The 144,179-nt window shown below is 45.1% G+C and overlaps 1 protein-coding gene and 1 long non-coding RNA gene across 7 annotated transcripts; one reads left to right on the top strand and one right to left on the bottom strand.

Moving 5' to 3' along the window:
• Positions 1-66,427: 66,427 nt before the first annotated feature.
• On the top strand, positions 66,428-127,920 carry YAP1 (Yes1 associated transcriptional regulator). Of its 6 annotated transcripts, none has more exons than XR_005777771.1 (9): positions 66,429-67,074; positions 79,322-79,572; positions 103,406-103,518; positions 107,401-107,502; positions 117,271-117,461; positions 124,747-124,877; positions 125,120-125,232; positions 125,486-125,598; positions 126,128-126,259. XR_005777771.1 is itself a non-coding variant. In XM_040426295.1 (9 exons), exons 1-8 carry the CDS (start codon positions 66,847-66,849, stop codon positions 125,539-125,541), a joined length of 1,185 nt encoding a protein of 394 aa, XP_040282229.1. In that variant the 5' UTR covers positions 66,429-66,846; the 3' UTR covers positions 125,542-125,577; positions 126,128-126,254. The 6 variants fall into 6 exon arrangements, 5 of the variants coding, with proteins under 5 accessions (XP_040282228.1, XP_040282229.1, XP_040282226.1 ...); XM_040426295.1 differs by having other exon boundaries at positions 125,486-125,577; positions 126,128-126,254; XM_040426292.1 differs by lacking the exon at positions 125,486-125,598 and having other exon boundaries at positions 66,430-67,074; positions 117,271-117,449; positions 126,128-127,920.
• Positions 127,716-130,503, bottom strand: LOC120996409. Its single transcript, XR_005777772.1, has 2 exons — positions 128,338-130,503; positions 127,716-128,174 (listed from the first exon to the last, which is right to left on the bottom strand). It is a non-coding gene; the product is annotated as an uncharacterized LOC120996409 (long non-coding RNA).
• Between the last annotated feature and the right edge of the window lie 13,676 nt (positions 130,504-144,179).

The raw sequence follows: 144,179 nt of genomic DNA, 5'->3' as shown, positions 1-144,179 counted from the left end.
CCTTCAAGACTGTTGGAAGACCATTTCAGGTGACTACCTCTTGAAGCTCATGAAGAGAATGCCAAGAGTGTGCAAAGCAGTAATCAAAGCAAAAGGTGGCTACTTTGAAGAACCTAGAATATGACATATTTTCAGTTGTTTCACACTTGTTTGTTATGTATATAATTCCACATGTGTTAATTCATAGTTTTGATGCCTTCATAGTCATGAAAATAAAGAAAACTCTTTGAATGAGAAGGTGTGTCCAAACTTTTGGTCTGTACTGTACATCAGAGAAGAGAAGTCACTGGATGTAAGAGGTATGTGGCGCTGTATGACCCTGTATGTTCTGTAGCGCTCCATGTAATGTTTTCCAAGTATGTCTTTAAAAAGGGTTTGTTTTTTTTGTATGAGCGCTGCCTTCTCTGCTCTGTTAACCTGCTCATCACTGCAAATGCTATGACGAGCAGGTGAACAGAACAGAGAAAGCAGCTCTCATATGAGCACTGCCCTCCCTTGAAACAGCTAGGGGCACAGAGGGCATTACTACTATGGAGGGGGCACAGAGGGCATTACTAATGTGAAGGGGCACAATTGGCATTTCTACTATGGAGGGGGCACAGAGCCAGAGGGCATTACTACAATGAAAGGGGCACAGTGGGCATTATTACTGTGAAGGGGGCACAGTGGGCATTATTACTGTGAAGGGGCACAATGGGGATTTTTTACTATGGAGGGGGCACAGAGGGCATTACTAGCACAGTAGGCATTATTACTGTGAAGGGGGCACAATGGGCATTATTACTGTGAAGGGGGCACAGTGGGCATTATTACTGTGAAGGGGCACAATGGGGATTTTTTACTATGGAGGGGGCACAGAGGGCATTACTAGCACAGTAGGCATTATTACTGTGAAGGGGGCACAATAGGCATTATTACTGTGAAGGGGGCACAATAGGCATTATTACTGTGAAGGGGGCACAGTGGGCATTATTACTGTGAAGCGGGAACAATGGGGATTTATACTATGGAGGGGGCACAGAGGGCATTACTAGCACAGTGGGCATTATTACTGGAAGGTTGTACAATGAGGGCAATACTACTGTGAGGGATTACCATTTTTTTTAGGTAATTGGGCGATGGCAGAGAAAGGACCCGCCCCGGATGCCAAAGACCCTAGGCACGCCACTGCTAGGTCCTCTTCTCTTTTCTCTCTAAATAGCCTCTATTGGATAGACTACCAGTAGATTTGTTTTTTTTCTCTACACTGATGACACCCAACTACATACCTCACCATGTGACATCACTTCTGCCATACAGAACACCAGTGACTGACTGTCCGCTGTCTCTAACATGTCCTCTATATATCTGTAAATGAATCTTTCAAAAGCTGAACTACTTGTGTTTTCTCCATCTACTAACCTACCTGAACCAGATATCTCCATCTCAGTTTGTGGCACTACCAGAATGTCTATGCAGCACGCCCGCTGTCTCGGTGTTCTGCTTGACACTGATATTTCCTTCACCCCCTATATTCAATCTCTCGCCCGCTCATGTCGCCTGCACCTCATAAACATGTCTAGAATACGCTCCTTTCTTACTGTGGAAACAATAAAAACTCTCATTCTTGCCCTGATCCATTCCTGTCTTAATTACTGTAACTCATTACTAATTTGTCTCCCCTCACCAGACTTTCCTCTCTCCAATCTATCCTGAACGCAGCAGCCAGGCTCATCTATCTGTCTAACTGCTACTCCGATGCCTCCACTCTGTGCCAGTCATTGCACTGGTTGCTCATTCTCACCCTCAAAGCTTTCCACCCCATACATCTCCTCCCTCATCTCTACCATCTGTCACGATCAGTGTGGGGGGAAACTCCACTCTGAACACAGGAGGGAAGGGGAACAGTAACTGGGCCTGGAAACTCGGGAAGAAACAGGTCACCTCCTATACAACCCTTATCCAGACCCTAACTATCTATCAATATTAATAGACCTTGAAGGTAGGAATATTCATATGCAGGATACCTAGGCCTTTATATCCTTATAAGGCCCTGGAAAAGGTTAGGACCAGAGACAACCCTTCGTCCCCAGATGGATGAATGGAAGTCTCTGTCTCAGGCCCAGATGCAAACAAAAGGGAATATAACAAACAAACGCGACACTTAACTTCTGTAGAGATGGACGAGCAGGAACACCAGAGAAACTCACACCAGCTCAGCCAAACCCAAATGAAGCTATCTATCGCATAGTCAGAAGGGTGGGGTGAGACTATAAAGGGTAGAAGTGATGACCACTGAGCAACAGCTGAGAAAAGGGAAGTGGTCATTAACCCTATCAACACTGAATAAAGAGAAATCAAGGAGGCTGTTAGATTCCTCCACGCTCAGCCAATCTCCTTGATTTACTGACATCTGTCACCTGAGGGACCGTGACACTAAACCTCCTTCTATTGGTGACCTCCGGGCACCCAGGACCGACCTTTTCAGGATGGGCTCTGTTAAAGGCCTTCACCAGACGATTCGCATTAACATCGGCTGCTGGAACCCACATCCTCTCCTCTGGTCCGTAACCCTTCCAGTGGACGAGATACTGGAGGGACCTACGGAGAACTCGGGAGTCCACAATCCTGCTGATTTTAAATTCTAAATTACCGTCCACCATGACAGGAGCGGGAGGCAAGGAGGACGGCTCAACAGGTTCGACACATTTCTTCAACAATAACTTATGAAATACATTATGAATTTTTAAAGCCTGAGGAAGTTCAAGACGGAAGGCTACAGGGTTAACAATGGCAGTGATCTTATATGGACCAATATATCTTAGGCCCAACTTCCAAGAAGGTACCTTAAGCTTAATGTTTCTTGTGGACAACCACACAGAATCACCCACTCTCAGGTCCGGACCATTCATACGTCTCCTGTTAGCCACACGCTTATACATGTTGCCCATCTTTTTCAGGTTATTTTGAATTTTCCACCAAATCGAAGACAAAGAAGAGGAAAATTGTTCCTCCTCGGGAATACCGGAAGTTTGAAAACCAGAAAATGTGCCAAACTGTGGATGGAATCCATTTGCCCCAACAAACTGCAAATTATCAGTGGACTCCTGTCTACGGTTATTAATGGCAAACTCAGTTAATGACAAGAATGAAGACCACTCCTCCTGGTTCTCCGAAACAAGTAAGTCTCCAGATTCTGATTGGTGCGGTCCGTCTGTCCGTTTGACTGATGATGAAAAGCTGAAGAAAAGGACAATTGTACCCCCAGTCGAGTACAGAACACTTTCCAGAATCTGGAAACAAACTGAGTCCCCCGATCAGACACCACATCAGAGGGAATGCCATGTAGTTTCACGATGTTATCGACAAACACCTGTGCAGGAGTCTTGGCATTAGGTAGAGCAGGCAATGTTATAAAATGCGCCACTTTGCTAAACCGATCAACTACCACCAGGATCACGGTTTTTCCCGAAGAATTCGGTAAATCCATGATAAAGTCCATGGACAAATGCGTCCAAGATCTGGACGGGATGGGTAACGGAAGAAGAGATCCAGAAGGCCGAGTATGTGTCACCTTAGCACGAGCACAGGTACAACAGGCTGACACATAGTCCTCAACACACTTACGCAGCCCCGGCCACCAAAATCTGTGCGAGATGAGATCGACAGTGGATTTACTCCCAGGGTATCCAGCCAAGACAGTACAGTGATGTTCCTCAAATACCTTATGACGTAAGCCTGAAGGAACAAACAATTTCCATGGAGGACAAGAGTTTGGAGCATCCTCTTGGGCCTCCAACACCTTAGCCTCAAGATCAGGATATAGGACAGATAGGACTAACCCTTCAGACAAAATAGGACTAGGATCATCTTTAGAATCACCCTCCCCAGGAAAGCTGCGTGACAAAGCATCCGCCTTGACGTTCTTAACCCCACGGCGGTAAGTGACAATGAAGTTAAATCTGGTGAAAAACAGCGACCATCTGGCTTGCCTTGGATTCAGTTGTTTAGCTGACTCAAGGTAAGCCAGATTTTTGTGATCAGTAATTACCGTAATAGGATGAATTGCTCCTTCCAACCAATGGCGCCATTCTTCAAAAGCCAACTTAATGTCCAGCAATTCCCTATTACCCACGTCATAATTTCTTTCAGCAGTCGAAAGTTTTTTAGAGAAAGAAGCACATGGGCGCTATTTACTAGGTGAAGGACCTTGCGACAAAGCTGCTCCCACCCCTACCTCGGATGCGTCAACCTCTACAATGAATGGCTGAGACACGTCCGGTTGCACCAGAATAGTGGCTGAAGCAAAACATTCCTTCATAGCAGAAAAGGCTTGTAATGCCACCTCAGAGCAAACAGAGAAATCGACCCCCTTCCTAGTCATGTCTGTTAAAGGTTTAACCACAGTTGAATAGTTTGAGATGAATTTACGGTAGTAGTTGGTGAATCTCAAAAACCGCATAAGCGCTTTCAGATTTTCGGGTCGATCCCAGTCCAACACTGCATGGACTTTCTCGCGATCCATACGAAAACCTGAGGGTGAGAGCAGGTAACCCAGGAATTGCACTTCCTGAGCAGCAAAAACACATTTTTCCATCTTCGCATACAATTTATTCTCTCTTAGGATCTGTAACACCTGTCTCACATGATCCTTATGAGTCTCCATGTCTGGAGAATAAATTAGTATGTAATCCAGATATACAACAACAAATCTCCCCACCAGATGATGAAAGATGTCATTGATAAAGTGTTGAGAAACCGCTGGAGCGTTGTTTAACCCAAAGGACATGACCATGTTTTCAAAATGACCCTCAGGGGTATTAAATGCCGTCTTCCACTAATCCCCCTCCCTGATCCTTACCAGATTATATGCCCCCCTCAGATACAATTTAGAGAACACCTTGGCACCGACAATCTGACTAAACAAATCAGGAATAAAAGGAAGGGGGTAAGGATCATGGACGGAAATACGGTTGAGCTCACGGAAGTCCAGACATGGTCTAAGGGTACCATCTTTTTTTTTTACAAAGAACAACCCAGCAGCCACTGGGGATTTGGATAGTCTGATATGACCCTTCTCCAAGCTCTCGGTGATATACTCTCACATAGCCTTTCTTTCGGGCTCCGAAAGATTATACAACCGAGATTTGGGCAGTTTAGCTCCAGGAATAAGATTGACTGGACAATCATACTCCCGATGCGGGGGTAACTCCTGGTTACTACTCTCGGAAAACACATCAGAAAATTCGGAAATGAACGAGAGTACAGTTTTAGTGGTGACCACAGAGAAATACGCATTAAGACAGTTGTCTATGCAAAAATCACTCCAATCGAGAATCTGTCTCGCTTGCCAGTCGATGGTAGGGTTATGTTTGCTTAACCATGGTAAGCCCAAAACCATCGGAGCAGGCAGACCCTCCAACACGTAACATGAGACAGATTCCAGATGGAAATCACCCACTCTTAAAGGGATGTCATTTACCACTTGCGACAGGCATTTTTGGGTAAGAGGTGCAGTGTAACAGTCCTACAGGCTCACCTGAGTCAGAGGACCGCTGGCTGGAGGTAGGAGTGGAGCCCAGTGGCAAGGACCGCAGGCAGGTAGTAGGTGCAGGAAGTCTGGCAGAGGCGTAGTCGGTAGGCAGGCGGTGGGTCAGGGCAGGCGTCAGTAAGCGTGGTCAGACAATCCGGATGGCAACGGTGGTAGCAGTTCAGTAGGTAGGGACAAGCAGAAGAGTAGTCGGTAGGCAGGCGGTGGGTCAGGGCAGGCGGCAGTAAGCATAGTCAGACAATCCGGATGGCAACGGTGGTAGCAGTTCAGTAGGTAGGGACAAGCAGAAGAGTAGTCGGTAGGCAATTCCTGGTCAGCAGTGGACTTCCAGTTGTAGCAAGAGCAGCAGATGAGGAGAAGCTTGATCAAGGCTCAGGAGCTCAATAATCAGCAAGCTAGAGTGCAAGGGGCTGGACTTATATAGGGAAGTACCAGGTGTGGGGAATCAAGGGTGATGAGCAAGGCTTGGCAAGACTGAGGTTACATAATAGGTTTCAGGGAGTAATGTCCAGAGAGGACGGTAGCCTAGTAAGCAGGGCTACCGCCTGGGATGTGGCTGGTCACGGGTTCGAATCCCGACAGTACTCCCCCCCTTCCAAGGTGACCTCCGAGCACCGCAGGGGCAGGCTTACCGGGGTGCCGTTGGTGGAACTCTTTTACCAGTCTGGGGGTGTGGACATTTTCTTCTGGCTCCCAGGAGTTATCCTCGGGAGGGTAACCCTCCCACCCAATTAGGTATTGTAGTCTTCCCCGGTGGATCCTGGAGTCGAGGATCTTTGTGACAACGTATTCTTCTTCACCCTGTACCCTCACGGGTGGTGGAGGGGGCGAGTGGCGGCCTGTGAAGGTGTTCTCCACGTATGGCTTGAGGAGTGAGCAATGGAAGACAGGGTGCACCCTAATGGAGTCCGGAAGGTCGAGCCGGAACGTGACCTCGTTGATTTGTGCGGTGACCCGAAACGGACCCATGTATGGCTACTTTCACACTAGCGTTCGGGTGTCCGCTCGTGCGCACCGTTTGAAGGGGCTCACGAGCGGCCCCGAACGCATCCGTCTGGCCCCAATGCATTCTCAGTGGAGGCGGATCCACTGAGAATGCATCCGCCTGCCAGCGTTCAGCCTCCGCTCCGCTCAGTGAGCGGACACCTGAACGCTGCTTGCAGCGTTCGGGTGTCCGCCTGGCCGTGCGGAGGCGAGCGGATCCGTCCAGACTTACAATGTAAGTCAATGGGGACGGATCCGCTTGAAGATGACACAATATGGCTCAATCTTCAAGCGGATCCGTTCCCCATTGACTTTCAATGTAAAGTCTGAACGGATCCGCTCAGACAACTTTCACACTTTCACACAGAAAATTTTCTAAGTTTTAATGCAGACGCATCCGTTCTGAACGGATGCGAACGTCTGCATTATCGGAGCGGATCCGTCTGATGAAACATCAGACGGATCCGCTCCGAACGCTAGTGTGAAAGTAGCCTATCTTTGGGCCAACTTTTTGGAGGGGACCTTCAATCTGAGGTTCCTGGTGGACAGCCACACCTTGTCTCCCACATGGAAGCCCGGGGTGGGTTTGCGACGTCTGTCTGCTCCCTGTTTAAAACGCCTCTGGGCGAGCTGGAGGTTGTCTATAATGTTCTTTTGTGCCTCCTGTAGGGTTGTTAGGCGTTCGGCCACTGCTGGGAGGGTGGAGGCGACGGGCAGGTGGGGAATGAACACCGGGTGCGAGGCTGTGCTTGGTTGAGCTTTGCTCAGCATTGTTGTAGGCGAACTCGGCCGTGGGGAGATGGTCAAGCCAGTCATCCTGCAGGTGGGAGCTGAAACAGCGTAGGTACTGCTCTAGGGTCTGATTAGTTCTCTCAGTCTGCCCGTTTGACTGAGGGTGGAAAGCGGAGGATAGGTTCACTTTAACCCCGAGCGCCAGGCAGAAGTTCTTCCAGAACTTTGATGCAAATTGTACGCCTCGGTCGGAGACCACGTCATCCGGGATCCCATGCAGCCTGAAGACCTCTCTGAGAATTAGATCGGCCGTCTGTTTGGCGGTGGGTATGCCTTTGTAGGGGATGAAATGGGCCATCTTGGTGAGACGGTCGACCACGACCAGGATAGTGTTCATCCCTTTTGAAGGAGGAAGGTCTACCACAAAGTCCATGGAGATCGAGCCCCAGGGGCGGGAGGGAATAGGGAGGGGTTGTAACAGACCCACGGGGGAGGAACGAAGAGTCTTATTGCGGGAACAGACCGCGTACGGGTGTAATAGCATCCTCTCCCCTGTCCGTTGTGACAAAACTGCCCCCACCGCAGAGTCTGATGCATCCACTTCGACTGTAAATGGGAGCTCGGGGTTCGGGTGGATTAGGATTGGGGCAGAAGTGAAGAGGAGTTTCAACTTGGTGAAGGCCTCCTGGGCCTCGGGTGTCCAGGAGAAGGGGACTGCCTTCTTGGTGAGTTGGGTGATTGGTGCTATGACCTTGGAGAAGTTCCGGATAAACTTCCGATAGAATTTGGCGAAGCCAATGAATCTTTGTATCTCCTTCTCGTTTTTCGGAATGGGCCAGTTCATCACAGCTTGGACCTTCCCCGGGTCCATACTCAGGCCCTCTGGGGAGATGATGTATCCGAGGAACTGAGTGGTGGTTCGCTCAAACTCGCATTTCTCTAGCTTGATATAGAGAGAGTTCTGTCTGAGTCTCTGCAGTACCCTGCGGACGTGTTCGCGGTGCTGCTCGAGGTCTTCAGAGAAGATCAAGATGTCGTCCAGGTAAACGACTACAAACAGATCCAGCATGTCCCTGAGGACGTCGTTAATGAAGTGCTGGAAGGTGGCGGGAGCATTGCAGAGTCCGAAAGGCATGACCAGGTACTCGAAATGACCATAACGTGTCCGGAAGGCGGTCTTCCATTCGTCCCCAGGGCGGATTCGGACGAGGTTGTAGGCCCCTCGAAGGTCGAGTTTGGTGAAGATCTTCGCTTCCCGGAGTCTCTCAAGGAGTTCGGAAATCAGTGCGAGCGGGTACCGGTTTTTTACGGTTATGTCATTAAGCTTTCTGTAGTCTATGCAGGGAGGAGTCTTTTTTCTCTACGAAGAAAAAGGGGGCTCCCGCGGGGGAGGTGGAGGGCCGGATGAACCCCTTCCTCAGGTCCTCGTCCAGGTACTCTTTCAGAGTCTTGAGTTCAGGCTCTGAGAGGGAGTAGATACTGCCAAAGGGTATTTCGGCCCCGGGCAACAGTTCTATAGGGCAGTCATAGGGTCGGTGTGGTGGCAGCTTGTCTGCGTTTTTCTTGTCGCAGACATCCTGGAACTCGCGGTATTGAGGGGGTAGCAGATCCTTGACGGATAGTTTTGAGATGGTGGTGTCTTTGGGTGGAAGGACGGGTTTGTGGGAGCAATTTAGCGTGCAGAACTCGGATGGGAATCGTATGCAGCGGGTTTCCCAGTCCACCGAGGGGTTGTGGGTGGCCAACCATGGGATGCCCAAGATCACTGGGAACTTCGGGGAGGCGATCAGAGAGAAGTGGATCTTTTCACGGTGATCAGGTTCTATGAGGAGTTGTAGTTCGGTGGTCTCGTGAGTGGCCGGCCCCGAGGAGAGTGGGGATCCGTCGACGGTTTCCAGGTCAACGGGGGCTGCCTTGATTGTCAGTGGAATGTTCTTTTCGCGGGCGAAGGTTAGGTCCATGAAGTTGCCTCCCGCCCCGGAGTCTAACATCGCTGAACAGGGGAGTTGTCGCCCCTCAATGTCGATGAGGATGGGGACGATGAAGTGGGATCCATGAGCCGCCGTGTTGTTATTTTCAGGGGCTGCTGACGGGGTTGGAGTCTGTGGTTGCTCCTTTAGCTCCGTGACGGCAATAGTCTTTCGGATCTTATGAGGACATTTGATGGCAAAATGACCCGGCTCCCCACAGTAGAGGCAGAGGTTTTCGGCCAGCCTTCTCTCCTTCTCAGCTGTGGATAGAGACCTACGTAGAGCGTCGACCTGCATAGGTTCAGTTACTGACTGGGGGTCGCGCTGGGCGGTGGAAGAGAAGGAGTAAGTGGGTCTGTGGTCCGAGGACCAGAGTCTTTCTTTCTTCCTCTCGGAGAGTCTTTGATCTATCCGGATGCATAACTGAATGAAGTCATCCAGATCGTCCGGGGCCTCAACTCTGGCGAGTTCGTCCTTTATTAATTCTGACAGGCCTCGCCGGAATTGGCTTCTCTGTGCCGCTGGGTTCCAGGTGGTGTCCGTGACCCAACGGCGAAACTCGGCGGTGTATTCGGCGACAGAGCGTCTCCCTTGCCGCAGACCATGTAGTCGCGCCTCGGCTGTCGCACAGCGGTTGGGGTCATCGAAGACTTGGCTCATGGCGGTGATAAAGTTGTTTAGGTTGTCCAGGAGCTGACTGTTAGTCTCCACGTATGGTGATGCCCATGCTAATGCTTCATCCGTCAGGAGATTGACCACGAATAGCACCTTCTTTTTCTCGGTGGTGAAGGGGGCCGGGTACATCTGAAAATAGATGCGGCATTGGTTTAGAAACCCCCGATACTGGCGTCTGTCGCCGCTGAATCTTGATAGGAGTGCCATGCGGGTGTTTGCGGGCGCGCCGCGGACGTCCAGGAGTTGCCTCTGTAGTTCAATAATCTCCCTCTGTTGGCTTTGGACTACGCCTTGGAGCTGGGCAAATTTCTCCTGATATGTAGTACCAAATTCTTGAAGTTCGGAGACCTGCTTACGCAGAGTGGCCATTGCGGACTCCATAGTGTGGCGGATTATTCTGTAACAGTCCTACAGGCTCACCTGAGTCAGAGGACCGCTGGCTGGAGGTAGGAGTGGAGCCCAGTGGCAAGGACCGCAGGCAGGTAGTAGGTGCAGGAAGTCTGGCAGAGGCGTAGTCGGTAGGCAGGCGGTGGGTCAGGGCAGGCGGCAGTAAGCGTGGTCAGGGCCGATCCTACACGGGGTGCAGTGGGTGCCCCGCACCCCAGCGCTGTCACCCGAAAGGCGCCGAGCGCAGGGCCGGACTGGCCTGCCGGGATAGCGGGAAATTTCCCGGTGGGCCGGCAAGCCTGAGTGCCGCAAGGCCGCGGCCCTGGTGACAAGTGGGGGCGGCCGCGGCCGGCGGCAGGGCAGAGCAGGAGATGAGCGCCTCCATTGCGGAAGCGCTCATCTCCATAGTCATCTGTATTGCCGTCCTCAGGACGGCAATACAGATGCCTGTGCTGCGGCAGAGCAGGGAGAGGTGTGTCCCCTCCTGTTCCTCTGATAGGCTGCCGGCTTAGTGCTGGCAGCCTATCAGAGGCCGGTGCAGGCGGCGCGATGACGTCATCGCGTCGCCTGAGCCGTATAGCGAGGGACACAGACGGAAGAGGCGGCCTGCATCGCATCGCATTGCTGGAGGTAAGTATAAGTGTATTATTTTTTTTAATTTTTTTATATAGGTACAATACTGGGCTGGCACATGATAAGGGGGGCTACTGGGCTGGCACATAAGGGGGGCTACTGGGCTGGCACATAAGGGGGGACTACTGGGCTGGGCTGGCACATGATAAGGGGGGCTACTGGGCTGGCACATGATAAGGGGGGACTACTGGGCTGGCACATGATAAGGGGGGCTACTGGGCTGGCACATAAGGGGGGCTACTGGGCTGGCACATAAGGGGGGACTACTGGGCTGGGCTGGCACATGATAAGGGGGGCTACTGGGCTGGCACATGATAAGGGGGGACTACTGGGCTGGCACATGATAAGGGGGGACTACTGGGCTGGCACATGATAAGGGGGGACTACTGGGCTGGCACATGATAAGGGGGGCTACTGGCACATGATATGGGGGGCTACTGGCACATGATATGGGGGCACTCTGGCTACTGGCACATGATATGGGGGCACTCTGGCTACTGGCACATGATAATGGGGGGGATCTGGCTACTGGCACATGATATGGGGGGGGGGCTCTGGCTACTGGCACATGATAAGGGGGGGCTCTGGCTACTGGCACATGATATGGGGGGCTACTGGCACATGATAAGGGGGGCTACTGGCACATGATAAGGGGGCTACTGGCACATGATAAGGGGGGCTACTGGCACATAGGGGGGCTACTGGCACATAAGGGGGGCTACTGGCACATGATATGGGGGGCTCTGGCTACTGGCACATGATATGGGGGGGCTCTGGCTACTGGCACATGACATTTATTTTGACTTGTCAAAGCCGTTGACTAAGTTATTGTCAAAGCAAATTGGTGGGGCTGAAGTTGGGGGCTGAAGTTGTTGCCATAGAAACATTGTAAAGGGGAGGAGTTAGTAAGATAACCACGCCCATGTGGGGGCGCCAGAAATATTTCTGCACCCAGGCGCCTGTGACCCTAGGATCGGCCCTGAGCGTGGTCAGACAATCCGGATGGCAACGGTGGTAGCAGTTCAGTAGGTAGAGACAAGCAGAAGAGTAGTCGGTAGGCAATTCCTGGTCAGCAGTGGACTTCCAGTTGTAGCAAGAGCAGCAGATGAGGAGAAGCTTGATCAAGGCTCAGGAGCTCAATAATCAGCAAGCTACAGTGCAAGGGGCTGGACTTATATAGGGAAGTACCAGGTGTGGGGAATCAAGGGTGATGAGCAAGGCTTGGCAAGACTGAGGTTACATAATAGGTTTCAGGGAGTAATGTCCAGAGAGGACGGTAGCCTAGTAAGCAGGGCTACCGCCTGGGATGTGGCTGGTCACGGGTTCGAATCCCGACATGCAGAATCAATTGCAATGACAGAAATACTTCTCTCTAGTGCACTAGAAGTTAACCCATGAATACAAACAAACTGTCTATCAATCAGGTTAACTCCTGCCCCACTGTCGATAAATACCTCGATTTCCACAGTTTTGGACTCTAGCGCCACCTTGGCAGACAGGAGAAATCAGGTACTACCAGTAAATGACAAAAGTAAGTTTTCTTGCTCCCCACCCATACCACCAACTGTAATTTTGGGATTAAGCGTTTTTTTTTTGTTTACACCTTGACGCTGAATGTACGGACACATATTCACAAAATGTCCCTTCTTTCCACAACAAAACCAGACTGCCTTCATATGACTAGAGCTCTTACCAACAGTCCCAGAAGTAGCTTCCCCCAACTGCATAGGCTCCTTAGGCCTCTTTCACACGGGCGTTGCGGGAAAATGTGCGGGTGCGTTGCGGGAACACCCGCGATTTTTCCGCGCGAGTGCAAAACATTGTAATGCGTTTTGCACTCACGTGAGAAAAATCACGCATGTTTGGTACCCAAACCCGAACTTCTTCACAGAAGTTCGGGCTTGGGATCGGTGTTCTGTAGATTGTATTATTTTCCCTTATAACATGGTTATAAGGGAAAATAATAGCATTCTGAATACAGAATGCTTAGTAGGTGATCAATTGAGGGTTAAAAAAAAATATATATTAACTCACCTTCTCCTCTTGTTCGTGTAGGTCCCGGTCTCTTCTTTACTTCTTTAATGATGAGCTGTGGGCTAAAGGACCTTTGGTGACGTCAGATCACATGCTCCAATCACATGGTACATCACCGTGGTGATGGACCATGTGATTGGAGCATGTGATCTGACGTCACCACAGGTCCTATCCGATAGTTCATCTTTTGAGAAGTAAAGAAGAGACCGGGAACTACGTGAACAAGAGGAGAAGGTGAGTTAATTTTTTTATTTTATTTTTAACCCTCAATTGATCACCTACTAAGCATTCTGTATTCAGAATGCTATTATTTTCCCTTATAACCATGTTATAAGGGAAAATAATACAGTGAATAGACTGTCACCTAGCAACCATGAGTGAAAATCGCACCGCATCCGCACTTGCTTGCGGATGCTTGCGATTTTCACGCAACCCCATTCACTTCTATGGGGCCTGCGTTGCGTGAAAAACGCAGAATATAGAGCATGCTGCGATTTTCACGCAACGCACAAGTGATGCGTGAAAATCACCGCTCATGTGAACAGCCCCATATAAATGGATGGGTCAGTATTCAGTGCGGGTGCAATGCGTTCAACTCACGCATCACATCCGCGCGGAATACTCGCCCGTGTGAAAGGGGCCTTACAAGGCATAACCACAGGTGTCTCTTTACCATAAGTGTCAAAGGAAGCCGCCACCTTATTTGACAGTACGTCCTGAAGATGAGGACCCTTAGATCTCCCCCTCAGGCGTCTATCCAGACGTACAGCAAGGGACATGGCTGCTTCCAATGACTCAGGTTTTTCATGAAAGGCCAACGCGTCCTGCAGCCTCTCAGATAGACCCTGACAGAACTGGCTAGAGAGCAGGATCATTCCACTCCGTATCCGTAGCCCATCTCCTAAATTCAGAGCACTAGATCTCCGCGGGTCATCATAAATAAGACCCAAGGCTCTAAAACATTCATCTACCGACTGGAGGGACGGTGATACGGTCGGCAGAGAAAAAGCCCAATACTGTGCATCATCCTTAAGCAAAGAAATGATCATACCCACACGTTGACACTCATCCCCAGAAGAGTATGGACGCAGCCTAAAGTACAATTTACACGATTCCCTGAACCAAATGAAATTGTCACTACCCCCAGAAAATCTGTCTGGGAGGGCAACCTTAGGTTCGGCCAGGCCTGGTACCCATCATCGGAACCAGCTGCCAGTGGTCTCTGAATCCGTAAGACTGTCGCGCAGAGGTCATCTACCTCCAAAGACAGTCTCTGCAGCTGTTCAACCAGTACAGACATAAGATCCATAGCTGCACTGACCTGAACGAAATGGAGTTTTTTGTGGCGGTTGATAATGTCACGATCAGTGGGGGGGCACTCCACACTGAACACAGGAGGGAAGGGGACCAGTAACTGCGCCTGGAAACTAGGGAAGAAACACCTCCTAGACAACCCTAATCTGGACCCTGACTACCTATCAATATGAATAGACCTTGAAGGTAGGAATATTCATAAGCAGGATACCTAGGCCCTGATTTCCCTAAAAGGCCCTGGAATAAGTATAGGACCAGAGACAACCCATTCCTCCCCAGATGGACGAATGGAAGTCTCTGTCTCAGGCCCAGATACAAACAAAAGGGAATATAACAAACACAAACGCGACACTTAACTTCTGTAGAGATGGAAGAACAGGAACACCAGAGAGGATCTCACACCAGCTCAGCCAAACCCAAATGAAGATATCAATCGCATAGTCAGAAGGGTGGGGTGAGACTATAAAGGGTAGAAGTGATGACCACTTAGCAACAGCTGAGAAAAGGGAAGTGGTCATTAACCCAATCAACACTGAATCAAGAGAAATCAAGGAGGCTGTTACATTCCTCCACGCTCAGCCAATCTCCTTGATTTCCTGACATCAGTCACCTGAGGGACAGTCACACACAATGGCTTTCCTGAATGAAACACACCTGTGATGTCACTATGGCTTTTCTGACTGAAAAACACCTGTGATGTCACAATGACTTTCCTGACTGAAATACACCTCTGATATCACAGTGACATTCCTGACTGAAATACCCCTGTGATGTCACAATGACTTTTCTGAGTGAAATACACCTGTGATGTCACAATGACTTTTCTGAGTGAAATACACCTGTGATGTCACAATGGCTTTTCTGACTGAAATACACCTGTGATGTCACAATGGCTTTTCTTACTTGAATACAACTGTGATGTCAAAATGGCATTTCTGACTGAAATACACCTGTGATGTCAAAATGGCATTTCTGACTGAAATACACCTGTGATGTCACAATGACTTTCCTGACTGAAATACACCTGTTTTATCACAGTGACATTCCTGACTGAAATATACCTGTGATGTCACAATGACTTTTTGGAGTGAAACACACTTGTGATGTCACAAGGGCTTTTATGACTGAAATATACCTTTGATGTCACAATTGCTTTCCTTGACTGAAATACATGATATCACAGTGACATTTCTGACTGAAATACCTCCGTGTCACAATTAGAGATAAGCGAATTTCATATTTTGAAATTCGTTCACGCTTCGTTTACTGGTAAAAGGTGAATTGCGTTATGGATTCCGTTACTACGGACCATAATGCAATTCTATGATGGAATGCATAACTGAATGCCTTTAGAGGCATTCCGTTATTCATTCCGTCATAATAGAAGTCTATGGGCTGCAAAACGGATCCATCCCGTTTCCGTTATGCAGGGGAGTCCTCTCCTGCATAACGGAAACGGGACGGATCCTTTTTGGAGCCTATAGACTTCTATTATGACGGAATGAATAGCGGATAACAGAATGCCTCTGAAGGCATTCCGTTTTGCATTCCGTCATAGAATTGCATTATGGTCCGTTAACGGAATTCATAACACAATTCACCTTTTACCAGTAAACGAAGCGTGAACGTATTTCATAACCTGAAATTCACTCATCTCTAGTCGTAATAGCTTTCCCGACTGAAATACACCTGTGATGTCACAATTGCTTTTCCTGATTGAAATACACCTGTGCCTTCACAATGACTTTTCTGACTGAAACACACCTGTGATATCACAGTGACATTCCTGACTGAAATACCCCTGTGATGTCACAATGACTTTCCTGAGTGAAATATACCAGTGATTCCACAATGGCTTTTCTGACTGAAATATAACTGTGATGTCACAATAGCATTTCTGTTTGAAACACACCTGATATGTCACAATGACTTTCCTGAGTGAAATATACCTGTGATGTCACAATGACTTTCCTGACTGAAATACACCTGTGATGTCACAATGAATTTCCTGACTGATATACAGCACTTTACCTGTGAGAAACCCACTTATGATGTCACCACGCCTACCTAAGTACGTCACAATTGTGATGTCACAACAGTTGACAACTGCTTACCTTATGGATTCCAAGAGATGACATGACAGCTTTATGGACAGAAACACACTTGTGGTTTTACAGGAGGTAACCTGACTCAAACCCTTGTTGATGAGATGACACAGTCAGCTACCTGAATGATACACCAGTGGGATGTTACAACAGCTGAAAGCTATTTACCTGCCACTTGTGATGTCACCGCAGCTGAACTGACTGATCCCTGTGGTGTCAATGCTATCTGACTATCTCAGCAGCTTACCAGGGGCAGACACTAACAGCAGAGGTCCCCTGTCTTTTACAGATGCTAATTTGATGACAGCAGGGTGCTAGCTATAGACCACCAAAAAATCCCTCAGAGATGTGTGAATCAACAAGTAGCTGTGTGTATAACTCTTTACATGTGAATTCATAGGAGTGAACATGAACTACAAGCAGTGGACCCCTTTATCTGCAGGGTCTCTGGTATGTCAGCCCCTGGCCAATTTATGAGGCCATAATAACGAGTCATCCAATGACATTTGAGCCATATTTTATTGATATCCTAATTAAAGTGTACAAAAATATAGGAAATACATGGCCGTGAAAAACTGCCATAAGTTATCGTGTGACATATTTGCTCATAATCTGTAAGAATTTTTTTTATCCATAGGTGGCAGGGCTTGGACATTTCTGTTCCACAGATGGCATGGCGAAGACATTTTTTTTTCCACAGATGGCAGGGCTCAGACATTTTTGGTCCATAGGTATCATGACTGAGACATTTTTGATCCATAAGTGGCAAGATTGAGATATTTGTGGTCCATAGATGGCATGGTTGAGACATTTTGGTTCATAGGTGGCGTGGTTAAATTTTTTTCTACTGTGAACAGGATACAGAAAACTTTCCCACAGGCAAATAAAGAGCAGATTTTCTTGTAGGATTTGCCCAGGAATGAGCGAGAGTCATAAATCAGATGATCTGTCTGCCCAGTCCAGACAGCCAATACACTTGTGTGAAAGAGGGCATTTTACATGTGCAAACATGAAGGACCTGGTCAACTAGGAAAACGACAGCAACAACTATGTATGTGATGTGACTTTTACAATTTAAAATTCAAAAATTCTATTTTTTTTATAAATTTTTTATACTTGTCTTGTTATATCTTTGGAGGAATTTGTATATTTTTGTATTGCCTTTATAACCTGGTTTGACAAGGAAATACCAGCATAGGCCAGTGAACTCACTGAATAATTTTTATAACTTTTTTTATTTAAAAAATTCCTAGAAAAAATACATCACACAAAATAGGATTATACGCAGATGATGTCCTGTTATCACTTATGAACCCAGAGATATCTCTCCCAAACGTTATGGAAGTCTTAAATGAATATGCTCAAGCCTCCTTCTATAAACTTAATGTTACAAAATCGCATATTCTCCCATTTGCGATCCAAGAACCTCTCAAAAGGGAAATTCTGGCGAGGGCTCCATTTCAGTGGGCAGAGGATGGCATAGTTTACCTGGGCATACTATTAACACCTCGTATACAAAATTTGGTGAGAAGCAATCTCGACTCCCTGAGAAAAGAATTACTAACAGACTATGCCGAGTATTCTAAACTGTTTATGTCATGGCTGGCCAGAATTAATGCGGTCAAAATGATGATTCTTCCTAAGATCCTCTATAAACTTAGATGTATTCCTCTTATCATTCCACAAAAAATATTAAAAATATTGCAGTCGGACCTTATAAAATTTATATGGGGTAACAAAGCACCTAGGGTGGACCGTCGAGCCCTATACCCAAAACTGAGAGAAGGGGGCCTTGGAGTCCCAGACCTCATTCGTTATTATAAGGCGAACCTCATTGAGCAGACTAAAGAGTGGTGGGCGCCTTCCTCGCTACAGAGATGGCATGAATTAGAATCCACCTACACAAAACTGGGTTCTCTCCCAGGCTTTCTTGCCGCCCTTTCCCTAGAAGCGCCTAAATCTACACCCCCTCTCTTGACTATGCAAGCGGCAGTTTGGACCTGGTCCAATTATATAGAGAAAGGGTTGCTTTTCACACCTAAGAGATCTGAGATCCTACTGGTTGCGCTTACATATGGGGTCCCTGATCTCTCCTTAGATAAATGGGAGAAGGCAGGTATCACACGTCTGGATCAGTTGTATGAAGGTGATACTATGAAAACATTTGAGACCTTACATCAGAATTATGGTATACCTAACACTTGTTTTTATCAGTACCTACAAGTTAGGCATATGCTGCACAGAACGAGACTTCCCACTATTTCAATGAATGAAACGACCCCTTTTGGTAAATACTTTACTGGTACGACAGGTCAGGGGAAAGGCCTTGCTACTGCATATCATGCACTTGACCCTACTTTAGAAACAAAGCTTAACTTTATGGTGAAATGGGAAGAAGAATTTGAAAGCTCTTGGTCGGTCGGGGAGTGGAGGGATGCTTTCCACTGGACGATAGCTACTGCCAAATGTATTAATCACATTGAACAAAATAGGAAAATACAACTTAGATGGTACTTGACGCCGGCCCGCATAGCACACATGGATCCTGAATATAGTGCAAACTGCTGGAGGAATTGTGGGGAAAAGGGAAGCTTATCACATATGTGGTGGTCATGCCCTATTATTCTCCCTTTTTGGAGGAAGATTTTTGACCTTATCTCGACAGTGGCGGGCTTCCAGATCCCCCTCGACCCTCCATTAGCTGTGTTATCCATCGGAATAGGAGATTTACCTCACTCCCATAGACCGGTTATGATGGGCATTCTCTCAGCTGCAAGGAAGCTTATTGCAACCTCATGGAAGCTGCCCATTACTCCTCAGGTGCCTGATGTGATCTCACTAGTTAACCAATATATGCAACATGAATATATATATGCAGATTCTTACTCTGAACGCTTAAGGGCTCACAAAAGATGGGAATTGTGGAGCTCATGCCCGTTTGCAGTTAAGATTCACTCTGTAGCTCTGTAGAGACTGATACTGTGGTATACATACATAGCGGGAGAGAGCGGTGGATGGAGGACGGTGGATGGATTACGGTATAGGGTAAGCATATATAGCGGTACACTAAAGTATAGAATAAAATATATCTTAGAAATGGATCACAAGTTCTGGATTCAATCTATTAGTCTTGTTCTTGAATTGACTATGTTACAATTTGTTGTATATGTCATCAATATGCTTAACATATATTAAGTGATAGTTGCTGGATTATACAAGTGACATTTATTAGCTGGTATTCTTTTGTTGGCTTAAATATGTAACATCACAATATAAATGTCAAAGTTGTACTTGCAAATCTTAACATTGTTCTGGCTTATGCAAATGACATATTTACTGTTTGATTTTCTTATGTTGAAAAATCAATAAAAATTGAAAGTTTTAAAAAAAAAAAAATTCCTAGAAAAAGTGTACTTGCTCTAAAAATCTCACTACATTTTCAGAAAATAAAAATCTGCGTTATATGAATAGGAATATACAGTATATTGACCCCCTGTGATTTCTATCCAAAAACACCAGTAAATTATTATAAAATACTATTATTGCTGCTTATTAATATGCATCAGAGCCTGATTATGTTAGAAAAGTTAAAAGTTAAATTAAAAAAGTTACATTAAAATAAAATAGTTAAAAGAAATATTTAATTTTAAAATATTTAAAATAAAAAATTTTTTACGTTTCACAACCTTGTACTATCATGTCATGTCAATAATAAAATAAAATAGTTAAAATAGTTGAAATAAATATTTTATTTTTTTTAAAAAGTTAAAATAAAATAATTGTAGTTTTTAAGTTTCACGACCTTGTACTTTCATGTTACCATCACTTCCATCCACTGCCCTAATTTTTACCTACTTCAATTTTTATCATCTGCCTTTCCCAAGATTTTACTTAATTTTGGCTAGTGGGTTCGAGCCTGGGACAGGTAACTACAGATTGTAGGTGGCAATATCAGTGTGGGTTCCAGCAGTTGCAATCCAAACCAGGGTTTCATGCATTTTTTAGAGAGGAGGTTGTGCTGGTGACCTACCACTGTATAATTGCATGATACATCGAAGATATTTGGTCTTTGTAGGATCTTGTAAACTCTTCGCCTGAAGTCATCAGACAACAGGGTGAATTCTCTGAAATTGTATCCCGGGTAAATAAATTATAAGGTGTGTGTCTTTATTGTGGTGTTGACACAGCTTGGAGAAGATCACAGTTTGCACTGTTTACCTACCAGTCATCTTTTCCTGCTTACTTCTCCAGAAACAGACAACAGCCTCAGATTTGAGGATTGCTGGGAAACACCAACAGGAGACAGCAATCCGTTTATCTTTCCCAGGTTCTTTACCTCCTCTCACACAATATGTAGGCCATTAAATCAACATGATGTTTGTAAAGCAGTCTGATCTCCTGGAGAGGGACTCATCATTTACTCTGATACTTCTCCAATGTCTTCTGAGATGTCCTGAATGCCACTTTAGTAGGACAGCAGCCTACTGGGAACTCAATTTAACTCTTTTAATTGCCTGACAGTTACAAGTAGTGGTTTCTACAGTGATCAGATGTTTCCTTGAGGACTTCATTTTTTCATGATCACCACAAGGAAAGTCAGTGCGCTGTATTGGACACCATGTCCACAAGTTATTTTGACCGATCATCAAGATATCGATCCCAAAACAACATGATGTGAAGTTAATGGCGATAAATTGAAAGCAGGATTGGACTGGTGCACCAATGGTCCCAGGTCAAGCAGAAAACTACTACCATGTTTGATGCTAATTTGGAGCCAATCACTTGGTGATAGAGACTATTCTTATGGAGTTTATTCACAAAAATCCTAAACTATTATAATTTATGAATAATATGACCTGTGTGCACAATAATGATAGCATAGATTAGGAAGCAGGTAAAATTGGACATGGACTTTCTTTCTATAGATTGATGGTGGGTCTTCAGTATCAGAATAGGATTAGGAAGGATGTGGGGACAATTTAGACCACAAAGGAAAATTTGTGCTAGATTTAGCTACCACCAGTAAGAAGGCCACTTTTCGGCCTATGATGTTTACCAGTAAGCACAACTTCAGTATAATGAGTGCCAAATAATATTTTTCAGAAGCAATGTAAGAAAGAATAATTTTACTGAAAGAATAGAAGATGCTTGGAATAAACGTCTGGCAGATGTGGTTAGAAAATCTAAAGTAAGTGAATATTAACCTGCCTGAGAGAAACATAAATCTATCCTCAGATATGACCATGAAGTCTATTTTCATCATTCTTCTACGTTTCCATGATTCTATCAGTGTCTTAGCTTATACACATAAACCAATTCCTCAGTGGCTTCAGAAGATATTTTAGAAAACAGTTCTAAGTAAATTAATTACAGAGATCTGTGGAATCAAATGCGTATTGGGATGTTAGAGCTTAATAGGATTGTCCCTCAAAAATGAATTCTACATTTTTCAAACCTTCCCCTGAATCTGCATATGCTTGTAATAGCATGTAATTAAACATTTTAATACAGCTATCAAGTTATTCAATAAAATGTATCTGTATAGCGCCACCTGCTGTCTGTTCTTTTCCTTATTTTTCTGTCCACCTCGCGTTGGACGCACACGCTTAATTCCATCCTTCAATGTCCACCAGCCCTTTTGGATCCCATTTGGATTCTATCTCTCTTCCAGTCCTTACAGATATCCAAAGAGAATCCCTTGATGCGAACCTCTCCTTGCAAGAGTCAGAAGCCGCTTCAAAAGCTTGTGTGGGAAACTCCTCTCCATGATCTGATGGATTCTCATATGAGTTTTATCATAAATATAGGGAGGCTGTTCTCCCCCATCTTCTGAAGGTAAATATTGGGGCAATAGAGGACGGTAGTCTTCCGGAATCAATGACTGAAGCTGTGATAGTACTAATATTGAAAAATGGCAAAGATCCCTTAGATATGGGTTCATATAGGCCGATTTCTTTGCTTAATATAGATGTTAAGCTTCTTTCAAGGATTCCTACTACTAGGTTGTCTAAAGTTATTTAATCTATTATACACCTTGACCTAAATTTGGTTTTATTCCTAATAAGGGTACCCATTATAATTTACACTGCCTTTTTGCCAATATTCAGTCCTCCCGGGGGGTCTCTTGTTCCATCCTGTCTTTGGATGCCTCTAAGGCTTTTGACAGGGTGGAGTGATGATTCCTCTGGAGGGTATTAGAGAGGATGGGATTTTGGACTAAGTTCATAAATATAATTAAGGTTGAATATTAAGATGTTTACAAGGTGTATTTCTTTAGGGAGAGGTACTCGTCAAGGATGTCAACTTTCTCCATTATTATTTGATATTTATATTGAGCCTCTCGCTGTTAGGGTTAGGCAGAGTTTGGGATATTTGGAACAGAAGATCAGTGGTACCACTGAGGAAGGGGTGATTTAAAACCCCGAAAAGCATTTGGTTCAAGACCCCCCCCCCCCCCGAATATTATCTGCTAAAGAACTTGATGCCAAACCAACCCTGAAAATCAAACCCGACGCGCGACGAATTGAAAATCACTGCACTGCCATAAACCAGGCGAACACGTGCAAACAAACGTCAGCGCGGGAGAAGGAAGGTCCGAGCTCGCAAGACACCGGCTCTCTGCTACACCGGAGCGGTTTCCAGAGCTGCTGAGGGATACGGAGAAGGCATACAAGAGTATTTCGAGCAGCATACTAACCAAAGTGTGAACTATTTGAAATACAACAACTGTAACCGCTCAGCGGGACGCCGCTGATCTGTGAGTATAGCGGGACGCCGCTAAGCAATTACAAATTATCCAACACATTGATATTGTGCCACGATCACACTTGGAGGATATTTAAACACTGCAATTGAACAGAGAACCTCCATAAGAGGATTGCTATTAAAGACTATAGCTGTTCAATTTTGCAGACCTTACCAATAATATAGGCACACTTATAGTTGAGCCACAAATACTGTACCATCCAGTATTACATATTTGTACATGGATTATTAACCTGAACCTAGGTGGATTTTACTTGGTGTTTAGGATATTGTATGCAATTTGATATTTTATGCTATCAACTTTTATTTGAACCTTTTATTTGGCATTTAGGCTATTTTATCTATTGTCACTCACTGTGTATATTTTACTTATTAATAAATTCGTATGGTCCCAATATATTGAGAGTGCCCAGTATTTCTTATCCAAAGACAGGTTTTTGTAGGCACTTTTGATAAATTTGTCCCAGAATATTTGAGTTTATTGTGGCCGCCATATTTGTGTATGTGGCAGTTGAAGATACCATTTTAGCATACCTAGAGGGTGTGTAGTGATGTCACACCCAGGATGAGGGATCCAAAGGCCAAGGAGCCTAAATATACAGTAAATCAATCAAATAAATCTAATGTGAAGGGCCAGTACAAAGGATGAGTCAAAACAGAGGTCAATGGTTACTTAGTGCATAGCTGCCAACTGTCCCAAATTTGTAGAGACTGTCTTGATTTTCAGAGGCAGTCCGGCCAAATTTGGTCTGTAAATCATGGCTATTGCAAGCCCCACCCACAAGTGGGTGATGTCCAATTTCAGGGGCAGGGCTTAGATTACCTAAATTTACCAACTGAAATGTTGGTAAGTACTGTATGTTAGTGAGATGGCACTAAGATGGGAGCTGGAAAAAACAGAAAGATTCTATAGTGGCAGCTTCCGGGGTGTCTAGATGGACAGTTGCAGCGTTCAGTATCCAGGTCTCATCATTGTCCTAACCTCCAGACCACAGATTTATTAACCTACTGTAGTTCCTTTTAATGATATTATCTATTAACCCACAAACCAAATGTTTTTTAGCATCTTATCCTCTGCAGATATTATTTATTAACCCTCACACCATGGATTTATTAACTTCCTATCCTTCCAGGGATTTATTTATTAACCCCCCCCCCCCTCCCCTCAGATTTACACACCTCATATCTACCAGGCAGGGGCCTAACAAGTAACCATGGGGTCCCATATCAAAACTATACCATGACCATTATCCACTAAAGAACAGGGATTATGCACACAGTGATGTCACAGTAAGGGTCAATGTAGAACATGATGTCACCATACAAGAATAAGATATACAGTGATGTCACAGTACAGGGATGGTGCACACAGTGATGTCACAGTAAGGGACAATGTAGAAAATAATGTCACCATACAGGAATAAGATACACAGTGATGTCACAGTAAGGGTCAATGTAGAAAATGATGTCACCATAGAGGAATAAGATACACAGTGATGTCACAGTATAGGTATAATAAATACAGTGATGTCACAGTACAGGGATAATAAACACAGCGATGTCACAGTACAGGGATAATAAACACAGTGATGTCACAGTACAGGGATAATAAACACAGTGATGTCACAGTACAGGGATAATAAACACAGTGATGTCACAGTACAAGGATAATAAACAGTGATGTCACAGTACAGGATAATAAACACAGTGATGTCACAGTACATGGATAATAAACACAGTCATGTCACAGTACAGGGAAAATAAACACAGTGATGCCACAGTATAGGTATAATAAATACAGTGATGTCACAATACAGGGATAATAAACACAGTGATGTCACAGTACAGGGATAATAAACACAGTGATGTCACAGTACAGGGATAATAAACACAGTGATGTCACAGTACAGGGATAATAAACACAGTGATGTCACAGTACAGGGATAATAAACACAGTGATGTCACAGTACAAGGATAATAAACACAGTGATGTCACAGTACAAGGATAATAAACACAGTGATGTCACAGTACATGGATGATAAACACAGTGATGTCACAGTACAGGGATAATAAACACAGTGATGCCACAGTATAGGTATAATAAATACAGTGATGTCACAATACAGGGATAATAAACACAGTGATGTCACAGTACAAGGATAATAAACACAGTGATGTCACAGTACAGGATAATAAACACAGTGATGTCACAGTACAGGGATAATAAATACAGTGATGTCACAGTACAGGGATAATAAACACAGTGATGTCACAGTACAGGATAATAAGCACAGTGATGTCACAGTACAAGGATAATAAACACTGATGTCACAGTACAGGATAATAAGCACAGTGATGTCATAGTACAGCGATAATAAACACAGTGATGTCACAGTACAGGATAATAAACACAGTGATGTCATAGTACAGAGACAATAAACTCAGTGATGTCACAGTATAGGGATAATAAACACAGTGATGTCACAGTGCAGGATAATAAACACAGTGATGTCACAGTACAGAGATAATAAACACAGTGATGTCACAATACAGAGATAATAAACACAGTGATGTCACAGTGCAGAGATAATAAACACAGTGATGTCACAATACAGAGATAATAAACACAGTGATGTCAGAGTACAGAGATAATAAACTCAGTGATGTCACAATACAGAGATTATAAACACAGCGATGTCACAGTACAGGGATAATAAACACAGTGATGTCACAGTACAGAGATAATAAACACAGTGATGTCACAGTACAGAGATAACAAACACAGTGATGTCACAGTACAGGGATAATAAACACAGTGTTGTCACAGTACAGGGATAATAAACACAGTGATGTTACAGTACAGAATAATAACCACAGTGATGTCACAATACAGAGATAATAAACTCAGTGATGTCACAATACAGAGATTATAAACACAGCGATGTCACAGTACAGGGATAATACACACAGTGATGTCACAGTACAGGATAATAAACACTGATGTCACAGTACAGGATAATAAACACTGATGTCACAGTACAGGGATAATAAACACAGTGATGTCACAGTACAGGGATAATAAACACAGTGATGTCACAGTACAGGGATAGTGCACACAGTAATCTCACAATATTGGCAAAATACACACAGTGATGACACAATACAGAGATGTTCTACAAACAGTGATGTCACGGTACAGGGATTGGAACAGGAATAACCTGTTTTCTCAATTCTTTTTACAGCAGAATTAAAAAGCATAAAATGATGTCACATGTAGGTTTCATGAAGGAATGAAATAATGATGTCACAACACAGGAATAATGCAAACAGTGACGTCATAGAGAATGTCGTAGGGATAATGCGCACAGCTGGGGTAACCACAAGGCTCCACAGTAAAACTTATAATGGGGCTGCATTAAATTTTTCATGCCATCGTACATACACTTCATTACTAACTGCACCATATGTTTGAATTAATATGGGCTCCCTTAGCTGTTGGGCCCCATAGCAGTTGCTATGCTAGCCACCCTAGTGGTTAAGCCCATGGTACCAGAAATATTATTTATAAAATCTATTGACGATATATTCATTGACCTCTTATCCTCCAGGGATATTATTTATTCTATAGATCATAGATTTATTAACCTCTTATGCTCCACGGATATTATTTTATTATTCCATAGATCATATATTTATTAACCTCTTATGTTCCAGGGATATTATTTATTATTCTATAAATCATAGATGTATTAACCTCTTATGTTCCAGGGATATTTATTATTTCATAGATTTACTAACCTTTTATCCACCAGGGATATTGTTTATTACGCCATACATCATAGAATTATTAACCTCTTATCCTCCAGGAATAGTATTATTCCATATAGATTTATTAACCTCTTATCCACCAGGGATATTATTTATTATTCCATATAGATTTATTAACCTCTTATCTTCCAGGAATATTATTTATTATTCCATTTAGATTCATTAACCCCTTTTTCTCTAGGGATAATATTTATTATTCCATATAGATTTATCAACCTCTTATCGTTCAGGGATATTATTTATTATTCCATTTAGATTTATTAACCTCTTATCTTCCAGGAATATTATTTATTATTCCATTTAGATTCATTAACCCCCTTTTCTCTAGGGATATTTATTATTCCATATAGATTTATTAACCTCTTATCATCAAGAGATAGTATTTATTATTCCATTGATTTATTAACCTCTTTTCCTACAGAGATATTATTTATTATTCCATAGATTTAATAACCTTGTATCCACCAGGAATATTGTTTATTATTCCATATATTTATTAACCTTTTCTCCTCCAGGGATATTAGTTATTATTCCATATATTTATTAACCTCTCATCTTCCAGGGATATTACCGTATTTTTTAATTCATAGATTTATTATTCTATATATTTATTAACCTCTTTTCCTTCAGGGATATTATTTATTATTCCGTATATTTAATAACCTCTTCTCTTCCAGGAATATTATTTATTATTCTATAGATTTATTAACCTCATATCCTCCAGGAATATTGTTTATTATTCCATACATCATAGATTTATTAACCTCTTATCCTCCAGATAGATCATAAGAATGAATAACTTCTTATCCTCCAGCATATATTCACTAATCTCCTTCACTAGGGATATTAAACCTTAAACCACCAGGGATATTTTTATTTCCGTCTAGACCACCAATCGGTGATCACCAGCAGTGGTGACTAGATTTGATATCTATATTAACACTTTCAAGCTATAAGCAGAGAATGTCAATTGATTGCTTGATAAAATGAGCCTTAAAAGTCAGCATATCTTCTGAATTACTTGAAGGATAAAAATAATCTGAAAGTAAAAGTGTTCCTGTTTGTTATGGACCAGATCCAAATGTTTTATGTTTTTGTATGACTCACCGCAATATATCTTGGCAAACCCGTTTTCTCTTTGCTCTCAAGAGAGATTATCATCTTAGCACTGGTTATGCTAATTTGGTGCGGCATGGGAAAACTTTCTGCAAGTTCACACTTTTATCTCTCGACAAAAACCCAGAGATCTGACTTGTAGAGGCCAGACATAGCTGGATCTCGATTCTCAAAATATGTCTTGTCTGTTTATCCCCTATATTTACCTACACCAGGTACTAGAATATGCAACTTGAAATTGCTTGAGTATATAATTGTTAGCCCAGAAGTATACAGTGGATATAAAAAGTCTACACACCCCTGTTAAAATGTCAGGTTTCTGTGATGTAAAAAAAGTGAGACAAAGATAAATCATTTCAAAAGTTTTTCCACCTTTAATGTGACCTATAAACTGTACCACTCAATTGAAAAACAAACTGAAATCTTTTAGGTAGAGGGAAGAAAAAATATTTTTTTTAAAATATGGTTGCATAAATGTGCACCTTTTGATTTTATTACAGCACTCAGTCTTTTTGGGTATGAGTCTATCAGCATGGCACATTATGACTTGGCAAGATTTGCCCACTCTTCTTTGCAAAAACACTCCAAATCTGTCAGATTGCGAGGGCATCTCCTGTGCACAGCCCTCTTCAGATCACCCCACAGATTTTCAATCGGATTCAGGTCTGGGCTCTGGCTGGGCCATTCCAAAACTTTAATCTTCTTCTGGTGAAGCCATTCCTTTGTTGATTTGGATGTATGCTTTGGGTCGTTGTCGTGCTGAAAGATGAAGTTCCTCTTCATCTTCAGCTTTCTAGCAGAAGTCTGAAGGTTTTGTGCGAATATTGACTGGTATTTGGAACTGTTCATAATTCCCTCTAGCTTAACTAAGGCCCCAGTTCCAGCTGGGGAAAACCAGCCCCTTGGCATGATGCTGCCACCACCATGCTTCACTGTGAGTATGGTGTTCTTTTGGTGATGTGCAGTGTTGTTTTTGCGCCAAACATATTTTTTGGAATTATGGCCAAATAGTTCAACCTTGGTTTCATCAGACCATAACACCTTTTCCCACATGCTTTTGGGAGACTTCAGATGTGTTTTTGCAAAATGTAGCCTGGCTTGGATGTTTTTCTTCGTAAGAAAAGGCTTTCGTCTTGCCACTTTACCCCATAGCCCAGACATATGAAGAATACAGGAGATTGTTGTCACATGTACCACACAGCCAGTACTTGCCAGATATTCCTGCAGCTCCTCTAATGTTGCTGCAGGCCTCTTGGTAGACTCCCAGACCAGTTTTCTTCTCGTCTTTTCATCAATTTTGGAGGGACGTCCAGTTCTTGGTAATGTCACTGTTGTGCCATATTTTCTCCACTTGATGATGACTGTCTTCACTGTGTTCCATGGTATATCTAATGCCTTGGAAATTCTTTTGTACTCTTCTCCTGACTGATACCGTTTAACAATGAGATCCCTCTGATGCTGGAAGCTCTCTGTGGACCATGGCTTTTGCTGTGGGATGCGACTAAGAAAGAAAAGGACCAACTAGAGCAGCTGAACTTTATTTGGGGTTAATCAGAGGTACTTTAAATGATGGCAGGTGTATGCTGACTCCTATTTAACATGACTTTGAATGTGATTGCTTAATTCTGAACACAGCTACATCCCCAGTTATAAGACACATTATTTTAGTTTTTTTTTGTTTTCTTCCCTCTACCTAAAAGATTTCAATTTGTTTTTTAATTGAGTGGTACAGTTTATAGGTCACATCAAAGGTGGAAAAAGTTCTGAAATGATTTATCTTTGTCTAATTTTTTTACAGCATTGAAACCTGACATTTTAACAGGGGTGTGTGGACTTTTTATATCCACTGTATATAATTACTTGAGAAATGTAGTTAAAGGCTATGTTCAACTTTGGGGGCAATTTTCTTTTATTATTGTATTGTACTAATTTTGGGCTAAAAATAATTTTTTAAATTGGTATTTATAAAAAATATGGAATCCTTTTTTTCTGTACAGAGCTGATATGGTCTTTTCTGTCATTTTGGGAGCTGACAGGCTCCTTATCTCTGCTCTCTGACATTACACTTTCTATTACACTTTTTGTGATGTAAGGTGACAAAAAATGGCTTTTGACACCATTTAATTTTTTTACAGTGTTCACCTGAGGGGTTAGGTCATGTGGTATTTTTTAGAGCAGGTTGTTAGGGACGCGGCGATACCTAATATGTCTACTTTTTTCTTTTTTTTTTACATTTACAGCATTTTCGAAACAAAAAAATCATGTTTTAGTGTCTCCATAGCTTGAGAGCTATAGTTTTTTTTATTTTTTAGATGATTGTCTTAGGTAGGGGCTCATTTTTTGCGGAATGAGATGACGGTTAGATTGGTACTATTTTGGGGGGCATACGCCTTTTTGATCGCTTGGTGTTTCACTTTTATTGATGTAAGGTGACAAAAAAATAGCTTTTTTAGCACAGTTTTCATTTAATTTTTTTGACGATGTTTACCTAAGGGGTTAGGTCATGTGATATTTTTATGGAGCTGGTCAATACGTACGCGGCGATACCTAATATGTCTACTTTTCTTTTTTTGGGAAAAGGACGCTTTTTTTAACTTAAATTTATTATTTTTTTTACTTTATTTTTTTAACTTTTTTTCTTACTTTATTATTTGTCCCACTCTGGGACTTCAACATTACAGGGTCTGATCCCTGTTTCAATGCAGCACAATACATCTGTATTGTGCTGTATTGAACTGTTAGTGTCTTACACTGTAAGATGCTAACAGTTGCCTAGGAGACCCAGCCTGGGGGCTGGGCCTCTTAGGCCTCCGTACTTGCCAGGCCCCAAGCCTTGGAGTGGCTTGGGGCTGCCATGGCAACCATCGAGTCCCCGCCACAGCAGGGCGGGGACCCGATGTATGAGGTGAGGGAGCGCAAATGTCCCATATGCCGCAGCATATGAGGGGTTAATCCACTGGCATCTGCGTTATCACTGATGCTGGTGGATGCAGCAGGGATACGGCTGTCAGTAACAGCCGGATCTCTGCCGCTGATTGCGGTACCGCACGCGGGGGGAGGAAGGACCGCAGGACGAGAATGCTCATCCTGGGGCGCTAAGTACTGGCCCTTTAGGACGAGCATTCTCGTCCTGGGTCCTTTACGTGTTAAAGGGGTTCTCCAGGCTTCTACAATTGATGCCCTATCCTCAGGATAGGTCATGAATATCAGATTGGCGTGGATCCGACATCCGGCACCAATGCCGATTAGCACGTGCCATCTCACTTCTCTCTTCCTGCCCGCTGCTGCTGTCCCATAAACATACAGCAGTGCACAGGAAGACAGACGTACAGCTGATCGGCAGGGGTGCCGGGTGTCAGACCCCGACCGATCTGATATTCATGACCTATCCTGAGGATAGGTCAACAATTGTAAAAGCCTGGAGAACCCCTTTAATAAGATTACAGTGTAGCTGCTGATAGGTATCTAATAAATAGGGAAAATGGGCCCAATGATTATATAACACTGCATTCTATGCTCCCTTATCTTAGCCCCTTATTATGGGTAGTCATCTGTTAAATGGAGCCTTCTAGATGATGGAGATCCTGGAACCATGGACAGGTGGATGTACTTTGCTGGATGAGGAGAGCACAGTACAGCAGCTTGTCAGATGAAAGCATGTTGTTAGGAGGATGTGTATGGAATTCCCTGCCCAGGATACATGTTCTTTACCTGGGTTCATTTTTATTAATACTAATAAAGGTTACGTTTTATGGGGTAGTTTTTGTTTGCTCTGGGTCCAGCGTACATCAATGGCTTACCTGGGCTTCCAGAATGTAGAAGGTCATCAGGAACATGGCAGACACATATAGATGGAGACACAATTCAGTGTTGGCACAGTAACCTTGAATTGTTTTGCTGTGTTTTTTATGCATGTCCAATATTTTGCGATCCAAGTTAGATTTCCAGCTATGCATTATCTTAGAAGTAAGCGCCATTTGGTGAGGTTGGTTGGCACATTAGTGAGTTTTTGGATACCGTTCTAGAAACTTTTATGAGCGTGGTGGGAGCATTCATTCAGTCCTAGAGGAAGACAGCCACATGAAATTCCCCACAGCTGCCTGGTCAGGACTGTAAGCAGATTAAAGGGATTCCTTTGACACTGTAATGAGCAGTGAGTGTGGACCCACTGTATCAACTAACCAGTTTGGCTTTTAGTTATCTCTAAGGGCGTTATCCTGGCAGTCCCCTCGTTTTTAACCTTTAACCCCTCTACAGGGATCTGGTATTTGCTGCAGGGGAGTCACCAGGCTGCTACCTCTTAGTTCTAGTGTAGTTAGAGGCTGACCCACAGGGGTCAGGCAATATTCGTAGTAAGACGATAGGCCATGGTCTGGGCTGGTGTTGTTCAAAAGTATCAGAGAAACAAGTCTGAGGTCAGGGCAAGTGGCAATGGGTCAATACAAAAAAAAGGCTAAAGTGGAGCAGGTGGTGGAAAATCAGAGTCGGTTGTCAGGCACAAGTTCAGTGCACAGGCAGTCAAACAGAATAACACACCTTCACTGGTAAACTAGAGTCTAGGAACCTAAAGCTCAGGGGCTGTTGAAGAAAGTGGATGCACACGCTGGCCCTTTATGAGGGCAATACAGAGCATGTGCCCTATAAAATAGTCATGCACGCAGTCCGCATCCTACAGAAGAAATTGTGAACACCGGTAGCCAGGACTGCTGTTGGGTGGAGATGAGAGGCGAGCGGGACTGGACTGCTGGCAGGGCGGAGGGGTCGCCTGGGTGAGTTGCGTGGTACGTGTACCTGCATGGGAGAGCGTGTGTCGAGAAACTGGCCGACCTGCTGCATGTGCGCTTGGCAGCTGAAGTCATCTGTGTTGATCAGATGTTCATATGTGCCCGCATTGCTGAGAAAAGTTGCCTTTAGGAGCAACAGGGGTGTTGCCATTACACCTAGAGGCTCTGCTCTCTCTGCAACTGCCGCACCCTCTGCACTTTGATTGACAGGGCCAGGCAGTGTCATCATATCTGCCTGGCCCTGCAGAGAGAGCAGAGCCTCTAGGAGTAATGACAACGCCCCCCGTTGCCGTCTATCCGCAAATCTGTTTAATTTACAGAGGCTCTGCTGAGGCCTCCTGAGTCAAATGATTAATGTGACCCTTGTTCTATAGAGATTTTTTTTTTTTCTGAGTCCTCGCTGAACTCAAAGCCTTCTTTAAATGTAAGATAAATGTATGAGTAATATGTTATTCATCTCAGGATCCCAGGTGTAGATACTCCCCCGTGAGACATGATGGGAATTAGCCTTCTGGAGAAGAAGATGTGCTGACCCAACCATCTTCCATGCTCTACTGCCAGCTCTCTCACAGGGTCACTTGCTGGTTATTACTAATTTATAGAACTAGATACCATGTAATTGAAATTTGGATCTATCATATAGGATGCCTACTCTGCCTCTATTTGTCGTGTCTGTGCTGAACCTCGGTGTCCCACTTATCAGATGCATCTCAAAATGATTGCCTGAAGTTTCGAAGTAGAAAACACAAGATTTCCAGCCAAGTCTCAGCATCACTGCTTTCATGGGAATATGTAAGCCCCGAGCCAGCCAGCCCTTTCATATAATTAGCCTATGGGTCCATTCACACGCCCGTATGTGTTTTGTGGATCCGCAGATTGCGGATAGGCAAAACACGGACACCGGCAATGTGCGTTTCTCATTTTGCGGATCGCACATCGCCGGCACTCGCATAGAAAGTGCCTTTTCTGGTCCGCAATTGTGGACAAGAATAGGACATGTTCTATTTTTTTGCGGAACGGAAGTGCGGATGCGGGCAGCACATTCCAGCACCATTGAAAATGAATGGGTCCGCTCCTGCACATGCGGACCCATTTTGCGGATGTGTGAATGAACCCTATATGTTCTCAAAGCTTACTTAAATGGACAATCGAGTTTACAAGAGGGCGATGTGCACCCGGCGTAGTGCCTTCTGCTGCACTATAAGATTAGGAGCCCTATCAAAGTCAGACTAATCGGCACACTGGCAATTAAACTGGTTGTCTCCCTTGTGCCTTGTATTAAAGGGTTTCTGTCACCTGAAAAATGGGTATTAAGCTGGCGGAGATTAGCGATGTGCTAATGTCAGCTGAACATAACTACAGGGTGGGCCATTTATATGGATACACCTTAATAAAATGGGAATGGTTGGTGATATTAACTTCCTGTTTGTGGCACATTAGTATATGTGAGGGGGGAAACTTTTCAAGATGGGTGGTGACCATGGCGGCCATTTTGAAGTCGGCCATTTTGAATCCAACTTTAGTTTTTTCAATAGGAAGAAGGTCATGTGACACATCAATCTAATTGGGAATTTCACAAGAAAAACAATGGTGTGCTTGGTTTTAACGTATTTCATGAGTTATTTACAAGTTTCTGACCACTTATAAAATGTGTTCAATGTGCTGCCCATGGTGTTGGATTGTCAATGCAACCCTCTTCTCCCACTCTTCACACACTGATAGCAACACCGCAGGAGAAATGCTAGCACATGCTTCCAGTATCCGTAGTTTCAGGTGCTGCACATCTCGTATCATCTGAAGGCAATTGTCTATGCTGTGAAGATACGAGATGTGCAGCACCTGAAACTACGGATACTGGAAGCCTGTGCTAGCATTTCTCCTGCAGTGTTGCTATCAGTGTGTGAAGAGTGGGAGAAGAGGGTTGCATTGACAATCCAACACAATGAACACATTTTATAAGTGGTCAGAAACTTGTAAATAACTCATGAAATACGTTAAAACCAAGACCACCATTGTTTTTCTTGTGAAATTCCCAATAAGTTTGATGTGTCAAATGACCCTCTTCCTATTGAAAAAACAATAGTTGGATTCAAAATGGCCGACTTCAAAATAGCCGCCATGGTCACCACCCATCTTGAAAAGTTTCCCCCCTCACATATACTAATGTGCCACAAACAGGAAGTTAATATCACCAACCATTCCCATTTTATTAAGGTGTATCCATATAAATGGCCCACCCTGTATATTAGTGCCATCTCACTGCCTGCCACCGTTATTGAGAAAAAATAACTTTTATAATATGCTAATTAGCCTCTAGGTGCAGGGGGGGGGGGAGGGGCGTTGCACCTGCTCCTAGAGGCTCAGTTCTCCCACCAGCCGGTGAGCACCCTTCACTCACTGCGCCTGTGCCGAATACTGAACGGCGCGAGATTTACGCTGCAGACAGGGCCGGAGGTAGGAGACCAACGCTGCCTGCCCCTGTCAATCTAGTGTAGCAGGGCGTGGCCAGAGGTGGGAGAACGGAGCCTCTAGGAGCAGGGGCAACGCCCCCCCTGCACCTAGAGTCTAATTAGCATATTATAAAAGTTTGTTTTTCTCAATAAAGGCTTTAGGCAGTGATATGGCACTAATATAGTTATGTTCAGCTGACATTAGCACATCGCTAATGTCCGCCAGCTTAAAGGGGTTGTCCGGGTTCAGAGCTGAACCCGGACGTACCTCCATTTTCACCCTGGTAGCCCCCTGACTTGAGCATCGGAGCAGTTCAGAAGTAGAAGTAAAGAATATCTTTATTCTAAGTCGACGCGTTTCAGGGGCGAACAGCCCCCTTCATCAGGACATTAAAACATAAAAATATAGAGCATGGTGTTTGTTTCTGTCTTTTTTATGTGCTGTGTTTGAGCGCGCTGTGTTCGGACTCAGCGGGGCGGGGAAGGGGGCGGGGTTTGGCGGTGTACTGTCACGGCTGAGGATGGGGGAAATCCTCAGCCGTGCGATGCCAGTTGATGTTTTGGCTGCTCGGTCAGGACAACAGGATTAGGGAGCAGGTCACCTCCTAAAGCGTCCCTAACCTGACCCTAACTCCTAGCTGCATGGGCCGACCCTTAAGGTAGGAGGACCCATGCTCCGGAACCTCGGATCCCTAACTCACCCTCCGACCGGTCCCTGGACTAGGAGTCAAGGTAAGACGGCCTGTTCCTACTGTACACGGAGGAACAGGGGTCTCACTGGCCAAGCTGCAGGAAAAAGGGGGACACAAACAAACTTACGGATATGGCAGGTGAACTATCCGAGTTCCACCTACCTGCCACAGCCCTGCTGACTGGATCCCTGTGCAAACAGGAATCCAGATCCATAAGCTGCACTAAAACAAGATAGGACAGGAAAACATCAAATAGACATCACACATAAACTTAACAAAACTAGAATGTGACATATGGTTTATGAACCACAAGGGTGGCTCTCACAGGCAGTTGGTATACACAGGAGGTTGCTATCAGCAAGCATGCTGGAGCGACCTACTGAGCCCTGCCAAACACCAAGGCTATATAGGCCTAAGAGGCCACACCCAACAGACAGACACACCCAGTGACATCACACACACTGGGAAGGGAGTTAACCCTTCCAGCACCAGGGAAGGGAAGACATCAACTTAAAGGAGACGTGCACACAATAACATAAAAAGCAAGTGCACACATACACACATCACACAAAACCGCATGCACAACGTAGCAAGCTGCAATGGCACAGCTCCGACTGCTACGCTGCCCATACACACTGTTGCCAGCGGCAACCACAGGTGAGGCAAATACCACAGCCCTCACCTGTGATTGAACACCAAAGAGAACCGCTGACAACCGCATGCGGTTCAGGAGTCACGGTCATAGCCATGGCCGTGACACTCCCACCCCTCAAAGCCCCCCCACCAACAAAAAAAAAAAACACGTGAGGGACTCACACAAGGGGATGGGAGAAGGGGACGTCTACTCTCAGACACGGTTCCCAAAATGTCACTGTCAGCTGCATCCTCTCCCAGCACACAACACAGCCAGTCCGACGAGGCCTGCAGCCCGCACCAGTGACACAGGGAGGAGAACCACAGAGAGTGAACGAGGGGACTCTCCACTCACGTCCCCACTCCAGTCGCTGCCAGCAGACACTCCTAACCAGCACGCAGCCGGACCACTTACGGAGTGCTGCCAGCAGACGACCAGAGATGGGAACATGGAGAGGGACGAGGGATCCCCAACATGGACACGGAAGGTAAGGTGGCGGGGAATAAGCCACCAACCGTGCCGTTAACGGAGAACCCCCAGGAACGCTCTCCCTCCGGAGAACGCGCATGCAGACCACAAGGGTATGGCACTGCATGCTGCACCCTCTTTCGAAGGTATGCATACCGCATACCAGACACACACCACGTGTAGTAAAATCAGGGGGACGCCACACGAGGCAACGGTGAAGGGATGGCGGGGAAACGCCACTCACCGCGCCATCAGAGGTGAAACCCCCAGAACGCTCTCCCTCCGAAGAGCGCGCATGTACCCCTTCACAGACGGCGGTACATGCTACACCCTCTTTCGAGGGAATGCATACTCCCACCCCTCAAAGCCCCTCCCAACAACAAAAGGGGAAGGTTGGTGAGGCACAAAAAATAATGGGAGGGGGGGGGGGGGGGGAGGACAAATAAGGAGACACCAACACGGACACGGTGAGAAAGAAATGGCGGGGAAAGCCACTCACCGCGCCGTAACCGGTGCTACCCCTATAACGCTCTCCCTCCGGAGAACGCGCAGGCACCCCATCCGTAGATGGCGGTACATGCTGCCCCCTCTTTCGAGGGAAGACCATGTGAGGAGCCTTTGTGGTTCATACTGTCACGGCTGAGGATGGGGGAAACCCTCAGCCGTGAGGTGCCAGGTGTTGAAGTAGCTACTCGGTCATGAAGCCACAGGACAGGGAGCAGGTCACCTCCTATAGCGTCCCTACCCTGACCCTAACTCCTAACCTGCATGGGCCGACCTTTAAGGTAGGAGGGCCCATGCGCCGGAACCTCGGAGCCCTGTCTTACCCTCCGCACATCCCTGAGCTAGGAGCTGGGTAAGGCAACCTACTCCTCCTTGACACGGAGGAGCAGGAGCCTCAATGGCCAAGCTGTTGGGAAAAGGGGAACAGAAACAGCAATACGGAAATGGCAGGTGAACAGACATTCACCAACCTGCCACAGCCCTGCTGACTGGATCCCTAAACAGACAGGGATCCAGAACCGTTATGCTGCACAAACACATATGAAAATCCCAACAGACAAACTTGCTACAACACACACATAAAGACATAGGCAAACATAAAACTATACTATGAACTGTAAACTCAAACTATGACCACAGTGGTGGCTCTCACTGGCGGATGACAAACACAGGAGGCTGCTATCAGCAAGCATGCTGAAGCAACCTCCTGAGCTCTGCAAGAGAGAGGGTCTTTATAGGCCCAAGTGGCCACACCCAAGGATTGGACACACCCAAGGATTGGACACACCCAGTGACATCACACACACACTGGGAAGGAAGTTAACCCTTCCAGTAACACAGAAGGGAAAACAAACATACATAAAGGGAAAGTGCACACAATAACTAACAACAAGTGCACACATACACACATCACACAAAACCGCATGCACAACGTAGCAAGCTGCAATGGCACAGCTCCGACTGCTACGCTGCCCATACACACTGTTGCCAGCGGCAACCACAGGTGAGGCAAATACCACAGCCCTCACCTGTGATTGAACACCAAAGAGAACCGCTGACAACCGCATGCGGTTCAGGAGTCACGGTCATAGCCATGGCCGTGACATGTACTCCGAGTCAGGGAGCTGCCTCCGATGGTATCTTGTCTGCGGCCGCGATGTATGTGGGCGGTGACATAGCGGGACGACGTTTTTCAGAGTGACAGTTCAGGGAGATGCTTATTCAAGTGCCCGTACCTCGGCTGCAGGTAGCGTCCACGAGTGTGGAGGCAGGTGGCTGAGAGCGAACTCTCCAGTTGTACCTCTGCTGTGTCAGTAGAGCGCTCGGGGGCTCCAGTTGTACCTGTCAGTAGAGCGCTCGGGGGCTCCAGTTGTACCTGTCAGTAGAGCGCTCGGGGGCTCCAGTTGTACCTGTCAGTAGAGCGCTCGGGGGCTCCAGTTGTACCTGTCAGTAGAGCGCTCGGGGGCTCCAGTTGTACCTGTCAGTAGAGCGCTCGGGGGCTCCAGTTGTACCTGTCAGTAGAGCGCTCGGGGGCTCCAGTTGTACCTGTCAGTAGAGCGCTCGGGGGCTCCAGTTGTACCTGTCAGTAGAGCGCTCGGGGGCTCCAGTTGTACCTGTCAGTAGAGCGCTCGGGGGCTCCAGTTGTACCTGTCAGTAGAGCGCTCGGGGGCTCCAGTTGTACCTGTCAGTAGAGCGAAATAAAACCAGAACAATAAATAGGATAAAAATCTCCGCTCTGTTCTTTATGTTCCTACATAACTACTTATAAAGCCGTTTACAAAGTGGCAATGCCACAGACCATCGGCGCTACTTAGTAACAATAGTGCAGCAGTGTCCCAGACAGCGCCGTACCTCCGCTGCAGTCACACACAGAAAACAACTTCAAATAGAATATGGGGATGCCGCGCACCTCTAATGTACCTACTATGTGTTATAATATGGGGGTACTGTTTAGGGGTCAAGCCTAATGGGCGGTTTTACCTTATTTTCTTTGCAGATCCTCCTCGCGATGATTGCTAAGTCCGCTGAGGGTTTGGTTCAGGTTTTGTTGATTTTCTTATTTCTCTTATTCAAGGGGCTCCAACGGTCTCCACTGAAGGCAGACAAAGTTCTTTTAATAGTCTTATTCAAAAGCTCGCCCCGGCCGGTGGCGCAGCCTTCCCTTTTTGAATCTCGCTCGTGCTCACAGTGTGGAGCAGGTGACGTCACCAGAGCTACGGTTCCTCTCAGACACCAAGAAGGGGAGCTCACCCAACGCGTTTCTAGCACTGCGGTGCTCTTCGTCAGGGATTCTTCTGGGTGCCATCTTTGTCTTTTATCAGCTGCGATCCTTGTGTGTTTAACCCTTAAGCTGCTGTAATATATTTAGTCAAATCCAAACAACTCAATTTTTTTATTTAACCCCCTTGGTTCTATTGAATCCATGTTAAAGATCCACTGGGTCTCTTTCTTTGACATATATTTAATATGGTCTCCTCCACGTATGTCCGCCTTTACTATTTCGACTCCATAAAAGGATGAACCTTCAAATCTACCTCTATGTCGTTCTTTATAGTGCCTGGATAGAGGATGGTCATCTGTTTTCTTTTTTATATTATATAGGTGCTCACTTATTCTCTTTTTCAATAACCTTTTAGTGCGCCCTATGGAGATCTTCTGGCATGGACATTCTATGGCGTAGATAACCCCTTTTGTGTTGCAGGATATGTGATCCTTTATTTGGAATTTATACGTGCCACTTTTACTTTCTATATCTGTCCTTTTTTTTTTTTGTTTTGTGTTTGCCTGCATCCAGCACATTTTTTGCAAGGGTAAAAACCTGTCAATGGGTTCTTTACTGATTTGTTATTATTTATTCTGCAGTTTTTCAGCCTCCTTGTCATATTCTGTGACGTCTGTGCAATTTCTCCTTATGCGCATAAATTGGCTTCTGGGGATATTATCTAGCCACCGGGGGAGGTGGCAGCTATTTCTTGATATGTAGCTATTGGAGTCCGTGGGTTTTTCATAGGTTTTTGTAGAAATTTTTATTTTTTTCAACATAAATTGTGAGGTCCAGGAATAATGTACAAAAAATCTATAATCTAAGTAACCATATTCTTACAAACAATAAACAATTTTTTTTTTTTAAAAAGGCTTAAAGTTTGCACCAACTACATACTTTAATAAGTTTGAAGCCTTCATTGGGGTGAGAAAATTTGCAAGGCGTTTGGCCCTCATAAAATACCATCTAAAAAAAGAAAAAATGAATAACCATAAAAATAAAGGCATCAACAAGCATGGGGAAAAGAAAGAAGAAGATGAAACTTTCAGACACACTGGTTTGAGAGTCAAATCGCGTTTTGACCCAATAAATGAATATTCAGTACCGCTAAACATGTTCGCTAACTTGGTAACAAGGGACATCAGAAAAATGAATATAAATATGAACAAATACAAAAGAAGGAAATATATGGGAAACATGACCAAGGCAGAAAGGGAAGCCATGATTAATATGCAGAAAAACAACAATATAGTCATCTGCCCCGCAGATAAGGGGTGGGGGGTGGGGGGGGGGGGGTAATTATAGTGGATAAAAAAGACTATGAAGAAGAGGCAATGAAAATATTAGATGATAGCAAAACCTATAAAGTGTTGAAGAATGATCCAACTGAGAGGTACAAGGAAGAACTACAACACCTATTTCAGAAGGCATGTAAGGAAGGTATTTTAAACAAGCAGGAAAGTTTATTTATTAACATCAAACACCCCAAAATGGCTATATTCTACCAGAATCCTAAAATACATAAGGATATAAATAAACCATCTGGGAGACCTATAGTCTCCGGGGTAGAATGCCTCACTAAGTGCACTATCCAGGTACGTTGACCAGTACCTGCAGCCATGTGCCCAAAACTTATATGCATATCTGAAAGATACCAAACATATATTGCAGATACTGGAAGGCATCACGTGGATTGAAGGGGACATCATAGGGACTCTTGATGTTAAGTCCCTATATACGTCATTGAAAATGAAAATGGCTGCGCAGCAGCCAAATACTTCTTAGAACAGCAGAAATATCTGCCTAAAACTCAGATAGATTTTATTGGGGAGTGCATTTTATTTATTTGACAAAAATTTTGGGGATTTAAGGATAAATTTTACCTCCAGAGGTGGGGGACCGCGATGGGGACGAGGTTCGCATCGGGGTTCGCAAATTTATACGTTGGGAGGTGGGAAGAAGAATACATCCACCCCAACGGGCAGCTCCGGGCAGGCCTCGTCCTCTGGCGGCGTTTTATTGATGACGTGGTATTTATTTGGAGGGGTGGTGAACCCACTTTAAATGTGTTTTTAGAGGATATTAATAAAAATGAGTTTTATTTGGAGTTCACCCCAAACTATAGTTTTAAAGAGGTTAATTTCCTGGACCTCACAATTTATGTTGAAAAAAATAAAAAGTCTTCTACAAAAACCTATGAAAACCCCACGGACTCCAATAGCTACATATTAAGAACTAGCTGCCACCTCCCCCGGTGGCTAGATAATATCCCCAGAAGCCAATTTATGCGCATAAGGAGAAATTGCACAGACGTCACAGAATATGACAAGGAGGCTGAAAAACTGCAGAATAAATTTGAGGATAAAGGATATGAAATGAATAAACTAACAGTGCAGAAGGGGGAGGTTAGGGTATTAGAAAGAGCACAACTGTTGGGGGATAGTAATAGGGACAAAAAAGGAATGGAGGGAGATGAGTATGGGAATAAAGAAATACCACCTATCATTATCCCCTTTAATTCCCAGACACATAAGTTCAGGAAAATAGTAGGCAGACATTGGGACGTACTGAAGGAAGACAAATGGATTGGGGAATTGATACCAGAAGCGCCAACTTTTGTATACAGGAAAGCAGCCAACATTGGAAATATAATTGCACCTACAAAAAAATGTGCAGCAATAAATAATAACAAATCACTAAAGAACCCATTGACAGGTTTTTACCCTTGCAAAAAATGTGCTGGATGCAGGCAAACACAAAACAAAAAAAGGACAGATATAGAAAGTAAAAGTGGCACGTATAAATTCCAAATAAAGGATCACATATCCTGCAATACAAAAGGGGTTATCTACGCCATAGAATGTCCATGCCAGAAGATCTCCATAGGGCGCACTAAAAGGTTATTGAAAAAGAGAATAAGTGAGCACCTATATAATATAAAAAAGAAAACAGATGACCATCCTCTATCCAGGCACTATAAAGAACGACATAGAGGTAGATTTGAAGGTTCATCCTTTTATGGGGTCGAAATAGTAAAGGCGGACATACGTGGAGGAGATCACATTAAATATATGTCAAAGAAAGAGACCCAGTGGATCTTTAACATGGATTCAATGGAACCAAGGGGGTTAAATAAAGAAATTGAGTTGTTTGGATTTGACTAAATATATTACAGCAGCTTAAGGGTTAAACACACAAGGATCGCAGCTGATAAAAGACAAAGATGGCACCCAGAAGAATCCCTGACGAAGAGCACCGCAGTGCTGGAAACGCGTTGGGTGAACTCCCCTTCTTGGTGTCTGAGAGGAACCGTAGCTCTGGTGACGTCACCTGCTCCACACTGTGAGCACGAGCGAGATTCAAAAAGTAAAGGCTGCGCCACCGGCTGGGACGAGCTTTTGAATAAGACTGTTAAAAGAACTTTGTCTGCCTTCAGTGGAGACCGTTGAATAAGAGAAATAAGAAAATCAACAAAACCTGAACCAAACCCTCAGCGGACTTAGCAATCATCGCGAGGAGGATCTGCAAAGAAAATAAGGTAAAACCGCCCATTAGGCTTGACCCCTAAACCGTACCCCCATATTATAACACATAGTAGGTACATTAGAGGTGCGCGGCATCCCCATATTCTATTTGTACTTATAAAGCCGGTTAACGATAGTCGTTAGCATTCTTATTTGTTATATATTTTTTTAGTGGTTTTTTGCAAGTTTGCTGTAAGGGACGGGGTGACCGTTACAGCTGGTGCAAGGCTATTCAAAAGGGGGGCAGGGGATATTCATACAATCGGTGATATATTCTTGACCTTCATGCGGGTATGTATTTCTATGTGTATATGCTTATGGATATTCTTGTGATCCAGTTACACTGGGCATGTTAAAGTGTTAATGTGCATAGTTGTGGTGTGCGGTGGGCGCATATATCTATTTGCGTATATATCTTTTTGCGTATATATGTATACCTTGAGCCTGTTAAGATGGAAAGGGGTATATAAAGCATTTGTTAATGTCAGTCATTTTTATCACTATGTACTCGATCTTTATCTTCTTTCAAGTATTTGCATGGTGTCAGTCATGTTTGACGCGAAAAAAAAAAGGGGGGGCTATTAATCTGTGACTACTGAATAAATTACAATATGGTTTCACTAATCTCATTTAATCCATATGGGGCCAGGGTGTCCAGTTGGTAAATCCAGTAGACTTCTCTCCTCTGTAGTCTATTGAATCTATTATATGGATTATCCGGTATAAAGTCGATTGGAGTAATTGTTAGGGCATGTTTGTTTTTTTCTGGTGTATTTGCACATGTCTGGAAATACTGTGTTTCGGACATTGTTTTTGTATGTTATATCGGTGTTGATTTACTCTACAGTGTAGTGGTTGTGTAGTGCAGCCCACGCAGTAATGTGCATGGACTGTATGTAGTGACACGCAGTAATGTGCATGGACTGTATGTAGTGATACGCAGTAATGTGGATGGACTGTATGTAGTAACGCGCAGTAATGTGGATGGACTGTATGTAGTAACATGCAGTAATGTGGATGGACTGTATGTAGCGACGCGCAGTAATGTGCATGGACTGTATGTAGTAACACGCAGTAATGTGGATGGACTGTATGTAGTGACACGCAGTAATGTGCATGGACTGTATGTAGTGATACGCAGTAATGTGGATGGACTGTATGTAGTGACGCGCAGTAATGTGCATGGACTGTATGTAGTGATACGCAGTAATGTGGATGGACTGTATGTAGTAACGCGCAGTAATGTGGATGGACTGTATGTATGACGCACAGTAATGTGCATGGACTGTATGTAGTGACAAGCAGTAATGTGGATGGACTGTATGTAGCGACGCGCAGTAATGTGCATGGACTGTATGTAGTAACACGCAGTAATGTGGATGGACTGTATGTAGTGACACGCAGTAATGTGCATGGACTGTATGTAGTGATACGCAGTAATGTGGATGGACTGTATGTAGTAACGCGCAGTAATGTGGATGGACTGTATGTAGTGACGCGCAGTAATGTGGATGGACTGTATGTAGTGACGCGCAGTAATGTGGATGGACTGTATGTAGTAATGTGCAGTTATGTGCATGGACTGTATGTAGTGACGCGCAGTAATGTGGATGGACTGTATGTAGTGACGCGCAGTAATGTGGATGGACTGTATGTAGTGACGCGCAGTAATGTGGATGGACTGTATGTAGTGATGCGCAGTAATGTGGATGGACTGTATGTAGCGACGCGCAGTAATGTGCATGGACTGTATGTAGTAACATGCAGTAATGTGGATGGACTGTATGTAGTGACACTCAGTAATGTGGATGGACTGTATGTAGCGACGCGCAGTAATGTGGATGGACTGTATGTAGTGACACGCAGTGATGTGGATGGACTGTATGTAGTGACATGCAGTAATGTACGTGGACTGTATGTAGTGACAAGCAGTAATGTGGATGGACTGTATGTAGCGAAGCGCAGTAATGTGCATGGACTGTATGTAGTAACACGCAGTAATGTGGATGGACTGTATGTAGTGACACGCAGTAATGTGCATGGACTGTATGTAGTGATACGCAGTAATGTGGATGGACTGTATGTAGTAACGCGCAGTAATGTGGATGGACTGTATGTAGTAACGCGCAGTAATGTGGATGGACTGTATGTAGTAACGCGCAGTAATGTGGATGGACTGTATGTAGTGACGCGCAGTAATGTGGATGGACTGTATGTAGTAATGTGCAGTTATGTGCATGGACTGTATGTAGTGACGCGCAGTAATGTGGATGGACTGTATGTAGTGATGCGCAGTAATGTGGATGGACTGTATGTAGCGACACACAGTGATGTGGATGGACTGTATGTAGTGACGCGCAGTAATGTGGATGGACTGTATGTAGTGACGCGCAGTAATGTGGATGGACTGTATGTAGTGATGCGCAGTAATGTGGATGGACTGTATGTAGCGACGCGCAGTAATGTGCATGGACTGTATGTAGTAACATGCAGTAATGTGGATGGACTGTATGTAGTGACGCGCAGTAATGTGCATGGACTGTATGTAGTAACATGCAGTAATGTGGATGGACTGTATGTAGTGACACTCAGTAATGTGGATGGACTGTATGTAGCGACGCGCAGTAATGTGGATGGACTGTATGTAGTGACACGCAGTGATGTGGATGGACTGTATGTAGTGACATGCAGTAATGTACGTGGACTGTATGTAGTGCAGTAATGTGGATGGACTGTATGTAGTGCAGTAATGTGGATGGACTGTATGTAGCGACGCGCAGTAATGTGCATGGACTGTATGTAGTGCAGTAATGTGCATGGACTGTATGTACTAACGCGCAGTAATGTGGATGGACTGTATGTAGTGACGTGCAGTAATGTGGATGGACTTTATGTAGTGCAGTAATGTACGTGGACTGTATGTAGTGACACGCAGTAATGTGGATGGACTGTATGTGTAGTGTCCCACTACAAAAGGGTGGGCACTACACAAGGGTCAATTGGGTCACGTTGTTCTCCACCTCCTGTTGAACATGGTTATGGTATTTTATCTTGCATTTTAATGTATGTTGTCATATTATCTCCTGTGTACCAGGCCTGTTAGGGGTGTAGTTTCTCCTCCTAGGCAGTAGAGGGAGCTAGGGAACCCCCTAGTATATATAGTCAGGTCCTGTTCAGGGAGGAGAGTTGAGTGTTCAGAAGCAAAGTGTGCACCTTAGCCAGAGAGTAGCTGAGGAGCAGCTTCTGACATGCAGCTAGATAGCCCAGGCTCCTAGCTTGCCTCCAGGAGAAGGGTTTACCTCCTGAAGATATCTAGCACCTTGAAAAGTACAGAGCAGAGCCACTGTATTCCAGCCAAGTAGAAAGCTGAAGGGCAGAAGGATATTTACAGCAAGAGGATTTATAACAGAGGAAGTTTTCCCTACCCAAGGATAAAGCCAGCTATAGGGCATACGGGCCTTGGAGAAAGACAGACAGGATTCTGAGGAAAGCGCAGCCTGATCTGTAAGTGTTATTCCCTCTGAGTATCTTGCAAAGACTTTGTGTCACGGATGGTGTTGCAGAAAACTGGAAGTTATAAATAAACATCCGACTGACTTGATCCCAAACTAAGGAACATATGGGTGAGCCCTATAAAACCCCTAGAGCTCTCCCTGACTGCTCTGCCCATGCAAAGATCTTTATGATAGATAATTGCATGCCCTCGTACCTAGACTGTGTGACACCTGAAAACCCTATAATAGTGAGGGGACACGACCACCGGCTCCCTGCACTTAATACGGAGGGAGTCAGGGTCACCTAGAATCAAGCCAGCACGAAAACACAAATAAAGGAAAAGACTTATCTGAGGAACCAGCAGTTGCAGCATCTAGCAGTGAACACAATCCAGGAAGTAGTATAAACCGCAAAGTGAGGCAGTATGGGAGGGAATATAAAGGGAGGCAATCAGTGTAAATAGATGACAGCTGGGAGAAGGAAAAGAGATGACAAAGTGAAACCAAAACAAAGAACATCATGCAAGAGGTACAGAAGAACGTCTTCCAGAGCTTCTCAGAGAGCTGGCGGTGACAGTACCCCTCCCTCTACGAGTGGACTCCAGACACTCAGAGCCCACCTTCTCAGGATGGGACCTATGGAAAGCCCTGATAAGACGAGTGGCCTTAATGTCCGCCACTGGGACCCACATCCTCTCCTCAGGACCGTAACCCTCCCAATGAACAAGATACTGGAGAGAACCGCGGATAATGCGAGAATCCACAATCCTATAGACCTGAAATTAAAGATTACCATAAACAACAATCGGAGGAGGAGGCAAAGAGGAGGGTACAGTGGGTTGGACATACGGTTTTAATAGGGACTTGTGAAAAACATTATGGATCTTCCAAGTCGGAGGAAGATCAAGACGGAAGGCAACGGGATTGATGACGGACAAGATCTTGTAAGGCCCAATAAACTTAGGACCCAACTTCCAGGAGGGAACCTTCAGTTTGATATTCTTTGTAGACTACCACACCAGATCACCCACATTCAGGTCCGGACCAGGCACACGTCTCTTATCCGCCACACGCTTATATCTCTCACTCATCCTCTTCAGATTACCCTGAATCTTTTGCCAAATAAATGACAAAGACGAGGAAAATCTCTCCTCATCAGGTAAACCAGAAGACCCCTCTCCAGAGAATGTCCCAAACTGCGGATGAAACCCATATGCACCAAAAAATGGTGACTTATCCGAGGACTCCTGGCGACGGTTATTTAAAGCAAACTCAGCAAGGGGCAAAAAAGAACACCAATCCTCCTGATTCTCTGCCACAAAACAGCGCAGATATGTCTCCAGATTCTGATTGACGCGTTTGGTCTGGCCATTCGACTGCGGGTGAAAAGCAGAAGAGAACGACAACCGAACCCCCCAAACGAGAACAGAAAGCCTTCCAGAATCTGGAAACAAACTGCGTGCCCCTATCAGAAACTATGTCTGAAGGAATGCCATGCAATTTGACAATGTGATCAACAAATGCTTGCGCCAGCGTTTTAGCATTGGGTAACCCAGGAAAGGGAATGTAATGCGCCATTTTGCTAAAATGGTCTACTACTACCAGAATCACAGTCTTCCCCGAGGAACGAGGCAGGTCCGTAATGAAGTCCATGGACAGATGCGTCCAAGGACGGGAAGGAATGGGTAACGGGAGGAGAGAACCCGATGGCCATGAATGAGGGACCTTGGCACGAGCGCAGGTCTCGCAGGCTGCCACAAAACCCTCAACCGTCTTACGAAGAGCCGGCCACCAGAATCTCCGAGCAATGAGATCCACTGTGGCTCTAATCTCCCGGGTGCCCAGCAAGGACAGTATCGTGGTGCTCCTTAAAAACCTTGTGTCGTAAAGCGAGAGGCACAAACAACCTCCCAGGAGGACAAAGATCAGGAGCCTCTGCCTGAGCTGCCTGAACCTCTGCCTCCAAATCAGGATAAAGAGCAGAGACGACCACCCCTTCAGCCAAAATGGGACCCGGGTCTTCAAAGTTCCCCCCTCCCGGAAAACAACGTGACAGGGCATCAGCCTTCACATTTTTAACCCCAGGGCGGAACGTGACAACAAAATGAAACCTAAATAAGAATAAAGACCATCTGGCCTGTCTCGGGTTCAGACGCTTGGCTGATTCCAAGTAGGCCAGATTCTTATGGTCGGTAAACACGGTAATAGGGTGTCTGGCTCCCTCTAGCCAATGGCGCCATTCCTCAAAAGCTAATTTGATGGCCAACAACTCCCTATCTCCCACATCGTAATTTCTCTCTGCGGAGGAGAGTTTCCTTGAGAAAAAGGCACACGGTCGCTATTTGGCAGGAGAGGGTCCCTGAGATAAGACCGCACCCACACCCACCTCAGAAGCATCCACCTCAACAATGAAAGGCAGAGAGACATCAGGTTGTACCAAGATGGGAGCGGAAGCAAAACTCTCTTTGATACTAGAAAAGGCCTTAAGCGCATCTACCGACCAGGAGGAAAAATCTACCCCCTTTTTAGTCAAATCAGTGAGTGGCTTAACAACAGAGGAATAATTCAAAATGAACTTCCTGTAATAATTGGCAAAACCCAAAAACCGCATCAGCGCCTTCTGATTCGCAGGAAGCTCCCAATCAAGCACAGCGCGGACCTTCTCAGGGTCCATGCGAAAACCAGAAGTGGAGAGAAGAAAACCCAGAAATTGAATTTCTGGAACCGCAAACACACATTTTTCCAGTTTAGCGTACAATTTATTATCCCGCAGGACGAGCAAGACCTGACGTAGGTTGTCCCTATGAGTTTTGAAATCAGGAGAAAAAAATCAAAATGTCATCTAGATACACCAGTACAAATTTCCCCATTAAATGATAAAAAAAAGCTGTTCACAAAATGTTGGAAGACGGCCGGAGCATTCATCAAACCAAAGGGCATGACCAAATTCTCGAAATGGCCCTCAGGGGTATTGAAGGCCGTTTTCCATTCGTCCCCTTCCCTGACCCTGACTAGGTTGTATGCCCCTCTTAAATCCAACTTAGAAAAAACTTTAGCCCCAACAATCTGGTTAAACAGGTTCGGGATCAGAGGAAGCAGATAAGGGTCACGAATTGTGATACAGTTCAGCTCCCTGAAATCCAGACAAGGTCTTAAAGAACCATCTTTTTTCTTAACAAAAAAAAAAACAGCGGCAACCGGTGACTTCGAGGGTCGGATGTGTCCCTTTGTCAGGCTCTCAGAGATATAAGTACGCATAGCGACCCTTTCAGGTTTAGAGAGATTGTATAAATGTGATTTTGGCAGCTTGGCGCCTGGGATGAGATTAATAGGGCAATCGTACTCCCGGTGAGGGGGCAACTCCTGGACACCACTCTCTGAAAACAAATACGAAAATTCAGAGAGAAAAGATGGTACAGTCTTGGTAGAAACCTCTGAAAGAGACGCCGTGAGGCAATTCTCTCTGCAAAACTCACTCCAACCATTTATTTGCCTTGCTTGCCAATCAATGGTGGGGTTATGTTTAGTGAGCCAGGGTAGCCCCAATACTAGAGGAGTAGGTAATCCGCTTAGGACAAAACATGACATATCCTCAACATGAGCATCACTCACAGTCAAACGGATATTGTGAACTATGCCCTTTAACGATTTTTGAGAAAGTGGAGCAGAATCGATAGCAAAAACAGGTATATCCTTTCCCAAAGTGCATACCTGGAAACCATGTGTTATAGCAAATTGATTATCAATGAGATTGACAGCTGCTCCACTATCTACAAAAATCTCACAAACAATGTTCTTGCTATCTAGCGCCACCCTGGCAGGTAGGACAAAACGGGAACTACAAGCAAACGGCAAACCTTCAATTTCCGCATCAACCTTGCCAATAGTAACAGATGGAAAGTTTTTAGAGTTTTTTTTTGTTTGTTTATTACCCTCAGAAAACTCCCTGAATCTCCTAGAGGGGCAAACATTTGCCAAATGATTTATACCTCCACAATATAAACAAACCCTCCTCTGAGAGCTGAATCCTCTACTATCAGAGGCAAGCAAACCCAGCTGCATGGCCTCCTGCTCAGAGGGGATTGAGAGAATCCCCTGTGCACTGAATGAGACCGCCCCACTGTCCTTGGACTGAATATGACAGGAAGGAGTGATCTCTCCTCTCTCTCTAAGACGCCTGTCAATACGAACAGCTCGAGACATGGCAGACTCCAACGAGGCAGGTCTCTCATGAAAGGCAAATGCATCTTTTAATCCCTCCGAAAGACCATGGCAAAATTGACTTCAGAGTGCAGCATCATTCCAACCAGTATCAGCTATCCATCTCCGAAATTCTGAACAATATATCTCTGCGAACAATATATCTCTCTACCCTGGCAAAAAAGACGCCGTTTAGATTCAGCCAGAGCAATACGATCCGGGTCATCATAGATCTGCCCCAGGGCTACAAAAAATTCATCCACCGATCAGAGGGGCCGTGCCCCCACCGGCAGCGAAAAGGCCCAAGACTGAGCATTATCCCTGAGCAGCGAGATGATGATCCCCACCCTCTGCTCCTCATCACCAGAGGAATGGGGAAGTAGGCGAAAATGGAGTTTGCAAGCCTCTCTAAAACGAACAAAATTCTCACTACCCCCGGAGAACGTATCCAGAAGCGAGATATTAGGCTTGGAACAAACTCCATGAACGCAAGCAGAACCGGTCACCTGGAACTGAGACACAGTTTTACGGAGATCTGCTACCTCCAGTGAAAGACGAATGCGGTCAATCAAGGCTGAAACCGGATCCATGCTTAAGACGGTTTTGGCGGTTTATAATGTCACGGATGGTGTTGCAGAAAACTGGAAGTTATAAATAAACATCCGACTGACTTGATCCCAAACTAAGGAACATATGGGTGAGCCCTATAAAACCCCTAGAGCTCTCCCTGACTGCTCTGCCCATGCAAAGATCTTTATGATAGATAATTGCATGCCCTCGTACCTAGACTGTGTGACACCTGAAAACCCTATAATAGTGAGGGGACACGACCACCAGCTCCCTCCACTTAATACGGAGGGAGTCAGGGTCACCTAGAATCAAGCCAGCACGGAAACACAAATAAAGGAAAAGACTTATCTGAGGAACCAGCAGTTGCAGCCTCTAGCAGTGAACACAATCCAGGAAGTAATATAAACCGCAAAGTGAGGCAGTATAGGAGGGAATATAAAGGGAGGCAATCAGTGTAAATAGATGACAGCTGGGAGAAGGAAAAGAGATGACAAAGTGAAACCAAAACAAAGAACATCATGCAAGAGGTACAGAAGAACGTTTGCCAGAGCTTCTCAGAGAGCTGGCGGTGACACTTTGCCTGCCATTTATATGAAGCCTGCCTGTTACCAACATTTTACATGTGGAACTAACTGAAGACTGTATATAGTTGGACTGTCCAGTAAAAAGAAGTTCTGGTTCACTACAACTTTGTGTACCTCAATTATTCCTACAACAAATCGGTGTGCCACCGTTACCGGCACTGGCATCACGAACTATAAGGGATCTTGCCACGGGCACACTAAACTTACAACACCCAGGGCACCTCACCTACCACCTGGCCGGGTCCCTATACACAGAGAGTGCCCCAGAGGATCCATGTGCCAGCCTCTCCATCACTGCTGTACGCCTGCCCAGGGTATATAAAAACTGTGAGTACCAAGAGCAACCCTCGGTTTGTTAACTACCCCTGTGACCTCACATTCGCTCACCCTGCAGGGCTGCGTACTGCATATTTTGGCGTCACGAGCAGGATGCTATTATTCCTACGCCATAGTGAAATCTGAACTGTGTGCCATTATTGCCTATAAAGTGATAAATGCCCTATTTGTTTATTTGAAAATTGTTGGGCCAAAGAACTGTGAAAAATCGCGGTGTGAAAACTGTATATTGTGGACTGTTTGCTGCTTCCTAAGTCACCGCTTGCTGTCAGTGAATTGACAGCCTTATGCTTAAAGATGGCCGCCTAAGCTGACTGAATTATTGCTGCGCCATCTCTGTATTGTATTTGCGGGAAGAATTTGGCGCCTTCTGCTGAAAAAGCGGGAAGGACTGTATTTTCGCGCCACGCCTTTAATTTGCATGTCTGCCAAGATGGACTCCGCCTCCCCATGTTGGAGTACCTAGGGGGCGGCCTCCCGAAGCAGTGGGAGGTCTTGTGTGAGGTACTGGGTGCCGCCCAGTTGTGTGCAGAAAAGGGATCGAGCATGTTGCAGAGGGGAGAGTCTCCAGCCGGAAAGGCCTTACCAGTAAGCAAGACCCCAGAGCCTACAATGATGGAAGAGAGAGAAGCACCGCCTGCCTATACTCCGGGACTGGAGAGGCCACCCTGCTTCCCACCGCAGTCGCAGCCCGAGCCGTGCCTTGGCTTGCGTAATGGATTTATAAAGCCCTCTGCGCAATGGCCCTTGTTGATGGCCGAGATACGCGCCACGGCAATACAAAAGACGACCAGAATTTTTTTTTACTTCGAGGAACTCGCAAAGACGGTGTACGAGCGCCACTCGAATACTCAGCCCCATCTGGAGAGAGACTACTCCACAGGCCGAGACCTTTTTGTGAATCGGAGGTCTGTAAAACGCAGCTACCTACCCGAACGTTTGCACAACCTCCGCGAAGGAGAAAAAGTGGAGTTCACCCCCGCTGAGGGCCTGAGAGGTCCGTATGCCACAGCAGTAGCCTGTCCCAAGCCGGGACCAGAGGATTGGGAAGAGCCTGAGGAGCCCACCAGTCCGGAATGTGAGCAAGAGAGCCTGGTGGAACCTGCTCACAATACGTACCAGGAGAGGGGTTCCTTCACCGGCCCCAATATCTTCTGGCAGCCTACAGTGCTGTAGAAACGGGTGAGTCCTTTTCCCTCACCTGAATTGCCCCGCAGGGAGAAGACACAAGCGGAGATGGAAAACATGCAGACATTCCATGAGACCCTTGATGCCCTGCGACGAGGAAAGAGTTGCGACCCCGCACCTAAGCCTGCTGCGACAGTACCGTATCCCTGCAGCGGAGCATCACCTGAGAGACTGGAGGATCAGATCGCCAGGCTAGAAATCCATCTTCATGGCCTGCGCCAAATTGCTGTGTCCAGAGTGGCACTAATACCACAGGACAATAGCGATTCCTCTAAGAGCTCTGATGTCCCCGGGCCTGCAGTAAAAGATCCCGTCGCCACCAGTTCGGCGACCACCATCGCTGTGCCCACCATTGCTGTACCCGAGAAACTTTGCTATACCAGGAGTCGGGTCCGTCGCATAAAGCCGGCGCCACCCAGACCCATGGAGCCTCCTGCAGCTTTAACCCCCAGGCTTGCAGAGCCTATACCAGTGACAGGCCCATTTATTCTACAGTTGCCTGCTAATACCATCTTGTGGGCCCAGCCAAGCGTGGATCCCTGTTCCAGGGAGACTTAGAGCGGAGCCAGGATGCACCACATCTGATGACCAGTATGAACTGGATACATACCTGTGAGTAGGCCTGCTAGGCCATGATTGCTGAGGGACCCTTACAGTGAGTTTAACTGTTTCAGGACAGGAGTCCTATGTTTTGGCACCATGAGCTGGTGCCAGTTACCCACGGCCCAGTGGTAGTTGAAAGGCCACTGAGTATACCAATAGCGCTTTTGCCATGCTGTTTTCCAGGACTTCCTGCCTACTTTAAGTGCCATTCCAAGTTGTGCCTGCTGTTTTGCACCTTACCCTTTTTAACCCCCTTTTCAGGTTGAATAGGGACATTACAACACTACTTTTTATCTACCAGGACTTGCCAGGGGAAGGTATCCCTGAAAATGTAGCGTTCTGTGCTGTGACTTTTATGTGCAATCTTAATTCAAGAACTGTGCCCAGAGATGACCACGGTGCTTGTGGGCCTCTGAGATGCTGTTTTATGGGACTATTGTATTTTATTATTATGGACTATCCTGGTTATTCCTGATACGCTGTGCCAGGTCAGCACCCCTGTTCCCTGTTCTATCCTGCATGAAGAGAACAACGCCCCTTTTCACCTACACTTGTTCCTTTGCCAGCGGAGCTGCCTGATATTTTCATTGCAAATGTAGATGTATGTGCCTGCTTTGCATTTTTGTCTTTCAGGTCACAGTGTCCAGCTGGGTGGGCCCCCTGTCTTGCGCTGAGGACGGGCAACTTCAAAGCAACGAGGTATGTAGTGTCCCACTACGTAAGGGTGGGCACTACACAAGGGTCAATTGGGTCACGTTGTTCTCCACCTCCTGTGGAACATGGTTATGGTATTTTATCTTGCATTTTAATGTATATTGTTATATTATCTCCTGTGTACCAGGCCTGTTAGGGGTGTAGTTCCTCCTCCTAGGCAGTAGAGGGAGCTAGGGAACCCCCTAGTATATATTGTCAGGTCCTGTTCAGGGAGGAGAGTTGAATGTTCAGAAGCCAAGTGTGCACCTTAGCCAGAGAGTAGCTCAGGAGCAGCTTCTGACATGCAGCTAGATAGCCCAGGCTCCTAGCTTGCCTCCAGGAGAAGGGTTTGCCTCCTGAAGATATCTAGCACCTTAAAAAGTACAGAGCAGAGCCACTGTATTCCAGCCAAGTAGAAAGCTGAAGGGCAGAAGGATATTTACAGCAAGAGGATTTATAACAGAGGAAGTTTTCCCTACCCAAGGATAAAGCCAGCTATAGGGCATACGGGCCTTGGAGAAAGACAGACAGGATTCAGAGGAAAGCGCAGCCTGATCTGTAAGTGTTATTCCCTCTGAGTATCTTGCAAAGACTTTGCCTGCCATTTATATGAAGCCTGCCTGTTACCAACCTTTTACATGTGGAACTAACTGAAGACTGTATATAGTTGGACTGTCCAGTAAAAAGAAGTTCTGGTTCATTGCAACTGTGTGTACCTCAATTATTCCTACAACAAATCGGTGTGCCACCGTTACCGGCACTGGCGTCACGAACTTTAAGGGATCTTGCCACAGGCACACTAAACCTACAACACCCAGGGCACCTCACCTACCACCTGGCCTGGTCCCTATACACAGAGAGTGCCCCAGAGGATCCATGTGCCAGCCTCTCCATCACTGCTGTACGCCTGCCCAGGGTATATAAAAACTGTGAGTACCAAGAGCAACCCTCGGTTTGTTAAATACCCCTGTGATCTCACATTCGCTCACCCTGCAGGGCTGCGTACTGCATATGCAGCGACGCGCAGTAATGTGGATGGACTGTATGTAGTGACACGCAGTAATGTGGATGGACTGTATGTAGTGACACGCAGTAATGTACGTGGACTGTATGTAGTAACACGCAGTAATGTGGATGGACTGTATGTAGTGACACGCAGTAATGTGGATGGACTGTATGTAGTAACACGCAGTAATGGGGATGGACTGTATGTAGTAACGCGCAGTAATGTACGTGGACTGTATGTAGCGACACGCAGTAATGTGGATGGGCTGTATGTAGCGACATGCAGTAATGTGCATGGACTGTATGTAGTGACGCGCAGTAATGTGGATGGACTGTATGTAGTGACGCGCAGTAATGTGGATGGACTGTATATAGTGACACGCAGTATTGTGCATGGACTGTATGTAGTGACACGCAGTAATGTGCATGGACTGTATGTAGTGACGCGCAGTAATGTGGATGGACTGTATGTAGTGACGCGCAGTATTGTGCATGGACTGTATGTAGTGACGCGCAGTAATGTGGATGGACTGTATGTAGTGACGCGCAGTAATGTGGATGGACTGTATGTAGTGACGCGCAGAAATGTGGATGGACTGTATGTAGTGACGCGCAGTAATGTGGGTGGACTGTATGTAGTGACGCGCAGTAATGTGGATGGGCTGTATGTAGCGACATGCAGTAATGTGCATGGACTGTATGTAGTGACGCGCAGTAATGTGGATGGACTGTATGTAGTGACGCGCAGTAATGTGGATGGACTGTATGTAGTGACGCGCAGTAATGTGGATGGGCTGTATGTAGCGACATGCAGTAATGTGCATGGACTGTATGTAGTGACGCGCAGTAATGTGGATGGACTGTATATAGTGACACGCAGTATTGTGCATGGACTGTATGTAGTGACGCGCAGTAATGTGCATGGACTGTATGTAGTGACGCGCAGTATTGTGCATGGACTGTATGTAGTGACGTGCTGTAATGTGGATGGGCTGTATGTAGCGACATGCAGTATTGTGCATGGACTGTATGTAGTGATACGCAGTAATGTGGATGTACTGTATGTAGTGACGCGCAGTAATGTGGATGGACTGTATGTAGTGACGCGCAGTAATGTGGGTGGACTGTATGTAGTGACGCGCAGTAATGTGGATGGACTGTATGTAGTGACGCGCAGTAATGTGCATGGACTGTATGTAGTGACGCGCAGTAATGTGGGTGGACTGTATGTAGTGACGCGCAGTAATGTGGGTGGACTGTATGTAGTGACGCGCAGTAATGTGGATGGACTGTATGTAGTGACACGCAGTAATGTACGTGGACTGTATGTAGTAACACGCAGTAATGTGGATGGACTGTATGTAGTGACACGCAGTAATGTGGATGGACTGTATGTAGTAACACGCAGTAATGGGGATGGACTGTATGTAGTAACGCGCAGTAATGTACGTGGACTGTATGTAGCGACACGCAGTAATGTGGATGGGCTGTATGTAGCGACATGCAGTAATGTGCATGGACTGTATGTAGTGACGCGCAGTAATGTGGATGGACTGTATGTAGTGACGCGCAGTAATGTGGATGGACTGTATATAGTGACACGCAGTATTGTGCATGGACTGTATGTAGTGACACGCAGTAATGTGCATGGACTGTATGTAGTGACGCGCAGTAATGTGGATGGACTGTATGTAGTGACGCGCAGTATTGTGCATGGACTGTATGTAGTGACGCGCAGTAATGTGGATGGACTGTATGTAGTGACGCGCAGTAATGTGGATGGACTGTATGTAGTGACGCGCAGAAATGTGGATGGACTGTATGTAGTGACGCGCAGTAATGTGGGTGGACTGTATGTAGTGACGCGCAGTAATGTGGATGGGCTGTATGTAGCGACATGCAGTAATGTGCATGGACTGTATGTAGTGACGCGCAGTAATGTGGATGGACTGTATGTAGTGACGCGCAGTAATGTGGATGGACTGTATGTAGCGACGCGCAGTAATGTGCATGGACTGTATGTAGTGACGCGCAGTAATGTGGATGGACTGTATATAGTGACACGCAGTATTGTGCATGGACTGTATGTAGTGACGCGCAGTAATGTGCATGGACTGTATGTAGTGACGCGCAGTATTGTGCATGGACTGTATGTAGTGACGTGCTGTAATGTGGATGGGCTGTATGTAGCGACATGCAGTATTGTGCATGGACTGTATGTAGTGATACGCAGTAATGTGGATGTACTGTATGTAGTGACGCGCAGTAATGTGGATGGACTGTATGTAGTGACGCGCAGTAATGTGGGTGGACTGTATGTAGTGACGCGCAGTAATGTGGATGGACTGTATGTAGTGACGCGCAGTAATGTGCATGGACTGTATGTAGTGACGCGCAGTAATGTGGGTGGACTGTATGTAGTGACGCGCAGTAATGTGGGTGGACTGTATGTAGTGACGCGCAGTAATGTGCATGGACTGTATGTAGTGACGCGCAGTAATGTGGATGGACTGTATGTAGTGACGCGCAGTATTGTGCATGGACTGTATGTAGTGACACGCAGTAATGTGGATGGACTGTATGTAGTGACACTCAGTAATGTGGATGGACTGTATGTAGCGACACGCAGTAATGTGGATGGACTGTATGTAGTGACGCGCAGTAATGTGCATGGACTGTATGTAGTGACGCGCAGTAATGTGGATAGACTGTATGTAGTGACACGCAGTAATGTGGGTGGACTGTATGTAGTGACGCGCAGTAATGTGGATGGACTGTATGTAGTGACACGCAGTAATGTGGATGGACTGTATGTAGTGACGCGCAGTAATGTGGATAGACTGTATGTAGTGACACGCAGTAATGTGCATGGACTGTATGTAGTGACGCGCAGTAATGTGGATGGACTGTATGTAGTGACGCGCAGTAATGTGGATGGACTGTATGTAGTGACGCGCAGTAATGTGGATGGACTGTATGTAGTGACACGCAGTAATGTGGGTGGACTGTATGTAGTGACGCGCAGTAATGTGGATGGACTGTATGTAGTGACGCGCAGTAATGTGGATGGACTGTATGTAGTGCCGCGCAGTATTGTGCATGGACTGTATGTAGTGACACGCAGTAATGTGGGTGGACTGTATGTAGTGACGCGCAGTAATGTGGATGGACTGTATGTAGTGACGCGCAGTATTGTGCATGGACTGTATGTAGTGACGCGCAGTAATGTGGATGGACTGTATGTAGTGACGCGCAGTATTGTGCATGGACTGTATGTAGTGACGCGCAGTAATGTGGATGGACTGTATGTAGTGACGCGCAGTAATGTGGATGGACTGTATGTAGTGACGCGCAGTAATGTGGATGGACTGTATGTAGTGACGCGCAGTAATGTGGATGGACTGTATGTAGTGACGCGCAGTAATGTGGATGGACTGTATGTAGTGACGCGCAGTAATGTGGATGGACTGTATGTAGTGACGCGCTGTAATGTGGATGGACTGTATGTAGTGACGCCCAGTAATGTGGATGGACTGTATGTAGTAACACGCAGTAATGTGGGTGGACTGTATGTAGTGACGCGCAGTAATGTGGATGGACTGTATGTAGTGACGCGCAGTAATGTGGATGGACTGTATGTAGTGACGCGCTGTAATGTGGATGGACTGTATGTAGTGACGCGCAGTAATGTGGATGGACTGTATGTAGTGACGCGCAGTAATGTGGGTGGACTGTATGTAGTGACGCGCAGTAATGTGGATGGACTGTATGTAGTGACGCGCAGTAATGTGCATGGACTGTATGTAGTGACGCGCAGTAATGTGGGTGGACTGTATGTAGTGACGCGCAGTAATGTGGGTGGACTGTATGTAGTGACGCGCAGTAATGTGCATGGACTGTATGTAGTGACGCGCAGTAATGTGGATGGACTGTATGTAGTGACGCGCAGTATTGTGCATGGACTGTATGTAGTGACACGCAGTAATGTGGATGGACTGTATGTAGTGACACTCAGTAATGTGGATGGACTGTATGTAGCGACACGCAGTAATGTGGATGGACTGTATGTAGTGACGCGCAGTAATGTGCATGGACTGTATGTAGTGACGCGCAGTAATGTGGATAGACTGTATGTAGTGACACGCAGTAATGTGGGTGGACTGTATGTAGTGACGCGCAGTAATGTGGATGGACTGTATGTAGTGACACGCAGTAATGTGGATGGACTGTATGTAGTGACGCGCAGTATTGTGCATGGACTGTATGTAGTGACACGCAGTAATGTGGGTGGACTGTATGTAGTGACGCGCAGTAATGTGGATGGACTGTATGTAGTGACGCGCAGTAATGTGGATGGACTGTATGTAGTGACGCGCAGTAATGTGGATGGACTGTATGTAGTGACGCGCAGTAATGTGGATGGACTGTATGTAGTGACGCGCAGTAATGTGGATGGACTGTATGTAGTGCCGCGCAGTATTGTGCATGGACTGTATGTAGTGACACGCAGTAATGTGGGTGGACTGTATGTAGTGACGCGCAGTAATGTGGATGGACTGTATGTAGTGACGCGCAGTATTGTGCATGGACTGTATGTAGTGACGCGCAGTAATGTGGATGGACTGTATGTAGTGACACGCAGTGATGTGGATGGACTGTATGTAGTGACACGCAGTAATGTGGATGGACTGTATGTAGTGACGCGCAGTAATGTGGATGGACTGTATGTAGCGACACACAGTGATGTGGATGGACTGTATGTAGTGACGCGCAGTAATGTGGATAGACTGTATGTAGTGACACGCAGTAATGTGGGTGGACTGTATGTAGTGACGCGCAGTAATGTGGATAGACTGTATGTAGTGACACGCAGTAATGTGCATGGACTGTATGTAGTGACGCGCAGTAATGTGGATGGACTGTATGTAGTGACGCGCAGTAATGTGGATGGACTGTATGTAGTGACGCGCAGTAATGTGGATGGACTGTATGTAGTGACACGCAGTAATGTGGGTGGACTGTATGTAGTGACGCGCAGTAATGTGGATGGACTGTATGTAGTGACGCGCAGTATTGTGCATGGACTGTATGTAGTGACGCGCAGTAATGTGGATGGACTGTATGTAGTGACGCGCAGTATTGTGCATGGACTGTATGTAGTGACGCGCAGTAATGTGGATGGACTGTATGTAGTGACGCGCAGTAATGTGGATGGACTGTATGTAGTGACGCGCAGTAATGTGGATGGACTGTATGTAGTGACGCGCAGTAATGTGGATGGACTGTATGTAGTGACGCGCAGTAATGTGGATGGACTGTATGTAGTGACGCGCAGTAATGTGGATGGACTGTATGTAGTGACGCGCAGTAATGTGGATGGACTGTATGTAGTGATGCGCTGTAATGTGGATGGACTGTATGTAGTGATGCCCAGTAATGTGGATGGACTGTATGTAGTAACACGCAGTAATGTGGGTGGACTGTATGTAGTGACGCGCAGTAATGTGGATGGACTGTATGTAGTGACGCGCAGTAATGTGGATGGACTGTATGTAGTGACGCGCAGTAATGTGGATGGACTGTATGTAGTGACGCACAGTAATGTGGATGGACTGTATGTAGTGACGTGCAGTAATGTGGATGGACTGTATGTAGTGACGCGCAGTAATGTGGATGGACTGTATGTAGTGACGCGCAGTAATGTGGATGGACTGTATGTAGTGACGCGCAGTAATGTGGATGGACTGTATGTAGTGACGCGCAGTAATGTGGATGGACTGTATGGAGACCAAGGTCCAGATAATAAACCTCTGCTTATAGTGAACACATTGTAAAGGAACTGGCAAATATTATCAGTGACCACACAGGGCGACCGCAGAACAGGTTCCTATCAACAAAACAACTTTATTATAAAAATGAACTGAGATGCCGCCCTGTTCAATAAGGACTATCTGAGCCCCATACAGTCCACTGTCCCACATCTCCTGTCCACCATCTGGTTTCAAGTTCATAATGCGGCCTGACTGTCATGTTATCCCCCTGCCCCTTCACAAAGGCTTTCCTGGGAGGAATCGAGGAGGGAATAATCTCAGGGTCCTTTTTCGGGGCCTGATTACCGGCTATAACGAGCGCCAATTGCCGTTTACAGACAGTTGATTGGTGCTTGTTTATAAGGCCTTGACATAGATGGAAGGTAAGTGCATGGGGGATGAACAATCCTTCCTCTCTCATGTCTTCACATTATTTGGGCTGCACACCCGTTTGCCAACCAACAAGCTTTTAATTGCTCGGATTAAAAACTGGATCTGCCAACAAGCATTTTGCTCCCAATTATTGCCCCCTGTAAAAATACCCTTATTTTTACTTGCTTTTATGTCCTATGTCTTATATCTGACGGGTCCCTGATTACACAAAATGAAAGAGGTTTTCTGGGAGTTCGATATTGATGGCCCATATCTGATCGGTTAGTGGACCGACAACCAGCACCCCTGCTAATCAGCTGTTTGATAAGGCCGCAGTCTCCTTACAGCTCACCGAGCACAGCGCCTTACATTGTATAGTGGCTGTGGATGGTATTGCAGTCTGGGCCCATTCACTTGAACGGCCATGTAACCGATGAACGCAACGTTACTAGGAAGAGGCCACAGGAGCCGGGAGTCACATTCATCGGTCACATGGCCATTTCACAGGAAATCTCGCGTCTCGCGAGATGGCGCATAGATGCGTGACTCTGCCTGCAGCTGCCGCCTCCGGAACGCGATCCTGCGTTAGGCGGTTAAAGAAAAAACACCTTGGGGGAGATTTATAAAACTGGTGTAAAGGAGCCCATAGCAACCAATCAGATTCCACCTTTCATTTTTCACAGCTCCTTTGGAAAATGAAAGGTGGAATCTGATTGGTTGCTAGGGGCGACTAAGGCTACTTTCACACTGGCGTTTTGGCTTTCTGTTTCTGAGATCCGTTCAGGGCTCTCACACGCGGTCCAAAACGGATCAGTTTTGTCCTAATACATTCTGAATGGATAAGGATCCGCTCAGAATGCATCAGTTTGCCTCCGTTCAGTCTCCATTCCGCTCTGGAGGCGGCCTGCAGCGTTTTGGTGTCCGCCTGACGATACAGAGGCAAACGGACACAATAGAAAACGGATCCGCCCCGCCATTGACTTTCAATGGTGTTCATGACGGATCTGTCTTGGCTATGTTACAGATAATACAAATGGATCCGTTCTGAACGGATGCAGACGGTTGTATTATCTGAACGGATCCGTCCATGACGGGTCCGCACCAAGCGCGAGTGTGAAAGTAGCCTAAGGCAGTTCTGCTTTACACCAGTTTTGATAAATTTCCCCCTTTTGTGCTTTGCATAATTTAAACACATTATTGTATTTAATCTTTTTGTTATATTAATGTCGGGCCCCTTCACACTAACAGATTTTTCCTGTTCCGCACCCGTTCTGCAGTTTTGAGGATCGGATGCGGACCCATGCTGTTCGGGTGCAGCGCGGACATGGTCACATGCTCCGCTGCAGCCAATGACTAGCTTCAGCGGGGGGTGGGGACCTGGAAGATGGACCCACTTACCGGCTCCCCCGCCCCTCCAGTCTATCTCGATGGCTTCACTGTGTCCATCCTACCCAAAGTGGCACATCATCATTGAGGCCAGTCATTGGCTGTGGTGGAGCATGTGACCATGTCCATACTGTGCAGGAACAAAAGAAGCCAGGGACCGGAAGATGGACACAGAGGTGCCGTCACAGAGGCCTGGGGCGGCGGGAACTACGAATCTTCCGCTTACTGAGGCAGGCTGCGAGCATTAGGCAAAAATGTACTAATTCCTGGACAACCCCTTTAAAGCTAGGCGTGTATGAGCCAGTCCCAACCCACCAATTTCGATGGGATCAGAAGACCATCTAAGGTGTAGCATGGCCTCCCGACCAGCCCACTGGGGCACAGGGGAATCCCCCGGTGGGCCCCTAGTCTCCCACCCCCCGCACAAGTGGCACATGACACATTAAACTTACTGCACTGTATACATATACTGTGTACAGCACCTCCACCAGCCTAGGTTCATATTAAAAACGTGTTTGATTATTTATTATATTTGAAGGTATCCGTACGGTGGACCCCAAAATACATTTTACTGGTGGGCCCTAGGCACCCCAGTCCGACACTGCTCCCGACTCTCCCGTGATGGCAGACCTCTATCTATTGGGCAAGGCCAGTCCAAGTCCAATAATATCCTGCTCCTTAGGCCTCTTGCACACGACCGTATGTAAAAGACGAATGACATCCGCGTGCATTCTGTATTTTGCGTAACAGAACAGCTGGCCCTTCATAGAACAATACAATCCTTGTCCGTAATGCGGACAATAATAGGACATGTTTCTATTTTTTTGCGGAACGGACATACCGAAACGGAATGCACACGGAGTACCTTCCTTTTTTTTTTTTTCGCTGACCCATTGAAGTGAATGGTTTCACAAAAAGAAACGGAAAGAAAATACGTTCGTGTGCAAGAGGCCTTACATACATACTCTACAGAAAAGCTTAAAGGGGTACTCTACTGGCAAAGATTTAGCATCCACCATCTAGCCACTAGATTGGACCACGCATCTATGGGAGATATTTAGACAGCCAAGCGCGCCCACTCAGCAGTGTACATCCGCGGACCCTTCATTTTTGGAAGGGTGGCAGTCCTATCACGCAGCATGTTATAGCGCAGGAGGAGCTGAGCAGATTGATATATAGTTTATATCCTACTTTCTATGTTTAGGAGTCCAGTGGGCGGTCCTATCAGTGTTTTCTGCATGTAGTTATACAAGGAAGACTGTCAATCACTGAGAAGGCCCCGCCCACTGGACTCCTAAAGTGTAGAAAGCACAGAGATTTCAATCAATAAGCTCAAAAGTTCTCCTGAATCTGTCCACGGCTATTAAGGGAGCTCTCCGCCTAGGACCACCCTCTTTCTTGACACATTTAGGCCTCTTGCACACAAACGTGTGCGCTCCGTGGCCATATTGCGGACCGCATTAGCGGATCCGCAATATACGGGCGCTGTTCCGTGGGCATTCCGCATCACGGATGCGGACCCATTCACTTGAATGGGTCCGCAAATCCGGAGATGCAGAACGGAAGCATGGAACGGAACCCTACGGGAGCACTACGGAGTGCTTCCATGGGGTTTCGTCCCGTACTTCCTTTCCGCAAAAAGATAGAACGTGTCCTATCTTTTTGTGGAACGGCCGGATCGCGGACCCATTAAAGTGAATGGGTCCGTGATCCGCTGCGGCTGCCCCGCGGACGGTGTTTGTGCATTGCGGCCCGCAGCACGACCACGGGGCGCACACGTTCGTGTGCAAGAGGCCTTACACTGTGACACTGCAGGACGGCTTTTGTATTATTGAAATACCACCGCGATTGTCACTGCGGTGGCGTCGTGTCACATGACATAACCCATATAAATCCGAACCTGCTGGGATACGGCCACATGACTAATGAAAGTGAATGCGGTCGCGTCCTGCAAGTTGTCGTAAGGCTGGGGCTAAGCGGTCGCGCAATAGTAATATCGCCACATCTCGCCTGGTGACGTCTCGTTAACGGACAGTCGACATGCCGCCACTGCTACTCAATAGCTGTACGCAAGCATGCTCTATTTTGTCCGTGTTCACGGATCTATCACGCCCATTATAGTCTATGGGCCTGTAAAAAACACAGACACAACACGGATGCCGTGTTTCGTGGACCGTTAAGAGGAGATGCTCTGAAAATTTAATTTCTGCTCTGCAGTGTCCGGGAAACACAGATGACGCACGGAGAGCAAAAAACGGATGTACGGACCAAACACGGATCCATCACTGACCATCCTGTGACAGATTTCATCACGGACATGTGAATAAGGCCTTAGACTGGGGCGACACGTAAAGTCACGCGACATTGGCTGTCACAAAAAAAAATCCGGACGACGCTACTTTTAAGGTAGGGCAATCTGTTGGCGCGCCTTGAGTATTGCAGTGTAGCAGGGCGGCCATGGAACGGAATCGGGGTGCAGTGCCACGCACACATTTGCTGAGACCCCAGTATCGCAAATAAAATAAAAAAAACAGCAAGGGTGGATTCTTTTCTTGAGGGGGCCTAGGATTCTGGGGTCACAGTTGCATCAAACCTCCGACCCCATTCTTTGGGACGGCCTTGCTAGGGCCATACTAGGGCATTCTGCCCTATGAAAAATGGACCCCTACAGGAGCGACACTCTTCCCAACAATGTCGCAAAACGTTGCCTGCATTCCTATAGTCGCAGGGTGGCCCCACCCCAACGCTTGTTGAAAAGGTCGCAGCTGGGTGGCGGGCGGACTAGAAGTCGCAGGGAGCCCCCGCCAACCTCCGTCACTGACACTTCTGCAGCCATACGGGAGTGCGAGGGGGCGTGGTTCGTCGCAGAGTCTCCGCCCCTCCAGCCCGAGACTTATCCATATCATGGGCGTGGCCTGTGGCTGATCACGTGTCCAGGGAAAAAAGTTTTGCGGTCCCAGCGGGATGTGAGGAAAGTTTTTCTAGTTGTCGGAGCAGAGCGGGAGCTGCGGCCGCGGAGAGCCGGGCGGGTACACAGGGGGCCACGGGACTGGATCTAGTGGCCGAGCCCCTGCACGGACGGATTAGGACGCCAGAGTGACATGAACGGGAGCCGCGGACTGTGATCGCCCAGGAGCCCGTCACCCCCTTCCTGCAGCACCCCGAGGCCCCCCCCCCCCTACTCTTACCCCGGCTTTACCCCCCCCATAACCATGGATACCGGGGCCCCGCAGCAGAACTCCTCGTCCGCCCCGCAGCCTCCTCCGGCCGGGCACCAGATCATTCATGTGCGGGGCGACTCGGAGACGGACCTGGAGGCGCTCTTCAATGCGGTCATGAACCCCAAAACCGCCAACGTGCCCCAAACCTTGCCCATGAGGATGAGGAAGTTACCGGACTCCTTCTTCAAGCAGCCGGAGCCCAAGTCCCATTCCCGGCAGGTACTGGATTTAAAGGGCACTGGGGGTGGGGGAGGAAAGGGGGGGGTAGAGTGACGGGGGGCTCCGTACTGACGAGGGGAGGGAGTGGGAGCCACTGAGGGGTGCTATGGAGTGCGAGAGCCTAAGGGGGCGCTGATATCTGCTGATGCTTCGGGAGTCAGTACTTGGGGCCCAATTAGGGTTCTAGGAGTGTCCGGGGGCTTGGATGGCACTGCCCGGGGTACAGGGTTACACTGCGACTAATTGAAACATTGTTTTCTCCCTCCCCTCACTCCAGGTGCTTTGCTGACCTGTCAGGTGGGGGAAGGGTAATAACTTTGTGCCCCCCACAATCCTCTTTCCCACTGTAAACCCTGCTTTGTAAGGACCAGTCAGGATCAGAAGACTCTGCTGTCCCTGTAGATGTGCAGCTCCCACCAGGCCTCAGCTCCAGAGACATTCCTGTACAGTGCCCATAGGGGCAGCACTGGGGGCATTAATGGGGGTAGAGGGGGCAGTGGCAGCACTGGGGCATTAATGTAGGTAGAGGGGGTAGTGGCAGCACTGGGGGCATTTATGTAGGTAGTGGGGTAGTGGCAGCACTGGGGGCATTTATGTAGGTAGTGGGGTAGTGGCAGCACTGGGGCATTAATGTAGGTAGAGTGGGCAGTGGCAGCACTGGGGCATTTCTGGAGGTAGAGGGGGTAGTGGCAGCACTGGGGGCATTTCTGGAGGTAGTGGGGTAGTGGCAGCACTGGGGGCATTTATGGAGGTAGAGGGGGCAGTGGCAGCACTGGGGCATTTCTCTGGGCAGTGGCAGCACTGGGGCATTTCTCTGGGTAGTGGCAGCACTGGGGCATTTCTCTGATAACTCTTTTATGGAAGTTGCAATTAATGTAACATTTTTGGGAACTTGTACATCAGCCATAAGTATGTGACCCCCTTTGTTGTGATGCTACAAGTGACAGCATGCTTTGACAGTGTGTCTATCAGGGCATGCTGGGATTTGTAGTACCCAGAGACCCCCAGTTGTATACCTATCCCCCCATCTCTATTCTCTGTATTCCTGCCCAGCTTTTATCGGATCCGTTTGTTTCATCGATCTGTTCAGATAGGACGGTGAACGCTCCGTTAACGTGTACGTGTCACAGCGTCTGACCGCTCGCGGTTACGTTTTTGTGCTTGCGGCCTGTGCTGTGCAATCTCTGCTTTTCTCTGGGGTCAGTGCAACTTTTTTTTTTTTTTTTTTCCAACTTTGTAGCCAGAGGCGGTGAGTGTGTCGGTGGTGGGGGGTGGAGGAGCTGCATGTAGAGTCCTGTTCACTCCCACATGCGAGGCGGTGGGGGAGGAGAGCGGCTCCGCTCTACACTGTGGGTCCTGTGTGGTAATGGTGATCTGGAAGTCATTTATTAATAGCTTTATATGGTTGTTCTCCAGCTGCCTCTGATCTTATAACTCGGCCTGCAAGACGTAACCCCTTGAGTGCTGGCCTGGGCCGGATCCCCTATCCGTGTACTCTTCGCCCACTTTTGGTGTGTTTCGTGTGTAGCCCGGGTTAGGACCTGTTTGTTTTCGTTGTGGACTTTGCTGGGTTGGACGCCGCCAGGGTTGGGACTCGGGCGAGCAGGCTCTGCCGGAGGCGGATGTGCCAGGCGTTGCGATGCGTTTAGTTGGAAAAATGTTAATTTTTGTGTTTGTAAAACAAAAGTTTTACCAAAATGCAGGGGGGAAAAAAGGTTCAGGCGCGGCACTAAAGTCTGCACTGCGCTCATTACCACCGCTCGCATCCTATGTAGTGTGCCCCTGTATGCTGGTGCTGAAATGATCATTTACAGTCAGGGGTCTGACTCCCGGCTCACTATAAATATTATACCGTAATTTGGGGGTGGGAGGGGGAGGGGCAGTGACAGATTCTTCATCAGGGCCTAGGCGCAGTTCTATGAAATGTTCCCGATGTCAGTGGTGGAGACGTCCGCCACAGAAGCAGTGACAGGGGGTGCAATAGTTAAATATCAGTGAGGATGCTACCTATTTAAAGGGGTTTTCCTCCAGGATCCTTTAAATTTTCCTGGGTTCCACCAACGGCTCTTGTTGTCATTGCTGCCCCCACAACGTGTCGTCCAGTGTTGCACCGCATGTCGCTGACAATGTCCCCATCCGCTATCAGTCATGCTGCTTGTCATCAGTAGCACGTGAGGGGCGGTAGGTATGTTCCACCTCTGTTAGGTACCCGTCTAAGGGTCTGTTCACACATTCAGGTTTATATGCAGTTATTACTCTGAAATCCACATTTAGGTCTCGTGTCGGCAAAATCCAGATGCTACCCATATGCATGATGCATTTTGATGCACACCCCCATTGACTTTCGCTGGCTCTGTGGTCTGCATTTGGCGGACGGGTGTAGGGCATGTGCTAACTTTTGCAGAATGAACATCCTATAGATGCAGAAAGCACATGGAAGTCATCGGTGTCTATTCCGCAAAAGCTAGAACATGTCCTCTACGAGCCCATTGGAGTCAGTAGGTCCGTAACAAAAGGCTGCGTGCACCAGGACCGCATCTGTATTTTATGGGTCCCTGGTTTGTAAACGGCAAAATACTGACGGTTGTGTGCATGACGCCAAAATCTGCAAGCGTTCCGTGCATGTGACCCTATTCATTCTACAATACGCAGAAAGAACGTGTGAGAATAAGGCTACGGTCAAATTCCGTTATTGTGTCCCGGGCTAGGAGCAGAACACTGGAATCGCTGTACACCGCCGGTGTTCGACAGATCGCCTTCACTATAATGGGGTCCTGTTAGGATTCCAGCATGAAATACCGCCATTCTGCCGGACATAATACTGCTGCGTGCTGCGGTATTGCGTCTCCGTAGACTGCTGTGGTCCCGCACTGAGCCGCCAGTTTTACGAGGAGGTGGCGTGCTATGTTATGTAAGTATACCCTGCTGCAAGTGGACCTGTGCCGCCATACAGGGTTCGTACATGCTGAGCGCTAAGCTTGGCGGCTGACTCCTCCATACACAAGCATGTTCTGCTCAGGCGAGTGCATGCGCTCTAAATAGCGAGACGGGAATGAGTCGCTGCCAGACGCACCCGGTGGAGTTTCGTGTAGATTTTGCACCGTGTTTGCCACGGATTTCACCCGCTTAGCGATGCAAAGGATGAAATCCACAAGAAAGGATTGGGCATGTTGTGATTCAACAGCCTCATCTATTTTTTATTTTTTTTTCTTCTCCTTTCCCAACCTCTGTTGTTGAGGGACAGTCAGGGGGCCACCATACACGTTAGATGGTCAGCCGCGTCTACCTAAATCGGTAGGGTTGTCTGACGTGAATCTAATGTGTATGACCAGCTTGAGGGTCTGATGTGAACATTAAAGGGGTTGTCCGGTTTCAGGAGGGATCCACCTGTCTTAGGCTAGGTCTACACGACGGCAATTTTTATAATGATAGTCTATAGGGTCGCAATGCGTCAGTCGCAGAAAAATCCATCTCGAATGGATTTTGTGCGACCGTCGCAGTGCAACACTATAGACTATCATTATAAAAATTGTCGCGCGACAAATGTCGTCGTGTAGACCTAGCCTTAATGAACTGGTAAGGACTTCCCAGCCGCAGCATTGATGGACACGTCCACAACGAGTGACTGCTGCAGCCAACTGCTGGCCTCAATGGTGCATCCGGCAAGGCCAGTGATTGGCTGCAGGGATCCCGTGTTGGCGTGACGTTATCTCTACAGCAGGCCAAATAGAGCCTGACTGGGGAGAACCGGAGTACCGGTACTGGATCTGTTAGCTAAGTACTTGCCTGGTATTTTTTGCAGGAGGATCCCGAGGCGTGTTGGGTTTCCTCCTGAAGATGGACGACCCCTTTAAGATATTTCTGGTTAGGCCTTTTTCGTTCTAATTGCCAAGTGCAACTGAGCAAAGAAACCGAAATGAAGGATACTGTTTGTCAATGATGATGTATAAGAATTTCGGTGATCTCCAACACAGGCCCCGCTCCTACTTACTGGGGCTTTGCCATCCCTTTAATTACAGTCCACTGGGATTGCAAAAGGTTCACCGTTTACTTGGAAAAGTTACAATGTGGCCAAATATTTACTTGTCTCCGGGAGCCTGTCTGTTACATTGTGTCACATGCTTAATGTTTTTGTTACTTTGTATCTTTTCCAAGGGAATTGACAAAGTGATTAACCAGAAAAAAAGAGAGAAAAATCCTCCAATTGTTGTGCACAGGACTGGCTGCTGGTTTCCCCGTTGCTGGGCCCCAGGGTGGAACGCAGGAGGGAACACATCCAGGGGGGAGGGGCCGGCCCTTTAAAAGAACATGGACGTATAGGAATGTTTCCAGGACTAGAAGGGAAGTGCGGGGCCGGGATTAGGACTGCTCTAGTGTTACAGCCTCCAGACTTCAAAAGAAAGGCAGAATCGAGCCTTCCCTTCTGTGCAGCAGAGGCGGGTTTGTCATTTCACCAGGGTAACTGCAGTAGGTTTCCCAAAGACCTGGACAAACTCTGCTCTGCTGCATTGGGAGCGGGTAGGAGAGCTGTACACTGCTGGAGGAGGGAACGCTTCCCTTCCCCCTCTAACTTCATCATCACACACAACTTTTTCCTCCGCTGAGGCCACCCAGGTTCAAAAGCTGTGATTTGTCATCGCTGGTTTAAATAGGACTTCCATCTCCTGCAGGACGTCTCCATCACTATTCGCCGTCCGTCCTGCAGGACTTTGGGTTTTGCTTCCCGAGCAGCTTTTTTTTTCTTTCCTACAATGTAAAATTTTTGAGACATTGCGTATATGTTTTGTAGTCTGTAACATATGGAGGTAGTCTGTGAGCCGTCTGTTTTTTTTTGTTTTTCTGGCGGACCCATTGACCTGAACAGGTCTGTGGTCCGCATTTTGTGGACATAGTCTATCTTTTTGCAGAACGGACCTCCGGATACAGAAAGCACCCAGATGATCCCTGCGCTTTCTACATCCGCATGTCCATTCTGGAAAAGGATAGACCACGTCCTGTACTTGGCTGCAAAATGCAGACCACGGACACATTGAAGTTAGTGGTTTCCGCAAGAAATGCTGATGCAAAACGGACAGGATCTGTATTTTGCTGATTTGCAGACATACGGTCGTGTGCATGAGGCTTTAGCCTTAGAGGGGCCACTGAACCTTAAAGAGAAGGCGCCGCCACCAGTCTCCGTGCCGCCACCAGTCTCCGTGCCGCCTGTGTATGTAAAACACTAGATATGATGTAAAATATTGGCTGGGGGAAGATATTGAATTATTTTTTATTAATTTTTTTCCTTCAAATGTTGGCTGGTTTCACACAACTTTTTTTCCCTATTATGGCACTTTTTATGTCTTTTTTTTTTTTTTATTTGTTTATTTTTTGCGTGGCCAGATGTTTATAATTATAAAACGCCCTACAAGCACTTTTTATTTTATTTTTTTATTTCTGGTTCAGTTAAATGGGTCTATGCTGCTCCTAGGCCATGTGACCGATGGCCATGTGACATCACATTCTAGGAATAGACTGCAGCCTCTTTGAATAGCTGATGGTCGGGTGTGTCGGACCCCCCGCCACTCTAATATTGATGACCTATGCTGAGGATGAGCCATCAATATCAGAATCTCGAACAGCCACCTATGAGCTTACAATCTAAATATTCGGTACTTGTCTTCTCTGAGTGATATTTGCCGGGACCCGCACTGACCTGTAGAGCGGGGGTCTTGAGCCCCACTTGTTCCTCCTTACTTCAGTGATCACACACATGCAATGCTGCTCCCATTCGGTGTCTGAGGCTGATGGAAATGATGGGTGGTGATGGTGGTTCTACGCTTGGGTCCTATTTGGCCAGATTCATGCTTCCAGATCATAGACCTGTGTCCCTATCTGATAGTAAGGTTTACCCTTCGAACTCCTGGCATCATAAATCCCTAGTATGCTGTGGATCCAGGTCCATGTCCAACGGTCAGGATACACGTCCGTACTGCGCTCTCGTGTAAATGGCCTTATGCGGGGATTTGAGGAATTCTCTTGTTTTCTCCAGGTTGTGATAACCTGAGGACTTAACCGGCGCATGTCCTAAAGTGTCAGGAGCACCCTGGTCTACGTGTGATATTACAGCTTCCCACGCCATCCCTTGGCCTGGCGATGACTTGTCTTGCAGTACCTGATTGACTAGTATTGTGTGACTGGAGTCCTGTGATGCAACTTTTTCCTATTATTAAACTTCAGTAAAGTTACACCATTGAGGAAACGTCTCATTGAGCTGCCACATAGTGCCTCCATAGTGGACCCCTACTACTTACCCCCCCCCCCCCCTCCAAATATCTCACAACAAGGGCAAAGAGGAGTTTGTATGGAGCACGGTCCAAGATGAACACCTCATCGTGGGGACTACTGGTTGTGGCACCAGCGGTCAGCCTAGCATTTCTCATCAGTAGATCCCTCTAAGCCATAAGTCTTGGGTTTTGTTCACACGAGCCTCATGACTGTGACCAATGTGTTTACAAACCGCTGTCCAATCCTTGTGGACCTTGTTAACATATAATGTTGGCAGTTTTTCCCAAATCACATGGAAAGAAGAGTGAGGTATTCTTTTCATCAAAAATAAGGGACCCTGACAGAATGGTCAAAACCGCAGTTTGAACATTACCACTAGATTTGCCTCTTGGCAGACGTCACCCAACTTTGCTAATGGTGGCATGTCTTGTCAGATTGTCACCTTCTCAGCTTAGTTATTATCTCAACGCCCCATGGATGCTCTATGGACAGACTACCTTGCGATTTATGGACACGTGGCTTATAACTGGAGATTGTAGAGTTTTCCTTCATAGCAGCTCCTGTGCAGGAAGTTCTGACTTTTTTAGGCTTTGTGGCTGGTGGTCTTTGCTTAGGGTTTGGAATATGTGTGTGAGTAGTATAGATCATTTTAGTTGGATTTTTTATGTATATTTTTTTTTCAAATTGAGATGTTGAACGTGAAAATCGGTGATGGCTGGTCAGTGGGTGGCATGACCTTCTGATGCCGCGTTGGTTGTGTTGTTCAGGAAGTACCACCACAGATGTAGATGTTGCGGCTTGTCAAAGCTGTGATGGTGGCTCCTTGTAGCATCCTGAATGGGTCGCAGGACTTAAAATAAGCCAGTCGGGACATGCCCTGACCATCATCTTGAGGCCTGCATATCTACAGCCGTCAATACGTGCATTCGACAGAGCTCTTGTGATCCTGCCCCACGACAGAGCATTTGGTGGAATTCTAAGACTGGAGATTTGAAGAAAAGCATCAATTAAATTAAGCTTAGCTCTGCACATGTTGGGGAGCTTCATTCTAGTGGGTCCAAGCTCAAGAACCGATACCAGTTGTTTTCAGACACCTCTATGTAACGTGTTTGCTATAGACTGCATCGGATTCTCCTTTCAAATCATATTTTTAAGGCCCAGTCTGCTCATTGACATAGTCTTAAGTTACTTATAAGGCCCTCACACGTTAGCCTATTCTCCAAGCCTGCCATTATCGGCATTATCAGCTGACTATCTAGTGTGTATGGGGAGTTCCTGACTCTCTCACAACAGATGCTGTCGGGGGAGAGAAGGATCGGCCATTTTGAATTTCAATGCCTGATTCTTTTGTTATCCTGGGAGGTAAGATACTGCCCAAGGTGTCAAGCAGCGGCTTAGCCAAACCAAGCCTGTATGTGTATGGGGGAGTCTGTAGAGATGGCGGACGGCCATCGGAGGTGTATGGGCAGCTTTAGACATCGATTAGAGTTCTTACTGGGCCAGTGCTGGGCATAAATGGGGTTGTCTCACCTCGGACGTTGGTGGCATTACACTAGGATATGCCCACAATGTCAGATAGGTGCGGGTCTCGTAGGCCTAACTCTAGAACGGGGCCACAGTGAACAAGATCGCGGGGCGCTCTCCATTCGTTTCTGTGGCAGTTCCAAAAATAGCCAAGCATGCTCGCTAGTTTGGAAGTCCCGTAGAAGTGAATGGAGAGCATGCCGCACAAGTGCTGCCACCGCTTCATTGACCACAAATGGCCTAGCCAGTGCTGTTCTTTTCGGAACTCAAATAGAAATGAATGGGGGCAGCTGTACATGTGTGCCTGTTCTCCATTCACTTTGGGGGTCCGGTTCTGGGAGCAGGTCCCAGAGATGGGACCAACTGTATCTGACGTCGGTAGCATAACTTTGCAATATGGTACCAACGTCTGAGATGAGACAACCCCTTCAACGAGCATTGACGTCCGTTGGTGCTAACTTTCCCACAGTACAATGAAAAGTGAGTGGCAAACCAGTGATCGCTATTACAATCGTTCGTGCCCCCCCATTCAGTGTTTGCATGTTGTCTGCAGCACATCGCCTGTTTACACGGGGCATCTTGCTTGTTTGTTGGGTCATCGGTGGCACTTTTACATGGGGCAGTTATCGGGAGTGAGCGATGATTGGCCAGATTCTTGGCCAGTGTAAAAGGGACCTTTGGAGTACAAGTACTGGGATTATGTCACATCGCTCCCCAGTTTTGATAAAGTCGCAGGATGACGCAGGCAGGCCAGTGCTTGTGACCTCTCCGGTTACTGCAGTTCTCACTTAACCTTGACTGTCGTATTACTTTGGGGCCCGGTCCTTGCGTCGTGGATCTTGTATGACTTTTTCTGAGTAATCCATTTTGTGAATCGTCATTTGTCCCTGATGTCCCGCTGGTACCTTCCGCTCGCTTCCTTCCCTTTGGTGCAGTTTCCTGTTGGACAGTGTAGCTTGCATTGTGTTGAGCGCTGCTGAAGCCATCAGGGCTTGACGAGAGTAGTGGTGACCCTGCCGGCGGTGGAGCGTGGACTGAGTACTATGGAGTATCACTTATTAACTTCAGGCTTTTCATCGGTTCCACCATCTGTATGTTGGCACCGTAATAATTAATAGGGCTTTTTGCAGTAGTAGGAATAGTGTTGGGAACCTCTAGGACATTACTGGTTAAGTAGATCCTATTTAGCACTGACGAAAGTTACAGACCCGTCCCCTCTCTTGACATGTCTGTGTTAGTAACTACTTGCATTCCCCATGTAGTAACAGTTCTGGAGCATTTGTTCATATGGCCCTATGGTGTGCCATTCCTCTAATATTCCTACCAGAATCTACTGAGTACATTTCCAGCAGTCTGCAATGCTGGTCCATATGGGTGTTAGCAATTTGGTACGTGTCCCTGCACAGTATGATACTATCCAGTCAGTGCTGCCAGTGTTGGACTGTACAGGGGCACGCCCCTAACAGTAACGCCCAGCTGGACCTCCATAGCAAACTTGTAGCAATATGTTCATAAACGTCTAGCGGGAATAATAGAGGAGTCCTAAGAATAGATGCTCCAGACTTCATTTTACATTGGGAATATAAGTATCTACTAAAACGGACATGACGGGAGAGGGGGGCAGGTCCTCTTTAACAAGACCCATACAATATGGAATGAATGAACTTTACGCTGTGGCTGTACATCGGCAGCTCTGGGTAGAGTTGATCACAAGGGTGAAAAGGAGTGATTTCCGTGGCTTCAGCTTCCTGCAGTGAGGGATATAACTGCCACCATCTCTGTTTTTAAAAGTGCCGCTCATGTGGACATCCCCTTTAAGCCAGCAGAAGCACTATGTTGTTAAGGAGCATTTTTTGAGGCCCACATTAGGCAGTGGTGGTAGTGATGTCTGCAGCTTGTGAACTCCATCATTAGCCTTTAGTCAAAAAATACAAAAAATTACTCAATTTTTTCAGGGAAGGGGGCTGCCCATTTTAACTGCAAAAAGCGCCTTCACATATAATCATCAGCGAGAGAGCTGGAGGTCAGCCAAGTGCTCCCTCAGTCAGCAGTCTCACCTGTTCGGCCGGCTTTACAGCCTGTGTTCCAAACCAGAGCTGCATTCACCATTCTGCAAGCTTCAGAGCTTGCATTTCCTAGAATTCCTTGCTGGCTAATAGTCTGTACGTGTGTTTTTTTTATTTTATTTTTTCTAATGTACTTCTCCTCCAATCATTGTTCCATTTCTAGGTTTCTTTTTTTTTGCGTGCCTTTCAGCATCAGGACATAACTCGGGTAGAAGAGGTCTTCGCTTCTTGGGGCTACATGGCAGACTTCAAGGAGAATATCTGTCTTGGCCGTTTCAGCTACATAAGGCTCTGTGTTCTCTATTAGCAGTCAATGGCTAATCTTCTCGACTCCCCCATACACATGCATGCTCGGCCTGGCCAAGTGTGCATGTGTTTTGAATGAGGAGTAGGGATGAGCGAATCGACTTCGGGTGAAACATCCGAAATCTATTTGCATAATACTTTGTTTGAATACCGTACGGAGCGAGACTTCGAAGTAATAACTTCGGCTCGTAGGAGCAGATACATTCTAGAATTGTACGTAGCGCTCGCTCCGTACAGTATTTAAACAAAGTATTATGCAAATAGACTTCAGATGTTTCATCCGAAGTTGATTTGCTCATCCCTAATAAGGAGATGGCCTCTGTCAGCATCTCTGACCCTGGCTTGTCTCCAGAAGTATTGGATCATTGAAATTCAACCCGCTCTATCTTTCTTTCTACCCAGCTTCATCTGTCTGGGGACAGTGGGCACAACTCCCACTGACATTAGTGACTTTACCCCTATGTGGAGGGCACCTACATTGTCATCTGTTTTAGGCTAGAGATGGGTTCTTCAAGCAGCCTATCTATGGGATTAGTGGCCTCCTGTGTTGAAGATATTCCATCGCTTTCTTATATTCCGCCATGATTAGGTTCCTTACCTTTTTTTTTAATTTTATTTTTTATGTTTTCAAATTTGTACAAGCTAAAGAGATGGTAGCTTTCATTGTTGTGGGGTGTTCTCTACTTTTTATGGGGCAGCATGTTCTCTGTGATGACCTCTTACCTTCATTGGTCATCCACAGCATCAGACCGCTTTCATGAGGCAGAATGGTATTTTGCATTGGTGTTTGTAAGTGAAAACCGGGTGCAGATGCAAATCTTTCCATAATAGGTCTTCCCTCTGTAGGTTCCATTCCTGGTTTTGGCTCACAGATGCTGATGAAAAATGCAGACCACGTGAACATGGCCATACCAAGATGTGACCTTGGTTCTTTTCCTGCTGGGAATCAAGGCTATGGGTGATCCAGTAAAGGGGTATTCAGGTTGTGACATCCACCGGATAGGTGATAACTATTAGGTCGGTAGAGGTCCTACTGCTGGAACCCCCGTTATCACAAGAATGGGTCCTCCACCCAAAATAAACGGAGCTGCAGATTGATTATGCACACTGCTGATCTGTTCATCTCCAGTGGTGGTTCTGGAGACGGTCAAGTAAAGCTCTCAGCTATTTTCAGAACTCCCCTAGAGATGAATTGAGAGACAGTGCGCGTTCCTGACCTGCAGCTCCGTTCATTTTGTTTGGCCCAAGGGGTACGGGGCCCCTATTCTCTTAAAGGGGGTTCAAAAAATGGCATTTATCATGTAGAGAAAGTTAATACCAAGGCACTTACTAATGTATTGTGATTGTCCATATTGTCTGCTTTGCTGGCTTGATTCATTTTTCCATCACATTATACACTGCTCGTATCCAGGGGTTACGACCACCCTGTAATCCAGCAGTGGTCACACTTACACTATTGGAAAAGGTGCCGGCCCCTCTGGTGGCTGGGACCGCAGTGATGCTCATAGTCCAGCACTTTATTCTATATTGTCCAGTTTCCATTGATGGGAACCCCCCAGGTATCTAAGTTATCCCCTTATTCTGTGGATGGGAGATAAGTTGTCGCCACCAGAATACCCCTTTTACAGTGTTCCTCTTGATTTTCTAAGACTTCAAGCCACTCATTGGTGGGAATCTGTGGGCACATGCCCGGTCAAATTTTTGGGAGCACTTCCTAGAGATCAAAAGTGGTGCAGGGATCTCCCCTCTAAAGGTCATTTGTTCTAAAGTGACCCTCGAAACCCCACCGATGAAAATAATTCTATCTTGTCAAGTTTTTCTAGTGTTTATGGCCAGACTTTGTATGTGATTAGGATAACATGGCCGTTTTCTACCAGAAATGGAGCCTCACATAACCACGGGATAAATCTGGTACTGCCACTCTGCCCAAAGAAAGCAGCCATGTTTTCGTAATCTCGTGCAACCTCTGTTAGATCTCTTGCATGCCAAATTTTACCGTATGTGTGAAGGTGTTGAGGTTGGTAGAACTTGTCTAATCCAATAACCCAGCAGCCAGTTTCTTAAGTAACCCATGTGCCTCCTCACAGGCCAGCACGGACGGTGGATCCGCGGGGGCGCTCACTCCTCAGCATGTTCGCGCTCACTCCTCTCCAGCCTCTCTGCAGCTTGGCGCCGTCTCTCCGGGGGCCCTCTCTCCACAAGGTGTGGTTTCTGCCCAAGGACAACCCGCTCCAAATCCGCATCTCCGGCAGTCGTCTTTCGAGATCCCAGACGATGTCCCCCTGCCTCCGGGATGGGAAATGGCCAAAACTCCATCGGGACAAAGATATTTTCTAAAGTGAGTCACTCTCTACTCTCTCTCTTTTTGCAGATGCCATGATCTACTTCTGTATGTGCACGGGGGTTTTAAGATTGTATTTTTGTACTTTTTTTTTATGCATTTACCGATACAGGTTAGAATTTGAGAGCAGGTCTTTGATAGTTGAGCTGAGGTTGCGGTCACATGTACATGAGGAAAGTGGTGACAGAAACGGGCAGTGCGGAGGTGTGATGGACGTCCTATAATAATGTAATAATAGACTATGTAAATGAATACTATTACAATCTATATATAGGTCCTGGAGGCCCGACATGTGATGGTTTAGGGCTGCACCTCTCTGTGATGCCAAGGGTGGATCTGCCACTATAATTAATTTCATTACTATGAAAATGTAATATGTTATTTTTGGATCATCATATGCATTCTTTATTAAACATGGCGGACGTAGGGATCAAAGGGGTCTTCTTGGCGTACAGCATTGATGGCCCAGCCGCTGATTGGTGGGGTCCGACTCCCAGCACCAACACCGAACAGCTGTTTGAAGAGTCTGGTGAGCGCTGAGGTCTCCTCCCAGAATACCAAGCACAGCGCCAAACATCACACAGTGGACTTGCTTGGTATTGCTGCACCTGGGCCATGTGACGTCAGTGGCCTATGAAGTGTCTGCATTGCCATAGCTTCTTCAAACAGCTGATCAGAGGAGGTGCCAGCAGTCGGACCCCCACGGATTGGATATTGATGGCCTTTCCTATAGGATCTAAATTGAAAATCCAGAGAACCTCTAAGTAGCCAGATGCAGGTTTTTTTTTTATTTTTTATTTTTTAATGCAGATTTTTAAATGCTTTTTTATATGCAGTTTTTTTTATATGCAGTTTTTGAAGGCGAATCTGAGTGGATTAATGCCACCATGGGGTACCTTGTCCTACTTCTCATGACTGCAGTTGCAAAAGAGGGTTCACCATAGCCTAGGAGTCCACTGAGTGATCGCTTTCGCTAGTCAGAGTATCAGAATTGGTTGAGGACAGGTAGTCTCTTTTACACCTGGGACAAATGTTCGTATGGACACTCCTTCCCGATAATTGCCTTGTGTAAATGTGCCGCCGATCACTGATACGGAGAGGACGACTGCTGCGTGTAAATGGCGGCTGTACCGCAGTTCCACAATTGCGCAATGATCAAGAAAGATCAGTTTGTTCCCTATGATCGGCCTTTGTAAAAGGGCCATAATGAATGCCGACTGACGATATAACAGTGAAATGGCTTTCTACGCTGGATGTCCATGTTGGGGGCAGAACCCAAGCCATGAGTTGCCATGTTTAAATAGGCCAGCGAGTGGGAGTAAGAATTCCTCTGAACACCAGTTCGGCTGGTTATTGTCCTTGTAAAAGGGCCTTAAAGTGTAATTGTCATATTTTTATTTTATTTGCTAGTTTATTAGAGCTAGTCATGTATACCTGAGTAAGTCTGTCAATGATTGTCAAAAGATCTGTAATTACCTTCTAATAACAGCTTTCATTAATGTCCTCTGTCCCTTTCCACTGCTCCCTTAAAGTGTACCTATCATTTCAATCTTAATTCAGTAGCCGTCATGTTAACCTTTTTAAATGTAGAATATGTTGTCTATTTAAAAGTAGTTCATAAATCCTCTAAGTGTCCTCACTTTTGCGGTTGCTACGGTCGTCTTACTCACGAAACATTGAGGAAGCCTTCTGTCGTCAGGCATAATCCGTAGACTGACTCGCTGCGTACGTCTACGGGTTGCTTCCTGTTGGTTAAGCAATGTGCGCTCCCGCACTCTCCGAAGAGCGCTCTCATTACCCAGCTTCCCCCTTGCTGGTAATGAGTTGCAGCAGAGAATTATGGGAAGTGAGGGCAACGTCAGAAGAGCGCTGCGTATGGGCAACGGCTAGACTACAGTCCCGCCCCCTTAGAGCAAAAACGTAGATATCGTGAAGACCGAGTAACGGAAACTCTGAATTCAGACATGTCCAAAAAAAGGGGGTTTGAAATGAATGGGATCGAAATGAATAGGAAGAAAAGCATGAACATCGTAGAAAGTAGTGTATAGAGGTAAGTTTGTTAAATGATAGGTACGCTTTAAAAGACCGTTGCTGTGGTTCGTCTGTCTCCGGCTAGGAAGACGGAGGGGCGGTCCTTCACACTGCATGCCTGCATTGGGCTTCAGAGTAAGGAGGCGTGTCTCTCAGTAATCCAATCTGATTGGCTGGCAGGGAGCTGCTGGCTACAGCAAGTGTGTATGGGAAGTGAGGGAAAGCGGTTTTGGCCTCAGAGAACTGGCAGAGGAGCCATCTTGAGAAGGTCCTCATATTGTAGAGGTTAAAACAGCCGTAACTAAGGGAAATACTCAAAGAAAGCAGTGGTATGTGAAGAAACGAAAGATTGCTTTATGCGTAATGCTGCTGCAGCAGTAACGTGCTAATAACGTGCTAATAGATTATTATTATTTTTTTTTATGAAAACATGGCGGTTACACTTTAAAGGGGTTATCCAAGACTAAACTTTAACAGACCCCTTCAGAGTGGCTGCAACCACGGTGGTGATCATACTTAGGTGGTCCCCACCGCTGGCTTCCGGCTGCGTCGCACCATGGCCGCCTGGAAATCAACATCCTGTTGACGGGCGTCACCCGTACTGCATGTGACCCAGTGACTTACTGTATGGGTGACAGGTCATGTGATGTCCATCAACAGGATGTTGATTCCCAGAGACTCGGCACTGCGGAGGTGTCCGTGGGAACCAGGTAAGTATGAACCTCGCTGCAGGTCCAGCCACTCTGAAGAGGTCTGATAAACAAGTTTCGTCTTGGATAACCCCTATAAACGGGTTCTCCGGGCCCAAAAAAAAGCTTGTCCACAGGAATTAGCTTGGTCTTGTGACGGCAGCACCTAGTCATGACCCTCAGCGGTCACATGTGCTAGAATATCACGTCACTAGCGGTAAAATGGTGTTCTAGCACATGTGACCTCGAGGCCAGTGATTGGCTGCAGCAGTCATGTGATCAGCTACTTCCTTTTTTTTTTATTGGGCACTGGTTTCCACTATTGGGGTTGTTGGCTCCTAGGCCGTGCAACCCCTTTAAATTGACAGTGGCAGCCATATCTAATTTTCTTTGTTGCTCTGCCTGTTACACCATTGTTCCCATCCCGATGATAGGTATCGAGTAAGGAATTGTAACCTGTCCTGTAGGCTGCTTTATTACCTGTATGCTCAAGAAGGAGTAATATACCACGGCCCATATTAATCACTTTATAGGCATCTTGTGTTCAGTCCACGTGACAGCCCCCGCTCCGCTACCTGCAGGAGGAGTCCACTTAGCTCTTGAACTTTTCGCTATAAATCTCCCCTTTTTTAAATACCTGTAAAAGTGCACATATTGATCTTTTCCGCACGGCCCTGGTTTCCTTACGGCTCATGTTTCACCTGGAACAATGAGGAGCCTCAGGCTGTAAAGTACACACAAGTCTGGTAAAGTCGCATGCATGAGCGAGGGCGTCTGTTCCCCCGGCAGACATCCTCAGTAAATGATTGAATGGGCCTCTGGCTGTGAGGGATCAGACCTGATTGAGAAAAGGCCTGGATATAAACTGGGTTGTTAAGCAAAATAATGCCCGCTCCTCCCGCTGGGATCACATGCTGACCTGCCGGGGCGGCTTAACCCTTTCTGGCCCCGCGAGAATTTTGCAAGTTCTCCTGGACAATGCCTGTTGCTGTATAGTATAACTGAAGGGTAATCTCAGCGGTCTGGGGTAAGGTGAAGGATTCTGGCTTGAGACATTGGAAACCCTCTTGTAACTTGCACTCTTGCGCCTTCAGTCAACTTTTACCTGCATACATAAAGACCTGGGCACGAAATACATAGAGGTCTATGAACTGTATCTATTTTGAGTTGTTGACTATTGTCTATGGGAGTTCTTGTCCCTTTCCCATATTGAAAGTGGTGGGATAGCTCATGTGATTCCAATCCCACCCTCCGCTCCCAGCAGAACCTGTGAAGAAGGCTATACTTGCCTGCTCCCCCATCACTCCTTGGCTTCCATGCTGTCTTCGCCGGACTTCAGGTTCCTGCACGGTTACGGGCATGTGCTCTGCTGCAGCCAATGACTGGCCTCAGTGGGGATGTGTTCTCATCATTGTTGAGGCCAGTCATTGGCTGCAATAGTGCATGTGACCCCAGGAAGCTTATATGCTGGTCTGGAAGTCTGGTGAAGACCGCACGAGAGCTGCAGATAATAATTAAAGGGGGGACATAAATAAGTCATCATGGACAACCCCTTTAAAGGGGTTCACCAGCAATAATGACCTTTTACAAAGTGCCAGCAGCCTGCTTAGGATTCACACTTACCTGCTCCATCGCTCCGGTCCTCCACAGTCTCCATCTTCCGATCCCCACACACTTTACATCTGGCTTAGCATGGGCATGGTCACATTTTCCACTGTAGCCAATGACTGGCTTCAGCAGTGATGTCCTGCTTGTGGCCATATAGTCACTGAAGCCTGTCATTGGCTGCAGCAGAGCATGTGACCATGCCCATGCTAAGCCAGATGAAAAGAGTGTTGGGACCGGAAAATGGAGAGTGCGTGAATCCTTAGCTTGGTGGGGCAGGATGCTGGCGCTTGGTAACTGGTCATTATTACAGGAGTACCCCTTTTAAGTGTTTTTAGGCATGTGCTTTCTGGTCCCTAAACAAGGTGGTGTGCCAGAAAGGGTGTGGTGTAAGATATGACCATATGTGCCATAATTGCCCTAGAATTGACACGCAATTGTAATAGGTGATGCACACGAAAACCAGACGGTGGTGAGACATGTGGATCATCTTTAGACGGTCTATTCTAAGAGACACAAGTTGGGACTGTTTGCCTTCGTACAGGCTCCATGCATGTGGGACGGGCAAAAGACCAGTGTCGTTTTCCAGCAGCAAAACTGCACTATGTGAACAAGTCCTTTTGAGGGCTTCTACCATTTACTCTTGTTATTTAACAGGGCTGTACCCTATATCCGAGATGATTTTAGGTGACGGCTTAAATATGAGATCACCCGATGGACGGGCTTTTTATTCATTCATTCATCGGGTTATTGGCGGCACATTTACAAAGGAAAGTTATCGAGAATTGGCGTTCGCATGAACACTTATCCCCGATAATTGCACCAAAAGTTGGTCTGTGCTAAAGGACCATTGGACTAAAGATGGCAGTGGTCAGTAGATCGGACAGGTGGATCTCAGAGGGGATGTAGATGTTCCCCATGTTGTCAGTTTGGATCTATCTCCCACAAGCTGCCATGTATTGTCTCTTCCATCCCATCTCTGCAGACCTCGTGACAGCTTCTCGCATGGTGCAGGTCCAGTATTCCCAGTTTTCCCAGGATATAGAAGCGGTTACGCTGTGACAGCTCATTTCCTGACATGATCTCAGTAAATGTTCAGATGTCACCACGACCGCAGTCATTGCTATGATGTCCTTGTTAGTGTTCATGTAATGGTCAGGAAGTGGAGTCTTGTACTGTACACAGTGCTTCCTGTCTGAAACCCTACAGACTGAAGAACCACCTTCTCCCGGTTGTGGAGATGAAGATCTTCTATCTGCGTTATGTTCTTGAAGCATTTATGTGGAAACCTCATGATAATGGAGACCTACAATAAACTCTGTGAGAACTTTGACAATCCCTCCCCCTCTACAACCATCGCCTTCCTATGGGGTTACCATCCAGCACATGACCCCTCATAAAAAGATATTCACATGTAGTAGAAATTTCTCGGACTGTCCCATTCGTCGAAATAGGGCTTTCGAAATCTTCCCAGTTTTGTGTATACAGCTCCTGTGCAGGCTTGTGTCTCCATACTTGGACTACTGATCCTGCAGTCAGTAGCTACGATGACGCATAGGGCTGCACAGGACGTGTATACACCAAACTTTTTTGTTTTTTTAATTTTTAAGGCTGTTTGCATTGTTGCTTGAAGTCGTTTTAAATCTAACTGACAACTAAGGTGGCAGCATATTTTACGTTTTTGAGGGTACTCTAACAAGGTTGTCCAACCCTCTACAAGTGATGTATTTTCCTCATGATAGACCTGATCAGCAGGGGTCCCACGCCGCATCTGTTCTGCAGTGGATGGAGCTGGTTACCATTCACTTTCATGGGAGCAGCACTGTAGTGTGTCCTTCCAGAGATAAAGCAGAACAGAGGAGGGGCGGGATGTCAGACCCCTGCCGATCAGATGATGTCCTGAGGTTGGGCCTTCACTTGTAAATGGTTGGACGACCCCTTGAATACTGTCTCTCCTTTTATGATCCACTCCTGATTTGGGCTTCAGAAAAAAACAACCATGCGGCAGCATCCTCATCGTGTTCAGTTATGTACAGTAATTTCTACAAAAATGTTGTGAAGGGGATGGTGGGTAATTCACAGTGCTCGTAAAAAGGTTCCCTCATCCTAAAACATGTTTAGCACTTTTAGGAATGCTCATAGAATGCGTATTGTGGCACAGTGTACCGCACTAAGACCTCGTTCACATCTCCGGTGAATGTTCTCTGCCAGATATGGCTTGCCGGATTCTCTAGATCACCGCCAGATAACCATTGACTGTAATAAGGCCAGGTGGTCTGGCTGCTTTCCAGCATGAATGCCAGGTTTCGGCCACCATCTGACGGCGTCCTGTGTGAGGGCCGGATAAGATGCGGGTGCGTCGCGGGAAAGTGGGCGTTTTTTTTTGTTTGTTTTTTTCCGCTCGAGTGCAAAGCGTTTTAATGCGTTTTGCACACGCTTGAGAAAAATCGGCATGTTTGCTACCCAAACCCGGACTTCTTCACAGAGGTTTGGGTTAGGCGCTGTGTAGATTTTATTCTTTTCCCTTATAACATGGATATAAGGGAAAATAATGGCATTCTTAATACAGAATGCTATGTAAATTAGGGATGTGGGGGTTCAAAAAATTATTAAACTCTCCTCATCCACTTGTTCGCTCAGCCCGGCTTGTGTTCTTTCTTCTTTGACGACCTGGGAGGAAAAGGACCTTTTGGCGTCACTGCTCATCACATGGTCAATCACCATGGTGATGGACCATGTGAGGAGCGCAGTGACGTCACCAAAGGTCCTTTTCCTCCCAGGTCCTCAAAGAAGACAAGCCGGGCTGCGCGAACAAGTGGTTAAGGTGAGTTTAATTTTATTTTTTAACCCCTCCACCCCTAATTTACTTAGCATTCTGTATTAAGAATGCTATTATTTTCCCTTTTATAAAGATCGGGTCCCCATCCCGATCATCTCCTAGCAACCATGCGTGAAAATCGCACCGCATCTGCACTTGCTTGCGGATGCTTGTGATTTTCACGCAGCCCCATTCACTTCTATGGGGCCTGCATTGCGTGAAAAGCGCACAATATAGAGCTTGTTGTGATTTTCACGCAACGCACAAGTGATGCGTGAAGATCACCGCTCATGTGCACAGCCCCGATAGAGTAAATGGGTCCGGATTCAGTGCGGGTGCAATGCGTTCACCTCACGGTTTGCACCCGCGTGGAATTCTCGCCTGTGTGAAAGGGACCTAACGCTTTTGAGGTGGAACTTAGTTTTTCAGTGGGCACTGAAAAAACTACAGATCCCAGCATCCCCTCCTTTCCTCGCACTTGATACCATGCCCACCAACCCTTCTGGGACAGCAGGGGCCAAGAATGGGGCTTCGAAAGGAGCAGTTACCATGCCAGCCCCTCGCTGACTTGTGCTTAATGATGTACCAGCAGGAGGGGGCACGGGTCTCACATGTCAGCAGATCATCAAGCAAAGGGATACTACAGGGCTTTCGACATGACTATCATTGTCAGCTGGCTTAGAAATGGAAGTTCTAGTATATTGGTGAGTTTATTTATTTTTTTGGGTAGTGAGATGGATGATCCAGGGTTTAAATATCTATGGCCCATCGCTGAAATGGGACAGACTTGCATTACCAAGCCCAACGACTATGAAACCAGTACGGACCAATGTAAGCCATGAGCACCACAGCTGCTTCTAACAGCTGATGGTTGGGATGCTGAGTCAGACCCTCACCGGTTCTGATCTAATTTTTTGCAGTATTTTGAAGGTCACCTGGAACAGCTTTTCCCCTAAGGTAACAATGAGTTTGAGGCCTTGGTAATGCCGTGGCTTTACTCTCGTCCTAATGTTGCTGTGTAGACCTAACTTAAGGGCCCTATCAGACTGTCTGATGTTCGGTCAGGACGAGTGCTGATGCACTATAAACATGTCAATCGGCCTTCGTTGGCATCAGCCTATTACACAGGCCGGATGAGGGAGGAATGATCGCTACGGCAGTCGTTCCTCCCTCACTCGGTTCTGCTGAGATGTGCCTCTGGTAATCGGGCATCTTTCATCGAAGTGAAAGATGCAAATCAGCGAAAAATTGAGCATTTGCTCGTTTTGCAACTGATTGGCAACCCGATTTATATGGGCAAATTATGAGGAACGGGCTTTCCTGTGAACACATGTTTCCCATAAGTAGCCTGAAGATTGCTTGGTCTAATAGGGTCTTTAAGTCTGACTTCCGACCTCTTGAAAAGCGTGTGTGTGCGACTGTAAAGGCATGTTAGAGATGAGACAAGGTTATAACCCCTAGATAACCAGTTTGAAGGGGCTGTGCCACAGATAAGAGCAGGCAGGAGCCTGGTGTCCTGTGGCTAATGGAGCTTGGAGTTCTGTCTTGTGATGAGTTGCAGGCTCCTGAAATCTGGATTTCCCATTTTCTGTCCTGTGGAAACTAAACCTTTGAAAAGGGGAAGATAATGGACGGAATTAATGCTGTAAACGGTTTATACAAATGTCAATGATTGTGTGTGTTTTGGGGGGGGGGGGGGGGGGGGGCAGAAAATACCTAGCCAGGAGTGGTGTCCACAGTGATCCACTGGCACCTCATATACCCACATCCTCCTTTTCTTGTCGGCCTGGAGGGCAGTTGTCTGGGGTAAGGTTATTTTATTAAATTTTTTTTAAAGATCAGACATGTTGCAGCTAAACATGGCTGATACCACAGGAGATAAAGGCCTCTACCCCTTGAAAGAAAAAATGTCCACTTAGTTCATGGTGGAGAAATAGAGGTCTGGCAGCTATTCAATATCCACTTATAGGGGTTGTCTCATCTCAGACAATGGGGGCATATCGCTAGGATATGCTCCCATTGTCTTACAGGTGTCTTATTGGGAACGGAGCTTACCCCATAGAAGTGAATGGGAACGCACCACGCATGACCGGCCACCGCTCCAATTAACTTTTTTGGGCCTCGCTCAGCTATTTTCCGCAGCCCAAAAGAAAATGAATGGAGGGCAGCTGCGCATGTGCAGTGCACCCTCCACCACTTTCGGGGCTCCAGCGGTGGGACCTGCACCTATCAGACAATGGTGGCATGTCCTAACGATATCCCCCCCATTATCTGAGATGAGACAACCCCTTTAAGGCCCCCGAGAGTGAGCGGGTGACCTAAATTAAATTATTATTATTTTTTTTTTGTGCCCAATCCTTTTGTTCTTCTGGGATTTAAAAAAACCCATGCATGCTTGGCCAATCAGGGCATGTAGGTGTAAGAAGAAGGTTGGAGAAATGGCTGTCGGCTAAGCGAGCTGTTGACCGATGGCTATTGAAGGTGTATATGAGAGTTCATCCAGTGGAAGGGGCAATGATGCTTGTGAAAGAGCTGTGGCCTCTTACATTGGTCCACTTGATTGGGGCGGTAGGTGTAGAGGATTCCGACTTTATTTCTGTTCTTCGGAATGGGGAAAAAATTGCAATATCCTGCAGAATTTGACCTCACCTGGTTTGATCTTGATGGCCATTCCTGAGGGTACATCCTCAATATCCTGAACCCAGAAAACCTCTTTAAGCGATGTCAACCAGAACGTCTGGGAAAGTTAAGACGTACGGTAATCAGGGCTCTGGTAGTAGTAATTCAGTCCATGTCCATTAGACTGGAGAGTCAGGGTCACTGTATACAGATTTGCTGTACTTGATGACCTGGATAATCCATGTCCTGCTTTATTTTCGGAAAGGTAGCTCAGCATTTTGTTTGCACTGTGTCCCTTTGATCTTATCTGGAGGCTACAGAGCATTTCCATTTAGAAACTGAAACAGGCAGTAAAAGTGTCTATCAATCACCTTCCAAACTGCAGATATCCCCCCCAAGTTTGTTTATCCTGAAATGTGAGTCAAGCTGGAGTCCTCCCCGGGGATCAGGCCTGTGGCACTCCAGGATCCTTAGTCAGTCAATGACTCATCCAGAACTGTTATCCTTCTTTCCAAACCCTTTCCCCTAATTCCCGCCTTCTTGGAAGACGAATTTGAGTGGTTTGGAGGATGTAATTACATATGATCCATACTGTGTAAGCCTATGGTTTTGCAGACCACTTCAGCTAAACCAGCAGATCATGTGGGAGAAGTTTCTCCTCCTTCCTGGACTGTTCTGTTCTTATCAGGTTGTCCGGATACAGTGTACTTGGCAGAGCTTTCAGAAACCTTGGATTGGAAACCTGCCTTTCATAGTGATTTACTTTTGGGATATTTTTCTGGAACATAATGCAGGTATTTATTCGGCTAGGACAATGTCCTCCAAAATTCTGACCGTATGAAGGAAATTTACACCATTACCCTTATCCTACCTACTATGGACAAATGTTGGGGCTGGAATCACACATGCTGGTTTTTGATGCAGGTTCTTCATGCATAGCCAGAAAGGGCTCAGATGGTAGGTAAAGTATAAGGAATCTGCAATTCCACAGTAAAATCAGAGGTATCTGCTGCAAAATCTGCATGTGCTACATGCTGTTTTCATTAGAGGTTAAATCTGCAGCAGGTCAAAAATCCACACCACAGGTCCGTTCCGTCCCCAGATTCTTTTGCAGCACATGCATTAGATTTAGTAAAATCTCATCCATTTTGCAGGTACTATATTATGTTGTGTATTTTAAAGCCTGCAATTCCATGGTGGAAAATCTGCAGCCTAAGGGTACATGCACACGTTTAGGATATATGTGCAGGAAAATCTGTGTGGACAATCCGCATCAATGGGTGCGTATTTGCATACGGATTTGGTGCAGATTTTACTCTCCCCATTGGGGTACATGCACACGTTCAGGATTTATGTGCGGAGAATCCGCATCAATTGGTGCAGATTTCCATGTGGATTTGGTGCGGATTTTACTCTCCCCATTGAAGTGAATGGAGACAATCCGGTCAGGAAAAATTAAAATTGACATGCTGTGGATTTTAAAATCCGCACCTCCGGTCAAAATCCGCATGGAAAAAATCTGCTTTGTGTACATGACCATTTCAAATACTCAGAGAATACAATGTGCATAACCTACGGTGCGGATTTTCCACACGCAAATTCCCAGTGGAAAATCTACACGTAATCCTTATTGGGTGTATTACACGGCCCGATTTAACTGGCGATTATCGGGAAGGAAGCGTTCCTTGCCAGCAATCGTCTGCTCTCTAGCAGAGGAGATCACTGCTAGTACATGCAGCGATCTTCTCCTCAGTATAGGGAGGAGCAATCATTATACCATCGCTGTTTCCAATACTGAATCGTCTGCCGGCAACAGATCGTGATTAGACACCATGATTTGCCGTATGCAAACCATGGTCAAAAGATTTGGATTGCCCAATGAACTTGCTTGGGTAATCGGCAGCAGTATTAGACTGCCAGATAATCACTAATGAGCGTTGCTATGAACACTCGTTAGCGAGGTCTAATACACCCTTAAAGGGGTTGTCCGGGTTTATAGCTGAACCCGGACATGCCCATAATTTCACCCAGGCAGCCCCCCTGACATGAGCATCTGAGCAGTTCATGCTCCGATGCTCTCCCTTGCCCTGCGCAGGATCGCGCAGGGCAAGGGCTCTTTTATTTACTATGGATCCGTGTTAAATCGCACAGGGCAAAGGCATTTTGTGGAGTTCCGTGACGAACCGGGCTCTCCTTCGGGCTGCTAGGCGGAGGCTTTGATGGGCGGGCTTTAGCGCTGCCCTAGCCGTTTTACAGGCTAGGGCAGCGCTGAAGCCCGCCCATCGGTGCCGGTGACTTCACCAGGCTCACTGCTGGGCGGAAGCCTCCGCCTGGCAGCCTGAAGGATAGCCCGGTTCGTCACGCAACTCCACAAAATGCCTTTGCCCTGCGCGATTTAACACTGATCCATTTGTTTCTACAGGTCCGCAAAACGGACAGCACAGGTGTCATCTGTGTGCGGTCTGCATCCTTATGTCCGTTCTACAAATTATAGTATAGTGTCATCAGTATTTGATAGTTGGGTGTCCTACACCCAGGAACTTTGATGATCAGCTGTTTGAGGAGACCTCCTCGCAGCTCACCAAGCACAGCACCGTATACTGTATGGCAGCTGTGCTTAGTATCCCAGCTCAGTCTCGTTCACTTGAATGGGACTAAGCCGCTCCTAGACCATGTAAACGATGAACATGACATCACTGGCCTAGGGTAAGCTGCAAAAGGCTGCAGCACTCACAGGAGTGCCGGTGCCTTCTCAGACAGCTGATCGGTGGGGTTTCCGGGTGTTGGACCCTCACAATCGATATACTCATGACCTATCCAGTAGATAGGACATCAGTAGAAAAACAGCCTTTATTGCTTGCAGGCCAACATTATGGGCAGCACGGTGGCTCAGTGGTTAGCACTGGTGCCTTGCAGCGTGGGGTCCTAGGTTCGAATCCGACCAAGGACAACATCTGCATGGAGTTTGTATGTTTTCCCAGTGTTTGGGTGGGTTTCCTCCGGGTACTCCGGTTTCCTCCCACACTCCAAAGACACACTTAGATTGTGAGCTCCGTTGGCAACAGTTGGTTGCCAATGTCTGTAAAGCGCTGCGGAATATAGTAGCGCTATATAAGTGCATTAAATAAATAAACATGCTTTGGGTGATTGCTGGCACCTTTTCATTCCTTTGACATAACGCCATCAAACTTCCACCATTGTCCTAGTAACCTTAGTCATGAGGACCTAACACTCTAGCGTGAACACATAATCACATTGATGGGAAGTCATGGTGTAGACATTGGGTTAATGAAGCTATCACCTCTGAGCTCGAATGTTTTTTATTACTTTTGTAGTGGACTGTTCTTCAGGTTTGCATCACTGTATCTCCTGGTATCTTTAGGTTTTTGTCCCGCAGCCATTCCACAGAGTAATTTAGGTGTCCTGGCTGAATTCTGTAGGACAGTTGACCTCTTCCTCCACTCTTAACTTCCCTTTTGTTCCAAAAAGAAAAAAAAAAAAAACAGTCTCCTTTGGGCCATTTGTGTGCACAATAAATGGTAAACAGTAAGAGCCGTCCTGTTCCCATCAAAGGGAAGATTAAGCCACTGGAGGGTCACGGAGGTGAGCTTTTAATCTAGCTTGATAATGTGGTGTTGATGGAGGCATAGTTGCTTGTCTTGTTGAAATAATCCTCCATGGGAGCTTCTTATGCTACAGGTGGATGGATCATTATTAACTATGGAAGAAATGAAGGATTGACTATGCCAGGAATGTAGATATTGGAATTATTGTCTGCCAAGAAAATTTAAAATAAAAAATAAAATTTCAAATTTTTTACTAAAAAAAATAAACAAATGCCCATTGTATTCAGATCTGTTTAAAAGAAACTCTATTAAACTGAGATGTGCCTCCTCCAAAAAAACTAAAAAGAAACACAACTGCTCTCCCCACCACCAACCAAACCTAACAGAACTATTTCCAGTTTGCAGAGATACAATAAAATTATGATAAATTTAAAAATCCATAGGACTAAAGGGGAAAAGCAGGGCCTGTACAGCTAAGGTATCTATACAGATTATGACAAATTATGTCATGGTAAAAAAGGGTTATTAATTCTCACTGGAAATAAGCCATTGCTGAAGGTGTCTGGTGGTGGCCCGCTGATGGTCGACAGAACGTGTATGGGGAAGTTGTGATCGTTCGGCCAATAGTTATTGTATGTCCACCTTTAATGGGATGTCCATTATTTTTATACTGATGTCTAGCCTCCTGATGGGCCATCAATAGCTAGTCGGTGGATGTCCCAGACCCTTGCTGATCAGCTGTTCTTGAGTAGGTCATCCATTGTATAGTGGACACAGCTGGAGTAGGTCATCCATTAGGTAGTGGACAGAGCTGATTACTGCAACCCAGCTCCCATTGAGTTGTATTTAGAGCAGCTGATCGGTGGGTGGTGCTGGGAGTCAGACCTCTTCCAATCATGAGGATAGGCCATCAATATAAAAATCCAAGCTAACCCCTAAGTTTTAAGCCTTGTGCTCATACAGCTTTATATGACCTTTTACAATATGAGTAACTGTATTATTTGTGGTTAGACTTATGATGTGATTATGAATATCCTTTACGTCCTGGGTGTGTCCTCCAGTAAGTTAGGATCTTAGGCTATGAGTCTTAAGGCTCATGCACGGATGCTGTATGCTCCATAGTAGTAGTTACAGGCTTAGAGAATATTCACAATTGGATGGTGGAAGTTGACCTACAATCCACCTCCCATTGTTTTCAATGGAAGTCTGTGGTTTATGGGCGAGACTGCCTCAAAAAAAGTAGTCTTCCTTTCTTTTCTCCGCTATAAGCTATGGCTACGTGAATGGTGGCAGGCTCTTCCATGAGAACAGTGGGAGGCGGATACTGCATAGCCTCCCAATGGCGGCTGTTGTGGAATCTGCGCCAAATTCTGACTCCAAAATCTGACGTGTGAACGGGGCTTATTTAGGTGCCTTCTCCCATAGAAGCAGTACTGCTAAGGGAGAACACCTCCATGCCTATGGTAAGTGATGGAGCATGGCTTTCATATAGACTTCGACTGAAAATCTGCTGTATGACTTTAGAGTAGGGATGGCCAACCTGAGGCTCTCCAGCTCCAACTACAACTCCCACCATTCCCTGCTGTAGGCTTACAGCAGTGGGCATTGTGGGCATGCCACCCCTGCTTTAGAGGCATACAAAAGTAGAGTAGATGCCCCAGTGCACCATTATGGAAGCCCCATAGTGGCTCCATACAGAATTGAGTTGTAGTATGGCCATGTGCAGGATCTTGCACTTTGTTATGGATTTTGTTTGTGTTTGGTAAAATCTATTGGGAGAAAGTTCATTAGCTAGGACTTCTATTGCTTCAAGGTACCTTGCTTGACCTCTAGTGCAGACAGTCCTTTATCAAAGTATATTTTTTGTGATCTGTGGTTCCTATTTTAATTCAAATGAAAAATGCTTTCTAACTAAAAGTTAAGACAATAGTCAATATTCATATGTTTTATACTCCCCCCACCTCCGGGGGCACTGTTATGACAGTGAACATGAGCATGACTATGACTATATATGTTTAAATCGCCATTACATAGTACATATTTGCTTTGGTTTTGTGATTCTTAGAACATTGGCCTTTGCCCGGATTAAAGGGAACAATCCAGCGTGATGTGTGGAGTCAATTAAGCATGGAGGTTTTTACAGACTTGAGTATCCCATTGCATGTGACACTGTAAATATCCCCAGCACAATAACGTGGGATTTGTCAATGGGACATAAATCCTATCTGCTAACCTGTTTTCAATGAGTGTCCCTCCAGGCCTTGCTGTCCTAGCATTTTAATGTTGCGTAGATTAATCTTTGCAGACAATGCGGCAAGTTTATGGCTCTCGTTTCTGAGACCATTCATTAATTTGATGGTGCAAAAAAAAAATAATAATAATAATAAAATCGCACAGGACATATTATTGGGTGGCATAAGCAGTCTTTGGCGTCAACAAACAGTGTTGTTTTTAAAGTGTCCATAGAAAAGCCTCCATAGAAAAGAACCCAGAAATTGGGTGTCGGCTTCAATTTTCTAGGTTACATGGTTCCTCAAAGTTTTATATAGTCAGAAAAAGTAGTTTAGGTGCCTCCACCCCCCAAACTGTTAACAATTCAATGCCCCCCACCATTAAGTGGGTAGGTATTATGAATTCTTTGGTAGCTCAGATTTAACAACTCCAAACTAAAAATTCTCATGGTGGTTCCCATTATGGCATGAGGTGGCGCTATATTACGTTGGGGCAAGCATCCCAAACCACTAAATGACCAGAAGGACAGAAAAGCATCTCATGGGAGATTTAAATGGGCATGTTCTAAAGTACTGACCCATCTTAATAAACATGTCAAGGGTTGCAGGTAGGTATGCTCTGTTGGGAATATAGATTTGGTGTATTGGAGTTCTGTTGCTGGATCTTCTAAAGATCTACTATGTATTTCGCCTGTACTTGGAGGAACATTGTATCAACCATGCAGATTCTTTTTTTTTTTTTAGCACTCTTTTTTTTTTTTTTTTTTTTTTATTCCAAATCGGTTGCCTCGAGTAGGGTTGCCAATCTTTTTCAGGCAAGTAAGCGGACTATAGCACTCCGAAGTTGATGCAAAGTATTTTATCAACCATGTTAGACTAGTGTCCACAGGATAAGAGGCTTACGGCATGGCAATTGGGGGCATTAAAGAGGTTGTCCAAGGGGGTGGGAATTCTTTCGAAAGGGCTTAGATTGGGATAAATAAAATTAAAAAATGCATACTCGCCTCACCAATTCCATGACGCTGCTATTCCAATTTCCCTCTGCTGTCCACTTCCTGGTCCAGTCTCAAAACTCGGAAAAGGAGTGGAGATATCAGCTTAGCCAATCACTAGTTACAGCAGATAGTGAAGCTTAGGCTTCACCTGTGTCTGCAGTGGAGACCAAGAAAACTCCCTGCTCCTTATTCATTCTGCAACCAAATAGATGGGTAGAGGGATAGATGAACCCCATATTTCTCTTCTAGGAGCTTGCAGACTGCATCCTAAGAGAAGTGATTAACCCCACCTGTCCACATCTCTCGATTCTTCTGGAACCGTTTCAGAGCAATTAAAGCGATTACCTGGTTATGGTTTCCCTGTGATGTCAGTATATGGACTAACTAAGCTTCATAACAAATCATGACTCATACTGATGTCAGCACTTGGGACCTGAGCATTCACGTCTCATTACAACTGGCATAGTGGCTCCAAAATAGGTCCTAAATGCAGAATGATGTTAAATATACTTTCCTGAAAATGAAATTGGGGGTGGGGTGGTGTAAAGGGGGGAAATCTCAATTTAGGACTCTTATATCAGCCAGTGCGATGAGTGGCTACAAAGAAACGTCTTTCTGATGGACCCAACATACACAGGCAGTCCATTGATTCCATTGTGCACCATGTAATGCTTCATTTCTTCTGAGGTGGCACTAGAAGGGAATTGCTGCCAGGTTCCCTTTACATATTTCATCAGATTATTTATTTATTTTTATTTTTTGTGTCCCAGCAAGGGTCCGCTATAAAGATATATAAACTGCACAACCCCTTGATAGAGCATCTTTTATCAGAATCGCCCCTATTAAACTAAGCATTGATCCTGCTGAGTGAAACAACCCCTCTCTTGTTTAAATGCGTGGCCCTGTTGTTGAGAAATCTGTGTCTTATTGCACGTGCTAAAAAGGTCTTCAGTGCACCAAGGGTCAGGCCTAGCCCATCGGAGCACCACTTTAACTCTACCTTCACCATGGCCACTCCCCTTCCTTTGAGTAACAGCACCAGGCATCCTTACCATCCTCCTACCTGGCTCTGTTAGTCCTGCACAAGTGCCAGTGAATGTTCAGTCAGTGCATGTGAGGTACATCGTAGTTGGATTTCCCCATTCCTAAGGTCCAATTCACATTCATCAATGGGGTTGATCCTTCTGCCAGGTGCTCTTTAAGTTTATTTATGTTTTTCGATATTTTATAGTGACTTGCATTCACAGTAGGAATCTACTATAACTGAGTATTCTAGTAAGTGGTTTGGGTCCCAACTAGGGATGAGCGAACTTCTGTTTTAGAAGTTTGCGTTTTGGGTTCCGGTTACTGCACAGTTGTGTTATGGATCCCGTGACCGCAGAACATAAGTTATGGTCTGTGGCCACAGGATCCATAACGCAATTCTACAGTATCCAGAACGCGAACTTCTAAAACAGAAGTTCGCTCATCCCAAATTTAACAAACGTTCTGCAAATCAAAGTTGTCCCTTTTTTAGAAGGAGATGTCGCCTCCGCTTTGTTTTGTTTTTGGATCCGCCACCATTAGACCGCCATCTATCAGAGTGATGAGATACGCATTACTTGCTATAGGAAAAAACATCTTGAAATACAAGCAATGCAAAAATCTAACTTAATTTGTAATTTAATGGAATTGAATTAGCAGATGACACTTTGTGCATTTTGTGTGGCCCCTTAATTGGGCTAATCTGTAGGCAGTGTCCGGTGTGATGTGCCCTCCCAGTAAATGTACAGCTGCAGAGCTCATTGTGGTCTGTAAGATGAAGCCTTGTCACTCGTTGTGTGCGGAGAGCAGATTATCTCATCCCCAATTTTTCCCACCCCTTTGCCTAAAAGGTCTTTTGTCTGTTTCCATGACCAGCCCCACTATTGGCAGGGAAGTGTAGTGGGAGTTCTGTTAAACGGCAGGGAATCCATACACTGGCGTCACGAGGAAGTCAGGCATCAAGGCTTTGGAGTTAGTCTATATGACCTTCACAGGAGGCCTCTCAAAAGGAGAGCTGTTCCTCTTGTGCTCTAATAGCAGCAGGGAGGTCGGCGGCCTGGCCTTTGTTCACCAAAGCAGAAAAGAAAGCAACAAGGAGCAAATGGTTAGCTTTATGTAAGCAATTGCTGAGTCAGTGCCTCTGGGGAAATGCTCTCAAAGTGAGTGCCCGGAATGACCAGCAACAGTTGGGATTCCCCAAATCGTATTTTCTTCCATCTAGGGCTCTGCTCCTTCGTTCAGATTCTCATCATCGTACTGATGTGAATCCTGTTGGAAGATATCAAACAAGACGCTCAGTAATATTGCAGTTTTTTGTTATAGTCCTTTCACTAAGTTTGTTGATTTTTTTTGTATTAAAGCCTTAGGGTCCTGGTTTGGAAACCAACAAGGTCAACATCTGCTTGGAGTTTCCATGGTCTCGCAAAGTTTACAAGGAATTTCTTTGGTACTCTGGTTTCATCCCACACTCAAAAAAATATGTGCTTGGATTAATCACCCTGATATCTGATCTGTCTTCAGGTTCGAAATTGGAAGTTACACTGGGGCACTACATAGATGAGGGAAATATTACATAAATGTTCTTGGAGTCAGGTTAGGGTTAATTTTATGTCTTTGGCCTGATGTCTCAGGGGTATAGTGGTCTTCAGGAGTAACATGTTTATGGAAGGATTCCTTACTGTTCTCCAGAGAAGGAGAAACATTGGTGTCTAATGGTCCATGCATGTGACCATATTCTGGATCTGTAATGTGGTGTGTCCCTTGACTGCTATAGGCCTGTACTGTACGCTCGTGTAAGACTGGAATTATTTTAGCACCATATTATGCATGAACCATTTAACTGGCCACATGGATTAGATCCATGTCAGCCTAACCCACCATTTTTGATAGGAGGACCGATAATCTAATGTGTATGGATATCTCCACTTCCCCCAATGGGAGATTTCTGAGTTTTGTAAGATCTCAACACCCCTATTCAATATGGTTGGTGACTTAGAATACGTCCTACATAAGCCACTGTATTTCAGTTGAGTGTACCTCTGACAAAAGCTTCAAACTTGTTATGAACCGTAAGAAAGGCTAGAACATTACTTCTCCATGAACCAATAGTTTCCTTGAGGTGGAGAGTGGTGGCCTTTGCCGCTGATTTTTAAAACTGGTGTAAGTTGATTAGTTACAGTGCCTTTAAAAAAAAACAAAAAAAAATGCCCTGGACTTCTACACCTCGAGAGAACAAATCCAGAGTCGGGTTGAGTGAGTTCTGTCAGAAGACTTAATTGTATCGTTTGGTGAATGGAACTTCTCTCTGAATCAAGTGTACAGGTCTCCAATCCTGAAGATCCATGTGGTCAGAGGTGGTGGTTTGTGAGCACACTGAGCTTTTTCTATGGGCCATGTTTACTCCATATGTTTGGTTATACATCTTGACAGTGTGTCTTTGTCCTACAAGCGATGACAGGGATAAGCAAGCCTTTATTTACTGAGCAAATATTGCCAGTTTTATACCTTCCAGTATAGATGGCTGGCTCTTTTCCTCCTCCTCTTCTCCAACAAGGAGGTTGTTTGAGTTGACACGGTCTTTATGACTCACGACTCCATAAGAGAGGATTTGCTTACACGCCTCCATTACTTGATGTATTTTCCAGTGAACTCCGAATTTTGTAATTACTTGCAATATTTTCTTAACCTAGGGAGGTAAGTTAAAGCATCATGTACAAGGTGGGAAGGGATCTTACATCTCGACTGTTCGACTGCTCCTCCTATATCTTGTCCCCATATTTCTCCTCTGTGTACCATGATCATTCTGTTTGGGCAGGTTTACTGCCTGCCCGACGGAAGCCACAGATGATTACGACTATGGAATAGGAAGGTGGTTGAAGAAGACCTTGTAATTGATCGCAGTCATGTATGGTATGGTCACTGAATGAGTTGTGCGTTTATACCTTGACAAATTTTTTTGCCCCAGATGACTCTTCCAACTGCATGTGTTCCAGTCTTGACCAGTAGGTTGTTGGTCCAAACCATGTGGCAGACTTTTGTCTAGTCTATATTGAAGGGAATGAGCTGAAGGTTAACACATTTAGTCAAGATGTGACATAATCTGGGATTTCTGGGTCTCTGTCCGATCCGGAGAATCAAAGGAGCAAGGTTCCTATGGTTTTCCACTTGCACATCGGTGTTCCTGGCCACCCATTTTGGTGGAAACTGCTGAAGATGTACATTCAACTGCACAATTACCTGAATAACTAGTCTGGAGGGACCCCTTTGCTCTAAGGATCGTAGAGATACCAGCATCTCTTTCTATGGTACATCAATCCACATATAGGGTGGATCACTTCTTTGGATTTTATAAAATACTTGTATTCCCCATTTAATGACTCCTTGTCCCTTGTTTTTCCTCCTAGAAATGTATGATCCCTTGGACAACTGGATGTTACCACTCACCCTGTCAATGGGGTGTGTCCCTATAGTCAGCCTGTGAAGGGACACCCCTCCAATTGGCAACACCTAGTTGTAAAATTCTTCATTAAATTCATCTATTTATTAGAGGAATAACAGGAATGGCAACTCAGAGTTATGAGAAAATATGCTCCAGATTTGTTATTACATGAGGGATACATGGACAGGTGTAGCAGAGCTAAAAGGAACCGTGGTAATACATCAGTTATCGTTACAAAGGCCATTGAAAGTCAATTAACATTTTCTTGCCGTCGTTTACTTAATACGTTAACCGTTCCTTTTAGCTCTGCTACATCTGTATTTACTAAAACGGACGTGTCAGGGGAGATGACAGGCTGTCTTTTGAAGTTAAAGGGTTCGTCCAAGACTCCAAAAAGGATATGATGTTTTTTATGTTTACCCAACCCACCCCAGAAATTACGCCACTGTTGTCCATAGCTTGTGTCTGGTATTGCAACCCATGCCCATTAAAATGAATGATCCAGATCTGCAATAACACACTCGACCCATAGACTAGAGTGGCGCTGTTTCGAGTAGGCAGGAATCCTACTCTGGACTGTCTCTTTAACACTGTGTGAATGAACACCTGCCATGAACAGACTTTTCTTCTTCTTTTTTTTACCGGGAGGTAGTACGGACTGGTACTAGATACAGAACGGAATCCATGTTTATAATTCTGGGCTGATGCAATTGTAAAATTTGAGGCAAGAATGTCTTCTGAGTACAGTTACGTAACCTGGGAAAAGCAGTCTTTAATATTTGTAAGTCTTAAACTTAATGTGGCTTCGGCCTCATGCACACAGCCACGTTGATTTTCATTCCCTTTCTTGAAGAACGTATTGCATTGTTTTTTTTTTGTTTTTTTTTCTCTCCCTCCCATCAATAAAAAGGCCATTTTCATCTGCAAAAACAGACAAGAATAGGACCTGTGGTGAGATTCTCTGATTTAATCACCCAAATCCGGATGTGTGCGTGGTAACTTTGGGTTGTAATTAGTCAGTGCGGCATTATTTATTTTATTTATTTATTTATTTATTTATTTTTATTCGTTTTATTGAATGAATAAAGTATACAAAAGTACTACACACAGAATAGTATGCACAACAAAAACAAGCTGTACTATGTCATATCATGTACACATTGCAAATAAACAATGGTTATACATAACGTTTGTATTGCTTATTATATAAAATCACAGTCGCCGAGACATAATAGCCAGAGAATTAGACAACTCCTTATGGGAATACAATGATTGCGGTGAAGAGCACCATCTTGCCCATATTTGTGAATTTGGGAGCACAACCCCCATTCTTGTATACTATATTTTCATATGGTATGACAGTACATTGACCAGTGCGCCATCAGTTTTAAATACTAATGGCACACTGAAGAAAAATACTGACTTCTGCATTAACCCTTGGGTCTCACACAACTGTGCTGACTCTGGGAAACATGGCCTGTGTGTCGACCGCGGCTCCTCTGACCTGATCTGATTGCATGAAGGAGATTTTATGATACAGTTTGATCGTGGGCCTGTACTGTACGTTGTCAGGGCCGGGAGACGGGGCTGACACTCGGGCCATGTTTCCTGGACTGAGTGTGAATTAGTCCTTATGGTGGTTTTAAAAAAAAAAAAGAAGCCCTCTACAGTCCCCTGCCACTTCCGTTCCAATGCTGCTCCCATCTCTGCTGCTTTCCACTTTTTGGTCCTGGCTTGACAACCCTGAAATGCCATGAATGACCCACTGAGCCCATCAATGGCTGTAGCGGTGATCTGTCTGCCTCAGCCAGTGAGTGAATGAGCGGGCCATGTCAAGTCGTGACCAGAGAAGCAGTGGAATGGCAGCATCAAGGTGAAGGTGACTATTGGTCAATTGGTGAGGGTGACTATAGCTACTGCCCAGAAAGCAAAGCAGCAACCTCTCTTGGACAAACATGTGCCAGGCTGATCAGGTACTTGTCACATATGTTAGACTATGGTTTCCTGTCCTGTAGTATCCAGGAGAATCTACGAAGATCCCAGGCCTTACAGAACACAGTGTGAGGACCACTGCTGAAGACCACTCCCTTGCATACACTTTGACACGGAGCAACTCATGACTTTTTTTGCTGGTGGCATCTAGCATTTTAAGCTGGTCATACACATAGCCAACAGCTATCTCTCTCTCGTTCGTCCCATATGTGCATGCTTAGCCAATCGTGCATATGTAAGATATGGTAGAGGGGACAAAGATGCTGCCAGAAACTTCCAGCAGCAGTTTCTCTCCCCACTAAGAAAAGCATTGGACAAGTGTATTCAACATGTGCATTCCTAATCTTCCGCTGAGGTCGGCAGATGGAGATGGTCAGCTGTACTGCAAGGACAGTTTGCCGTGGTCCCCAATCAAGGGCTTTCCAGCTGACTGTAGGTTGGAGACCTCTGGCTGAGTTGCAATGGCCTCCTGGCTGTTGACATTTGTTGGTGTTTGTATGCTTTATGCATGGACCAGTAAATGGCACTGAGGAGCATCTCGCCATGGATTCTAGAATCTGGATGGTTTGATGCTGGCTTTAAAGGACTCGGGTGTGGAACACCTGGCAGGGAGCGCAACACCTATCCACAGGCTGTGTGTGTTATGTCAACTCCGCCACATGGAGAATGTCCAGCAGTCTCTTAATACGATTGAACCAAGCTTTATATGCAGTTATGTGTTTTCTCGTGATTGTTGAGTGGTTGACATCTTGTATGTGGTATGTCTTTTGAGTTGTATATTTTGGGGTTTTTATCACATATGGTTTGTGTTCTTCCTTGCAGCCATATTGAACAAACCACCACATGGCAGGATCCAAGGAAGGCTATGCTCTCTCAGATGAATGTTACTGCCCCTACCAGTCCTCCGGTGCAACAGAACCTCATGAATCCAACAGGTATGCCAGGATTTGCCGAGTCCACGTTTTTGTTGGTGATGGATTAATTTTAATGGTGTCTCTTGGCAAGTGTTGATCTTTTTGTTTATATATTGTTTAATGTAATTCTGTCTACAGTTAAATGGCATTTGTTCATATTAAACTGGCCATACGTACCGGCTAAACCCATCTCTTTAAACACCATTTTTGTCATCTTCTGCTCAACCAACACGTTAAAATATAAGGAATTGTTCTGGAAGTTGCTTAGATGGTGTCGTCCTTCATTGGTGCAGGATGGGACTGGATCAGTCTCACAGTACTCATTATTGATGGAGAAATGGGGCATGGCTCCGACAACCTTACTCCATTTTGTGCAAAAAATAAATAAAAAAAATGTCACTCTAAAGCTGCCAGTAGGTATTAGAATCCAGGGACAATGTAACGTGTCAACGAGGGGAGCCATCACTTGGATAGGATGGTTGTCTTTGAGGGCATGAGGCCTAGAACAGTCTATTGTGCTCTACTGTACCTCCACATGGCCTCATTGTCCTGTGTAGACATATGGGGGTCTTTCTCTTGGAGTCTATTTTGTGGCATGCTCTGTTTGATGCAGTGTAATGAAGCAATACTTCAACAGGAGAATATCTTATGCGGCACCATCTTGCAGCAAAAGAACAGCCTACCACTTGTATGGGGTTCTGTGCGCTGCTATATACCATACTGCACATGGCTGTGCGGTGTGCATGAGGCCGTGCTCTTATCTCCAAAGTATTATTTTAAAATTTGATATGATTTACTGCGTATATTTGCCAACAGTCCCACCAACCGGGCCCAAAAAGGGTGTTTGGTGGGCGTTCCCTGGTGGTCCAAAGGTGGGGCTTACATTTTTAATAAGGGAATCTGGTTGTAGGATGCGTTCACTGTGCGTGCATTCATATAATCTATATAGTAGATTTTTATATCCTACAGTGGCTACTTGTGTACCCACGTAATCTGCGCATTCATGTGACACTTTGAGGAAGGGTTATCGAAACTGGTATAAAGTAGAACTGGCTTAGTTGCCCATAGCAACCAATCCATTTCCACCTTTCATTTTCCAAAGGAGCTCTGAACAATGAAAGGTGGAATCTGATTGGTTGCTAGGGGCAGCTAAGCCAGTTCTCCTTTTGAACCAGTTTGATAAATCTTCCCCCCTTTGTGTCTGACGGTAAAGATGATTTTCAAGACTTTCTCCTTCTCTTAGAATGCGGTTTACGACACTCACTGTGGGGGAGATTTATGACGCTGTCTAAATGGAAAGCCGTCTCTGTTGCCCGTAGCAACCAATCACAGCTCTTCTTTCATCGTGTATTCTGCTCTCGAAAAATGAAAGCTGTGCTGTGATTGGTTGCTATAGGAAGATGATTAGACAGTTTCATAAATGTGTGTTTCTTTGCGATAACCTGTGTTTTTTATGTTTTAAAAGGTTTCATTATATTGATGACCTATCTTCAGGGGTAGGCCAACAATATCAGATCGGGAGGGGGGGGTCCGTGTGTTTGAAGGGGCCGCTGCGCTCATGCAATCACTGCATACTCTTCCGTGTTTACCTGCTTGCCCTCTAGATTGTAGCAGCAGTGCAGTGCAATTCCAGCGGTTCATCCGAATTCACTTGAATAGGAGAGGAAGCTGTAAAAACACTCGCAAAAGTATCGGGGACCCTTTAAACAGCTGATCGGCGGGGGTACCAGCAACTGATCTATAGGGCGTTTTCTATCATGGCGTATATGGAGTGAAAGCTGATGCAGATGACTGCAAATCGCAGTCAAAGATGATATCCGCCACACAAGGCCCGATGCAGACGTCCGCGTCCAAAATCATTTGATTAGCGAACACCATACAGTATGTGTTCTTGTCAGCTGAAGACAAGAACAATGCCGTTACACCTAGAGGCTATCTCTGAAACTGCTGCTCCCTCTTCACTTTGATGGACAGGACCAGGCAGTGTCATTTAGACCGGGCCCTGTCAAAGTGGAGAGGGCGTGGCAATTGCAGATAGAGCAGGGCCTCTAGGTGTAATGGAAACGCCCCCGTTGCTCCTAGAGGCTCATTTGCATAAATTAAAACATCATCATTTTTCTCAACAATGCGGACACATATGAACATGGGACCAACACAGATGCCTTCAGCTGCCAAACACATATGTAACAGGTCAGCCAGTGTCATAGGTACAAAACTGCTGACAGATGCCGTTTAAAGGGAATCTATCGCCAGGAAAATGCAGTGTAACATGCATGCAGCATGTTATAGAGCAGGAGGAGCTGATATATAGTTTTATGGAAAAAGATGAAGGAACCAGGTCCTGGGGCTGCAATATAGACACTGAAACACCGCTACATATTGGCCATATGAATGAGGCATAAGCAGCAGAGATGGGGAGCAACTTCTTGTTCTGCCCTGAGTTGCACTATGGAAATAGACTTTGTTTAGTTATTAGGCTTGTGAGGTTTTCGGTTTTCTTCTGCATTTCTTCTTCAGGAAGAATACTGTTGTCCTTTGTTTTGTTTGAAGGATTTTCCACCACAAGGAGTGATGGCGGATCACTAGGATGAAGAGGGTGTAGCTCTAGCTAATTGCATGTGCTTCCTTCTGGACCTGAACATCATGTAGGCAGGTGTGCCAGTATGTAGGGAAAAATGCTAAAGGGTCCTGTGTCCCTTCATTCTCGGGGTCATCGGGTATCTGGCAGGTCGGACCTCCACTGATCATAATGTTATGTAATTTCCAAGTGATATGCTTGCTGTATCATAAGATGGGAATACCTCTTAAATGCGGAGTTGGAAGAGCCATTTTTCATGTCCATTCTTTTACAACATTCAACATATTTTCAATATTTTATGGGACGGTGCTGATTGCTGAAACTTTTGCTCCATAACTTACTAGGCACCTTTTGATGGTTTATGGTCAATGTCATGATACCAGATCACATTGAAAGATTTAAGAATAGTGTTACATGAGCGACAGGCTGCCATGTCAGAGGGCCACAGTTGGGTGCATTAATTGATCTTCAATGAACATTGACCGCTAGACCAACCTCAAGTAATAGTGTCCTCCTCTACGAAGGCTATGTTCACGTCTCCGATAATCTGATCCAGAAGGCCATTCTGGCAGAGAATAGCCTGCCAGAGTTCAACTTATCCAGATGCTGCCATTCACCACCGAAACTCAGACTGTAATGGGCTTTCTGGCATGAGTGCTGGGTTTCAGCCAGACAGAAACTGGTCCATGCATTGGTTATTATTTGGCCGTAACCTGGCACTCATGCCGTAAAGTGGCCAGATCTATTATAGTCTATCGGGTCCGGCAGTGCTAGATCGGGAACAGCCTGCTGATCAGGTTACCGGTGATGTGAACGTAGCCTACCAAGCATTCGGTACCATCTATTTTCATGTGTACCTTACTGAACCCCACCAACTTTGTAAAGTTCTTGGCCCAGTGGAGTTGCACATTTTGCAGGACATTTTGCAGTAAGCCAACAAATACACAATAGCAGCCAAAGAATGGCTGTAAATATCAAACTTGTCCATCCCTTGTTTTCAGTAGATATCTCTTGGGCTTCCCTCATCTCATTCTTGGAAAAGCTTTGTGAATCTATTTCCCTTTCCTAAGCTTTAATACATTAACTGGAGACTGGGCTTTTTATGATTTTCTTTTTTTCCTTCTCATTTCTGTCTCAAATTGTCCATTCCCATAAATCTTGTCGATTTGAGAAGATAATACTCTGTGGTGTTCATTCAAAGGGTGTTGGGCTTCCTTGTAGTCTATTTTGGCATCATCTTATGTGTGATGTGGAAGTTGTACATCCTCTTGTCACCCTCGCAATATGACTAAAGTTTAAGCTTTAAAATCTATTTTTCAATTCAGGTCCACTTCCAGACGGGTGGGAACAATCCCTTACTGCTGAGGGGGAAGTCTACTACATAAATCATAAAAACAAGTCCACATCATGGCTAGACCCACGTTTTGGTAAGAACCTTATCTATTCGTGTTTGCATTAATCATTTTTAGTATTCAAATTTTGAGGACAAATTTTAGTAGTGTTTAGTTTCTAAAGAATATCCTTATCCATATTCTTTGTTACTGCGTTAATAACGTAACTTTTGACAGGGCAGGGGCCTCATGCAACATGGGGTGCTCTCTCACCAATCGGCTGTTTGAAAAAGCAACGGAGCTACTCTAAGCGCCGCGGCCTTCTCACAGCTCCGTACATTGTATAGCGGCTGTGCTTGGTATCACTTCTATGGGACTGAGCTGCGCCTAGGCCATGTGACCAATGACCATGACGTCACTGACCTAGGAAAAGCTATGCCACGGTCGCAATGTAGCTGCAAGCGCCAGTGCCTTCTCAAACAGCTGATCGGCGGGCTCCCGAGTGTCTGACCCCCACCGATCAGCTACTGATGGCCTATCCAGAGGACATTATCCAATGAATGCTGCCAGTTTCAGTCCATGCAGGGACATTCCCCCCCAACTGGACCTTCATTTCAAACTGCTAGAAATTAAGTCATAACTTCCCACAGGAATAATAAAGGAATGGCATAGCATTGAGTTCTAAGAATAGATGCTCCAGAATTGTTGCGTGGGAAATGCAGATGGCAGCTAAAACGGACATGTCTGGTGAGGGTACAGGTCCTCTTCATTGCTCAAGGCTAGAAGTGATGGTGACATTAGTCCTTATAAAACCCTATAGTTTCCTTAACTTGTACCTAGTGGAATAACCATTTATCCCCCTATCCACAGCATAGGGGATAACTATCATATCAGTGGGGTCCTACCGCTGGGACCCCCACTCATCATGGAGAGCAGGGTTACGTAGCCCTTGCATGCCCCTTGCTGCTCCCCTAAAATGACCGGTGCGGCCAGTCGCACATGTGCACAGCCGCTCCATTCATTTCTATGGGAGTACAGTGCTCCCCTTTCTCCGGAACTCCCATAGAAATAAATGGCGCAGCCATGCGCATGTGCGACTGGCTGCTCCAGTCGTTTTAGGGGATCAGCAGGGGGTACGTGGCCCTGTCCTCATGATCAGTGGGGGTCCTGTCGGTAGGACCCCACCGATCTGATAACTTGTACCTACCAGAATACCCCTTTTAAGTCTGGACCCAACAGGTCATATTTTAAGGATTTCCCTTAGGGTTCATGCACACGAACGTATTTTCTTTGTGTTTTTTTTTTTTTTTTTGGACCGTATGCGGAACCATTCATTTCAATGGGTCCATAAAAAAAAACTGAAGTTACTGTGTGCATTCCATTTCCGTATGTCTGTTCTGCCAAAAAAATAGAAAATGTCCTATTATCCGCATTACAGACAAGGATAGGATCGTTCTATTAGGGGCCAGCTGTTCTGTTTTGCAAAATACGGAATGCACACGGACGTCATCCGTATTTTTGGCGGATATGTGTTTTGCGGACTGCAAAATACATAAATTCGTGTGCATGAGCCCTTAGAGAGAACCCCTGTGACTGATGCAGTGGACAAAATTACGCCAACTGTGCTACTGCTGATGCATTAACATTACCCATACAATGGAAAGAAAATCTTTAAAACCTGACCCTTTCGGGGGTGTCCAGGGACTGGAGAGAGAAATTCTGCCCATGATAACCGTTGCGATCAGTTTGCAGGCACAGGGAATGTTTCCTAGCCAACACATTAACGACCTGGACAGTTCCATATAGTTTGAATTGAGACTCTGTACCCCTGTGATCAATGGTGGTCCCATCGGTCACTTATGACCTATCCAGTGGCTCACTAGAAAATTGTTGATTATGGGAGAACTCCTTTTAACCCTTTCAGGGTTTTTGTGTTTTCGTTTTTCACTACCTGCCTTTCCGGTTGCCATAACTTTATTTATTTTTTTCGTTCACATAGCCGTATAAGGGCTTGTTTTTCTTTTATTTATTTTTTTATTTTTTTGTGGAACAAGTTGCAATTTCTAATTCCACCATTTTAATATTGCATGTGATGTAGTAGAGAGCTGGAAAAATGGGTGTGGAAATGCAATTCCACAACAGTTTTTAATGGGGGTTTTTTTTTACGGCGTTCCCCATACAGTAAAACTGCCATGTTAGTGTTATTCTCCAGATCAGTACGATTACGGCGATACCACATATGTATCGTTTTTCTAGCGTTTTCAAACGGGGGAAAAAATAAATGTATTTTTCACCCTATAAGACGCACCGGCCCATAGGATGCACCTAGGTTTTAGAGCAGGACAATAAGAAAAAAAAAAGGTTTTAATTAGACCTCGGGTCAGACCACCAATCAGACCCCCAATGTTAATCAGACCTCAGCTAACAACCCCAATCAGACCCCCAATGTGAATGACCCCCAGTCAGACCTCAGATAAGAGCCATCAGCAGTCTCATATCAGCCCCCATTGTATCTCATATTAGCTCCCAGCAGCCCCCCTTGCCTCTCATACTAGCCCCCATTGCCTCAGATCAGCCTCCAGCAGCCCCATTTTGGCTCATGTTTTATAAAAAAAAAAATATAAAAAAACCCTAACCTCTCCTGCTCTGGACACCGCCGCTCTTCCTCCTCCTCCTCCTCCTCCGTCGTCTGTGCTGTGATTTGACGTCCACAGTGTGCGGTCACAGAGCGCCCTACGCTGTGTGCAGCCCCTGCACAGCCGAAGACCAGGAAGCGATGAGTACAGAGCCTTCACCGCTTCCCTGTCCTCCGGTACCAAGGAGCGCTCATTAGTGTTCGCCTCATAAGACACAGGGTCATTTCCCAATTCCATGACTGAATGCCTTTAAAGGCATTCCGTTACTCATTCCGTCATAATAGAAGTCTATGGCCTGCATATCGGATCCGTCCCGTTTCCGTTATGCAGGAGATGATTCCCCTGCATGATGGAAACGGGAAGGATCCGTCATACAGGTCATAGACTTCTATTGTGATGGAATGAATAGCGGAATGCGTTATGGTCCGTGGTAACAGAATCCATAACGCAGTTCTGCTTTTACCACCAAACGAAGCGTGAACGAATTTCAAAATATGAAATTCGCTCATCTCGAATTATAACCCTTCATAGCTGTTTTGTAGTTGTGTACGGCGCTGTGTGCGAGTTTGTCTGGCAATCTGTACTTTCCACTGATGCCGTTTTGGGGTGTGTCACTTTTTCATCACTTTAAATTTTTTTGTGGGAGGTGAAGTGACTAAAAAAACAGCAAATCAGCCTCCCCTTTATATTTTAATAGTACAGGCATTTTCACACGTGGCGATGCCCATGATGTATATATTTCTATTTTCATTTTGGGGAAAGAGGGGTAGTTATAATTTTTTTTATATTTTTACTAAAAAAACGCAGATCGGATCTGGATGAAAACCATGGTCGTGCGCTAAGATAGATTTTTCTCTTATAGACTGGTATCGTTCAGGGGCAGCACCTAGGTTGTATAGATTCCTGTTGATGTCGGTCGTTGCACAGATCATGAGATGTTTTATACCTTCTCCAAAACCCTGAGCTCTCATTTCTGTCTGATCCTCTTTTGAAACCTCATCTTCTGTGTATGAAAGGGCAATTGTCCTCCAGAATACCAGTGCCTCGCTCACTCCAAATATGACAGGCATTTGGCCACGGTGTTTGAACAGCAAGCGGTTTGGTGATCTCGCTATTGATCTTCCTGGTAATGGTACGTCTGTCACCAGGGGAAATACAGCCGCCTGCTCGGTGCCATTTATAGTATGCTTTTTATGATATGCCTGTTAAAGCTGTCCTTGTATCTTAAAGGTAATGTGTCATCAGAAAATAACCTATTCTTTAAATCCTGTTTTAAAGGGGTTGTCCGGGTTCAGAGCTGAACCCGGTCATACCCCTATTTTTACCCTGGCAGCCCCCCCGAGGCTAGCATCGGAGCATCTCGTGCTCTGATGCGCTCCCTTGCCCTGCGCTAGATCGCGCAGGGCAAGCAATCTTTTATTTACAATAACACACTGCAGAAACTTCCGCCCAGCAGTGTGTTCGGTGACGTCACCGGCTCTGATGGGCGGGCTTTAGCGCTGCCCTAGCCATTTAGCGCAGGGCAAAGAAGGGCACCGGAGCATGAATTGCTCCGATGCTCCTGTCAGGGGGGCTGCCGGGGTGAAAATGGAGGTATGTCCGGGTTCAGCTCTGAACCCGGACAACCCCTTTAATGTTGGATATATATAATTTTTTTTATTGTGCAGTGTTACTATATGTATTGAATAAATAAAGACAGAGTTCTCCAGTTTTCACACCACACGGCATAATATGTTGAGACTTCATGTTCTGTACAGGTCCCTTGTCAGCAGTCATCTCATAATCATTACATGCAGGATTGCAATGACATATCACCTCTCTATCGTTCACCCAGAATCCACCATTTTTTTATAATTTTTTTTTTTTTAATAAGCTTTATTTTTCATAGGATCCACCATTCATAGGTGGTATCACAGCTTATCTACTCTCCTCTTATCGCCTCCTCCCACAATCGACTCCAAGGTGTCTCCCGTGCATCCCCCACACTCTGGAACTCGCTACCCCAACATATCAGACTCTCACCTACATTGGAATCCTTCAAAAGAAACCTGAAAACCCACCTCTTCAGACAAGCCTACAACCAGTGACCCTGCTGCCTCTATACCGCCATGACCAACTAAACCCGCACCTACTGTGTCCTTCTCCCATACCGTGTAGATTGTAAGCCCTCACGGGCAGGGCCCTCTCTCCTTCTGTACCAGTCTGTAACTCGTCTTGTTTACGATTAGTGCAATTGTCTGCATTATGTATGTATACCTCTTCTCATATGTACAGCGCTATGGAATGAATGGCGCTTTAATAATAATAAATAATAATAATAATCTACTCCCTCCTGACCCTTACACAGATCACAGGAAAAAATCTCTCGTAGAAGTCAATGGGGCTCAATGCCTGTGCATTGTATCTACGGCCCGTGTGGCTGAGCTCAAAGAACGAGAAGTCTTAACATATTTTAGGCTTTGGCCAAGGTGGAGGCTGCAATTTTAGGATTTTTTTTTTAAAATCTAGATGGTGACAAATCGCCCAAAAAAAATAAAAAAAATTGTAAACATAAAATTATTTAAACAATAAGTCACTTTCTGATTACCCATTGCTGCCAATTATCCATTTACACTTCGGACAGCTGTCAGCTGAAGGCTTGTCCGGCTGGCGGCCATATCTCCTAACCCCAAAGTGCCACCTATTGTCTAAAACTGTCTTTAACCATAGGCCGGTGTTTGACAAGGAACCCTACAATGATACAAGTTTGGGTCAGGTCTTGCTTGCTGCAAAACTGGTGTAAAGGAAAACCGACTTAATTGCCCTTAGCACCCATTCCGATTCCACCTGTTATTTGTATGCTCTTCCAGCAGAGGTCTTGGAAGTGGTTTGGCTGAGATGAGCTGACTGCATCATAGTGATTTATAATAGTCGGTTACTATCTGATTGCAGCTTTATTTTACTGTATGCACAGGGCGATGTGAGCACAGTACAATAGACCTGCCATCAGATAGGAACTGACTGCATCGTAAATCAGTGTTGCAGCCAGTTCAGGGCAGCGAAGCCGTGGTCACTCCATGGGATGCGGCCAACGCACAGGCTGTGTTTACCGGACCAAGCACGGGTGTGTGAATCAGGCTTTGGGGTCCTATTAGACTTCATGAGTTTCAGGCCAATTATAAGGAAGTGTTCATAGGAACGTTGTAATCAGAAATGTGCTGCCAATAATCAACAGAACTGAATGAGGTGGGGGGGGGGGGGGGAGGTAGCAATCGTTCCTCCCACATTCGGTGTGCATCGGCCCTTTGTAATCTGGTTCAAATGAATGCCGACGGCCCCGATCCATCAGTATTTAAACACTGGCTGTTGGCTAAATGCTTGTTCATCAAACGGCTATCTCTTCCGATGCTCCCATACTCAGCTGAGCAAGCATGTGTAGTGAATGGGAGGAGGGGAGAAAGGAGTAGTCTGGCAGACGCCATCTACTCACTTAGGAAAGGATCGTCCAGTTGAATCCAATGTGCCCCTTCCTTCTCTACTGAGGCATTGACCGTCAGGGGAGCGTCTGAGGCCCCATAGACATTAGATGGTCATCCCAACATGATGGGTTTGGCTGATATATATCTAATGTGTATGGCCAGCTTTATATGTGCACTGAAAAAGGTCTGCCCTCTCATGGCTCATAGATGGCTGCTGATCTAACTACCGATACGGTGATATAGGTACAATTACTTGCGTTTTTGGTGGAAATCCTCTTAAACGGGGTTGGCTTCAACATCAGCTGATTTCGGCAGGCCCAGCTCCCGACAAGAGTCTGATTCTGGTGAACACGAGTCACTAGACCCCTGATTTTTCCAATCCCATTGGGACCTGCACATCTAGTAATTCTGTTTGCCATAAAAGCTCAAATGGGTAACAGCAGGTATCCTGCTAAAATAAAGCCATACTCTCACCTGCTAAATCCCCACCGATCCAGCACCGATGTTTCTCTAGTTTTTACTTTTCTGCGGTCATGGCATGACCATCTACCCGCAAGATCGCTGCAGCCTCAGTGGTGTATGGCATAAGACTTACTGGTCTCGACGCTCGCTTGGGTAGGCAGCCATGTTGTCTTTCTTGCAGCAAAGTAAACAAAGACCAGTAAGGACCACCAGAGCGGCGGCTTAATTCCTACTTTTAGCCAAATTTTTTACATTCTCTGGATATCCCATTAAGGGTCCATTCACACGTCCGTTGTTTCTTTCCTGATCTGTTCAGTTTTTTGCGGAACAGATCTGGACCCATTCATTTTCAATGGGTCCTGAAAAAAATCGGACAGCTCAATGTCAGATTTTTTTTTTCAGGACCCATTGAAAATTAATGGGTCCAGATCTGGTCCAGATTTGTTCCGCAAAAAACGGAACAGATCAGGAAAGAAACAACGGACGTGTGAATGGACCCTTACCCAGTCTTAAGTTCTAGACTGGCATTAAAAACATTGTTCAGAAATGGTTATAATGGTTCTGTCCATTGGGCTGCACATCATTCTTTGGATGCAGTACTGTAGGCGTCATTTGGTACTCGGTAAATGGTATTTTTTTATGGGGTTTGTTTTTGTACTGCTGCCCAGTAAAACGGAGTCTGCCTGCAGGGTACAGACTACCATAAACAGCACTTCTGTGGATGGTACTTGAAGAGCGGCAGGAGAGAACTGAGTTTTTACGTCATATATTTCTCAGGTCTGCAGCCTCACTTTCCACACAGAGTTTGTGGTCTGTTTCCATCGTAGGGAGATTCGTGGAGAACTTGGTCACCTCTTGTGTGTGTGTTCCCTGCAGCTCTCCTCCGAACATCTCATTATCTTACTGTTTGCTATAATGTAAGCATTAATTATCACTTGCAACCCCCTCCCCTGTTCTTTTGTCTAGGAGCAGAATGTTTGCCGTGAGGCGGGTGCTTTAATTGGGGGGTTGTCTTTATTTTGTATATTTTGCTCCAGAAAATGTAATCCCTGCCCGCCCCCATATCCTGATTTCCCCTCTTCACCAGAACAAAGCGTTTTTTTGTTTGCCTGCCTGTGAGGTCTTAGCTGCCTGGGTACGGCTTCGTATGCCAATCAAATGCTTTCCAGATTTGCTGGGGTATGGGGAATCTTACGGAAAACAGACTGAACTCTGGCTTCTAATAATACGAGATTGGCTTATTTACTTTTTATCACGTTTGAAGTTGTGGTGTCCTAAACAGAAGGCAGCAGGGTTTTCCAGGAAATGGGGATCTGCTAGTAACTTTCTGGACGAAGTTTATGCACCCCCCCCACGTGTTATCCACTACTGAACTGAATCTATTTTAGAGCTATAGAATAAATACTGGAGGATCCTGAATACCTGATTTCTTTTTTTCTGTCTCTGCATTTCTTGGTGTTGCGAAACTCCAAAAATAACACATGCACTGTTATAGGTCTTGGTGTCCAAGAGCTGCCTGGTGGGATAAAAAAACTTTTTATATAAGGGGCAAACCCGCATCGAAAAAGTAATCTGTGCTCACTTTTCCGATCGCCCGATCCCGAGCTGCTCTTGTCCACTTCCTGGTTGTGCCTCAACACAAAGGAAGTAGCAGAAGATGCCTGGTCATCCAATCACTGGCCACAGTAGAGACCCACCTCTAAGCAGGCATTTCCTGTATGTTGAGCCAGGAACAGGAAGCAGAGACTAGTGGGCACCTGATACACGTCTGGATGGGAGCTTTTAGCCAGGGGACTATCAAGTTCTTTGTACTGACCCATACAATGTATTGCCTATTACCCATTTTTAGGAGAATTACATCTTTAAATGGGTTTTCCGATATTAGGAGTCATTGCATAACACTGCAATTTGTTATCACTTCCTTACTGGTGGAGACAATAGTTAGGATGCCCAATGGTTCTTAGAATGTAGGGGCCACAGCAGTTGTGCAGCACTACATCTCCCTCACAGCCGTGGTCTCTACAATAGAGCCGTGTTGCAGATCCCTACATAGGGGAAAATGTGGAAGGGACTTTAGGACTTCTGTTATTGAGTGTCTGGAGCTCAGAGGTCAACCCCCCCACTGATTTTTATCTTACAGCATATCTTTGTGTTTGGTGGGAATACCCCATTGGTTTTATTTGCAATCGTTTTGTTCTAGCTTGTTGGAAACGTAACTGTAGCCTCCACAGCTTGGTTTCAATGTAGTAGAGCACAGAATAATAATAAAATAAAAAAAAGTCTCAAGTTAAAATGTTATCACAAAAAGCCTCTTACAGTGAGATGTTTGCCAAGCCAGAGATCGCCAAGTTAGGCAGCTGTTTACCTCTTGGCATGCGTTCAGGCCGCTGATGTCACTGTGACCTGGTGAAAATAGAAGAGAGAAACCAGGCCTACCCACCTCATGAAACAGAGCATTGTTTTATGTAAAGATGTTTCCTTCTCTGTCTTATGTGGATGCTGAGGTGATCCCTCTAATGCATGACTGGAGTCCCTTCATTCCCACACACTTTTTTTTTTTTTTTTTTTTTTTTTAAGTCCATCCTAACGAGAAAGTGATGAGTAAGTGTGGATTTCTGTGGGAGGAAAGAATCCGATATAAGATGAGGTTGTGAGCTTCCAGGAAATGGTTTGGCTTAGATGGAAAAAATAATCCTGACAGTTGTAGTTTTGCAACAGCTGGGGGCAGCTACAGTTTGGGGAACATTGCTTTACCCAATTTAAGAGTCACACCATAAGCTTATCAAATGGGCACAGGGGGCTGAGGCACCAACAGACACCTCTGGCAGTGTCCTGTTCACCACATGAATAAAGAATCAGATGTGTTGGAGCTCATCAGGCCCAATTACTGTGCCTCCCAATTCCTGCCATCAGTTGGGACATTCTCCACGGGATTGTTAAAATTGGCACTTTCAACCAATTTTTATGGCCAGCTTAAGGTGACCTTGTAAGGTAGATGTTACTAGAGTTAAAATTGGTTTGTAATTCTGTTAAATGTCTTCCATTCTGCTATGACTTCCTCAAACTGTTGGATTTCTGGGGTTGAACAGTTGAGTTTGTTAAAGAAATGTTGAAGTAGGATTGTTCAGCCTGTACAACTTGATGGAGCCACCTGATATTCTTAACATTTTCCTCCTTTATTGCGTAGCCACAGTGGCGGTTATGTTCTTTGTTGGATGCACCAGCCACGTGTGAATCCTTTAATATATGTAATTTAGGACATGGGTTTCTACCACAAAATAACATTTTTCTTCTCTTTCCCCTTCCAGCCATGAACCAACAGAGACTAAGTCAGAGTGCACCAGTCAGATCCCCTCCACCATTAGCGCCTCAGAGCCCCCAGAGCGGTGTCATGGGAGGTGGTGCCAATCAGCAGCAGCTAAGACTCCAACAACTTCAGATGGAGAAAGAACGACTACGTCTCAAGCACCAAGAACTGCTTCGGCAGGTGAGGCCACAGGTTAGAAACAGCCTTTTGTTACTCTTTATTTATGTTTGTCCTGTCATCTGTGTGTTATTTCTCCTAGTCTTCACGATAAACAGTACATTCTATGTCAATGTAGTGCAGATTACAGCATGAGAACAGATTTGTATTATCTCCCTCAAAGTAGGTGATGTATGAACCTCCAATAATAAAAATAATAATAAAAGGAATTATATACCCCCATCCTCCCAGATGCAACCTAGACCCAATTTTGCAGTATTGTTAATATGAGAGAAGTCCTCTCTTTCTGACCTGCCACAGGAACATTAAGGTTGGTGGAGAGAAAGCTACACTTTAGCATGGCCCTCACCACTGGGAGATATGGAAACAGCTGAGCCATGGACAACTTTAAGATGCCCATATTCTCTAGCTGTTGGTCCCCACACATGCTTTTGGCATGACAAATGTCTGAGGAGAATAGGATCCGGCATGTTGGATTTCAACATGACCGATCCTTCTTTCTTCTAACATTTTGTTGAGGTAGTTAAGAGACCACACACAATTATGAGGTTCTTCTAACTTGTATCAATGGGTACCTTTTAGACTCAACCCAAGAGAACCTAGCTACATCACCATCACATTCGACAGTCTCAAAGGGCTGCATTTATTACAGCCTGAACAGTAGTGAAGATATGCAAGGAGTTACGTTTTCAAAACAGAGCTGGTACCACATCATGCTTCCAAGCCCTAACCCCAGGCTCAAACTCGAAGAGAATTTTATTTTTTTCTCCCCACCCTTCTATGGTCTGCTGGTTTTTTGTGGTCTTCTTATGGAATATACTGTATATGCAGCAAAGCCAAAAATAAACTACTCCAGTCTGACAAGTTTCTGGTTGAAAAACCAGTATTCTGTAATGTTCTCTACATAAACATTTGTAGCATTGTTTTTGTGACTTTGTTAGAGCAGATTTTCAGCATGTAAGATTTTATCTAGTACTGCCTGTGGGATCAGCTCAAGGCCAGTTCTGCTGCAATTTTTTTTTTTTTTGAATCAAATCGTTTTTATTAAACAATAAATACATATTATAACATAATACAATATGTTGACTTTTTCTTTCTTTAAATTATCCACGATGCAGATTCAGTGAACAACAATACTCATAAGTATATCACCACTCAGTATTATCATGAATCCATACACTACATATACCTTTGCTAAAACATATTATGGGCAAAAAAAAATTACCAGAAACTTGACCTTTCCAAACTCCCTCCCCCCCTTACCCTACCCTAACCCCCCAACCCTAACATTGGTCTTGACCATCACATGACTATATAACCACGTGGGTATGAGATAACCATTCAGTCCACATTTTTTCAAACTTCTGAGGGCACCCTCTCTTCACAAACACCCCTTTTTCAAGTACCAGCATGTCATGCACCTTCCGTTCAAACTCACTCAGTGTGGGCGGACTCCCCTGGATCCACCTCATAGCGATCAGTTTCCTGGCCACATATAGCAATCTCCCCGCAGCTACCCTAACCGGTTCATTTCCTCCAATTTCAGACACATACCCCAGAATACACACCTTAGGATCTTTTTGAATTCTTAATGTCAATTTACTATTAATCATCTCTACAACTTCCTCCCAATAATTAGCAACTACTGGACAAGACCACAACATATGTAATAAGTCTGCACCATCTTCCATACACTTTGGGCACTTGTCATCACCTCTTACTCCTATCTTTTTCAGGAACACCGGTGTTTTGTACACTCTGTGTATAATAAATAGTTGGGACAGTTTGCCCTGTTCACTTAGAGACACCTTGGGGACTGCTTCTAAAATATCTTCCCACATATCCTTAGACATATCCCCCACGTCAGCCTCCCACTTTTTCATTCTTGAAAGCGGATATCCCTCTAAGAATTTTTCCATTAGAAGAGCGTACACCTGTGATATTAACCCTCTTTTTCCCCCTCCCGACGGAAGAACAAGCTTATGGACCACCTCCATTTGAGCTATCACACATCCCTTCCGCATCGTGACCCCAAGGGCATGTCTTATTTGAAGATATTTATAAAACCACTCCTTGGGGATATTAAATTCCTGCTGCAGGCTTTGAAATGACTTACATGTCTTGTCCTTAATTAATTGTCCAATTCTCGTCACTCCATAAGTTTCCCAGTTCCTAAGTCCTGGTATGGCCAATAGTTCTGGCAACAAGTGGTTCTTTCCAATAGGTGAAAGTTCACTAATACCTCCCACTCCTCTTAGCAGCTTCACTTTTGCCCAAACTTTTTTCATGAGTTCAATCAGAGGAAGTTTTTCCCTCCCTGCATGCATTCCTAAACCTTCCAGAATGCCCATGAGGTCACGACTGCCCAGCCAATGCTGCAATATCTGCCCAGTCATATCCGGTGCTTGTAGATCAATCCATCCCTTAAAATGCTGACATTGGGAAGCCAAAAAATAAATCCATGCGTTAGGGACAGCTAAGCCCCCTTCCGACTTAGAATACTGCAATGTCTCCAGTTTGATCCTAGCCTGTCCATACTTCCAAGTAAGATCTCTAAATATAGAGTGAATTTTCTTAAATCTATCCAGAGGGATCCAAACTGGAGCATTATTCAGTATATATAACAGTTGGGGCATCATAACCATTTTTAAAAGGTTAACTCTACCTACCACCGAAAGAAAGAGCCTACACCATGACCTCACTTTAAGCCTAAAAGTAGCTAGCAAAGGGGATAGATTTAGTTCTTCAAAATCCGCTAGTCTCGGTGTTATATGTAATCCCAGATATTTAAATTTATCCACCCAGGGCACCAAACTATCTACTTGTCTGCCTACCAGGGCCTGCCCGTCAATTGGCATCAAAGAGGATTTCTGCCAGTTTATCCGTAGTCCGGAAAAGCTACCAAATCTGTCAATCAATGCCATGGCCGCATCCAGGGACGCACCAGTATCGCCCAAGAAAAGTAGGGTATCATCAGCGTACATAGCCACTTTATTATGCAGTTCACCATATCTAAACCCCTCTATACTTGTAGATAAGCGAATATGCGCCGCCAACGGCTCTATTGCAAGAGCAAACAATAAGGGCGACAGTGGGCATCCCTGTCTGGAACCCCTGGCGAGGGGAAAACAGTCTGATAATCCTCCATTAGCTCTAATTCTCGCCTTAGGGCTAGAATACAGAACCTGTACCCACTGAATGAACCGTTCACCAAAGCCCATAATTCTCAGGACCCCCCACAAATACCTCCATTCCACACTATCAAACGCCTTAGCGGCGTCAAGCGCAAGCAAGGCCCTGTCACCACCATTATCCGCCGGAATATTTAAGCTAGTGTACAGCCTACGAAGGTTAATAGCCGTTGATTTTCCTGGCATAAATCCCGTCTGATCCGGATGTACTATGGTCAGAATTACCTTGGACAGCCTGTTCGCCAACACCTTCGCCAGTAGCTTAACATCAGCCGTGAGAAGTGAAATTGGCCTGTAGGAATCCGGTATTTTAGGATCCTTCCCAGGCTTAGGCAAAACCACAATTATAGCTTCCTGCATCGAATGTGGTAACGAACCTGCCTCCAATGAGTGCTCAAACACCTTAAGTAATTCAGGGAGTAATATCCCCTGTAGTTTTTTGTATATCTCTACTGGGAGACCATCAGCTCCAGGGGCCTTACCACTTGCCATGTCCCCAAGTGCAGCTTCCAGTTCCTCTAGTGTAATCGGCTCCTCTAGCCTCTCTCTATCTTCTTCTGACAGCACCGATAACTGCGCCTCCTCTAGGAAATCCTTCAGGGCCTCATCAGAACTAGATCCAGTGGAAGTATATAGAGATACATAGAAGCTTTTTAAAATTCCTAATATTCCTTTTGTGTCCTGACAACTGTTCCCCCTGTCATCTCTCAACTCCTGAATACAAGAGGAGCCTCTCTGAGCCTGCGAGACCACTGACAACAAATGACCCACCTTCTCTCCTTCCTCAAAAGATCTCTGACGGTAAAAGCTTCTCTTTCTATCTGCGGCCTGTACCAGATGACATCTCAGCTGCTCCTGAGCAACCTCCAGCGCCTCACTACTAACCATGGTGGGGGATCTACTAAACTCTCTCTCAGCCTCGGACACTAGTACATGCGCCTTGACATCCGCCTCTCTGGTCCTGGATTTATGTTTGTTGATTTCTTTCATCAGAACTCCCCTCAGAAATGCTTTCATGGCGTCCCATACACCTGGTATCGAAGCCGACCCTGTATTGATATCAAAAAATTCCTTAATTTCCATAGAAATCCCAGATAGGTCACCCAACACATTCAACCAATGAGGATTACACTTCCACAGCCTCGGTCCCTGTCTGAGCACCCCCAGGCACAAGTCAATCTGCACCAGAGAATGGTCAGACAACGACCGAGGATGATAAACAACATCCCCAACTAGTGGTAGCATTATGTCGTTAACAAGGGCCAGATCTATACGCGATAGTGAATGGTGCGTGGCGGATCTACATGAATATTCACGCTTATCCGGGTTACGCCGTCTCCATACATCTTGCACTCCTACCTCACCCAAAATATTCCTGAGAGCCGCACTCCCCGGTGAACCACCTGCTCCCTCCACCCGGCATCTATCTAGGGAGTCATTCATCGTGCAATTAAAGTCCCCAACCAACAGCCACGGCAGCCCAGGGAAGTCCGCCACAAAGCCCATGATCTCTCTTATTAATGGGGAAGCAAACGGTGGAGGCACATACACAGACACCAGCACCAGCTGTATTCCATCCACCTTACACACCACACACACATACCTGCCCTCAGCGTCCACACACTCCTGCATATGTTCATACCTGATACTCCTATGCACAATCATACTTACACCTCTAGAATGAGAGGAATGAGTTGAATGTAACGCATGGATCACCCAATTTTTATTCATCCAGTGTAAATTTTCTCCTGTCAAATGCGTTTCCTGAAGACAACATATAGCCGGCTGAAACCGCCCCAGATACTGAAAAATACACTGTCTTTTCCGTGCTTCAGCCATCCCTCTCACATTCCAGCTTAAGATTCTAATCGCCTGTGACATGGTAAAATTTTAAACCATATTTGAATCTCACACCCCATTCAGATAACACTCGCTCATAGTTCAAGACCCTAACCTTCCCCCCCAACCTTTTCCCTACCCCCCCACCCCCCTCCCTCCCTCTCATACTCAGGTTACTGTAGCTGGGGAAACCTTTCCCTTTCTTATCCACTTCCCACATTAAAACAAGGCAATCCGAGAGCAACATGCCCTTCAACCTACAATAAGCATAACAATTTATAACACTTTTCCTCAGGTAGAGAATCCTCCCCACAACTGAGAAATACATTTTACTATCATTACCGCCTGCTCCCTCCTCAGGAACTACCATTTGGTAGCATTACATAATACACTCCCTAACTGGTGCAACATTTAAAGCAATCCTAGAGTGTAAATGCATATATAACTTGAACATAAGAAACGTATATCTGCCTCCTTCAAGTGTCCAGGGCCCCACTTCTCAATTGTCGCTCGTGGACGTCCAGCCACTGCGTCGCCTCCTCCGGATCTTCAAAAAATCTGGTGGATCCCAATGCCACCACACGCAGTTTAGCAGGAAACAGCATAGCGTACTGGACTTGTAGAGCTCTCAGCCTTTTCTTTATATCCATAAATCTGCTTCTCCTCCGCTGCACTTCGTTGGAATAATCCGGAAATATGGATACTTTCACCCCATTCAGGACCATCTCCTCATTGTCCCTAGATTGTCGCAGGATAGTGTCCCGGTCTTTAAAATGGAGTATCTTCGCCAGTATGGGACGGGGAGGTCTGCCAGGCGGAAGCGGCCGCATGGGGACTCTGTGCGCCCGCTCCACCGCATATAATGAGGATAGACCTTTTTCATGAAATAATTGGTGCAGCCATTTTTCCACAAATTCGGTGGCATTATCCCCCTCCGTCTTCTCTGGCACACCCACAATCCGCAGGTTATTCCTTCTGGACCTGTTCTCCAGGTCATCTGTTTTGGCGTATAACGCCGCTATATCTTTAGCAGATGATTTTGCCGCCATTTGCATAGGCTGGATAACGTCCTCAATAGTGGACACCCTCTTCTCCAATTCAGAGGTGCGTTCTGTGATTTTGTGTAGGTCATGCCTAATTAAAGACACATCCGACCTCAGGCTGCCAACCTGTACTGTAAGCACCTTCAGTGTGCTGTTACAACTGGCCACAGCGGCCATAATATCTTTTAGAGTAGGCTCTGCTCCATCCACAACTTTAGGGCCTACCGCGTCTTTTGCCGGCCGTGCAGGGGTTAATGGCGGCCAATTTACCGCGTCCAGGGTCTCCCCGTCGGTGGATTCATCCTCTTGTCCAGAGGAAACCTGAGCGTCCATCTCCTTCTCCTCAGCCCAGTCTCCCCCAGCACTCTCCGTGCGAGCAAACCTGCTCAGCTTTGCGGCAGCCGTCTGTCTCGTCTTGGGCTGTAAGGCCGGCCCCTCTTCTTCCTCGGCGCCATGCCGACTCTCCTCTGGCCTGTCACAGCGCGGCCCTTTACCGGACTTTCTAGGCATGTCGGGACTCAAAAGATCAGCACCACACTCTCCTGTCTCCTCTCAACCACCAGGTAGGCAAGGATCTGCGAAATAGGGGGTTGCTACCACTCTAAAATCAGGATGTCTGCAGGAGCTCAGTGCGGTGCGACCTACTCCATGCGCTCTCAGGCCACGCCCCCTCTGCTGCAATTTTTGAAGCTTTTTAGTTTTGCAGGAAATAAAAATTGTATTAAGGTCTGTCCCATTCCTGTGCACTAACTTTGTGTCCTACAACTTTCTGGTTTAGCCATCTAAGTAGTTCTGGACATGTGAATAACCTGCCATATTTCGAGGCCTTCACTAAAAATAGGGAGAGAGATTCACATCAAAATTTGGTCCCCAGGAGTTGCTGTAAAATTGTGGCTTCATCGGCAACTTTGTTAAACAAAACTTGCAAGCAAATTTGTGCCATCACCATTTTTTGGGACACTCTTAAGTTACCTGTATGATGACCATACATTGCCCATTGTATTTGCAAAGGAGAGGTGCATTGTAATTGAATACATCATTGTATCTCTCTCCCCCTTTCATTTTGCTGTTTCTGCCAATAATCTTGTTCTCGTGAAGATTATGTAGATTAGATAAGAAAAACCTGAGCACATCTGAATGTTTGGTAGGTGTCGTTTGTATGTTGGACTCTGTGTTAGTCATGTGAATATTGAATTTAATAGTACACAAGTTTTCTTTCCTTTACAGGAACTAGCTCTTCGTAGTCAACTACCAACCATAGAGCAAGATGGTGGAACTCAAAATCCAGTGTGTTCTTCCGGAATCACTCAAGAGCTCAGAACAATGACCATGAACAGTTCCGATCCTTTCCTCAACAGGTGTGTTAATTGGCGCCATCTCCCCCCAAAATAAGTGAAGGTATAAGTGACTGCGGCATGGATATTTATCCTGCTGGCCAACTGCGAGATGGTGCAGCTATCACACTAGAGTAGATTCAGAAGAATGGTGATTTTATAAAAAAAAATTAGGTTTTTTTTACACTTTCTTAGCTTTTCTTTTTGACTTGCATAGGATTATTTTTTTTTCTGTATTTTATGTATGTTTGTTTTTTCTGTTGCAGCGGCACGTATCACTCCAGAGATGAGAGTACGGATAGCGGATTGAGCATGAGTAGTTACAGTGTTCCCCGCACACCTGATGATTTCCTCAACAGTGTTGATGAAATGGACACAGGTCAGTTATTTCTGGATATACTTAGGATTTATTATTTTTTAATGCTTTTTTTTTTTTTTGTGTTTTCAAAGAGCATGAAATTGAATGTGATTTAGACTTTGCCAACTATATCAATGTTTATACACTAACAGTATGTCCAGGGTTATCTATATTTGATGGAATCCATTTAAGTATTTGAACCGCCCCACCCCACCAAAAAAAATAAATTCTAAGGGTTGTGCAGGATAAGGAAAACATGGCTACTTTCTTCTAGAAACTGCACCACCCATGTTCATGGGCTCTGGTTGGTCTGGAGAAAACCTCGACTAAATACCAATATGGACAGCACTCCAGACGATGGAGAAAGCGAGTGCACATCTCCCTGGGGTAAGGTTTAATCCCCCCAAACAAACAGATATCTAAATGAAAAAGCACATGAAGACAGCACTTCCAATCACAACCTTAGTGGTCAAACATGCTTGAAAAAAGCTGCTAAGCCGAAACGTCGCATTTGGAGTTGTACCTGGAATAAAGGATCACTAAATTGGAAGTGCTGACTCCATCTGCTTTTTCATTTGGAGAAAACTTGGGGGAGCCAACAGGAGTGGCATTTCACTGCTGCCACTTCATTCTCGCAATCAGCATTTGTCATAGTGGTTGGGTTGTCCATTGATTTGGACATCTAAGTGGTATGCTAATAATGTCTCCTTAGAAGAGTTCTTTTCAGATGCATTACTGCAGAAGAACCTATAGCTAAGAATCACATAATAGCCAAAACATGTAATGCCCCCAGCTAGGAGCATCTCCTGGTTGGTGTTGTGCCTCCAACTTTTTGTACTTTGCTTTTTGTTCATTTATTATTTTGAAAGATTTTTGTTTTTAGTTTTTTTCTAAAATGTTATAATTTATTTTGCAGGTGATGCAATCAACCAAAGCAGTATGCCTACCCAACAGAACCGATTCCCTGACTATTTGGAAGCACTTCCAGGAACTAATGTGGACCTTGGTACGCTTGAGGGGGAAGCAATGAACGTAGAGGGAGAGGAACTAATGCCAAGTCTACAAGAAGCTTTGAGTTCTGACATCCTTAATGACATGGAGTCTGTGCTTGCAGGCACCAAACTGGATAAAGAAAGTTTCCTCACATGGTTATAGAGGCCTCTACAAAAACTGCTTCCAAAATCTCTGAAGGATTTTGTCAATTAAGAGTGCCTATAACTTTACGAGCCTAACTTGGCCACGTGGCAGACTATCAGCTTGTGCTCCAGATAAACTTTCAAAGACATCTACAATTTTTTTTTTCTCGTTTTTAGTATTTTCTCACCCGTTGCTGCTTTTATTACAAACACTTTCCCCCACCACCACCATTTGAGAGCCTGAGATATCAACATTTTGAATTTCCTAGCTGCCTCTGAGTATTTTTATGTAAAGAGAATGGGAAGAGTAAAGCAATACACATTACAAGTAGATGCTCCATCTTGTAAATATGCAGTAACCGTTTTCTTCCCATTCTACTGACATTATTAGCTACTGTACTAGGGAAGGACAAAATATTTACTCATATATAACTTCTTATATGGTGGCACCAACCATGTTCTTATCCTTTCCAAGCCTTTCTTCTCCAAGGGGCTGAGCGGCCTCTCAAGATTTTGCTTTATTGGCTTATTACAAGCCCCTTGAACGTTTTCCACGAACCAGTGTTAAATTTCTTTGTTTTGGGATATGCTGTGTCCAAAGAAACGCTACTTATTCTGACCCAGGGCAACCAAAATAAGCCATGATTGGAGGCCTACGTAAAACTCAAAGCTGTGTTAAGCTATTCGTGACCCAACAAGCTTGAAGTTGGGAAGATGTCTCACCAGGAGTCCTCTGCCCATCTATGGTTGGCTTGACACCGCCTAATTGTATTTTTATTTTTTTCCCCCCAGCCATACAAATTCAAGTTGGAAGCCATAAACTAAAATAGTTCACATTAGTCTTTGGAAAGGGGATGTATGTGTAATCGGATAGACTCAAGTCCACTCTAGGCAATCCTAAACCCTGTTTTAATAATGTTTGAAGTACCGAGCTTTATTATGGTTTGTATTTGATGTAAAGTTGCTCTTTTGGTATATTGGTTTAAAATAAGTTGTTTGTTGGGTCTGTGCAAGGTTCCGAAACTTCTGAACACTACATTGAACGGCTTTGTAATGTCATATTTGTTTATGCACGCTGATGATGCAAGATGACGCCGGCAGGTGCCAGTATATGCTCTATGATTTTATACTTTTATGTGTGGATTGGAGGTGGTACCAGAGAGAATTTTAGTATGTGTTTTTATTACTGGCAAAAATACAATAAGGTTTTGACATTTATCGAACAAATCATTCCACCTACCTCCTGTCTTTTTATAGTTAAATGTGTCTTTTTACTTAAAATTCTAAAGTCTAGTACATATATCACCCGTCTCCAGGGTGTATTTTATTTTGTTGTGTTCTTGCCAACAAATTGCCCAAATGGCATTTTTTTTTTTTTTTTTTATCAGAGGAGTGTCATTGGCCAAAAAAAGATAGATCTACATGTAGAATTGAAAAGAATTGTGTTGTATCTTCAAACCTGTCTGTCACCATCTGTTTTCTTGCAAATGGGTGTTTTTTTTTTTTTGTTTTTTTTTTTTTTTTGTATATGACTATTAAATGATTGTCTTATTGTACACCTAATTGTTTTATTAGAAAATTAAACAAGTAGCTAACTGTAAGAATTATTGTCTTTTTAAATTTCCTTTTGATTTACCTGAAATCCAAATTTAACAATGTCTTTAAATGCGATGACATCACTGGATGGCTGACTGGCAAAAGATAAAGGTGTGTGGTTTTTTTTCTTTAAAAATAATAGTAGTGAAATACTGTATAAAATTATACAAAGTATGATTTTTGGTTTGTGGTGTTTTTGTTCACCTTTGGGCCCATGAAGTTATTTTCAAACTGCAGCATGCCCCTAGGTATGTTTTTTATATATATTTTTTATTTTTTTCTGGGGGCGGGGGGTTGTTCTTGGTTTTTTTCAGAAGTTTTCCCATTGGATTCTCTGAAAAGTGAAATTATTTGAAAAAAATTGTCTCAAGTTAAAAAAAAAAAACTACACTACACTCTGTTGGTGCAGTTTTTTGGAAATCCTAGAGAGTCCACGGGAAACGACTGAAAACTGCTTCCAACAGGCATCCACCACTGATCCCTTTGTCTGTATGGAGCAGAATGGGACCTGTGGGATTTGCCAATAACTAGACCCTCAAACCAGCCACGTGGGCCATAGACACAATGAACAGGAGGAGACCTCATTGACCTCTATGGGAGAGTTTTCTAGGCATGCTCTGTGACCTGTGCAGAGGTCGGGGGGGGGGGGGGTAGATAAGCTGTGATATCACCTATTGTGAATAGTGGCTCCTGTTTATATAAAAAATATATATATATATATATATTTGAAAATATGATCACTACTGGAAAAAAAAAGTACTTGTACAGAACAGGAAGCCTCAACATATTAGGAGTAGCGGCCAGTGTAAACCGCACGATTTTAGTTTTTGGGTTTTTTCCCAAATTTTTTTTAAATCTAAAAACTTAAATAATAGGTGACTTTTTTTATTTTAATGGCTACTTCCTTTAATCATTGCTTTTGTAGTCAGAGCAGTCATTTTACTGAACATGAAGAACAAAGTTTCCAACTGGATCAATCTTCTCCAGAATTCAGATTGCCAGGCATCAGTAACTCGGCGGTGTCACCAGTTCCTGTTGAACTGATAAAGTCCATTATCATCAGTATTTGCCAATGTTTGACAAGCTGGCTATAATATAAATGCCATTATAGATTAGTGTGCTGCACTATAGTGTTCTACACCTTGCATATTTGCTTTCATATTTGGAAATAACCTGTTTTTCCTTCTTACAAAGCTATGCTATGGGTTAGACCAGGCCTGGCTGAAAACTGCGTGGACATGCAAGCCACATCTATTTCCTAAGGATCATTAACAATTCTCAGTCGCATTAGCCCAAAACAGCGCGACCAATAGGCAAGCAATCTATAGAAAATAGTTGTGGCCTTCATGGCCGCGCGGTCTTCAGCTGCTCTGCCTTGACCGTCACAGCTGGTTCTATCCGAAGCCTACAGCAAAGTCACACCTGGTAGGAGGTTACCTACTTGAGCTGTTTAGAAGGAGAAAGTGGGTCCAGATTCCAAAAAAGTATCCTGCTGTAAAATAACGTATTTATAGCCTATTTAGCCTAATTGGAATACTGCTCCAGTTTAGAGAGCCAGAGATATTAGACTAATGAAGAATAAAAATTGCATCAGGCCAGGTTCGCATATAGTAAATTTGGCGCGAGCACGGTCTAGAGCTGGTCTTGGGCTCGATATAAATATTGACTGAATAACTGGGATGGGCAGATTTTAATGGGTTGTTCACCTCTGTTCACAGTTTCTGCAGACCCCCCCCAGCGTGGCTGGACCATTAGTGGGAAAGCCTCTTTGCCTGATCCCCGCTGCTGTGTTCTGGCTCCATCGCTCCCACTCTGGTGCCACAAGTCTTAGGATGGTGTCACGCAGGTCACGTGGCTGCTGCAAAATACACAAATGAAACAAGGGAGTCATTGTAGCCCAAAGTACAAAACTATATAATCCTTTTATTAGCACAAAAATTTGTAAAAAAAAAGAAACTTGCCCCAAGAAAAAAAAGTGCAGCAACCCCACGAACTAATAGCAGGTGTGAGTATGGTACAATATGGAAGTAGGACATATGAAATGGTATGAATAGCAATTTGTCCTTCATAAACCAATGTAAACCAGTAGTCCTGATATATGTGCAGGTCTCAAATATGTAGTATACAGTAAATGCTGAGAGAAAAAAGTAACTAACTAGAGATACAAAAAATAAGGGGAACAGTTAACCCATAAATATCAAGAAGCGGAAGAAAGGCATGGAGAAATGCACATATCTGATCTACCCATGGTACAAGGACACCTCAGGAGAGCCGCACACCCCATGTGGCCGCTGCAACCAATGACTGGCTCCAATTGTCACCCAATGACCTGATACATGGGTGACATGTCACTGGCTGCAGCGGCCACATGTTCCGTGTCAAACCAGATGTTGACCATGGTGAGGCCTGAGACGTCCGAAGGGGAGTAATGGACCCAGAATCCAGAAACGGGGATCAGGTAAATGATTGCCACCGTGGGTCCAGCCACAGACCTTTGTTCCTGCAGGAGCTCCCTAGTCCTGATAATGTTGAAAGGACACAAATGTCTGATACTGTGTTAGGCCTCCTGCACACGGCCGTTTTTTTCCCCATTTACTGGCCGTTTTTTGCGTTCCGTATACGGAACCATTCATTTCAATGGTTCCGCCAAAAAAACGGAATGTACTCTGTATGCATTCAGTTTCCGTATTTCCATTTTTCCGTTCCGTTTTAACATAGAACATGTCCTATTATTGCCCACAAATCACGTTCCGTGGCTCCATTCAAGTCAATGGGTCCGCAAAAAAAACCGAACACATACGGAAATGCATCCGTATGTCTTCCGTTTCCGTTCCGTTTTTTGCTGAACCATCTATTGAAAATGTTATGCCCAGCCCAATTTTATCTATGTAATTACTGTATATGCCAAACGGAACAAACAAAAAACGGAACAACGGATCCGTGAAAAACGGACTGCAAAACACTGAAAAAGCCATACGGTCGTGTGCAATAGGCCTTAGCCAGTAGAAAACTGGTTTATTGCGGTCATTAAGAGAAACAGAGTCTTGCAGGTATGATACCTTTTAGTGGCCATTAAAAGGAATCCTACCCGCATAAACTGGCTTCCTGTTCTGTACAGATCCCTTTTCAGCAGCCATGGAATTATCATCACAGGCAGGATTACAGTGACAGATATCACCTTTTTATAGATAACATAGGATCCACTATTCACAGTAGCTGATCTACTCTCTCCTGACCTCTGCACAGGTCAGAGAGCATGCCTAAAAACTCTCATAAGTCATTGAGGTCCCCTCCTGTCCATTGTGCCTATGGACCATGTGTATGATGTCAAAGAACAGGACGTCTTAAAGTATTTTAGGCCTAGTGGCCAGTGTGAAAACTGCATGGTTTTTAGAATTATTATTTTTTTGTTGTTTTGTTCATCTGTGCATTCCCTTTAAGGTCTAGATTCCCTCTAGAAGGTTACACCAGACCTGGTATTTCTGCCGTGTCTGGCACTTGGGACAGTAATGAAGCTTTTTAGGAGGCGGACTACCACAACCAGTCACCCTTGTTCTGTAGGTTTAACAACTCGCCTAGACTTCTGGTCTGCCCTTCTGCCAGCTAGATCCAGAAGACTGAAACTTCTGTCCACAGATAAAGCTCTGACTATGTTCTAAGATTTCTTCATGACCTCAGTATGAACCATCTTTCTATGGTGATCTAGAATTCTCTGCTTTCTGGGAAAATGATTACACGGCTTAATTTTTGAATATATTCTTAGGGCATTTCGTATTTGTAGAGGGGTGATCTCGCATGCGGTATATCCCATCAATTAGCCAGCGTGAAGAGGAGCTCCATGAATTGTCTCTCACTCTGGGGGCCCACAGCACATTGATTTCCATTGGCACAATGTAATGCTTGATTTCCCCATAGAGGTGCTGCATGGAAGCTGAATTCTTGCTGCCAGATCCCTCAGCAGTATACAAATAATTGATAGGGGTCTGATTGTGCGATCAACTAACTTTAGAGCCCCCCTTCTATCAACAAAGTATTGTTAAAAGCCTTTTGAAAAAGTTACTTTGGAATTTTTATATATAATAATCAAAAGCGTTCCAGGTTTATCAAAAACAATTTTGATTGCTTGCCTATGGAACAGGCCCAACTGGGACACTGATGGCATATCCCTAGGATATGCCATCAGTCGGGTGCGGGTCCCTACTCTAGGATCCGCTCCTTTCTACTGAATGTAACCCCTGAAGTGAAGGGAAGCACATACGCATACACTGCGTACTCTCCATTCATTGCTATGGGAGTTCCAAAAACAGCTCGACGAGCACGCTTGGCTATTTTTGGAAATGTCATAGCAGTGGAGAGCGCTTCGGACAAGTGCGGCTACCTCTTCATTCCCGTCTATCGGACTGCCGGAGATAGCTGGAGCCAATACTCGCTCGGCTCTTTTTGGAATTCCTCGAACCTCCGAAGTGACGGGTTCTCCATTCATCGCTATGGGAATTCCAAAAAGATCTGTTTTTAGAACTCCCATAGAGGTGAACGGGGGGTAGTTACACATGCAAGACTGCTTCTCTGCTCACTTTGGGGGCCCTGTTCTGAAGATAGGTGCGGGTCCCACCTCTAGGAACTGCTCCTATCTGACATTTATGGCATATACTAGCGATATGTCATCATTGTCGTCGCCCCCCCCCCCCCCCCCCCCAAAAAAACAAAAGCCTGGTCTAGCTGCAGCCACTGCAGGATAAATGTAGCACAACATGGTTGTCCATGGGCACCCTAGCTCTGACGGAGTAGGAGCTACTTACCATTGCCTCCCTGATTTTAATTTTTTATGGACACCTTATCCAGAAATCAAAGACCGCAAAAAAAAAAATTTATGGACACATTGGAAAACCATAAGGACACATTAAGAATATGGCATGTCTGTAGCTTAGAATGAACTGTAAAATGTTAATTCTCATAGTTACTGGTGCAAGCTCCTTGAACTTCAATGTAAGATGCATACTTTTTTTTTCCTAATCGGCCATGGAAAAAAGGTCCCTATTTTCTAGGGACTCTACAGGAATGTATGGATAGTTCTTAACCCTGGATCTGCTTTTACAGAAGCAACATCATGTCCTCTCAGAGATTATCTTTTGTGCTTGTGTTAAACGTCTATATATTCAAGCACCTCAATAATTTATTGTCTTTCTATCATGTCCTTTGATGTTTTTTCACATTTTTATACTTTGGTATAATAACAAGCTAACAATGGGTTGTACTAGATCAAGAACTCCATGACTCATTCTTGTATTAGTTGAGATAAGTAGTCTACAGGTTGTGAGGAGGACCTTTTCTGTGTTCCTGATCACCCAACCATAAAACCAGTACAGGTCAGACGTAATAGAAGGATTTAGAAAGATCAGATTTGGTCCTCATGTTCTTCTCCTTTGAACTAATATTGATAGCCATTCATATTGTATCTTCTATCTATCATATATATCTCTGCGGTCGGAATTTGATTGCATATTTTAATCAGTATTTTTGAACATATAAGGATAAGGCCAGGCCAATATTTTCTAGTGTTCAGTATATTCTGGACATTACACTCTACAATATCTGGTCACTTGGCCAACACTGACACTTTTTGAGATGAAAGATTTGCTGAATATTCTTAGGAAGGTTTTTGTCAAGAAAAACATTGTAAATATGTTAACAGGATAAGTAAAATACTGATGACCATATGATGATGTGTCATCAATGTCTGATCAGTGGGACTCCATGCACCCCAGCCAATCAGGTGTGTGAAGAGTCTGCATTGCTCTGCTGAGAGCTGAGGCTTCTTCCTAATCTAGTGACGTCACGTTCATCATTCACATGGCCAATGTTCAGATCAGTATGAATGGGCCTGGGCTGTAGTACCACATACATCCACTATAAATTATATGGCGCTGTGCTTGGTTAGCAATAAGGCGGCCACAACATTCAGAGTGCAGTGACCTCTTCAAAGAACTGATCAGACCTCCAACGGTCAGATATGGATGACCTGTCCTTAGGATAGGGCATCAACATTGTACTCCTGGAAAAACCCTTTTAAATATAGAGGCAAAAAAATTGCTCTTGAATGTTGATATTTTTGCAAAATATTTTCTGACTTCCCATAAGAAAATGAATAGCATTTCCATTCTGAACCGATCATACATGATGAATTGAATGACCAGTGAAAGTGTTTATTCTGTCGAGCTTTGTAATGTCTTCCATTTGGTTTCACAAAAAGTTGTACTGGATCTCAATCTGTAAAAGCAGAAAAACCCAGTGTGCTCCTTTATGTGACCAATTGACTAGAATATAGATGTATTATGCTTTTATTAATTTGTTTTCTTTACATTAGAAACTCCACGTGTGCAGTATGTATAGTATACTTATTGTTAGCCTGCCGGTGTATTAGTAGCCTCATTTCTGTTACATTGTATCTAAATTAATCATTTCTTGTTGCAATATTCTGTATTTTTATGGTCGACAAAATTCTGTTGTGCATGTGTCTTTTTACAGTTGATGACTTGGAAAACGACAAACCATTATTATTTTTTTTCCTTTTTGCCACCAGAAATGTACAGATGAAATGTGTCCTAATTCAATGTTTTTGACAATCTATTTTTGTACTACATATACTTTGGAAATCACAATACACTGATACATTTGAATATATTATTTCCAATTTAATAAAACAAGGTGTATATATTGAAAGGTGTATTTTTTTATATATTTTTTGCCATGTGTATAGATCACATAGAGGATAGAGGGTGAGACCTAGTTATGGTTCATCTCAAGACTTTCTTCCTTACCTTACATCACCTTCCCATCCTAAGTTGTCTAGAACAGTGGTGGCCTCCTGAGCCCTCCTCACAGCCGCCCAGTGGAAGTTTTTGGGATGTATTTCTTGCCTACTTGTTTTCGCCCTGCCTTCCATCAATTAGGACAAACCAGGGCCACTTTTAGTATTTTCTCCAGGGCCACTTTAAGTTCCCAGTCCACCCCTGGTGCCTGGTATTGCAGCTCATGTCCATTAAAGTGAATAGAGCTGAGATACAATACTACATACAAGTGTGGTGCTTGTATATGGCAAACCTCTATTGTGGCTGTGGCTCTACTGGACATATGATCTTGTTTTGAGGGCTTTGTAATCCAGCTAATACAGTCTGCCAGGCCACAGGTTGAGGATAGACCATAACAATTGTGCCCCATAGAGGCCACACTGTGGTGTTTCCGGGAACAATAGGGTCGGACTGGTCCACCAAAGGACAGGAGAATCCTCTTGTATGGGCCCAAGCTTTGGCATGATGTCCTCCACTCACAATAGGACACATTTCCTTGTGCTGCAACAATTGTCCATGGCCATCAAAGCCACAACCATACTGTAACAGTGAACACAGAGCCCCGCGGTTTTAAAATATACACATCCAGACGCTATGTGACAGCTGATTCTTGGCATTTAAACCTCCCCCTTATTTTAGAATGTGTTCCCATGCCAAAAACATGTTGGGCGATTCTAACCTTACGGGCAACCGATGTGCTATGTTTAAAGCTAGGTCAATGTAAATTCTGGCTCGTAATCTCTGTAATGGTGTTGCTCACACTTCCACATTGATTGCTGTGACAACAATAGGCCGCTATTTCTTGGCAGAACGTATGACATTCTGAAGCCTGTGGCAGAGGAATAGAAGTCTCAGCCGCTGCCAGTTCTCAGGGCCCTGGGGCACAAGAACTGTGATTAACTATATTTAGTCTGTATAGGCTGTCTGTTACTTTCACTTCCACTGTGACATGGAGTCGGCCTCTGTCTCTGGGCCTCATGTATGAATGGAGGGTAGAGAAAAAGTGAAGGTATTGCCCCCAAGAAACCAATCGGACATTTTGTTTCCTAGGCAAACGACAGCTGCAAGCGGGTTGACTGCAATATGGTTGAGGGGCCACATCATGGGGTCTCATTTTTATTTTATTTTTTCTTCATCTAGGACAGTGATGTTTCCCTTCATACTCCTTCCATGGCTCTTGGGGCAATTTCCCCCAACTTGCTTGCTATTAATGCAGTTCATCTGAGGAAGGGGAGTGCTGGACAGCATCTTGCCACCCACAGGGCAAAATGTTGGGATGAACTAGGGTTTGTACCCCTCTCTCTCTCCAAGGTTCCTGTACTAACTGCATGGACTACCTCTATGGTTCCTGTGTACTTGATTTGAATTAATGAATGACACTGATTTGGTTTAGCAGTTTTATGGTCTGATCATTAGGTCTTGGGCCACTGATGGCGAACCTTTTAGAGACCGAGTGCCCAAACTGCAACCCAAAATCCACTTATTTAGCACAAAGTGCCAACACGGTAATTTAACCCGAATACCAATACAGTATATCTTCCAAGTACTTTATCATGTAGCTATAATAGCCTGCCTACATTCCGTGCGCTGCCTGTGCTGTTCATAGTGCGCCCTGCACTGATGAATGGCAGGAAAAGTCTAAGGCATATTGGTACGCCATAGACTTTTTCCAGGGTTCGCGTGCCCACAGAGAGGGCTCTGAGTGCCACCTCTGGCACCCGTGCCATAGGTTCGCCACCATTGTCTTAAGCTGTTTTGACAGATTTACAGTACACACCAGGATAGCACCTGACACCCACTGTAAACTGTTCAATAAGCCCCCAGTCATCGGACAGAGACCAAAAAGAGTGTCCTTTTTTCTCCTCTTTTGGTCTCTGCGTCCATCGGAGGTGCCAAATTATTTTTTTTTGCAGTATTGCATAGCATAGTAGACCGTGCCATTTCATTCAGAGGTGTCCAATAACAAAATATATACTGTTGTATGTTTGTTATTATTTTTATTTTTAACATCCAAATTTTTGTTTCAAACAAGTGCGACATTTTGTACATTGGTCCCACAAAATGGCTTCAAACCAAGCAGAAGCTTAACAACAAGGTAGAAAAGTCACATATTGATACATTACTCCCTAAGTTTACACAATCTATAGCAAATGTGTAGAAAAGTTGCACATTTTGAAAATAAAAATAGGAAAAAGCTGTGCTACATCCAGGTGTGGTAGGGAGAGTATAGGCACATATTTAATTAAGTAGATGAAGGTTTTATCAAGGAAAGCATAGGGACTGTTCACTCACCGTTCATACAGCTGCTGCCAATTGAGAAGCTCATGTTGCACTGCAAATTCTGCAAACAATATCCTACAACAACTTCATTTTATTTTATAGATGAACAGCCCGCCAGCCTTTTTTGTAAAAACCTCAAGTTTCTACAGCTTATAAGTATTTTGTGTGGGGAATATGGTATGAGTTTCTCTGTCACTTCTCACATCATGCTCTTACTTTTCCAGCCAAGCCATCTCTCTGTCCAGGCTTATTTCTACGGACAAACAAGTGCATCATTCACACATGGGCTTACGCACACGGCTGTAGTTTGTCTGCATCTGATCCTAATTATTTGTGGATCAGATGCGGACCCATTCATTTTGCCACGTGTTCTCTGCATCCGCACTTCCATTACGGGCCTCACAAAAAAAAAAAGAAATAGAACATGTCTCATCATCCGAGTCAGAATGTGGGTGGCTGTAGTAGTTGAAACAGCAGTAGCAGCACCAACCATACAGCCAGTGCTAGTAGTAGCAGCAGGCCACAGAATGGTGATCAGGAAAGAACTCTATGGTGCTTGAGTCTATTGAATGGATCTGCCATTGCTGACAGTGGATATTTAGTACCAGCCCCATCATGCCACTACTGCTGTCTGCCTGCATGCCTACTATTGTGTTCCATACTGTATGCTGCTGCCACCACCACCGCAGCTGCTACTCCACCTACCATTTGCCCTACCCAGCAGCCACTACTACTATTATTATTACCCCTATACACCCATACACACATCTACCACCTTGTCTGTTTCATGCTGTGCTGCTATTGATGCTGCTACTGTTCCTGCTACATGCCACTATTACCCCTTCACACCTTAGAGCTTACTTTACCCTTTCCACATCCACATTGTACTGCGGCTGCTCACAAAAATAAATCAAGCCTTGTTCATAACAAGCCACTGTTTCTTCTGACAATTAAAGGACCTGTCACCATATAATGCAATGCAATCTGCAGGCAGCATGTGATAGAGCAGGAGGATCTGTTTTACTGAATCTGTTTCCACAAAAATATATATCAACCTGCTCAGCTTCCCCTGCTCTATAACATGCTGTCTGCAGATTGCACTGCACTTTGTGGTGACAGGTCCTCTTTAACACTTGTGTATGTGTATAAATACGAGCAGGGATCTGCCTCTTTAAGGCATAATTTTTAACCGCTTGTGCAGAACAAGCCACTGTTTCTTCCGACACTAGCATTCTGTATATAAATGCGGGCAGGGATCTGTCCCCATGAAGGCATAATATTTGGATGTTTGTATCACCCCCATTGGCTCCCCGCAATGCAATCATAGGGTGCCAATGGCTGCTATGGCAGCCGGAGGAATTAGATAGGCCTCGGAGTCCCAGCTACAGAGGCCTATGAGGCCCAGACACCAGGCTGGGTCTCATAGACGAAATGTTAAAGTGAAACTAACAGTTCTAATGTAGTACAATGGCCTTGTTAATGCTGAAATGTTGTACTTTACATTATTCTACATTGACGATGCGTCAGTAAAAAAAATGTATTTCTTTTTACATCGACCTATTTTATTCTTGCAATATTGACTCATGTTTGTAACTCTTTTACAAATTGTTAAAATTTCTCAATAAAAACTGTTTGTAAACCCAAAAAAATACTCCCCCCTCACCCGGTGCTTCCCTGGCTCCCTAGCTGGTCCCAGGCCAGTCTCTGCCTCCTGCTACGACATCTCGGGCAGCGATCCAGAGGGGAGGAAAGGAGGATGGGAGGAGTGGCAGTGGCTATGATGATGGTAGTAGTACTCACAGTCCATGGTGGTAGTCCTCTATCTGGACATGCAGTGAATGAATGGTGCAGTTGGCCCAGAGTAGGGGCCGGTGGATGATGGAGGTGATATTCCAGTTTAATTAGAATAAATAAACTCTCTCTTTACTGAGTAGATGATGAGAGTTCCAGAACAAGTAGCAGCAATCTCCTCCTCTTTTTACCTGGCTGTGACGCTACGCACGCCTCCTATTGCTTCTATGCGCTGCTGCGCATGAGCGCGGACTTAGTCTTCATATCGCCAGCATATGTCCTCTGCGCATGTCAGAGGACTTAGTCTCTCAACCCCATGGTTCGGCCGGACTGCGCATGACACAACACTTAGGCCTCTCTCACACGGGCGTCATGTTTTTTGCCCGGATAAGATGCGGGTGCGTTGCGGGAAAATGCGCGATTTTTCCGTACGAGTGCAAAACATTGTAATGCGTTTTGCGCGCGCGTGAGAAAAACTGGCATGTTTGGGTTAGGTGTTCTGTAGATTGTATTATTTTCCCTTATAACATGGTTATAAGGGAAAATAATAGCATTCTTAATACAGAATGCATAGTACAATAGGGCTGGAGGGGTTAAAAAAAAATAAAAAAATTATTTAACTCCCCCTTAATCCCCTTGATCGCGCAGCCGGCATCTTTTCTGTCTTCTTCTTCTTTGCTGTGCACAGGAATAGCACCTTTGATGATGTCACTGTGCTCATCACATGGTCCAATCACATGGTTCATCACCATGGTGAGGGACCATGTGATTGAATCATGTGATGTGACGTCACCACAGGTCCTTAGCCGGCAGCTCAACATTACAGAAGAAGACAGTGATCCGCAACTACGCGATCAAGTGGACTCGGTGAGTTAATTTTTTTAAATTTTTAACCCCTCCATCACTATAAGGGAAAATAATACAGATCGGGTCCCCAGCCCGATTGTCACCTAGCAACCATGTGTGAAAATCGCACCGCATCGGATGCTTGCGATTTTCACGCGGCCCCATTTACATCTATGGGGCCTGCGTTGCGTGGAAAACGCAGAATATAGAGCTTGCTGCGATTTTCACGCAACGCACAAGTGATGCGTGAAAATCACAGCTCATGTGCACAGCCCCATAGAAATGAATGGGTCGGGATTCAGTGCGGGTGCAATGCGTTCAACTCACGCATTGCACCCGCGCGGAATACTCGCCCGTGTGAAAGGGGCCTTAGTCTCTTCTCTGCGGTCCGTTTTCTCGCATCACATATTGTGGAACTTAGTCTCTTTTCCGTCTCTCAACTATCTTCTTTGCGCATGCCCTAATGCTTCATTTCCTACTAGTCTCTTTTAAGGAGAAGAGGGATTACTTGGATCTATTTTCCTCTCTATTTATTTTATTTAAGGTTCGTTAAGTATTTTAGCTACTAGATAGCCCCATATTTAATCATGGCATATTAATTTACTGAATAAATAAATATCGTTATAATAGATGATTATACAGGTTCATGGTTTCTTAATTTATTATATAACATTATTTAATCATGTTTAATAGCATTTGGCCGCATTTCTTCTTGATAGTATTCATTATATATGTTGCATCATGTTCATAAATTATTTGAGTTATTAGGATGATCATGTTTTTTTTCGCTTTTGATTATTTGATGTAAATAATCTCATTGTTAATACTGTCCTTCAGTGATAATTTTCTCAAATTAATTATTTGGACCTTCTTGCAGCCTATATTTCTTATATTATCTCTGTTTTACATGATTTATATAATTTTTGTAATTTTTTTATTATTATTATTACTCTTGATCATGATTGTTTATAATCATGATCCTGTTGAGAATTACTAGAGAATTATTACTTTTATCTCTTGTTTTATTATTTTTAGTGTTTTTGATTTTTTGAATCTTGATTTAATTATTTACCCTTTTCTATACAGAGCATGAGGAAATATCCTGACATTCTAGGGCTCTACATGGGAGAGAAATAATTTTTTTGGGGGGGGAGGAATAGTTGTTATTTAAGGTCATACCCCTACCATCAGTAATACTTATTCTTTCTCTTTAATCTATAGTAGTATTTCCATCTGTATACCTCATATTTGAGCCAATTTTCAGGCGATATATCCATTTTGTTTCTTCTTGTTGTAACTTTCTGTCAATGTCTCCTTGTCGAAGACCCATTTTCATTTTCTTTATGCCCCAAAACTTCAGATTTTTAGTATCGCCTCTATGTTTATCCTGAATGTGTCTTGCAAGGGCTGTATCAGAGTCTGTATTAATAGAGCTTAAATGTTTTGAGATACATCTTCTCAATTCTTGTATGGTCTTTCCTATATAGAGCTTAGGACATCCACATTCCATAGATCAATGAACCATTTTTCGTCTGAGGGCCGCACTAGACATGGTATAAATTTTGCGGGCCAGAACCAGGTAGCTTTGCCAGAAAGAAATGCAAACACTGTGAGGGGGCACGTGTGAGCATTACTAAAATACATAATACGTAGCCTTCAAATCTGCGTTGGAGGCTGCATTTGGAGCCTCTGTTGCGGATTCTGTTGAAAGATCAGACAAAAAAGCCTTGTATGCAGCACTTTTGTGTCCGGTAAAAAGACAGGATCCCGAACGGAAACTGAACAGATCCCATCATAGTCGGTGAAGTCTGTTCAGCTTCTTCCCTGTGGGGTTACAGGAGGAGGGGGGAGGAGGGTCACCAGGGACCAGTCACATGAGTCCACGGCTCCTTACCTCTGTAGCGGCCCTGTCATGTTTCTTAAGGTCCTCGGGCAGCGCGCCCGCTCTCCTTACAACAGCCACCCCTGGAGCCGGCCCCTCCTCCTTCCAGCTCTTGCCGGCTTTCCCCACTGCAGGACCTGTTTCGCCAGCCAATAACAAAGCTCCTTGCTGTAAGGAGCTTTGCTATTTGTTATTTCAGGCACAGACCGGCCGCTTCGCTGCGCAGCCTGTGCCGTTCACAACGCTCACTGTGCTGATGAATGTGGGGGAAAAGTCTAAGGCGTATTGTACTTTTAGACTTTTTCCAGGGAGTCGCACGGGCCGCATGACACCGCTTCGCGGGCCGGATTTGGCATCACTGGCATAGATCACTTCTGTGGATTTACAATTAATATACTCCTTAATCTGATACTTTTTATTATCCACTGGATTGGTAAACTCTTTCTTGGGGACCATCTTGTTGCAGAATATACAGTTTCCACAAGGGTATGAACTCCTCAGGGATAATCACGTGGTTTTCTGCTCTTTTCGATTCTGCTATGTACTAGACTTTCTTTAAGGTTTTTGCCCCTTCTATATATGATTGTTGGATTAGGGGGAATTACTTCTTTTAGATCATCATCTGTCATCAAAATGTATCAATGACGCCTTAAGATGTTCCTAACTTCTTCTTGTATTTTCTTATCTTCTCTTTCTTATCTTCTCTTGCTTGCTTTTGATTCTGCAATTGAGTAGTTCTTTCAATGTTTTTAGCTCTATTATATGCCTTGTGCAGGACTTTTTTAGGATAGCCTTTGGCTCTAAATCTTCTATACAAGAGCATACTTTCCTCCTCAAAACCTTCTTTAGTGGAGCAGTTTCTCCTTGCTCGTAGGTATTGGTCTGTCGGAATACCTTTCTTCAAAGCTGGTGGATGGTAGCTCTCCCAATGGAGAATATTATTAGTTGAAGTGGCTTTCCTGTACATATCTGTCTTGATACTCCCGTCAGGCTCAAGGGCAATATTCAGGTCCAGGAAATACAGATTTTTAAGACCTATCGTGTTCTTATTGAGTGTGTCCATGAACTGATAAAAGTGTTTCTCAGTAGTGATGGACGAACATCTGCCGGGACGATCAAATGTTCACGAACCGCAAGTTCGCGGCGGGTCCCATTCATTTTAATGGCAGGCGAACCTGAAAAACCTTCAGCTCATATTTGCAGCCAAGAAATAATTACTAGAAGTGCACAAATAGTCCCACAACATGGACAGTGACATACCAGATGTATTATTCGAATTTGCGATCTACATTCATTATTTTTTTCAATGCGAAATATTGGCAATATAATTTTTGCGTATGCGCACAGCAGTTATAATAATTTTTTCCAATACCGTTTGTCACTGTGTGTAGAAGAGGGAACGCAGCAAAACCGCAAACAAATGCTGCAGTACCTAAATGCACTATATAGAAAGCATATTATTGGTATAAAACACCCCGCTTCTATCAGTTTTTTTGGGGGGGGCGGCGACTGGTATATTACACTAGTTATAATTATTTTTTCTAATTGCGTTTGTCACTGTTTGTAGCTGCAGTATCGCTGCAGAACCGCTCAGCACTGCTGCACAATACAAATCCACTATAATATGCTTTATATGTTAGAAAGTATATTATAAGTATAACACACCCCTCTGTACTGCACACCTATGAATAGTACACCTATACCAGTCTTTTGTGGCCCTATTAGCTAGCGTTTGGTGTCCCTAACAGCCTGTCCCTGCCCCACACAGCAACCTCTCCCTACACTGGCAAAAGACTGAATGTAAAATGGCGGCCAGATCCGGTTTATTTATAAGGCAGGGGGTATGTCCATGTGCTGAAACGTCTCAATTGGCTGTCCTGTACCACCTGATGGATGTGTCATGGGTCAAAGTTCTTCACAATGTAAAAGAATATGGCGGGCGCGAATATCTCCATATGTTCGGCGAATTGCGAATGAGCAAAGTTCACCGTGAACCAACCGCCGGGCATCTCTATTTCTCAGTGCTTTCCCATAAAATCAAAATATCATCAATGTATCGTCCCCAAAATAGTAAGTGTTTGGCAAAATCAATGTGTTTGTCCGTGGACACTAATCTCTCCTCCCACCACCCTAAAAACAAATTAGCAAAACTCGGTGCACATATCGTCCCCATTGCTGTTCCAGTGATCTGAAAATAATAATTACCATTAAAAATAAAGCAATTATGTGTAAGCAAAAATTGTAAAAGTGACAAAACAAATTGATTGTGTTCATAATACGGTGTCCCCTTAGTGCTCCAAAAATATTGGATTGCTTCTAATCCAAGATTGTGCTGAATGCTTGTGTACAATGCTTCTACAAACCGGATTCCAAAAAAGTTGGGACACTAAACAAATTGTGAATAAAAACTGAATGCAATGATGTGGAGAAGGCAAATGTCAATATTTTATTTGTAATAGAACGTAGATGACAGATCAAACGTTTAATCCGAGTAAATGTATCATTTTAAAGGAAAAATACGTTGATTCCAATTTTCACGGTGTCAACAAATCCCCAAAAAGTTGGGACAAGTAGCAATAAGAGGCTGGA

Source organism: Bufo bufo, chromosome 3 (assembly GCF_905171765.1).
Source record: "Bufo bufo chromosome 3, aBufBuf1.1, whole genome shotgun sequence".
Classification (NCBI taxonomy): Eukaryota; Metazoa; Chordata; class Amphibia; order Anura; family Bufonidae; genus Bufo; species Bufo bufo.
Note: the sequence above shows the minus strand (reverse complement) of the source record. Positions and strands in the feature narration are given on the sequence as shown.

What these genes read in the sequence shown, in the direction of transcription:
- YAP1 (XM_040426291.1), top strand. Translation starts at nt 66,847, where the DNA reads ATGGATACCGGGGCCCCGCAGCAGAACTCCTCGTCCGCCCCGCAGCCT. An exon ending in TCCGATCCTTTCCTCAACAG is followed by an intron (nt 124,878 to 125,119) that starts GTGTGTTAATTG and finishes TTTCTGTTGCAG; the next exon opens with CGGCACGTATCACTCCAGAG. An exon ending in TGTTGATGAAATGGACACAG is followed by an intron (nt 125,233 to 126,127) that starts GTCAGTTATTTC and finishes TTTATTTTGCAG; the next exon opens with GTGATGCAATCAACCAAAGC.